Raw genomic sequence first — 101,664 nt, 5'->3', positions numbered from 1 at the left:
TAGAGAGTGCAGATTTCCTCCCAATTCTTGTTTTTGGTCTGAAGTGATCGCAAGCGCTGAGTAGGTCTGAAGCTACTCAGAAACTCCACAATATTTTTTTGTAGCCGCTCTGCGATCCTTTCAGTCGCACTTCTGCTAAGCGAAGATACACTCCCAGAGGGCGGTGGCTTAGCGTTTGCACGGCTGCTAAAAACAGCTAGCGAGCGATCAACTCGGAATGACCCCCATTGTGGCTTCCTTTAGCACATGCAAATATTATAGAAAAGTTAACATTGTTTGACATACTGTAGCATATGCAGAAGGACTAAAGTTTGGAAAAGCAAACCTAGAATATATAGATTAGTCAAGTTCATCTGTGCATTCTGATTAGATAAATGCCAACTACAACATGTCAAGACTTGGGCTATGTACAGTTCCAAGGTAACACATATAAAAATCAATGGTTTTTGGGAACAGTTCAAAAGTAGCAGAAGCATGAACTGGCATATTCATAACTTCATAAGATTTCAAATATGAGGCATATGAAGCAGTAGTCTGTTATTTATCAACTGTAACTGGCCCAATGAAAGGTAACATTGGATCCCTCCTGGTACTCCTGACATGTGGGTACCAGAGAAGTAAAATAAAGATGAGTGCTACTGTATGTTTTACAGTAAAGATTAGTTCCCACATATGTTTAGTAATAGCACTCCCTTAGTTTAAATAATATCTAATTCATTTGCCAATTATAGCACTTTTGGCCCCTAATATTTCCTATACTCAAGTAACTACTTACTTACAACCTTCTTTTATTGATCTGACATAATCCATTGTGACAAAGAACCCTACAGAAGCACCTTGGACAGCTCAATGTATGTAAATTGGATGATTTAGAATTAATGTGCTCACTAAGTTGTAATTTTTAGACAACATGAATGTTCAATGCAGCTTTCCCTTATTTATCAAGGGTAACAAACTAGCCAAAGTACCATGGAGAGTCATTTTGGTATGCTGTTGGTGGTGCGGGTACTTTGCATAAGACAGCCTTACTGTCCTGTGATATTGGCGACATCAGATATTTGAAATGAGTATCACCAAAATCTATTTGTACTACTCAGTTCAAACAGTGTATCTAGTAAATGATTAGAGGCATTTTAGTTATTTATTTATTTATTTTTGTAAAATAGAACCTTTGATTTATTTTCAATATTGGACCATAAAAACATGCTTTATTTAGAAAATAAATAAACAAATTAAGAATTGTTAGAAATACTAACAAAATAAATACCATTAAAATGCCCTTTTGAAACTGATTCCCTTACATTTGCTTCCTGAAAAACTAGAGAACATCTTTCCTCTGGTTGCTCCTTCTGTATGTCTGACCAGTGACCAAAGTGATCAGTGATGAATGAGATATGGTGACTTTAATATTATCTAAACCCTGTTACAGCAAGAATGGTCATGCATTTATTTGATTAGATTTTCTAAAGACTGAAGTTGTCTACATGATATGGGGCCTGATTCATATCCCGTTGCTCCTGCTGTACATGTCACAAAGTACAGAAATTTGGTACTTTGTGCATGTGCAGGACCCATACTGTGCATTTGCAGTACAGATCCTGCGTCGTCGGAAGCAAACTGTTGCAGACATCAAGTTATTGACAGTGGAAAGTGTGGGTCTTCAGGGGTCTAACTAGGTGCCTCCTCTGAGTTTAAGCCAGCTAAGAATGACACTAGGCTTGCCATTTGCATGACATAATCACCCATTACTCACATCAAGTTATTGACAGTCTGCAGTCATTTGCGGTGGGAAGGGGGCGCAACTGCCTCCGTTTCCCAAAATGGAGACATGTTGCCTTCGTTTTGTTTCAGTGCCAAAGCCAGGGTCTCCACCTTCCAAATTAGATTTCCTGGCTTCTAGGAAGGAGCTGCAGTGGCCCCCCTGCTTGACCTCATTGGTCAATCATCCAGCTGATGGAGTCGCAAGTGATCCAATGCTGTGTTCTTGGATGCAGCACTGAATCACACACGCATGCAGGAGGCATCTACTTATACCAGAAACCTCATGCTACATTGCCATATCTGTGCATCCATGCAAGCAGCAGCTATGCACACTTTAACCACATCTGAATCAGGTCCATTTAGCATAAAGTGTGCCAAAAAGAACAAGTGGGATGGGCACTGGGAATGAGTGTTCCACTAATAGCTGCTGCTACAAGGAGAGTCACTCCTTATACATAAACATATATAAACACTATTTAGCAGCGCTGGACAATATTAAAAAATATATATGCGGATGGATTATTGCATTAGCTGTAAATATTTATTTTATTGATACACCATAGATATAAAGGATGTATAAAATGAATAAAAAAGTTTAAACTGTCATAAAAACAATTTGTGTAATCTGACATATTTTTACAGCCACGAGTTTCCTCCCTCAGGTCACATATCAATGATACAACGCATTTTCTCAAATTGATTAAAAACTTCCAATGGAAGGACACCTACAGTTTTTTAACATTGGATGTACAAAGTTTGTACTCCAATATCCCGCATGATTTAGGGATACAGGCAATTTCTAATAGATTGGAAAAAGATGGTGACCTGTTGGAGGAACACAAACAGTTTATTTTGGATACCATAGAATTCATCTTAAAGCATAATTATTTTCTGTTTTTAGACACTTTTTATTCACAAGTGATGGGAACGACCATGGGGACCAGATTTGCGCCAAGTTACGCCAACCTATACATGGGAGTAGTGGAGGACCATCTAATTTGGGGCAGTGACTTTGGTGCGAATCTGGTCCTCTATGGCTGTTATATTGATGATTTGTTTATAATTTGGGATGGGGATTCACTTTTGGTGTCATCGTTTGTAGATCACCTTAATACCAACCCTTATAATTTGATTTTCACTCACTCCGTTCACACCAGCTGGATGAACTTTCTGGACTTGACCCTAAAGGTGATAAATAACATGATTGAAACAAATAACTATGTAAAAAAAAGTAGGAACAAATGCCTACCTACATTATCAAAGTCAGCATTATCCACCTTGGAAAGCAAATATTCCGAAGGGTCAATTAACTTGTCTAAAACGCAGTTGTTCTAATCAAGAAAAATTTTAGGAGCAGGCAACTACCATGCTTAACTCCTTTAGACAAAGGGGATACCCTGAACCCCTTTTGGAGAAAGCCCTCTCAGAAACTTCACTGTTAGATAGAAGGGAACTTCTCTCCCGAAGGAAATTACCTGCAAAAAAATTAGAAAGACCCATAGCCTTCATCTCCAATATACTAAATACTGTCCGGCTATTAAACGTATTATCAAGAAAAACTATAATATCTTGAGACAAGATCCCCTTTTGATAGAACACATACCCCCTAAACCTAATTTTATTTTAAAAAAAAATACTTCACTTAAAAATATATTGGCACCTAGCTTTTTGAAGGTTGAACCCTTACCGAAAGAGGTAGATACACGCCTAGACTGGCTCCCCCCAAAACCAAATGGGTTCTTCAGGTGTGGGGGACACAATTGTATTTCATGTAAACATGCAGTTGATCTTAGAACACAGAAGGAAGCTAAGGAGAACAAGAAATACTAAATAAAAAGTTTTATAAACTGTAACACTCCCTATGTTATATATATATTCTCATTTGCACTTGCAACCTCATGAACGTCGGGAGAACAACATGAAAACTAAGGACTAGGTTTTTAGAGCATCGCAGGAATGTTTAGAATCATGTAATGACACACAGTGTGTCCAAACACTTTTCTGAACATCACAGAAGCGACCCTACAGGTCTTAGTATTGTGGGGGTAGAAACCATAAGAGCAATTAGTGCACCACGTCCCCTCGCATGGCTCGCTTTGCTCGCCATGCTTCGGGCATGGTGCCTTCGCTCCGCTTTGCTCGGCACAGATTACTGTTCCAATCGTAGTCCACGTGGATCGTTAAGTATGAAAAGGTTCAAAAAAAAAAAAACATAAAAAACTCATGTCGACCTTTTTTCACGTCGACCTTGTTCCTGTCGACCTTTTGTCCATGTCGACCTAAGGTGTGTCGACCAATTGGCGTCGACCTAAGGTGTGTCGACCTTTTTGTTGTCGACCTGGAGTCCGGATACCATAGAAATATGTTTTGTATAAGCGATTTATTTGATATGAATGGGTTCAGAAGGATTGCTGTATATTATTTAAAATATGTTTAATGTCATTTTGCCAGCTCTTGTGTTATCTAAAAGAAAGCCCAGAGATTGATAGAGCAGCACTATGTGCCTAAATGCGCATGCGCACATGCACATACAAAGTCCCAATTGGGGATATGTGCTTGTATCACTGGGAGACATGGCGCATGCACGGGTGCCGTGGACGCGTGACCGGCGTCATCACAACGTGGTGGCATCGGGAACGCGACCTCCGGGGGTCACGCGCATGCGCCATGTGTAGAGGATTGATGACTATAGTGTCCCAAGTAAGCCCTACACAGCAGGCGATAGATGCGGCAGGGCGGCGCCACGTGATTGGCGCCGTCGCATCAGGGATGATGCCGGTCGCAACACTGGTGTATGCTGCACATAGTGGGGACTATTGTTTCCACCTAGATATTATTGTTGCACCATGTGATTAAGCACATGATCGGATTAACATCATCACATGATTAAGTGAACCAATGGAGATGTGTGGATCAGCGGTTACCAAGCAACTGCTTTAAACAAACTAGTAAGGGCTGATCCACCCATCTGAAAATGGGAAGAAATTCAGTAATAACTCTCTGTGTATATTTGGAATTTTTGAATAAAACAGTGAGTATATGTATAGTATATTAATGGGTCTGCCTCCCTCACTTTTACTAAGTGTTTTTTATATAATTAATGTTAATTGGATTGATTGCATAGCAACAGGTGCTAACAATAGCACCACCCAACAGGGTATATAAACCCAAGCTAGATACATCAGAACTACCTTTGACAAAGCTGCATTTTGGGGACAAGCAGCGAAACATGTAAGGAGGACCTCACCAGCACCTTAAAAAGACTCCAAGGACTTTTACAAGAATTGTCCGAACCAGCACTGCACTTTATTCTCAATAGCTCAACTACTCCACAAATGGAAGGAGGCTTGTGATGCAGTTTCCAGCAAATTTGCATCCATCACCACGCCAATATACAAGTGGACATCTACGCTAATGGTGGACTGGTAAATATAATTACTCATCATAACAAAAGCCTGCCTGAGAATAATAGAGCTTAACAACTTAAGTGCAAAGCTTTCACAGGACCGGACTCTATAAATATTGTCCCTAGGAGCAGAGGTGTCAGATTATACAAATTGTTTTAAAAAGCTGGTATACACGGGAGAGATGTGTGCTGAGCGATGCGGGGGAGGACGGGGGGCCGCTCATTTCACCCAGAGGGTGAAATGAGCGACTTGCTAGATTGGCCTACATGCAGGCTCAATCTAGCACCAGCGATAGCGATGCGCGGGGCCGGGCATCGCTATCGTTGTGGGGGGTACACACGAGTGATCTGTGCTTAAAATCCAAGTAATCTAGTCAGATTGCTTAGATTTTAAGCATGGATCTGTCCGTGCATACCCCCCTTAAGTGGTCATGGTGAGGATATGGAATCAGTGAAGAGTTATTAGGGGTAGGCTTTTGGGGGTAAAACAGTAACATAATGCCATGATCTAATAGATATAATATATTGCCAATATTTGTGTATCACAATTAGAATAATAATTCCACAATTTATTTTGTGCTAGAATATTTAACTAATTGCCTGGCGTTGGTCACATCCACATCAGGCTGTGCGTTATCTGATTAGGGCACAAATAATGTGACCAGTCAGAAAGGCAGACTGGACAGTTGACGCAAGATACAGTATATGCATCGCTGCAAACTCCCCCAGTGTATGCAGTGCTGCTGATCAGTTAGAGGAGCAGTCGCCCGGGAAATTCAAAGTAACCCCCCCCTAACCCCCCAGTGCATACCTGGCACCTGTTCAAATTAGCAACCGCTGGGAAAATCAAAGTCGCAATGGTCTGATGGTGAGTGTCGTGATGTGTTAATGGGGCAATTGTATTAAGCCTGGAGAAGTGATAAAGCAGTGATAAGTGGAAGGTGATAATGCACCAGGCAATCAGCTCCGAACTGTCAATTTACATATTGAAGCTGATTGACTGGTGCGTTATAACCTTGCACTTATCATTGCTTTATCACTTCTCCAGGCTTAAAACATCTGCCCCATTATTTGAAATAGCAATATTTTACAAATGTTTTTTTTTTTTTTTATAAAATCATTTTGGATAAGTTTTAAATATATGTTCTTGTCTTAATTCAATCCTAAAGAAACCTGACAATTTCTAAGTGTTTTTGGAAGAAAAAAAATTATTTACCTGTTATATGGTTTTATAATGACTAAATATACAGTAAGGCTACAGCAACTATACGCATGAAAAGTATGAACACTGATTATCCTTCCATGCATAATTCATTGAGTGCAGTACTACAGTTTACACAACTATTATTTATTACTTTCCCATTGTTCTCATTGAAACTATGTACTACTGTAATGTAAAACATGTGATGTAGTGACTGCATAGATACACACATTTTGTCTCTACCAGTTTATTTGTTTTGTATCAAGTGGATTTCTTTGGTAGACTACCTCTCCATGAAATGGAAAATGAACCATGCTGTGATTAATTTACATAAGCATATAAACTTCCTCTTGTAAATTACATTGCAGTGCCGGGCTACCATCTCACAAAAATCCCTTAAGCTGCTTTCAACATCAAAATTGTAATCTTACCATATGCCAAACTACTCTAAATGCTCCTGTTGCATTTGGTCTGGCACAATACCAGTCATTCAAATTTAAAGCGAGCAGATAAAATCCAGACATGAGATACTGTATATCCAGCTTTAATGCTGATACTTACACTGCTTGTTTGGTCACAAGTGTTTTAAAGGAATGTGGAGAACAATAGGATGGACATGACTTGGTAAATGGATGGCACTGTGGGCTAGTTTTACTAAGAAAGCCTCCGCTTCCTTACAGATCATACCCGCCAAGAAGTGACAATTTATAAAAGCATTCGCTTTGTAAACTAGCCATGTGTTACCCACAAGGGGCTGCAGCCACGACTTTTAATATACTCATGGGATATCTGCTCACTTTCATTTGTGTTTTAGTTTTGTTTTGTCATTAATTATCTAGGATCAGCAATATTTAATAGGGGTCAGAGGCTGATTCAGACCTGATCACTGCTTTGCGTTTTTGCGCAGCGCGTATGCACCGCAGTGCGCATGCGTGTTGGAACACAACAATGGGCATCGCCGGTCAGCGACGGGATGGTGCGAAAAATCCGAATGCACAGGCATTTGCAAGGTAATTGTCAGGAGGAAGCCGTTTGTGGGTGGTAACTGACCGTTTACTGGGAGTGTTCAGGAAAACGCAGGCGTTCCCAAGCGTTTTCAGGGCGTGTGTCTGACTCAGCTCCGGCCCTGATCAGCCTGTTCTCAGCCTCTCATAGAACTGTAGTAGTAAGTCCTGGGCTAGGCAGAGACTGCACAAAGTGGATTTTTGCAGCTCTGTGTACACATGGAATCACACACTTGCACGGTGAATTTACACTCCCCCTGGAGGCGGCGACTATCTGAATGCAGGACAGCAAACTTTACAGCCCATCAATCAGATCTGAATCAGCCCCTAGTCAGGTATAGGTTTTAGCTATCATTAAACAGCTTAAACATGTTAGTCATGATGCAGAGCTGAACATGCACCTGATTGCTCCAGGAAACAGACATGCGTAACTACGGGTGATGCAGATAGGATGAAAGTGTAAATTTGCCTGTTTCCAGACATATCCTTTGCCCCAAATGTAGGCTGGTTCAGCTGCTCACTGACAATGATGATGACTATGAAGCCAAGTGTACGGAGAGAGGGCAGGTGCCTGCTGGCAAATATACACAGTTATGTCTCTGCTTGCAATGTGGGAGCATCTATGCCCTATTTGTGTAAAGGGGGGTACTCACGGAGCGATCGCTGCTTAAAACTTAAGCAATCTGACTCCGTGTGTACCCCTCACAGCGATAGTGATGCGCAGCCCTGCACATCGCTATCGCTGGTGTTAGATTGGCCTGGGTGAAATGAGCAGCACCCCCCCCCCCCCTCCGCACACTCAGCACACATCTCTCCCTAGATCTGCCTGTGAATACGGGCCTTAGGCTATGAAAGGGAAGTCACCTTTTTCAAGATCCCTGCTCCCCACCCCACTATGCACACAGCTTCACATTTGTTGTACCTCAGTGGCAGTCTTTATGACCCCGAGACGTCATTTAGGACAGTAAAAATACTGTGCAATAGGAATGACTATTTTGTTTAAGCTGTGACACTGCTGTGTAGCGACTTCCTGTAACCATGCTTGGGTCACGCAATGCATGTGTGTCGCCACATTGAACTGTGCATTCATCTTCATATGATTTGCAGACACTAAGTAGGACTGTTGTTAAAGTGGTGTCAACCATAGGCGCTGATTCCATGGGTGCTCCCGGGCCCGAGCACCCACAGACAATCAGGAGCACCCACGGAACCAGCCGCTGCCCCTGTTACTGCTATCCTCCGCAGGCCCCGCAGAGGATTGAGACACGCTGTGGGCTGCGAAAACGCTATCTGTACAGTGCAGTATAAAAAAACACACCAAAAATGGCCACCGCCAATTAGGAGAAAGACACTAGAGGTCACATTTGACCTATTGCACCGGTCTCCCTGGCGGCGGGCATTTTTAAGGGTTTTTTTTATACTGCACTGTACGGAAGCATTTACACAGCCCCCAGCACGTCTCAATCCTCTGCGGGGGCTAGCAACAGGGTTGTGTATATTTTCTGGTAAAACTATCACCAAGCCCCCCCCCCCTCCCTCCCCCAGGACGCAGTGTGTGTCTGTGTGTGTCATCTTGCCCCCCTCCCCCAGGATGCTGTGTGTGTATGTCATCTTGCCCCCCTCCCCCAAGACGCAGTGTGTGTCTATGTGTGTCATCTTGCCCCCCTCCCCCAGGATGCATTGTGTGTATGTCATCTTGCCCCCCTCCCCCAGGACGCAGTGTGTGTATGTGTGTATTATCATGCCCCCAGGACCCACTGTGTGAGTGTGTGTCATGATGCCCCCCAGTATATGTATCACCAAGCCCCTCTCCCCCAGTAAGCAGTGTGTGTGTGGTACCATGGCAAACCCCCCAATGTTTAGCAACCACCCTCCCATGCTTTGTTGGCAACGCACATGAAACCCCTGGCAACGTGCTGGAGACCCCTGCGAGCATGGAACCCAGAGCATGAAACCCTTGGCAACGAGCATGAGACCCCTGAAAACAGACAGGTCATTTAAAAGTAATTAGAAGCCTTACTGTGTTGCATCATTTATAAGGGCCATTATTCTGTGTGGGGCATAAAATGGTGTCAGGGCCATAACTGTGTGTGGCGTAATATGTAATTGACGTTACAGTGTGTGGCATAATGCATAATGGGCATTACGGTGTGTGGCATATTGTGTAATGGGCATTACGGTGTGTTGCATAATGTGTAATGGGCATTAGTCACTGCCGCGGCTGCCCACTCATTCCCGCTCCCGCCGAGCACCCACCAGCAAAAACATAAATTGGCACCTATCGTGTCAACTACTACAAAACCATATCAAGGCAATATAGTGTGTGCACTGACAGATATTGCAGTCCACTGTACCTGCCTTGTAGTAATTTATATTTCTTTCATGTGACTGCACATGTTTATTACCATTTGTGTATAGGTCTGCCTGGGAAGGGAACTACATATGAGATGGCTAAGTGCCAGTGATTCTTAAACGAGGAACCAAGCAGCCTATATTTGGTTAACAACTGGATGTAGGATATCATGCTATTGGTCCCTTCAAAATCATAATAGGTAGGCAAACTAGAAAAGCCCACTGGTAGGGTTATTGTAGGGCTTCTTTACTGCTGTATAATGGGTAATGGCATTCAGGGTTGGACTGCATGGGCCCCTACCACTGTGTTCCCCCAGGTGGGCCCTTCATGCCCCAGTCCGACACTGCAGTCATTCATTCCTTTCTCCTTATGCAATGACCCTCCTGTGATGTGGCCTGTAGCTCTGGGGTTAACTACTATAATCACCAATTGCAGCAGAAGGGGTGGGGGCCTTTCTATTTAAAAGTGGCGGGTGTATAATTTTACTGAACTCCTTCCACTAAAATCAACCAGCCCTGGTTGTGGTAACCATAATTCAGGGAATACCATACTGGAGGGTTCTTTAATGTAATTTCTAAATTAAAAATGCAGAAATGATCATTTTTATGTAAGAACACCGTAAGGCAGGACTTCTGGTTCCGGCGCCCATGTGAGGAGACGCTGGCTGGCTCAGCTCCGGTTCAGACCCAGCTAACATGTCCTAAAGAGCCGCACCAACTCATGCTACAGCTGCAATTTTAGGTTGTAGCCAAAGGGGAACACTTGGGGCATGCTATGGAAAGGTTTTATCTGGCCCCATGAAAGTTAAACAGCAGCACCAGTGCTCAGAAAAGAAGGAGGCAAATTCTAAGATGGCTACCACGTCTGAAACGCAGGTGGGAGATCAGCATGCTTCTGCTTCAGAACCCTGTTCTTTACCTCTTTCTCAGCCTACTGCAGCAGTACCAGAGGGCCCTGTCACCTATGTTGATGTGAGACAAAAAGAAAAAGAAATACTGTGCATTGGGGCACACTTGTAATAACTAATTAAATTTGCTAAAATGTAACTTTAAATTTCTGCTTTTAAAAAGAAATGAAAGTCCACAGTAAGGATTAGATAAGAACAAAGTTACCCATTGGGGTTGCATATGAGAAGGTGAGTGTGTATGAGGAATCCTTAGGTGTGGATACATCACCTAATCTTAGTCTAGGAAGTCTTTATTTTAATTCTTTCATGGTATTCAACAATATGCAACCTTAGTGAACCAATGGTGAAAATATAAGGTAATAAAATAGCACTTTAATTATGATAACATTATCTGTTTGATCTTGCTACTATCTCAGTCCTGGTGTGTGATGAGAAACCTGGACATGTTGATAATTGAGAAAATATAGGCAAAGTGCTCTCATCCAGATATTGCATTGCTAAGCAAAGTAGCACCTGAGCATGGGTTCATTAATAAACTATAGATAGCGAGCTACGCTGGCTACTTCTTGACATAGTTTTATAAATATATATATTTCTGTGTACGTTTAATTTTAGATGTCTGGGTATATTATTTATATGGTAAGTATAAAAATTTTGGTAGCCAGAGTGAGATACAATGTGGTGCAAAATATAATGTAGATTGAGAATTATCTAACGGTTTATACATTTCTGGGCAGTGTTTAACGCTGACTGCTCTGATTGTTTGGTATAACAATGCAGAAATGAGAAAACATCAATATCAATTTAGAGTTTAGAGATATCAATTTAGAGTTCATGCATAGTGATTTAAGGATTATATTCACATAGGTACATAGGTGTATAGGAAGTTCCATGGAAAAAGTACAGACCTCCTAGGAATACCAAGTGCAGTAATAACATTAACTTAATACAGAAAGCAGAAGTGGTGGAGAAACCTTATACGTGAGCATCAGCCTCTTTCTGTTCTCTGACCGGGAACATATGAGTTACAATACATTACATTTTTCCAGGTTATAATCTCCCCTTATACCCACCCATAGAGGTGGGAGAAAAAGGTAGAAGAAAAACTCAGAAAAACAATTGAATACTGTGGTATTCAATCTCTCAGAATACGTGCTGACACCGGCTGAATTGTCTCTCCTCAATAAGGGACTCATTTGTACCCACATTGCTACAAAACAGCTTTTATTGGCAAGTAGATATGCACTGCCTGGGTAGACAAGTTAGACTTAAAGATTATTTTTTCAAACACCCCTTGGTTCATCACAATAGAATATCACTACCTCCGACAATACCACATGCACGCTAAAAAGACCTAGCAGCTTTGATCCACCTGTTACCAAGCCATCTATACAGACCTTCATGAGGGTCCTCAAAATAGACACTGTACCTTTTATTGATCAACAAAAATCTCTTATAATATCTCCTTGCTTGGATAAAGGAAAGCCATTAAAACATTATGAAATGACACAAACCTGGTCATCAGAGCAGCAGACAAGGGTGGCGGAATCGTTTTGCTCAATTACAATTACTACTTGCATGAAGCCAATAGTCAACTATCGGACCCAGACTGCAATTTGAAATTAGTCTATGACCCAACTGGTATGTACAAGATCGATGCTGCCATCAAGTTAGGATTGAACAATGGCTACATCACCACGGCTGATTTTTCAGCACAAACCCATCCTAAAATACTGTTTTTGTACACTCTGCCCAAAATCCATAAGTCCCTAACACCCCCCCAGGGAGGCCGATCATTTTGGCCAGGAGATCGCTCTGCCAACCACTCTCACAACTAGTAGATTTTTATCTGCAACCACTTGTAAGAAGATTGGACAAGATACCACTGATTTTTTGAACCGATTGGGAAGCATCACAGATATTACACAGGATTCCCTTCTGGTGACTTTGGATGTCTCAAGCCTATACACCAACATATCACATGATCTTGGCACACAGGCATGCAGAAAATTGCTGTCTGATAACGAAAACTATTTGGACCACCTGTGGATTATCTTATGCTACTCATCAACTTAATTCTCAACAAGAATTACTTTCTGTTTGAAAATCGATTTTATCTTGAAAAATAGGGAACGGCGATGGGGTCCAACATGTCCCCTTCTTATGCCAATATCTTCATGGCGGAGTATGAGTGCACACACATTACGGGAAACACCCAATTCGGGAAATATATCCATTTTTATGTGAGATACATAGACAACCTGATCCTCATCTGGCAGGGAGGTGAGACCAAACTGTAGGAATTTGTCAATTACCTGAATACAAGACCAGGATTAATAAGATTCAGCCTCATGTGTAGCTCACATCAATTTTTTGGATGTGTTGGTTACTAAACATGATGACAAGATCTCTATGTCAATATATATCAAGGACCCCGATAGGAACATTTTACTTTTAGCCTCAAGCTTTCACTCAGCACCACTCAAAAGAGGCCCATTTTCACAACTCCTTAGAGTAGCCCACATCACCTCAGACCTGGATAAAATTCCTACTGCCTTAGAGGTTATATGTCAATGTTTCCTTGAATGTGGTTACCCCAAGGAAGAAATTGGGAAAGCCATTGCAAAAACTGAATGACTCAAGAGGGAGGATCTTCTACTTAAGAAGACCAATACAGAGAAAATTGGTCCTGATAAACTCAACTTCAGCATGTTCACGACAGCCTCCCACTACATCTGCAAAAAATCCTTGAACATTGGCATCTTATTGCAAGTGACCCAACTTTAATGACAACTGTGGCTGACAAACCAAGATTTGTCTATAAGCAAGGACTGAACCTTAAGGACCTCCTGGTAGTCACGGATTACTCAAAAAGAAACCTGAAGAAAAACACTTCCTGGTTGGCAACAAGATCGGGAGTGTTTAAATGTACCAGATGCTCCAACTGCCAATTCTTATTGGTAGGAAACCATTTCATCAACCCGAAGAATCAGAGAAAATACACCATTAAGCATCATCTTGACTGTAATCGCAAATTTGTGGTGTATGTATTGATTTGTCCATGTAATTTACTGTACGTTGGAAAGACAAGTAGGATGCCTAAAAAAAGACAACGTCAACACCGTTCATCCATTAAAAAGAATCTCAACATCACAGAACTGAGAGACCTAACGAATTTACCAGTTGCGAGACATTTCAAAACAATCAAACATACAATTAACCAACTGAAATGTTGTATCATTGACCATATACCGCCACTCCAAAGAGGAGGAGACAGGAATAAAATGCTGATCCAAAGAGAACTTCAATGGATATACAGACTCACATGTCTGGCCCTTGATGGACTCAATGAGTACTTCAGACTGGGTTGTTACTTGTAATACACACTTTTATGTGTCATGCCATTGTTTGCTTGATCTTAATTCTGCTGACTTTTGTACCACCATAGCCTTTTCATCATGTATATCAACTGCTGCATGCTCTAAGATTATGTTGACACTGCCGTGTGTCACCTCTGCTCTGTAAGCGACAGGTTTGCATCTTTATTTACACTGTGTGCTTACTATTGTTGTGATTGTTTTACTCTCATGCATCTGACTGTCCAATGGATATAACAGCAATAGATCCATACCACACTTGAAATGCCCAGGAATGCTCCTGGGAGCTAAGCAGTGTTGGGCCTGGCCAGTACCAGGATGGGAGCCCTCCTTGGAATAACAGCTGCTGTAATGCGCTTTGTGGTCCATTGTGGGATTACATACTTGCTATACACTTAGACACTTTTGTTGATTTGGGCACCTCTGTGTGCTTACTGCTGCTGGAATATTTCGGATTATGGTCATTTGATTCCCCTTTGAATGTGACTTCAATACAGCCATACCACACTGGAAATGCCCAAAATTCTGTCTGATCTTGGAAGCTAAGCAGTGTTGGGCCTGGCCAGTACCTGGATCTGAGACCCCCGGGAATACCAGGTGCTGTAATGCTCGTTTTTTTCATGGGTGACATGACCTGATACTGCTAAACTTATTCAGCAACAAGAGTGTTATACATTGCTACTGTATGTTATGATTTGGTGTTGTTCTCTCATTGCTTTATTTACATTGACTTTCTGGACATATCAGAGACAGTGTCTCTGTGCACTGCGCTCCTTCTGTGATTTAAGCTATTATACACTGGCCACTTGCTCTTGGAGCTACGTGTTTTATGTGTTTCTGTTTTTCATGTTTCACTTTTATATTCATCACTACCAATTATTTCTCTCACTCACATCGCTTTCTATCTACTGCACTCTGTGTTTGGTTCAACACTCAGCAGGCTGCATGATCACCATGTACCCTAACTAGCTGACAGCACCGATTCACTCTCAGCACTAGCTCGGTTTACATTACTTACTCCGCCCACACAGCTGCAGTGAAACAGCCAATGGGCTTGCAAGCAGCCCAACTGCACACTGACAGCATGGAAAGTGTTTGTGCACATTTAGCTCTTTTTTTTGCCTTTAAAGAGACGCTGAGAATGGATCTCATTAGCCCCTGAGGAAAACCACTAGAAGGTGGTTGGAATGGCTGTCGCTGCTACATAGATACTGTTTGAAATGTGAACTGATGTTTTTGGAATAAACATCCTACTAAACGTGAGTGCTGCTCTTTGTGCTTTTTTCATAAAGTGAGTGTGTGTGTATGTATATATATATATATATATATATATAGAGAGAGAGAGAGAGAGAGAGAGGTACTCCTAATTATCTCAACTGGCGCTTTGCTTATATTTTCTCAATTATCAAGATGTCCAGGTTTCTCCTCCAACACCAGGAGTGATATAGTAGCACAAATAAACACACAGATGTTGTTATCATAATAAAAGTGCTATTTTATTACCTTAGATTTTCACCATTGGTTTACTAATTTCTCTAACGTCCTAGTGGATACTGGGAATTGAAGATTACCATGAGGTATAGATCGGATCCATTGGAGCCTGGCACTTTAAGAAATTAATAGTGTGTGCTGGCTCCTCCCCTCTATGCCCTTCCTATCAGACTCAGTTTAGAAAATGTGCCCAATGAGCCGGGTGCATTCTGTTGCTCTCCAGAGAGTTTTCTTCAGAAATTTATTTTAGTTTGATATTTTCAGGCAGCACTGGCTGACAACCAGTCTGCCTGCATCGTGGGACTTAGGGGGGGGGACCGAACCAACTTCCTCAGAGTTAATGGTTCGTATCCCTGCTGACAGGACACTAAGCTCCTGAGGTGATGTTTCTCATACCACTCGGATGTGAGCCCACGCCGGCAGCATGACGCCAGCCCTAACTGATGCCGAAGCAGATGTGGTGAAGTGAGTGATACTCCGGGGTCCCCGGTGAAAATGGCGGCATGAAGGGACAGCGATCACCCGGCTGCGGTTCCCGCTGTGTACTCACACTGGCGTTATACTTGTAAAAGGGGGTTGTGCACTCTCTTTATACACACACATGGAGAAGCCGGTAAAAATAACATAGAATAACCGCATGCCATTACGGGGGCAGGGCTTCCAGGAGAGTGGGACCAGAGGCTAAAAGGTACCATTACCTGCTGCTGCTTCTCTGAATAGGCTACATGCAGAGACTCTTCCTCCTCAGGACCCACTGAATTACCAGTTGTATGGTACCAGGGGGTTATAGTGAAGGGAGGAGCACATAGTCAATGGTTGTACCGCTGTATAGTAAATTACACATAAGAGACACCCAGCGGGACGCTGCCCGGTCTGTGGTGTTGTGTGCTGGTCCCAATCCTCTCTGTGTCACTCCATTCAGGGTTGTCTGGAATAAGTGTGCTGTCTCCCTAATACAGCACTGTGTTTCATACTAATCTCTGTGTTTTCTGCTCAAGCATGTCTGCAAATAAGTCTGTGTGTACTTTATGCAAGGCTAGGTTTACACCTTCCTCACAGGGGTCCCTAATGTGTACCCAATGCTCACTACCTTCACAGTGTAGTAATATGCAGGAACCTGAGTGGATGGAATCATTTAAAACTATGATTACAAGTATAAATTCAGAGTTAGCTACGGCTAAACAAGAAAGACAAACACTGAAACAGTCTATGAACACTCTCATGTTAGCTGCTGCCGACCACAGGCAGGCTCATCAGCCCCCCCTCCTGTTGGTCTATCATAAATGCACTTTCCCGCAGTTATTGCAATCTGACTCCGATTCTGAACTACCAGAGTTTGATGAGGGAGGTGCAGAGGTGGACAAGGATAATTCCCTGTCCCCAGGAGTTGAGGCCTTCATTTATGCTATTAGAGAGGTACGCAATATCCCAGATAAGGAAGCAGAACCGGAATTGTTTTTTAATGTGAGACCAAAGTCCTCTGCAACCTTTCTGGTTTCCAAGGAATTAGATTCCCTGGCTAAAGCAGCATGGATAAATCCTGACAAAAAGTTTATTACCCCTAAACGGGAGCTAAATTAATTTCCTTTCCATACAGAGGATTGAAAAATCTGGGAAAACCCACCAACAGTATATACCTCTGTGTCCAGGCTGTCACGTAAAATTGTTTTACCTGTATCTGTGGCCATTTCTCTCAAAGACTTAGCTGATTGCAACATTGAAACCACTCTTAAATCAATTTATACTGCAGCAGGTGTAGCCCAACGCCCTACCATAGTATGCGGCTGGATTTCTAGAGCCATGGTAAAATGGTCTGATGATATGCTGAAAGTGTTGCTTACACTACCTCAGGACGAGATAGTTACATTACTTCAACATATCCAAGATGCTGCAAACTTTATGAGTGAGGCTGTTAAGGAACTTAGTATCATTAATGACCGTACCACTGCTATGGCAGTATCGGCTAGTAGAGCCCTATGGCTACGACAATGGTCAGCAGATGCTGATTCTAAAAAAGGGGTTGAGAACCTTCCTTTTACAGGTGATGCCTTATTTGGGGAAGTACTGAACAAGTGGATATCTCAGGCAACTGCAGGTAAATCTACATATCTGCCGTCTGCTCTGCCACATGCTAGACGTCCCTATCCTGGGCCCTCTCTGCAGTCCTTTCAGGTGGCCAGTTTCAGAGGCAAAGCCAGGGGTGCCTCCAATGCTACTAGAGGAACTCACGGTAAGCCCTTCAAACCAGCTGCTGCTGGAACATCAGACCAGACCTCATGGTCCTCTTCCACGAAGCCCTCCGCATGACAGTTTGCCCCAGCAGTAATGCAACTTACTGGTAGGTGCTTGCCTTCAACACTTCGCCCACATATGGGCACAGTCCTGCCGGGATCCTTGGGTGAGAGACCTCATATCCCAAGAATACTGGCTGGAATTAAAGGAACTCCCTCCTCTCAGATTCTTCAGGTCAGGCTTACCAGCTTCACCGGTAGCAAGAGTTTCCTTATAGGAGGCAGTGCAAAAACTGCTTTCTACAGGAGTTACTGTTCCAGTACCTCCTCTGCTGCACACAAAGAGGTTTTACTCAAGTCTCTTTGTAGTCCGGAAGCCGGACGGCTCTGTACGACCGATCTTGAACCTCAAATCCCTGAACCCTTATCTTCAAGTGTTCAAATTCAAGATGGAATCACTAAGAGCAGTGATAGCAAGTCTGGAGGAGGAGGAGTTTCTGGTGTCCCTGGATATCAAGGATGCATACCTGCATATCCCCATTTGGCCCCCTCACCAAGTGTTCCTCCGGTTTGCTGTACTGGACCATTTCCTGTTTCAGGCCTTACCCTTTGGTCTCTCCACAGCCTCAAGGGTATTCACAAAGGTCATGGCGGAGATGATGCAACAATTGTGCATGATGGGTGTCAACATAATCCCGTACCTGGACGATCTCCTGATATAGGCGGTGTCCCGGGAACAGCTGCTGCACAGTATCGACTTGACTACTCGTCTGCTTACGGATCATGGATGGATCCTCAATTTCCAGAAATCTCACCTGGAACTATCTCAGAGAATTCAGTTCATGGGAATGATCCTGGATACAGTGTCTCAGAAGGTTTACCTTACAATGGACAAAGCTTTGACTATTCAGTCTATGGTCCGTTCGGTACTGAAACCATGCGAGATCTCAATTCATCTTTGCATTCGCTTGCTGGGCAAGATTGTGGCCTCCTACAAGGCAATCCAGTATGGCAGGTTCCATGCGCGACCATTTCAACTGGATATGCTGGACAAATGGTCGGGATCTCACCTGCACATGCATCAGCATATAACCCTGTCACCGAAAGCAAGGATATCCCTACTATGGTGTCTACAAGTCTCCCATCTTGTGGAGGGTCGGAGTTTCGATACCCAGTCTTGGACTCTGTTAACAACAGATGCCAGCCTCTGGGGTTAGGGGGCTGTGACCCAAGGGGCACAGTTCCAGGGGACATGGTCGTTTCAGGAATCTGCTCTTCCAATCAACATCCTGGAACTCAGCGCAATTTACAATGCTCTCCTACAGTCCTCATACCACCTTCGGAAGTAGGCCATCCAGATGCAGTCGGACAACGCCACAGCAGTAGTGTACATCAACCGACAGGGAGGAACAAGAAGCAGGGCTGCAATGCGAGAGGTGTCAAGAATACTCCTCTGGGTGGAAGCCAACACAAGGGCCATCTCAGCCATTTACATTCCAGGAGTGGACAACTGGGAAGCGGACTTCCTAAGCAGGCACGACCTCCATCCAGGGGAATGGCGCCTTCACCCTGAGGTGTTTCAACAACTTATTCACCGGTGGGGTTGTCCACGGGTAGACCTGATGGCTTCTCGTCTCAACAAGAAACTCCATTGTTACTGCTCCAGAACCCTGGCCTCTGCCGGTTCTCAAGGACCTTCTTCCACAAGGACCATTTGTCTATCCAGACTTACAGCAGCTACTTTTGACGTCCTGGAAGTTGAGAGGGAGATTTTAACCAGAATGGGTCTTCCATCTAAGGTTGTTTCAACTATGATCCAGGCCCGTAAGGTGGTTACATCCAAAATGACCACCATATTTGGAAGAAATATGTTTCTTGGTTGCGAGGGTAGAAGATATTCCCCTGTGGAATTTTATCTGGGCAATTTTCTGCTGTTCCTGCAAGCAGGCGTGGATAAAAGCCTATGATTAGGCTCTATCAAATTTCAGATTTCGGCTCTATCTTCTTCCAGAAACAACTAGCGGTACTTCCTGAAGTACAGACTTTTTTCAAGGGGGTTATGCACAGTCAACCTCCCTTTGTTCCTCCCACGGCTCCGTGGGATCTCAATGTGTTCTTGACTTTTCTCCAGTTGGACTGGCTTGAACCCTTGCGATGGGTAGACTTGAAATATCTAACATGGAAGACTGTCATGTTGGTGACCTTACCCTCTGCCAGACGTGTGTCAGTATTGGGTGCCTTATCTTATAAGAGCCCGTACTTGATATTTCATGAGGACAGTGCGGAGCTCAGAACTCGGCCACAGGTTTTGCCAAAGGTAGTGTCAACCTTTCACGTAAATCAACCAATTGTGGTTCCAGTGTTGTCTGTCGCTTCCGTGGCTCCAAAGTCCCTGGATGTGGTGAGGGATTTGAAGATTTACATCAAAAGGACTGCTCATCACAGGAAATCCGACTCACTTTTTGTACTTTATGATGCTACTAAAATTGGTTGTCCTGCCTCCAAGCAATGCATTGCTCAGTGGCTCAAATTGACTATTCCACATGCCTATACTTCGTCAGCCCTGCCGCTGCCAAGTTCTATTCAGGCCCACTCCACGAGGTTGGTGGGATCTTCCTGGGGGGCTGCCCGGGGTGTCTCAGCCTTACAGTTGTACCAGGCAGCTACTTGGTCGAACGCATTTATAAAGTTTTATAGGTTCAACACCTTGGCCAGGGATAACCTTCAGTTTGGTCAGGCGGTTTTGCAGGGGTCTCAGCACTTTCCCACCCATTCTGGGAGCTTTGGGATGTCCCCATGGTAACCTTCAATTCCCAGTATCCACTAGGACTTTAGAGAAAAGGGGTATTTAATACCTACCGGTAATTCCTTTTCCGTAGTGGATACTGGGCGCCCGCCTCAGTGCTTCATTTCCTGCTTACCTGGTTGTAAGAGTTCTTGGTTGGGTTTGCTGTTGCTTTCCCTGTTCCATGTTTGGTTAAAGTTGCTACTCTTCTTATAGTTAGCTTTGCTTTCCTTTGTTGTGGTTAGTTCTGCTATCTTTGTTGTTATTGTGTGTTGGTTCGTTATCTCACCACTTTATGTGTTATATACTTCTCTCAAAGTATGTCCGTCTCCTCGGGCACAGCTTCCTAGACTGAGTCTGCTAGGAGGAGCATAGAGGGGAGGAGCCAGCACACACTATTAATTTCTTAAAGTGCCAGGCTCTAATGGATCCGATCTATACCCCATGTTAATCTTCAATTGGTGGTGCCCCCAGAGTCAGTAATATCAATAAGCAAGACAAAAAGAAAAAAGACTCTGCGTTGGAGCACACTTGCAACAACTAATGAAATTTGCTAAAATGTCACTTTTAATTTCTGTGGTAAAAAAGAAAAAGAAATTCCACATTAAGGATTAGCGAAGAACAAAAAGGGTAATTTAATACCTACCGGTAATTCCTTTTCTCGTAGTCCATAGTGGATACTACTTAGTATAAATATTTAGTCACTTTCTTTGTTTGATTGTCCCGATGAAGGGGGTAACATCCTGAAACGTAGAATAAAATGTCGCTGCTGTTTGAATTATTCTAACAAGTCTCGTATTATATAAAATATTGTATACATGCATGCACTCACTGCTAGCAATGTATGAGGTGCTTCCTTAATTATTATGGTAACTCAGACCATAGATATCTTTATATATTATGCAAAAAAGGCACACTCCAAATCAGCAATAATTGTACAAAACTATCAAAATTATTTTTTAAAAAGCTTTTGTGCTTTGATTATCACCTTCCAATGAATGGATAAACACTTATGCAGCTTTGTATCTCCAATGTGATAATGTCCAGAGAATTACACAATTATCAGGCATCCTTATCATAACTTCATGTCACCATATGCCATCTGGCTATAAATGTCATTTGATAAGAGCACATTTCATTAGTCCATAAATCACACAGATGCCGGTCGACTTTGGTCTCAATCCAGACTGTTCAAAGGCTACCACCATCATTTTAGCTGCTTTCAAGGGTCCAGAAAATAATATGTCAACAACGTTATGTTCTGGAAACTTGAAAGCGGCTAGAATGAAGGTGATAGCCATTGTATGGTCTGAATTGAGACCAAAGTAGACCAGCATGTAAAGTGGCATATAATTATTGCATCTGTATGATTTATGGGCTAATGAAATGTGGCACTTATGTATGATATTTATAGCCAGATGGCATATGGAGACATGAAGTTATGAAAAGGATGACTGATAATTGATTAATTCTCTCAACATTATTACACTGGAAATGCAAAGCTGCATAAGTTTTTATCTATTCACTGGGTGGCGATAATAAAAGTACAAAAGCTTTTCTAAAAAGAATTGTGAATCGAACTTTACAATTATTGCTGATTTGGAGAGTGCCCTTCTTTGCAATTTTATATATATACTGTACACACAAACACATACAAAGTCACTTTTAATTTCTACTATATATATATATTTATATATATATATATATATATATATATATAGTAGAAAACTGTAGCCATAATCGCCACTCCATCCGGGGCTCAATAATAATGGACTGACTAGCACACCAGCTTCATGCTAAACAGTCACAATACACATTTAATGCAATAAAAGCATATGAAAATTTGCAGCCATCATGTAGCAAAAACATTGGTACTTATCATAGCCAAAGCAGAAATTCAGGGTGTATTGCCCACAGTGTATCCAACAGCTGTTTCAGTGTGCCTACACCTTTGTCAAGGACTGCCAACTACCGGGTTGCAGATAAATTGTCGGCTTTGGGGATCTCAGCCTTCAGGATACCGATGCCGAAATCCCGACAGCCGACAATGCTGACAGCCGGAATCCCGATGCAGCAGGGCTATTCCCACTCGTGCGTGTCCAAGACACCCATAGAGTAGGAACAGATCCTGTGGTGAGTGCAGCAAGCCACCGAGTCCGCAAGAGGACTCTTAGCATCCTAGCAGGTGGGATACCGCTATCAGGATATTGACAGCCGACATCCCGTCCGCCGGTAAAACGTAGTGCAAGTGCTAGGCTTATAACATACACTTAGGAGGAAGCAGACATTAGCCACAATAACAGGGCTGCCTGATCATTACAGAACCAGGAGGGACTCACCCATTAATCAAAATAGGAAATTAACAATAAAACATTATCCCCATATATTCATTATCCCAATGTAACTATTACCCACTGCAGAAAAAAATGATCAAATAAATATGCAAAAAGAAAAGAAAAAAAATATTAATGTGAATGAACCCACTAGGTCATCTTGAAAATGAAACAGGGATCAGATCATATATCTCAGCAATGTATAAGGCTGTCATTATAAATATAACGATGTTCAACATGATTACCGAGTCCATATAAAATGATACATATTATATAGTACATATTTATGTTACATATTGCAGCCTGTTCACCACGCTTTCTCCTCCTCAAGAACTGGTGTGGTGTCTTCTGGATATGCTCTACTGTTATTGGAAGGTAATACTGGCAAGTTGCTGGTGCCGGCCGTAAGCTCCATCCCCTTTCCCATTAAAAGGAATACTCACCTGACAGTCTTTGCCAAGAGGTTAGGTATCTCTGTGGAAACTGTGGGAGTGATTCACGTTTGCAGTTACAGCAGAAAAAGCACGTAACTTTATGTCTGGAACAAACCATTTTACCATGCAAGGGGATCAATGGCTGATTTTACCTAGGGGCTGCAGAGCTGCAGCACCCTCAGTAAAAATCTGCCACCACCAGTAAACCAATAGTGAGTGCAGTGGCTTCCTATTAGAAGCACTTTCTTCTAATCTCATGCTGGACCGTGATCGGCAGGTATGGCCTCCAATGGGAAGCCTTTCTGCCAGCTGTATTGTCCTTCTATGGGCTGCACTGGATGCAGTCCATAGAAGTCAGTGCGCATGCACACCACTGTCACGGCACACGAGCCGCTCCCCCAACTGTAGCTCATGCAAGTCTATTTTTTTTCATCTCTAGTTTCCCCTTCCTCGTGGTGCAATGGGTGGCGTGGCGACAAGTGCGTGCAGATCCTTAGTAAGAGCAGCTGGCAGCCATCCTGAAGACTACAGGTAAGAGCTGCCACTGAAGGGCAGCAAACATATTTATATTTCTCTAACGTCCTAGTGGATGCTGGGGACTCCGTAAGGATCATGGGGAATAGATGGGCTCCGCAGGAGACTGGGCACTCTAAAGAAAGATTTAGTACTACCTGGTGTGCACTGGCTCCTCCCTCTATGCCCCTCCTCCAGACCTCAGTTAGAATCTGTGCCCGGCCAGAGCTGGGTGCTTTTAGTGAGCTCTCCTGAGCTTGCTAATAAGAAAGTATTTTAGTTAGGTTTTTTATTTTCAGGGAGCTTCTGCTGGCAACAGACTCTCTGCTACGAGGGACTGAAGGGAGAGAAGCAAACCTACTAACTGCGGCTAGGTTGCGCTTCTTAGGCTACTGGACACCATTAGCTCCAGAGGGTTAGAACACAGGATCTTAACCTTGGTCGTCCGTTCCCGGAGCCGCGCCGCCGTCCCCCTCGCAGAGCCAGAAGACAGAAGCCGGCGGAAGCAAGAAGACATCGAAATCGGCGGCAGAAGACTCCTGTCTTCACATGAGGTAGTGCACAGCACTGCAGCTGTGCGCCATTGCGCCCACACTACCCACACACTCCGGTCACTGTAGGGTGCAGGGCGCAGGGGGGGGCGCCCTGGGCAGCAATTAGGATACCTCTTGGCAAAAAGACACATATATACAGCTGGGCACTGTATATATGTACGAGCCCCCGCCATTTTATTTACACAGACCCGGGACAGAAGCCCGCCGCTGAGGGGGCGGGGCCTTCTTCCTCAGCACTAACCGGCACCATTTTCTCTCCACAGCTCCGCTGAGAGGAAGCTCCCCAGGCTCTCCCCTGCAGTATCAAGGTAGAAAAATGGGTAAAAAGAGAGGGGGGGCACATAAATTTAGGCGCAAATTATCATAAACAGCAGCTACTGGGTAAACACTAAGTTACTGTGTAATCCCTGGGTTATATAGCGCTGGGGTGTGTGCTGGCATACTCTCTCTCTGTCTCCCCAAAAGGCCTTGTGGGGTCCTGTCCTCAATTAGAGCATTCCCTGTGTGTGTGCGGTGTGTCGGTACGTTTGTGTCGACATGTTTGATGAGGACGGTTACGTGGAGGCAGAACAAGTGCAAGTGAATGTGGTGTCGCCGCCGACGGCGCCGACACCTGATTGGATGGATATGTGGAAGGTGTTAAATGATAACGTAAGCTACTTGCATAAAAGGTTGGATAATCAGTCAGGGTCTCAACCCATGTCTGATTCTACAGCTCAGGGGCCGTCAGGGTCTCAAAAGCGCCCACTATCCCAGTTGGTTGACACAGATGTCGACACGGATTCTGACTCCAGTGTCGATGACGATGATGCAAAGTTGCAGCCTAAAATGACTAAAGCCATCCGATACATGATTATAGCAATGAAGGCTGTATTGCACATATCGGAGGAAAACCCTGTCCCTGACAAGAGGGTTTATATGTTTGGGGAGAAAAAGCAAGAAGTGACTTTTCCCCCTTCACATGAATTAAACGAGTTATGTGAAAAAGCGTGGGATTCCCCTGATAGGAAAGTACTGGTTTCCAAAAGATTACTTATGGCGTATCCTTTCCCGCCAACGGATAGGTTACGCTGGGAATCCTCCCCTAGGGTAGACAAAGCGTTGACACGCTTATCTAAGAAGGTGGCCCTGCCGTCACAGGATACGGCCGCCCTAAAGGATCCTGCGGATAGGAAGCAGGAAGGTATCCTGAAGTCTGTTTATATACATTCTGATACTCTTCTGAGGCCAGCAATTGCTTCGGCCTGGAAGTGTAGTGCTGTAGCAGCATGGACAGATACTCTGTCTGAGGAGATAGATACCCTGGACAGGGAGACTATTTTACTGACCCTAGGGCATATCAAAGACGCTGTCCTATATATGCGGGATGCCCAGAGGGACATTTGCCTGCTGGGCTCTAGAATAAACGCAATGTCGATTTCTGCCAGAAGGGTCCTATGGACTCGGCAATGGACAGGTGATGCCGACTCTAAAAAACACATGGAGGGGTTACCTTATAAGGGTGAGGAATTGTTTGGGGACGGTCTCTCGGACCTAGTTTCCACAGGTACGGCTGGGAAGTCAAATTTCTTGCCATATATTCCCTCACAGCCAAAGAAAGCACCGTATTACCAAATGCAGTCCTTTCGTTCACAAAAAAGCAAGAAAGTCAGAGGTGCATCCTTTCTTGCCAGAGGCAGGGGTAGAGGAAAAAAGCTGCACCATGCAGCTAGTTCCCAGGAACAAAAGTCCTCCCCGGCTTCCACTAAATCCACCGCATGACGCTGGGGCTCCACAGCCGGTGCCAGGAGCGGTGGGGGCGCGTCTCCGAAATTTCAGCCACCGGTGGGTTCGGTCACGGGTGGATCCTTGGGCTATACAAATTGTGTCTCAGGGATACAAGCTGGAATTCAAGGTGACGCCCCCTCACCGTTACCTAAAATCGGCCTTGCCAGCTTCCCCCATAGAAAGGGAGGTAGTGTTGGCAGCAATTCACAAGCTATATCTCCAGCAGGTGGTAGTGAAGGTTCCCCTCCTTCAACAAGGAAGGGGTTACTATTCCACTATGTTTGTGGTACCGAAACCGGACGGTTCGGTCAGACCCATTTTGAATTTAAAATCCCTGAACATTTATCTGAAGAAATTCAAGTTCAAGATGGAATCGCTCAGAGCGGTCATTGCAAGCCTGGAGGAAGGGGATTTTATGGTGTCTCTGGACATCAAGGATGCGTACTTGCATGTCCCCATTTATCCACCTCATCAGGAGTACCTCAGGTTTGTGGTACAGGACTGTCATTACCAATTCCAGACGTTGCCATTTGGCCTGTCCACGGCACCGGGAATATTTACCAAGGTGATGGCGGAAATGATGGTGCTCCTTCGGAAGTAAGGGGTTACAATTATCCCATACTTGGACGATCTCCTCATAAAGGCGAGGTCCAGGGAGCGGTTGCTGATCAGCGTAGCACACTCTCAGGAAGTGTTGCGACAGCACGGCTGGATTCTGAATATTCCAAAGTCGCAGCTGATTCCTACGACGCGTCTGCCCTTCCTGGGCATGATTCTGGACACACGCCAGAAAAAGGTGTTTCTCCCAGAGGAAAAGGCTCAGGAGCTCGTGACTCTGGTCAGGGACCTCCTAAAACCAAAACAGGTATCGGTGCATCACTGCACGCGAGTCCTGGGAAAGATGGTGGCGTCATACGAAGCCATTCCCTTCGGCAGGTTCCATGCGAGGATCTTTCAGTGGGATCTGTTGGACAAGTGGTCCGGATCGCATCTTCAGATGCATCGGCTGATCACCCTGTGCCCCAGGGCCAGGGTGTCTCTTCTGTGGTGGCTGCAAAGTGCTCACCTCCTCGAGGGCCGCAGGTTCGGCATACAGGACTGGGTCCTGGTGACCACGGATGCAAGCCTCCGAGGATGGGGGGCAGTCACTCAGGGAAGAAACTTCCAGGGGCTGTGGTCAAGTCAGGAGACTTGTCTGCACATCAATATCCTGGAACTAAGGGCCGTATACAACGCCCTGAGTCAAGCGGAGCCTCTGCTTCGAAACCAACCAGTGCTGATTCAGTCAGACAACATCACTGCAGTGGCCCATGTAAACCGCCAGGGCGGCACAAGAAGCAGGGTGGCAATGGCAGAAGCCACCAGGATTCTTCGTTGAGCGGAGAATCACGTACTAGCACTGTCAGCAGTGTTCATTCCGGGAGTGGACAACTGGGAAGCAGACTTCCTCAGCAGGCACGACCTCCACCCGGGAGAGTGGGGACTTCATCAAGAAGTCTTCACGCAGATTGCAAATCGATGGGAACTGCCACAGGTGGACATGATGGCGTCCCGTCTCAACAAAAAGCTAAAAAGGTATTGCGCCAGGTCAAGAGACCCTCAGGCGATAGCTGTGGACGCACTTGTAACACCGTGGGTGTTCCAGTCAGTCTATGTGTTTCCTCCTCTTCCTCTCATACCAAAGGTGCTGAGAATTGTGAGGAAAAGAGGAGTGAGAACAATACTCATTGTTCCGGATTGGCCAAGAAGGACTTGGTACCCGGAATTGCAAGAAATGCTCACAGAGGACCCATGGCCTCTGCCTCTCAGACAGGACCTGTTGCAACAAGGGCCCTGTCTGTTCCAAGACTTACCGTGGCTGCGTTTGACGGCATGGCGGTTGAACGCCGGATCCTAGCGGAAAAAGGCATTCCTCATGAAGTTATTCCTACGCTGATAAAGGCTAGGAAGGACGTGACAGCAAAGCATTATCACCGTATATGGCGAAAATATGTTGCTTGGTGTGAGGCCAGGAAGGCTCCTACAGAGGAATTCCAGCTGGGCCGGTTCCTGCACTTCCTACAGTCAGGAGTGACTATGGGCTTAAAATTAGGATCCATAAAGGTCCAGATTTCGGCCCTATCCATTTTCTTTCAAAAGGAACTGGCTTCGCTTCCTGAAGTTCAGACGTTTGTAAAGGGAGTGCTGCATATTCAGCCCCCTTTTGTGCCACCAGTGGCACCTTGGGATCTTAACGTGGTGTTGAGTTTCCTGAAATCTCACTGGTTTGAGCCACTTAAGACCGTGGAGCTAAAGTATCTCACGTGGAAAGTGGTCATGCTATTGGCCTTAGCTTCGGCTAGGCGTGTGTCAGAATTGGCGGCTTTGTCATGTAAAAGCCCCTATCTGGTTTTCCATATGGACAGGGCAGAATTACGGACTCGTCCGCAATTTCTGCCGAAGGTGGTGTCATCTTTTCATTTGAACCAACCTATTGTGGTGCCTGCGGCTACTCGTGACTTGGAGGACTCCAAGTTGCTTGATGTAGTCAGGGCTTTGAAGATTTATGTAGCCAGGACGGCTGGAGTCAGGAAAACTGACTCGCTGTTTATCCTGTATGCATCCAATAAGCTGGGTGCTCCTGCTTCAAAGCAGACTATTGCTCGCTGGATCTGTAACACGATTCAGCAGGCTCATTCTGCGGCTGGTTTGCCGCATCCAAAATCAGTGAAAGCCCATTCCACAACGAAAGTGGGCTCTTCTTGGGCGGCTGCCCGAGGGGTCTCGGCATTACAACTTTGCCGAGCAGCTACTTGGTCGGGTTCAAACACCTTTGCAAAGTTCTATAAGTTTGATACCCTGGCTGAGGAGGACCTTGTGTTTGCCCATTCGGTGCTGCAGAGTCATCCGCACTCTCCCGCCCGTTTGGGAGCTTTGGTATAATCCCCATGGTCCTTACGGAGTCCCCAGCATCCACTAGTACGTTAGAGAAAATAAGATTTTACTCACCGGTAAATCTATTTCTCGTAGTCCGTAGTGGATGCTGGGCGCCTGTCCCAAGTGCGGACTTTCTGCAATATGTGTATATAGTTATTGCTTAATAAAAGGGTTATGTTATGTTGGCATCTGTTGTTTGATGCTCTGTTGTTGTTCATACTGTTAACTGGGTAAGTTTGTCACGAGTTATACGGTGTGATTGGTGTGGCTGGTATGAGTCTTACCCTGGATTCCAAAATCCTTTCCTTGTAGTGTCAGCTCTTCCGGGCACAGTTTCCTTAACTGAGGTCTGGAGGAGGGGCATAGAGGGAGGAGCCAGTGCACACCAGGTAGTACTAAATCTTTCTTTAGAGTGCCCAGTCTTCTGCGGAGCCCGTCTATTCCCCATGGTCCTTACGGAGTCCCCAGCATCCACTACGGACTACGAGAAATAGATTTACCGGTGAGTAAAATCTTATTTTTTTCTGTGCTGGGTAAATATTGGCTGCTATTGCATGTAGACCACACACATGTTAGACACCTTAAATTTTTACACTGCAATTTAGATTTCAGTCTGAACACACCCCACCCAAATCTAACTCTCTATACACGTTGTATCTGCTCCACCTGCAGTGTAACGTGGTTTTGTCCAGTTGCTTGCTTTTCTTCTTACAACTGAGCCTCTGGGCCTAATTGAGATGAAACCAGCTACGTCCAAGAAGCTGCCAAATGGCTGGTGCAAGATTTGACGGTGCGACCGATGGTACACCTAAAGGGTTTTCCAGATGGAAATGCACCATCTCAAGACAATGCAAGTGGGCAACTCAGTGTTTGGGAAATCGGGCACGGCATCAGCATACGATGCAGGCATAAAGACGAAGCCGCAGCCGCGTCTGTGTCCATCTCAGAATCAGGCCTGAACCTTGGATTGTGCTCTGAACCTTGGATTGTTATATGACCTTTGGATTATCTGTTGCTGGATATTTGTGTATGAACTCTACACTGGAATATTACCCCTACCACTGTTTGCTCCATAAACTCACTCCTGCCAAGTATTTGTGCATGTGCACTGGACTAGACTTGACCTCTACTTGCTACTTTAACTCACTCCTGCCAGTTATGTGTGTTAACCCTGAACTAGACTTTGATCCCTGCCTCTGCCTTCTCCCTTTAACGCTCACATGCAGGAAATCTGTACCTTATCCCAGACTGTTCTCTGTTCCTGGTGCAAAGACTTTGCAGTGCCCAGGCCGATGCTCTAAGTCTGTGCAATCGCACATCGCATGCGTCCAAAATTGGAGGCAGGGTCTGTGATTTATAGTGGGCTCTCCAGGGAGGGAAAAGGCTGGTGGCTAAGCGGACACTGGCATATCACTGAATGCGACTGCATCCAAAGACCACCAACCACTCACACAGGAGGCCATACTCAGATTTAGAACAGGGCTAATTCAAGCTTTGATGGTGCATCCAATGGTGCACAGAGGGATATGCCCTCTCACACAACGCTACAAGTGCATCTTAGTTTTGTGAAAATCATCAGTTTCTGCATCTGCCTCAAAATTAGCCACATAATTTGGTCTTCAGAGGCTATGATATTACTCTATTTCATACTAGTGATGTGCACCGGAAATTTTTCGGGTTTTGTGTTTTGGTTTTGGGTTCGGTTCCGCGGCCGTGTTTTGGGTTCGGACGCGCTTTGGCAAAACCTCACCGAAATTTTTTTGTCGGATTCGGGTGTGTTTTGGATTCGGTGTTTTTTTCAATAAACCCTAAAAAACAGCTTAAATCATAGAATTTGGGGGTCATTTTGATCCCATAATATTATTAACCTCAATAACCATAATTTCCACTCATTTTCAGTCTATTCTGAACACCTCACATCTCACAATATTATTTTTAGTCCTAAAATTTGCACCGAGGTCGCTGGATGGCTAAGCTAAGCGACCCAAGTGGCCGACACAAACACCTGGCCCATCTAGGAGTGGCACTGCAGTGTCAGACAGGATGGCCCTTCAAAAAAATTGTCCCCAAACAGCACATGATGCAAAGAAAAAAGAGGCGCAATGAGGTAGCTGTGTGACTAAGCTAAGCGACCCAAGTGGCCGACACAAACACCTGGCCCATCTAGGAGTGGCACTGCAGTGTCAGACAGGATGGCCCTTCAAAAAAATTGTCCCCAAACAGCACATGATGCAAAGAAAAAAAGAGGCGCAATGAGGTAGCTGTGTGACTAAGCTAAGCGACCCAAGTGGCCGACACAAACACCTGGCCCATCTAGGAGTGGCACTGCAGTGTCAGACAGGATGGCACTTCAAAAAAATACTCCCCAAACAGCACATGATGCAAAGAAAAAAAGAGGCGCACCAAGGTCGCTGTGTGACTAAGCTAAGCGACACAAGTGGCCGACACAAACACCTGGCCCATCTAGGAGTGGCACTGCAGTGTCACGCAGGATGGCCCTTCAAAAAAATACTCCCCAAACAGCACATGATGCAAAGAAAAAAGAGGCGCAATGAGGTAGCTGTGTGACTAAGATAAGCGACCCAAGTGGCCGACACAAACATCTGGCCCATCTAGGAGTGGCACTGCAGTGTCACGCAGGATGGCCCTTCAAAAAAATACTCCCCAAACAGCACATGATGCAAAGAAAAATGAAAGAAAAAAGAGGTGCAAGATGGAATTGTCCTTGGGCCCTCCAACCCACCCTTATGTTGTATAAACAGGACATGCACACTTTAACGAACCCATCATTTCAGTGACAGGGTCTGCCACACGACTGTGACTGAAATGACTGGTTGGGTTGGGCCCCCACCAAAAAAGAAGCAATCAATCTCTCCTTGCACAAACTGGCTCTACAGAGGCAAGATGTCCACCTCCTCCTCATCGTCCGATTCATCACCCCTTTCACTGTGTACATCCCCCTCCTCACAGATTATTAATTCGTCCCCACTGGAATCCACCATCTCAGGTCCCCGTGTACTTTCTGGAGGCAATTGCTGCTGGTGAATGTCTCCACGGAGGAATTGATTATAATTCATTTTAATGAACATCATCTTCTCCACATTTTCTGGAAGTAACCTCGTACGCCGATTGCTGACAAGGTGAGCGGCTGCACTAAACACTCTTTCGGAGTACACACTGGAGGGAGGGCTACTTAGGTAGAATAAAGCCAGTTTCTGCAATGGCCTCCAAATTGCCTCTTTTTCCTGCCAGTATACGTACGGACTGTCTGACGTGCCTACTTGGATGCGGTCACTCATATAATCCTCCACCATTCTTTCAATGGTGAGAGAATCATATGCAGTGACAGTAGACGACATGTCAGTAATCGTTGGCAGGTCCTTCAGTCCGGACCAGATGTCAGCACTCGCTCCAGACTGCCCTGCATCACCGCCAGCGGGTGGGCTCGCAATTCTTAGCCTTTTCCTCGCACCCCCAGTTGCGGGAGAATGTGAAGGAGGAGCTGTTGACGGGTCACGTTCCGCTTGACTTGACAATTTTCTCACCAGCAGGTCTTTGAACCCCTGCCGGAAAGAGAGATACAACATAGGTTTTAAATCTAGGATCGAGCACGGTGGCCAAAATGTAGTGCTCTGATTTCAACAGATTGACCACCCGTGAATCCTGGTTAAGCGAATGAAGGGCTCCATCCACAAGTCCCACATGCCTAGCGGAATCGCTCTGTTTTAGCTCCTCCTTCAATGTCTCCAGCTTCTTCTGCAAAAGCCTGATGAGGAGAATGACCTGCCTCAGGCTGGCAGTGTCTGAACTGACTTCACGTGTGGCAAGTTCAAAGGGTTGCAGAACCTTGCACAACGTTGAAATCATTCTCCACTGCGCTTGAGACAGGGGCATTCCACCTCCTTTGCCTATATCGTGGCCAGATGTATAGGCTTGAATGGCTTTTTGCTGCTCCTCCATCCTCTGAAGCATATAGAGGGTTGAATTCCACCTCGTTACCACCTCCTGCTTCAGATGATGGCAGGGCAGGTTCAGGTATTTTTGGTGGTGCTCCAGTCTTCTGTATGCGGTGCCTGAATGCCGAAAGTGGCCCGCAATTCTTCGGGCCACCGACAGCATCTCTTGCACTCCCCTGTCGTTTTTTAGATAATTCTGCACCACCAAATTCAAGGTATGTGCAAAACATGGGACGTGCAGTAATTTGCCCAGATGTAATGCACGCACAATATTGCTGGCGTTGTCCGATGTCACAAATCCCCAGGAGAGTCCAATTGGGGTAAGCCATTCTGCGGTGATCTTCCTCAGTTGCCATAAGAGGTTTTCAGCTGTGTGCGTATTCTGGAAAGCGGTGATACAAAGCGTAGCCTGCCTAGGAACGATTTGGCGTTTGCGAGATGCTGCTACTGGTGCCGCCGCTGCTGTTCTTGCAGCGGGAGGCAATACATCTACCCAGTGGGCTGTCACAGTCATATAGTCCTGAGTCTGCCCTGCTCCACTTGTCCACATGTCCGTGGTTAAGTGGACATTGGGTACAACTGCATTTTTTAGGACACTGGTGAGTCTTTTTCTGAGGTCTGTGTACATTTTCGGTATCGCCTGCCTAGAGAAATGGAACCTAGATGGTATTTGGTACCGGGGACACAGTACCTCAATCAAGTCTATAGTTGGCTCTGAATTAACGATGGATACCGGAACCACGTTTCTCACCGCCCAGGCTGCCAAGGCCTCAGTTATCCGCTTTGCAGCAGGATGACTGCTGTGATATTTCATCTTCCTCGCAAAGGACTGTTGGACAGTCAATTGCTTACTGGAAGTAGTACAAGTGGTCTTCCGACTTCCCCTCTGGGATGACGATCGACTCCCAGCAGCAACAACAGCAGCGCCAGCAGCAGTAGGCGTTACACTCAAGGATGCATCGGAGGAATCCCAGGCAGGAGAGGACTCGTCAGACTTGCCAGTGACATGGCCTGCAGGACTATTGGCTTTCCTGGGTAAGGAGGAAATTGACACTGAGGGAGTTGGTGGTGTGGTTTGCAGGAGTTTGGTTACAAGAGGAAGGGATTTACTGGTCAGTGGACTGCTTCCGCTGTCGCCCAAAGTTTTTTAACTTGTCACTGACTTATGATGAATGCGCTGCAGGTGACGTATAAGGGAGGATGTTCCGAGGTGGTTAACGTCCTTACCCCTACTTATTACAGCTTGACAAAGGCAACACACGGCTTGACACCTGTTGTCCGTATTTGTGTTGAAATAATTCCACACCGAAGAGCTGATTTTTTTTGTATTTTGACCAGGCATGTCAATGGCCATATTCCTCCCACGGACAACAGGCGTCTCCCCGGGTGCCTGACTTAAACAAACCACCTCACCATCAGAATCCTCCTTGTCAATTTCCTCCCCAGCGCCAGCAACACCCATATCCTCATCCTGGTGTACTTCAACACTGACATCTTCAATTTGACTATCAGGAACTGGACTGCGGGTGCTCCTTCCAGCACTTGCAGGGGGCGTGCAAATGGTGGAAGGTGCAAGCTCTTCCCGTCCAGTGTTGGGAAGGTCAGGCATCGCAACCGACACAATTAGACTCTCCTTGGGGATTTGTGATTTCGAAGAACGCACAGTTCTTTGCTGTGCTTTTGTCAGCTTAAGTCTTTTCTTTTTTCTAGCGAGAGGATGAGTGCTTCCATCCTCATGTGAAGCTGAACCACTAGCCATGAACATAGGCCAGGGCCTCAGCCGTTCCTTGCCACTCCGTGTCGTAAATGGCATATTGGCAAGTTTACGCTTCTCCTCAGACGCTTTTAATTTAGATTTTTGGGTCATTTTACTGATCTTTTGTGTTTTGGATTTTACATGCTCTGTACTATGACATTGGGCATCGGCCTTGGCAGACGACGTTGATGGCATTTCATCGTCTCAGCCATGACTAGTGGCAGCAGCTTCAGCACGAGGTGGAAGTGGATCTTGATCTTTCCCTATTTTTTTAACCTCCACATTTTTGTTCTCCATATTTTAATGCGCACAACTAAAAGGCACCACAGGTATACAATGTAGATGGATGGATAGTATACTTATTATTATTAATGGATGACGAGTGACTGACGACACAGAGGTAGGTATAGCAGTGGCCTACCGTACTGCTATATACAGTATAATAAATGGACCTGGTGGACACTGTCAGCAAACTGCTAAACTAGTATAAAGAAAAAAAGACACCACAGGTATACAATGTAGATGGATGGATAGTATACTTATGGACGACGAGTGACGACACAGAGGTAGGTACAGCAGTGGCCTACCGTACTGCTATATACAGTATAATGGACCTGGTGGACACTGTCAGCAGACTGCTAAACTAGTACTACTAGTATAAAAAAAAAAGCCACCACAGGTATACAATGTAGATGGATGGTAGTATACTTATGGACGACGAGTGACGACACAGAGGTAGGTACAGCAGTGGCCTACCGTACTGCTATATACAGTATAATGGATCTGGTGGACACTGTCAGCAGACTGCTAAACTAGTACTACTAGTATAAAGAAAAAAAGCCACCACAGGTATACAATGTAGATGGATGGATAGTATACTTATGGACGATGACTGCCGACACGTAGGTAGGTACAGCAGTGGCCTACCGTACTGCTATATACAGTATAATGGACCTGGTGGACACTGTCAGCAGACTGCTAAACTAGTACTACTAGTATAAAAAAAAAGCCACCACAGGTATACAATGTAGATGGATGGTAGTATACTTATGGACGACGAGTGACGACACAGAGGTAGGTACAGCATGCATAAACAAGATCTGCTTATATTAAACCAGCACAGGAACTATTCCAAGTTAATTTGCATATTTCCTTCTTGGTCGGCAAACTAACAATTAATCCGCTTTCTGCTTGGCAAAGTACAAAACCAACTTATAGACCAAGTATTAACTTGGCAGGAAAGGACTGTTTCCAAGCACGGAATATCTATATTGAAGGACTGATTATAATTAAGTTAGAAATATATATGCCGCAATCAATGTGATCAGGAGATATTGTGATTTATTAAAAGTGGTTTTATATCATGCAGGTTATATATGATAAATAAAGGAATATGTGAAGGCAAAGGATAAATTGAGTTAGTGAATAATCATAGACTGTGTAGAAATTGCTTTTTTATCTTTGGTGTAATTGGTCCACAGGGAGATATTTTTATGAGTATATACATGTATTCTTTTAGTGAGTAAAAATAGTGTATTAATAAATAAAAAAGATTTACTTTTAAATAACTCTGTCAGCGCTTTCTGAATCTTTTTGGAGTTGTTTGGTGTTTGAAGGGGAAAGTAGCCCCTTCGATATAGAATAGCAGCAGACAGTTTAAAGATTGAGCAAATAATTGGCGCCAGGTGATACTTGGTATCTTTTTGTGTATAATGGACCTGGTGGACACTGTCAGCAGACTGCTAAACTAGTACTACTAGTATAAAAAAAAAGCCACCACAGGTATACAATGTAGATGGATGGTAGTATACTTATGGACGACGAGTGACGACACAGAGGTAGGTACAGCAGTGGCCTACCGTACTGCTATATACAGTATAATGGACCTGGTGGACACTGTCAGCAGACTGCTAAACTAGTACTACTAGTATAAAAAAAAAGCCACCACAGGTATACAATGTAGATGGATGGATAGTATACTTATGGACGACGAGTGACGACACAGAGGTAGGTACAGCAGTGGCCTACCGTACTGCTATATACAGTATAATGGACCTGGTGGACACTGTCAGCAGACTGCTAAACTAGTACTACTAGTATAAAGAAAAAAAGCCACCACAGGTATACAATGTAGATGGATGGATAGTATACTTATTATTATTAATGGATGACGAGTGACTGACGACACAGAGGTAGGTACAGCAGTGGCCTACCGTACTGCTATATACAGTATAATGGACCTGGTGGACACTGTCAGCAGACTGCTAAACTAGTACTACTAGTATAAAGAAAAAAAGCCACCACAGGTATACAATGTAGATGGATGGATAGTATACTTATGGACGACGAGTGACGACACAGAGGTAGGTACAGCAGTGGCCTACCGTACTGCTATATACAGTATAATGGACCTGGTGGACACTGTCAGCAGACTGCTAAACTAGTACTACTAGTATAAAGAAAAAAAGCCACCACAGGTATACAATGTAGATGGATGGATAGTATACTTATGGACGACGAGTGACGACACAGAGGTAGGTACAGCAGTGGCCTACCGTACTGCTATATACAGTATAATAAATGGACCTGGTGGACACTGTCAGCAAACTGCTAAACTAGTATAAAGAAAAAAAGCCACCACAGGTATACAATGTAGATGGATGGATAGTATACTTATTATTATTAATGGATGACGAGTGACTGACGACACAGAGGTAGGTACAGCAGTGGCCTACCGTACTGCTATATACAGTATAATGGACCTGGTGGACACTGTCAGCAGACTGCTAAACTAGTATAAAAAAAAAGCCACCACATGAGTGTTTTTCAGGCAGACAAACGTATACTGGTGGTCACTGTCAGCAAAACTGTGCACTGTACTCCTGCTATAGCTGCTCCCCAGTCCCCACAATTAAGCAGTGTGAGCACTCAGCACAGATATATCATGCAGCACACTGAGCACAGATATGATATGGAGCGTTTTTTTCAGGCAGAGAACGGATAAAAAAAAACTGGTGGTCACTATCAGCAAAACTCTGTACTCTACTCCGAGTCCTAACAGCTGCTCCCCAATCCTCCCCACAATTAGTAATAAAACAAGCAATCAACTGTCTCTTCTACAATTATAAACGGAGAGGACGCCAGCCACGTCCTCTCCCTATCAATCTCAATGCACGTGTAAAAATGGCGGCGACGCGCGGCTGCTTATATAGAATCCGAATCTCGCGAGAATCCGACAGCGGGATGATGACGTTCGGGCGCGCTCGGGTTAGCCGAGCAAGGCGGGAGGATCCGAGTCTGCTCGGACCCGTGTAAAAAAAGGTAAAGCTCGGGTGGGTTCGGTTTCTCGGAAACCGAACCCGCTCATCACTATTTCATACTCGCCTACGCTGCCGGAACGGCCGGGAGGCTCACGAAAATCGGGTGGCACTCTTGGCTCCCCAGAAAGGAGGGCAAGTCTCCTGGAACCTGTCCAGACCAGCCAACAACCCTCCACAGCCGCCCATGCACCATCGCAGCTGCCCGTACAAACCTGCAGCCGAGCTTACTTAGTGCAAGTGGGTGAAGCTATAATGCAATATGCGCTAAATTGTGCAATCGTAGCTCTGCCCCTGCTCTACAATGCTGGTTATCTGGGCATTGTAGAGCGGGGCGGGACGGCGATGATGCGACCGTGCCTCCACGTTCCCATATACCTTGATGCCGGTTGTGCCGACCTGCCAACCTGCCAAAAGTCATGAAAAACAAAAGGGATTTTTCCAACGCACTCTGCTGGCTGTTAGTAAGAAGAACTATATACTATGTAATAATAGAAAATGTAGAGCTCTTCGTTACATATGTTTTGCAAAAGATATGATAAGCCTCCAGGCCACTTCACGGCTGCTCTATTACTGGAGGTCCCTAACTAAGCATAAGTCCAGGGCTTGGACCCCACAAAGTCGTCTCAGGCCCAACCACCCTAGGGCAGCACACCATTGAAATACTAAAGTGTTAATATGTGTTAAGAAAGAAGCAGAAGCTATGGGTTAGAAAGTGCTACAGAAATAAGGGTGCTAATAAAATACTCAAAAGAGTAATATTAGTGAAAAAATAGGAGTGTTACATAAGTGCTAAATAAATGATATTGCGTGCTGCCCCAAGGTAGCCCAGTCACACCAGACCTGAGGGGTACCACTCCCCAAACTCACACACAGCATAATAATAATAATCACTATGGGTCATAGAATTGCTTAATGTACGGCCACATGATAATGGCACATACAAAACATATCCAGATTGAGAGTTAGTGTGCTCTATATATTCCTTATTACTAAATCATTAATCACGATAGCTGTTACCAACATGTTACCAAGATGAGATCTTTTTTTTTTATTCTCCATAACAACACTTAGCCTGTTCAGAAACACCACATGCAATTATAATTTTTAGTTATTAATATTATTATAATTAATCTATAAAGAACAGACATATTATACAGTATTGTATATTCAGGGGATCATAATACAAATTATGCACACTGAAATGAAACTAGAAGGTAAAGATGTACCTGCCCAGAAGAGCTTACAATCAAAGAGATATGAGGAACACTATACATAAGGACGTGGAATAACAAATAGCAGCTAGTGGAGGGGAAAGTGTGTGTGTGGCCACTGTAAGGCCAGGTGCACACCAGGATGACCACGGTGTGATATGTAGTTTCCAGGCAAATCGAAAAGACATATCATCTGGATGGTGCAGTGTGCTCTTGCGGGTCTGTAACAATATCTTCTGGTTGTCCCTGCTGCACGGTCAATCAGAAGATATCATTAACGATGCTAAGTTGCATTACATTGCGGCACTTCATTGTGCAGTGTGTACGCATGGTGCGATATGTCGGCCTGTCGACCGGCATATCAGCCAGGAACACCTCGTTTTGATGTGTACCCAGCCTAAGGCAGCAGTATTATGCTTGAATTGCTTTATCTACTCCATCAATATATTTGCAGGCAACATTTCCTCCTTAGTACAGAATGTAAAGGGGTTGCTGTGCAACAGATGAGATTTTGATGGTCATCTAGAGACTATTAAGTTTATTGTCAGTAAAGATCATAGGAACATAGAAATTGACAGCAGATAAGAACCACTTTGCCCATCTAATCATTTACCAGGGGGGTACAACCAGTGGCGTACGCTGAGGGATATCAATGTCGGCAATGTATTTGCGGACCTGGGTTGTGGCTTCTGAAGTGATACAAAGTTAGCATCTCCATGATTTTTTCACTGTGGTTGTACTTTAAATGTCCCTTTTATTAAAAATGGTTAGAATCCAAAAACAACCTATGCTCAAATTGAAAAGCAATCTGCACTGTATACTGTACCTCGGACTAGCCTAAAATATAAGCAAACAAAAGAGGACCTCTAACTCCTCCTAGTGGACACATAAAGATGTGGAACCTTTTAAATACTACAAATGATTCTCCTGTTCATTCCACAGTTGGCTGTGCAATTTCGCTTTCTGTGAAAGCACACAGGTGAATGACACCAGCAAAGGACCAACTCCAGTTATACAGCAGAATCAAAAAATAAACATTGACAAAATACTGATGTTGTGTTGTGGAACAATATATGTCAGTGAGACTACGGGCTATATTTACAAAGCAATGACTTCTCAGCGGGATGGAACTGAAATTTTAAAGCGACACCCACATTCAGTGTAAATCATGACAAGCTTTACAGTGAACGTGAGTGCCGCTTTAAATTTTCAGCTCCAACCCGCTGAGAAGCGGTAGCTCAGAAAAGCTGGCACTTTGTAAACACTGCCAGTAGTGGACAAAGGACCTAATGGAAAGATGGTCAAAGATTGCTGTATATGCAGCAAGATCTGCATCCATCTCCTCACATGCTGACGGCCGCCTAGCATGTATTGCGCTGCCTCACAAACTGTGGACGCATCCATTTTTTTAATACTTACCTTCCGGAGTCCCGTGTCAGCAGCAGCTGTGCTGCAGGAATCACCAGGAAAATGGTGCTGTGGACATTTTTCAGTAGTTTTGTGCATGCTCAGTAAGAAAATCTCTGGTAAAAATGGCCGAGGCACCACCTGTGTATGCGCACTAAACTCCAGGACCCTTAGTGACCCTAGTGCCCAGAGTCTACAGTGCTGTCAGCAAGAGAGGTTGGGGCCTAGACGTATCCTGCACATGGGCTTCTGCAACTGTGAGAGCAGATATAAAGTACAGATGTTCAGTACTTTGCGCATCCGCCAGACCTGTACTGCGCATGTGCAGCATGGGTTCGTGTTATCGGATGCAGAACAGCTGCAAAGGTCATGTGACTGACAGCCTGCAGCCATTTGGGGGGCATCGATGGCAGACGTTACACAAAATGGAGGCATGCCAAGGCCAGGATCTCCATCTTTCGACAGAGATTTCCAGGCATCTTGGAAGGACCTGTGGGTCACTCAGTCAGCTGATGGTGCCCCAATTAATCCGATGCTGTGTCCTCGAACGCAACACTGGATCACACATGCAGGGGGCGTCTAGTTATACCAGATGCATCCTGCTGCATTAACATATGCCCGCATCGCAGCTGATTCCAAGTAAGCAGCATCAATGCTAAATCCAACCACGTCTGAATCAATCCCAACTCAAGGAGATGCAACTGACACAGAATACACCGGATATACCAAAAGAGTAATGATATAAAAAGAGGCTTCAAAAGAGCTTCTAGGGAGAATACTGTGGTGAGACAGGGTTAGTTTCACCAGGGAATGCAGTATTTCCCTGCTCACAACTTTCCTGTAGACGGTTAAAGAAAAGCTGTCTAGCCTCAGAGAAAGTGCTTTGCAGAATGGTAAAAGAACCTGGTTAAGTGCAAAGCCCGGATAGGGGCACTGAGGTGTGGTTGAGGGAGAGAAGGGTGGACTCTCAACCACATGCAGGGGTGGCTTGGGATGGAAAACCAGCCCGGGAAATATCTGGAAGTAGCCCTAGCAGGGGTGGGGTCTGTTGAGGGGGTGTGGTCTGCTGAGGGGGCGGGACCCCCCTCATACGACTTGATTTTGAGTTGGACTCGGTTGTGAAATTCTTGCATCTTTTGCTGTTTGCGACCTTATGTTAATGCTGCTACACTGCCCTTCCCTGGTGTACATCCAGACATCCGAATGTGCAAGGACTGAGATGCACACTTTCACACCACTGAAACTTTTACTGGCCCTCTGCTAGGTACAGATCATCCTCCAATGCGAGCAATACACCTTCTTTATAATCAACCACTTTCAGCTACACGCCCATACTACACTACATCTGTGTCTGATAAGCCAACCTCCTGTAATGCCCAACACATTCCTCTTACACTTTTATGTACATCTGTAAACTGTACTGTGGCTCTGTATAAACACCATCAAGAGCATTTGCAGTGCAACCTAGACACACGCGTGGACGAAAAACATTGCACAAGAAAGAACGTAAAATACATTGGCACCCGACTGGAAAAAATAAAACACAGTGGCCCAGACCTGTCTGCGGTACTTGCTTCAAGAGAGAGTGATGGGCTGGGGGGGGGGGCGGGGGGGTACTGATAGTCTTGAAGGCTGAGGAAGGGGCGGCAAGGGTAGCATTGTATGTCCATGGGGCTAATAGGTAGGAGATGAGAAGTGTATGTCTTATGTGCCAGAGGGTAGTTTAGGTCCATGGGGGTGGGGTGGGGTGTGGGAAGGGGCGTAGTATGTGTCCCTGAGGCCTTGGGGGTAGAGCAGATAGTATATGTACCTGGGCAGGGGTACTGTATGTCAAGAAGGCTATGGGAAGGGGGGTAAAACCCAGTGGCTCAATACACTGCTGTATATACAGTTTGATACGGGCAGTACGGATGGTGGTGTAATGGTTAGCATTAGAGATGAGCAGGTACGGGTCTCAGAGAACCGAACCATACCAAACTTCACGCTCTGAACCCGGTTCCGAGCCCAGCTCGGGTTTTCCCGCCTGACTCGAAAACCTGAAAGAGGCAAAATGTCATCATCCCGCTGTCGGATTCTCGCAGGATTTGGATTCCATATAAGGAGCCGCGTGTCCCCGCCGTTTTCACTCCGGCATTGGAGAATGTACAGAGAGGACGTGTCTCCATTCTCTCAGTGTCCTCAGTGTCCGTGGCTTGTGCTGAATCTGTCCAGTCACAGTGCTTGTGTCCTCTGCTGCCATATGTCCAGTGCTGCTGTATAGGGTGCTCTGTTGTGCTGCATCAGTTCAGGGTGGTGTATTGTGCTGTATCAGTCCAGTCACAGTGGTGGTGTCCTCTGCTGCCATATGTCCAGTACTGCTGTTTAATAAGTCCCTTACAGTGTTGCTGTGTTGTCCTGCATCAGACCAGTGGTAGTGTCCAGGGCATCAGTCAGTCCAGTGACCATTCACAGTGGTGGTGTCATCTGCTGCCATATGCCCAGTGCTGCTGTATAATAAGTCCCTTACAGTGTTGCTATGTTGTGCTGCAACAGACCAGTGGTAGTGTCCTGGCCATCAGTCATTCCAGTGACCAGGCAGTCACAGTGGTATACGCTGCTGCTATATGTCCACTGCTACAGTATTATAATAATAATAATAATAACAACAACAACAACAAGTCCCTCACCGTGTTGCTGTGTTGTGCTGCCCAGACCAGTGGTAGTATCCTGGCCATCAGTCATTCCAGTGATCAGGCAGTCACCGTGGTATACGCTGGTGCTATATGTCCACTGCTGATGTTAATAATATAAACAACAACAACAAGTCCCTCACAGTGTTGCTGTGTTGTGCTGCATCAGACCAGTGGTAGTGTCCTGGCCATCAGTCATTCCAGTGACCAGGCAGTCACAGTGGTATACGCTGCTGCTATATGTCCACTGCTGACGTATTATAATAATATAATAATAATAATAATAATAATAACAACAACATGTCCCTCACATTGTTGCTGTGTTGTGCTGCCCAGACCAGTGGTAGTGTCCTGGCCATCAGTCATTCCAGTGATCAGGCAGTCACCGTGGTATATGCTGGTGCTATATGTCCACTGCTGATGTTAATAATAATAACAACAACAAGTCCCTCACAGTGTTGCTGTGTTGTGCTGCATCAGACCGGTGGTAGTGTCCTGGCCATCAGTCATTCCAGTGACCAGGCAGTCACAGTGGTATACGCTGCTGCTATATGTCCACTGCTGACGTATTATAATAATAATAATAAGTAACAACATGTCCCTCACATTGTTGCTCTGTTGTGCTGCATCAGACCAGTGGTAGTGTCCTGGCCATCAGTCATTCCACTGACCAGGCAGTCACAGTGGTATATGCTGCAACTACATGTTGTCACAACTGAGGGCCTGAGCTGACGGGAGGCAGCCTCAGTTGTAGGGGCTGAGATGTACCGGAACCTGGGAGGTTGTATCAGACCCCTGGACATGTAAGTAATATGAAGAAGAACCGCCCGAAGGCGTGACCACGACAACTTGAATAAAAGTCAATGATGTTTATTTATGACAAACTCCATGCATCACAGTAGCAGTAAAAGAAACATAAAAGTCAGCAAAGAATAAATACAGTTCCTGGGAACTACAGGGTGGCAGGAGCCACAGGGCACTGGTAGTGTGAGATAGTTCTTATAATCTTCTAGATGGAAAGTCCTTACCAGGCCCGACTGTAGCAATGGAGATAACCCAGGATTGTACCAGCTGGTGTTCCAGGAAAAGCTGGGCTGCTGAAGATAAAACGGCTGCTGTGGATACTGGCTGGAACCAGACTGTTGTTGGCACGGAGTGGATACTGGCTGGAACCAGTTAAATAATAAATGAACTTGGGAGCGATGAAATATGAGCTGAAGTTAGGAGTTTGAGAGCGGTGAAATTATAATACCGGTGGAGAGTGGTAAACTGTAGAAAGGACACCGGCCCTTTAAGAGAAGCTGTACTCTGCTGGAAGCTGGGCTGGAAGCAGGTAACGTTGTAGCTGGAAACAGATGAATCCAAAATGGATCGGAGAGTCAGGCTACACCGCAGGTGGAATGCTGGTGCGGGTCTCTATGGTGGAAGTCTTGAGACAGGAGCTGGAACCTGGAAGACAATCACAGGAGAGAGACAAGCAGGAACTAGGTTTGACAACCAAAGCACTGACGCCTTCCTTGCTCAGGCACAGTGTATTTATACCTGCAGCAAGGAAGGGATTGGCTAGGCAATTATGCAGATTATCAATACTGAGAACAGATTGGTGGAAATGATCAGCTGACAGAATCCAAGATGGCTGCGCCCATGCAGACACTTGGAGGGAAGTTTGGTTTGTAATCCATGTGGTAATGAAAACAGTAATGGCGGCGCCGGCCACCGGAGACAGGAGGCGCCAAGCTGACAGGTGCACATCCAACCACGCGGACACAGCGGAGGCCGCGGCTGACGTAATCGCCACTCAGACACTCTGCATGCAGAAGCTCAGGGACGGCAGCGGAGGCCGCGGGAGACGCCATGCCAGGTGTAATATGGCGTTTACTGTGACAGCGTCTCAGAGTGACAGGAGAGGATACAGGAATGTAAACATCAGGATAACAGATGGGATCCGGTCCTGGAGCGCTGAGCCAGCCTTAGGAGGCATCTGATGGGTAAGAAATGGCGTCCAGATACCCGGATCGTGACAGCACCCCCCCCCTTTAGGAGTGGCCCCAGGACACTTCTTTGGCTTTTGAGGAAACTTGGAATGGAATCTCCGGACCAAGGCAGGAGCATGGACATCAGAAGCATTGGTCCATGAACGTTCCTCAGGGCCATAACCCTTCCAGTCAATAAGATATTGTAGTTGACCATAACGGTGACGTGAGTCCAGGATCTTGGCTACTTCATACTCAACGCCTCGTTGAGTTTGGACTTTCGGAGTTGGAGGAAGTGAGGAATGAAACCGATTCAAGATCAGCGGTTTCAACAGGGAAACATGGAATGTCCTGGGTATTTTTAAGAAGGGAGGCAACTGAAGTCTGTAAGCAACAGGATTGATGACTTGTTCAATCTTGAAAGGACCGATATAGCGAGGTGCAAACTTCATACTGGGAACTCTTAACCTCAAATTCTTCGTGGATAACCATACCCGATCACCCACCTTGAGAGCAGGAACTGCTCGACGCTTCTTATCCGCAAACTTCTTGTACCTGAACGATGCCTTGAGCAGAGCTGATCGTACGCTCTTCCAGATTTTGGCAAACTGATGCAAGGTGATATCCACTGCGGGAACAGAAGTTGCTGGAAGCGGTTGGAACTCAGGGACTTTAGGGTGGAATCCAAAGTTAGTGAAGAATGGTGTTGAAGCAGAGGAAGAATGATACTGGTTGTTATGACAGAACTCGGCCCAGGGAAGTAATTGAACCCAGTCATCTTGAGAGGAGGACACATAGATGCGGAGGAAGGCCTCCAAGTCCTGATTCACCCTCTCGGTTTGACCATTGGTCTGAGGATGGTAAGCCGTGGAAAACTTTAGCTTGACTTGGAGGACTTGACATAAACTTCGCCAGAATTTGGCTGTGAATTGAACTCCTCGATCTGAAATAATTTCTTCAGGAAGACCGTGGAGTCGGAAGATCTCTTGTATGAATACTTGAGCCAACTTGGAAGCTGACGGAAGACCGGTGAGAGGAATGAAGTGTGCCATCTTGGTGAACCTGTCAACTACCACCCAGATGGTATTGAACTTGTTGCTGTTAGGCGCCGAGGGTCCGCCCGTCAGTGCGGCCCGGCGCCTAGCAACTAGGGACGCCGCAGGCAGACAGCCGCCGGCTCCCTAGCAACGCTAGACGCCGGGCGCACGGAGCCGCTCAGACCCTAGCAACGGGGACGCCACGGTCAGACCGCGTTCCCCGTTGCTGGGTCTTAATTAATCAGTGCTTGTGTATTCTGGCCGTGCAGCATGCAGCTGCACGGCATCATTTTGTGATTACCCTGTCTGGATCATGATTGGAGGGCTCCCAAATTTAAGCACTCTCAGGACTTCTCACAGACGCCGGTGATAGCTTCCTGTTTGCTGTGTCAGTTACAGAGAGTTTCCAGTCCTGCTCAACCCAGTTGTTCCTGTCCTCAGTGATCCATTACTCGGAATTTGTCATCTATTCCTGGAGTCCGACCGAGCACCTTTAACATCCTGTGGTGTTCGTGAGTCGCGGCGTAGCCGTGTGTTGCGGCTTGACCGCTACTATTTATTATTTAGTTTATTGTGTTCTGGAGCTTTTGCGGAGGATTCCGCTCCCACAAATCCACTCTGGTATCCAGCGGTGCTGGATAGGAGTAACGGATCAGTGGATCTTTGGTTGTCCTTTTCCCTGGCGGTTTGTCCGCACATACTTTTGGTTTAAGTTAGATAGCTTGTAACCCCTGGCCTGGTTGTTTAGTCAGAGGGCCCCTTGTTATCACCCTGTCTCGGATTTCCCTTTGTCTCCCATTAAGACCTGAGGGGGCATCGGGGTTGGGCAGACATAATCCGCCCTTCGAACGCGGCTGCCATGGGCTCAAGCAACCATAGTCTCGCAGGGGATTTCTGATAACACGGGCGAGACAACGGAGTTAGGGCGCCAGGGGTTACTAGGCTTTCCTGCTCCCGTACCAGCATATCCTTCCAGTACTCAGACCTCTGCCATAAAGATCTCCTCTGGTCAGAAGTACTGGAATCATAACATTATCACCGGCCCAACTAAAATTTAAAATTAAACAGGAGTTAATTTTTTCCCTTATTCTGTTGGGAGATTTGTCAGCCTCATGAATCCCTCCGGTGTTGGGCCAAATCCTGGCCAGCTTTTAGTTAGCCAGATTCAAGAGCTTACTCAGATGGTTCAAGATCTGTCCCTTCGGATGAGGTCACAGGAAGATCTGTTACGGACTTCCCCGAGGGTCATTCCTGAACCAAAAATGCATCTGCCTGACCGTTTTTCTGGGGATAGAAAGCAGTTTTTTAATTTTAAAGAGTCTTGTAAACTGTATTTTCGTTTAAGACCAGTCTCCTCAGGTACGGAATCTCAGCGGGTAGGAATTATTATTTCTTTGCTACAGGGGGATCCTCAGACATGGGCTTTTGGCTTAAAGACAGACGATCCAGCTTTATTGTCTGTAGACGCCTTTCTGGGGTCTTTAGGGCTATTGTATGACGACCCTGATAGAGAGGCATCCGCCGAGAGTCAGTTGCGTGCTCTCAGACAGGGTAGGAATCCCGCAGAGATTTATTGTACGGAGTTTCGCCGTTGGTCGAACGACTGTGGATGGAATGACCCAGCCCTGCGCAGTCAGTTTCGCCTCGGCTTATCCGAGTCTATAAAAGACAGTCTCCTTCAGTATCCCGCTCCTGAGACTCTCGATAAACTCATGGAGCTCTCTATTAAGATTGATCGTCGTCTCAGAGAGCGGAGGGCTGAAAAAGGAGCATCTGTCGGGTCTTCTCCTTGTGTTTTTTCCATTCCTGTGGACATAGAGGAGCCCATGCAGATAGGCCTCTCCAAACTGTCTCCTGAAGAAAGAACCAGAAGGCAAAATTCTGGTCTTTGTTTATACTGTGGGGGTAAGGGACATTTTGCCCGTAGTTGTCCGAACAAGTCGGGAAACGCCTCGACCAAGTGAGTTGTGAGGGGGTTCACTTTGGTCTGCAGCTTATCTCCTCAAATAATTCACTGTTGGTTCCAGCTAAAGTTTCCTTTGGCAGCCTCTGTTCCTCGGTCTCGGCTTTTGTGGACAGTGGAGCTGCAGGGAACTTTATGGATTTAACATGGGCTAAGGCCTTAGGTATTCCTCAGTTAGCCTTGGGTAGGTGTATCACCATGCATGGTTTAGATGGGAGTCCCTTGTCCAATGGGGTTATTTCTCTCTGTACACCTCCTGTTCTACTTTCGGTAGGAGCTCTGCATTCTGAAAAGATTGAGTTTTTCCTTACCCATTGCCCAGCAGTTCCTGTGGTTCTGGGTCACCCTTGGCTGGCCTTTCATAATCCCATCATTGATTGGCAGTCGGGGGAGATCTTACAATGGGGTACCATCTGTAATAAGGAATGTATTACGCTTCCCATCAGAATAGCTGCTGTCATTCCCGCACCCATTCCTGTGGAATACCAGGATTTTGTTGATGTATTTTCCAAGGGCAATGCGGATATTCTGCCTCCCCATAGGCCTTATGATTGTGCTATCGAGTTAATTCCTGGTGCCACTTTGCCTAAGGGAAGGTTATATGCATTGTCCGGACCTGAAACTGTGGCCATGAATGAGTATGTTAAAGAAAGCCTAGGGAAAGGATTTATCAGGCCATCTAAATCCCCTTTAAGTGCAGGCTTCTTCTTCGTGGAGAAGAAGGATGGATCACTCAGACCTTGCATTGACTTTAGAGCCTTGAATAAAATCTCAGTAAAGAATACTTACCCTTTGCCGCTGATTTCTGTCCTCTTTGATCAGCTACGTTCGGCTGTGATTTTTTCTAAGATTGACCTGAGAGGAGCATATAACCTCATCAGAATCAAGTCAGGGGATGAGTGGAAAACGGCATTCAGTACTCAATCAGGCCACTATGAGTATCTGGTTATGCCATTCGGCCTGTCCAACGCTCCGGCAGTTTTCCAGGATCTCATAAACGATGTGCTCCGTGAATTTCTTGGAAGATTCGTTGTAGTCTACTTAGACGATATTTTGATATATTCTGACTCTATTGAACAACATGTTACCCAGGTGCGTCAGGTTCTAAAAAAATTACGTGAAAATCACCTATATGCCAAGCTGGAGAAGTGTGAATTTCATGTCACGGAGGTATCCTTTTTAGGGTACATTATTTCCCCTCGGGGATTCTGTATGGAACCAAAGAAGCTCCAAGCCATCCTTAGTTGGGCGCAACCCACCAATTTAAAAGCAATTCAGCGCTTTTTAGGGTTTGCGAATTACTATAGAAGATTTATTCACTCTTTCTCTGACCTAGTTGCTCCCATTGTGGCACTGACTAAAAAGGGAGCAGATCCTACCAACTGGTCACGTGAAGCGGAGTTATCTTTTCAGGCCTTGAAACAAGCCTTTGTCTCAGCCCCGGTCCTCAGACATCCCAACCCAGAATTGCCTTTCATTGTTGAGGTTGATGCCTCGGAGGTTGGAGTAGGGGCTATCCTATCTCAGAAGGATCCGGATTCCCTGGAATTACATCCTTGTGCCTTTATGTCCAGGAAATTCTCATCTGCTGAATCCAACTACGATGTTGGTAACCGGGAATTACTGGCTATTAAATGGGCTTTTGAGGAGTGGAGGCATTGGCTTGAAGGAGCCACTCATACCATTTCAGTTTTGACTGATCACAAAAATCTTCAATACATTGAATCAGCTAAACGGCTGAATGCCCGGCAAGCTCGTTGGGCTTTATTTTTTACTCGTTTCAAGTTCATTATCACCTTCAGGCCAGGTTCCAAGAATACCAAGGCAGATGCCCTGTCACGCAGTTTTCTTCCAGTTCAAGACAACAGTCCTGTTACTCCCATACTTCCGTCTTCAGTCATTCGGGCAGGTCTCACACAAGATTTATTTACCCAGTTAAAGCAGCTTCAACATCAAGCTCCTGGAAATACTCCTGCTGGTCGTCTTTTTGTCCCCGAGTTTTTGAGAGCAACGGTTTTGACGGAGTTTCATGATAGCAAGGTTGCCGGGCATCCGGGGATCGCTAAAACTTTTGAATTAGTTTCCCGCTCGGTATGGTGGCCTGGTCTTTCCAAAGACATTAAGGAGTTTGTTTTTTCTTGTCAGGTCTGTGCACAGCATAAGGTTCCCCGTTCCTTGCCTATCGGTCAACTTATGCCCTTGAATGTTCCTCTTAGGCCATGGTCTCATATTTCCATGGATTTTGTGGTGGACCTCCCTCTGTCAGCCGGATGCCGAGTCATATGGGTGGTAGTGGACCGTTTTAGCAAAATGGCCCATTTCATTGCTCTTCCCCGATTGCCATCTGCCCAGGGATTGGCAGTCTTGTTCCTCCGCCATGTTTTCAGACTCCATGGGTTACCCACTGATATTGTTTCTGATCGGGGTCCACAATTCATTGCACAATTTTGGAAGTCTTTTTGTGCCTCATTAAAGATGAAATTATCTTTAACGTCTGGCTACCATCCCCAATCCAACGGGCAGACTGAGCGAGTTAATCAATCATTAAAACAATATTTGCGTTTGTACTCGGCCAAACTCCAAAATGACTGGTCTGAGTTTCTTCCGTTGGCAGAGTTTGCTTACAACAATGCCTGTCATTCCTCCACCAATGTATCTCCATTTTTTACAGTTTTTGGTTTTCACCCCAGAGCTAATTCCTTTTTTCAACATTCCTCTGTCTCCTCACTGACCTTGACCTCTCATCTCAAACTCATTTGGAGAAAAGTGCACCTGGCTCTCAGAAAAGCGGCATTTCGGGAGAAAAAATTTTCTGACAGGCTCCGGCGGCCGTGCACTTTTAAAGTTGGAGATAGGGTATGGTTGTCGACTCGCAACATTAAACTTCGACAAACCTCAGCCAGATTGGGTCCTAAATTTATTGGACCATTTCATATTATCAAAAAAGTCAATCCAGTGGCTTTCCGGTTACGTTTACCAAAAACTTTACGGATCTGAAATACCTTCCATTGCTCCTTGTTAAAACCATATGTTTCGTCCAGTAGATTTCCTCGCAAGATCTCTCAGGGGACATCACCAATAGATGTACAGGGTCAGCAGGAGTTCTTAGTGGAGAAGGTTCTCGATTCCAAGTTGTCCCGGGGTCGGCTTTATTTTTTGGTACATTGGAGAGGTTATGGTCCAGAAGAAAGGTCTTGGGTCCTGGATGAGGATCTCCATGACCCGAGGCTCAAAAGGGCATTTTTTAGAGAATTTCCTCAGAAACCTGGCCTTAGGGGTTCCTTGACCCCTCCTCAAGGGGGGGGTACTGTTAGGCGCCGAGGGTCCGCCCGTCAGTGCGGCCCGGCGCCTAGCAACTAGGGACGCCGCAGGCAGACAGCCGCCGGCTCCCTAGCAACGCTAGACGCCGGGCGCACGGAGCCGCTCAGACCCTAGCAACGGGGACGCCACGGTCAGACCGCGTTCCCCGTTGCTGGGTCTTAATTAATCAGTGCTTGTGTATTCTGGTCGTGCAGCATGCAGCTGCACGGCATCATTTTGTGATTACCCTGTCTGGATCATGATTGGAGGGCTCCCAAATTTAAGCACTCTCAGGACTTCTCACAGACGCCGGTGATAGCTTCCTGTTTGCTGTGTCAGTTACAGAGAGTTTCCAGTCCTGCTCAACCCGGTTGTTCCTGTCCTCAGTGATCCAGTACTCGGAATTTGTCATCTATTCCTGGAGTCCGACCGAGCACCTTTAACATCCTGTGGTGTTCGTGAGTCGCGGCGTAGCCGTGTGTTGCGGCTTGACCGCTACTATTTATTATTTAGTTTATTGTGTTCTGGAGCTTTTGCGGAGGATTCCGCTCCCACAAATCCACTCTGGTATCCAGCGGTGCTGGATAGGAGTAACGGATCAGTGGATCTTTGGTTGTCCTTTTCCCTGGCGGTTTGTCCGCACATACTTTTGGTTTAAGTTAGATAGCTTGTAACCCCTGGCCTGGTTGTTTAGTCAGAGGGCCCCTTGTTATCACCCTGTCTCGGATTTCCCTTTGTCTCCCATTAAGACCTGAGGGGGCATCGGGGTTGGGCAGACATAATCCGCCCTTCGAACGCGGCTGCCATGGGCTCAAGCAACCATAGTCTCGCAGGGGATTTCTGATAACACGGGCGAGACAACGGAGTTAGGGCGCCAGGGGTTACTAGGCTTTCCTGCTCCCGTACCAGCATATCCTTCCAGTACTCAGACCTCTGCCATAAAGATCTCCTCTGGTCAGAAGTACTGGAATCATAACAGTTGCACATGGGTAAATCTGTAATAAAATCCATCGACAAATGGGTCCAAGGTCGACGGGGAACAGATAGTGGAACCAGTTGCCCCGCAGGCGACTGGCGGGATACCTTATGTTGAGCACACTTTGGGCAAGATGCAATAAACTCCAAGACGTCCTTTTTCAGAGTTGGCCACCAATAGGACCTAGAGATAAACTCCAGGGTTTTTTGGATACCTGTATGTCCGGCAAAACGGGAAGCATGGGCCCAATGCATGAGCTTCTTCCTTAGCATCGGTTTCACAAAACTTTTCCCTGATGGGGGCGTAGAGTCCATCCCTACCGTGGAGAATGCCAACGGATTTATAATAGGATGCTTGTCTGAAGTCTCTGACTCATTTTCTTGCTTCCATGAGCGGGAAAGGGCATCGGCCTTGCGATTCTGAGAGCCCGGACAGAACTGGAGTTTAAAGTCGAACCTGGAAAAGAAAAGTGCCCATCTGGCCTGACGAGGGTTGAGACATTGTGCGCCTTTCAAATATAAAAGGTTCTTGTGGTCTGTAAGTATGGTGATTGAATGAGAAGCTCCCTCCAACAGATACCTCCACTCTTCTAGAGCGAGCTTGATGGCTAGCAACTCCTGGTCGCCAATGGCATAGTTGCGCTCAGGTGGGGAGAACTTCCGGGAGAAGAAACTGCAAGGGTGTAAATGGCCATCTTTAGCCCTCTGAGATAACACCGCTCCTACTCCAACGGAGGAGGCATCCACCTCTAAGATGAAAGGAGAGTCGATGTCAGGCTGTTTCAGAACAGGCGCAGAGATGAACCTTTGTTTTAAAAGATGAAATGCTTGCATGGCTTCTTCAGACCACTTGGACGGGTTAGCACCCTTCTTAGTGAAAGCAGTAATAGGCGCCACAATGGTGGAAAAGTCTCGTATAAACTTTCGGTAATAGTTGGCGAACCCTAAGAACATCTGGACCCCTTTGAGGGTTAAGGGTACCGGCCAATTTTGGATTGCTTGTAGTTTCTCAGGATCCATCTCTAGTCCGGAACCGGACACAATGTACCCTAGAAACGGAATGGACTTGACTTCAAAGACGCATTTCTCTAATTTGCAATAGAGATGATTGACACGGAGACGGGACAGAACCTCTTTAATCCAAAAACGATGTTCCTCTAAATCGTTGGCAAAAATGAGGATATCGTCTAGATAGACCACGACATGACGGTATAGAATGTCTCTGAAGATCTCATTGACAAAATGCTGGAAGACAGCTGGAGCATTGCTCAATCCGAAGGGCATGACGAGGTACTCATAATGTCCGTCACGGGTGTTAAAGGCGGTCTTCCACTCGTCACCCTCACGGATCCGGATGAGATTGTATGCACCTCTCAAGTCCAGCTTTGTAAAGATGGTAGCTCCGCTAACTCTGTCAAAGAGCTCAGTAATCAGGGGTAAAGGATAACGGTTCTTGATGGTAATGTCGTTCAAACCTCTGTAGTCGATGCACGGCCGCAGACCACCATCTTTCTTTTTTACAAAAAAGAAGCCTGCGCCGGCTGGAGAAGAAGAAGGTCGAATTAACCCCTTTGCTAGGTTCTCTTTAATGTATTCCTCCATAGAATGCGTCTCAGGCAGAGTCAACGGATAAGTTCGGCCTCGAGGTGGAACCTTCCCTGGAACGAGATCAATCGGGCAGTCCCATTCTCTATGAGGAGGAAGGATATCAGCAGAAGCTTTACTGAACACATCCGTGAAATCTTGATATGGAGGAGGTGGAACATCAGACGACCTGGGGGAGGAAGAACAGACAGGCAATACTTTAAACAAACATGTCTCAGCACAGGAGGAACCCCATGCCAGGATTTGCGTAGTTGTCCAATCAATTGCAGGATTGTGAAGACGGAGCCATGGAAGGCCCAGGACCACAGGATGTGTGGCTCTTGGAATCACTAAAAAAGAAATAAGTTCGGAATGAAGAACTCCCACTCTCAGACGAACTGGTAGAGTCCTTAAAGAAATAACTGCATCAAAAATTTTGCTGCCATCCACGGCAGTTAAAGAAATGGACGAAGGAGGTCTCTCGGTGGGTAGGGACCACCGTTTAACATAGGCTTCGGTAATAAAGTTCCTAGCTGCTCCGGAATCAAGGAGGGCAATGACGTTCCGATAACGTTGAGCAACTTGAAGCGAGACTGGGAGATTACAATCTTGAGGAGATGGAGAGGAGATCATTACTCCTAGCCGGCCCTCTCCTTGGCGAGCTAGGATTTGGAGTTTCCCGGACGTTTGGGACAGGCATTAATGGTGTGAGACGGAGCTGCACAATAAAGACAGAGAGACTCGGAGAGACGTCTTCGGCGCTCAGCAGGAGTTAAACGGGAACTCATGGGCTCATGGGCTCATCTTTAGTTGGTGACAGTTGGCGAGGAGGAGGAGCAGAAGATTTTGGAGCAGATGATCTTCCACACTCAGTTGCTCTCTCTCTGAAACGTAAATCAACTTTCGTGCAGAGTGAGATTAGCTCATCTAACTTAGAAGGTAAGTCTCTGGTAGCTAACTCATCTTTAATACGCTCAGATAAGCCATGCCAGAATGCAGCATACAGGGCCTCGTCGTTCCATGCCAGTTCGGATGCCAGGATCTGGAACTGTATCAGATATTGTCCTACAGTACATGACCCCTGGCGTAAACGGAGAATCTCGGATGAAGCTGAGGTTACCCGGCCTGGCTCGTCAAAGATGCGCCTGAATGTTGAGACGAATGCAGTGTAAGAAGATAGCAGGGTGTCGGACCTCTCCCATAACGGTGATGCCCAATCAAGGGCTGAGCCACTGAGAAGAGAAATAATGTAGGCAATTTTTGTACGGTCACTGGGAAAATTGCCAGGTTGTAGCTCAAACTGAATCTCACACTGGTTGAGAAATCCCCTGCAGAATCTTGGAGATCCGTCAAATTTTGCTGGCGTTGGAAGATGAAGACGTGGAGCAGAAATGGGTAAGGTGGGTGGGGTTATAGCTGGAGTCACTGTGGTTGACGCACCAGACGCGCCTGATCCACGGAGAGTTGTCTGAATCCCATCCAGCCGAGTAGAGAGATCCTGGAGACAGCGGATAATGTGGCCCTGTGCAGCCTCCTGATGTACTAGTCGGGCTGCCAGTTCTTGTATCGGCCTGGCCGCTTGATCCTGGTCTCCGGCTGGATTCATTAGGTCAGTGCTTACTGTCACAACTGAGGGCCTGAGCTGACGGGAGGCAGCCTCAGTTGTAGGGGCTGAGATGTACCGGAACCTGGGAGGTTGTATCAGACCCCTGGACATGTAAGTAATATGAAGAAGAACCGCCCGAAGGCGTGACCACGACAACTTGAATAAAAGTCAATGATGTTTATTTATGACAAACTCCATGCATCACAGTAGCAGTAAAAGAAACATAAAAGTCAGCAAAGAATAAATACAGTTCCTGGGAACTACAGGGTGGCAGGAGCCACAGGGCACTGGTAGTGTGAGATAGTTCTTATAATCTTCTAGATGGAAAGTCCTTACCAGGCCCGACTGTAGCAATGGAGATAACCCAGGATTGTACCAGCTGGTGTTCCAGGAAAAGCTGGGCTGCTGAAGATAAAACGGCTGCTGTGGATACTGGCTGGAACCAGACTGTTGTTGGCACGGAGTGAATACTGGCTGGAACCAGTTAAATAATAAATGAACTTGGGAGCGATGAAATATGAGCTGAAGTTAGGAGTTTGAGAGCGGTGAAATTATAATACCGGTGGAGAGTGGTAAACTGTAGAAAGGACACCGGCCCTTTAAGAGAAGCTGTACTCTGCTGGAAGCTTGGCTGGAAGCAGGTAACGTTGTAGCTGGAAACAGATGAATCCAAAATGGATCGGAGAGTCAGGCTACACCGCAGGTGGAATGCTGGTGCGGGTCTCTATGGTGGAAGTCTTGAGACAGGAGCTGGAACCTGGAAGACAATCACAGGAGAGAGACAAACAGGAACTAGGTTTGACAACCAAAGCACTGACGCCTTCCTTGCTCAGGCACAGTGTATTTATACCTGCAGCAAGGAAGGGATTGGCTAGGCAATTATGCAGATTATCAATACTGAGAACAGATTGGTGGAAATGATCAGCTGACAGAATCCAAGATGGCTGCGCCCATGCAGACACTTGGAGGGAAGTTTGGTTTGTAATCCATGTGGTAATGAAAACAGTAATGGCGGCGCCGGCCACCGGAGACAGGAGGCGCCAAGCTGACAGGTGCACATCCAACCACGCGGACACAGCGGAGGCCGCGGCTGACGTAATCGCCACTCAGACACTCTGCATGCAGAAGCTCAGGGACGGCGGCGGAGGCCGCGGGAGACGCCATGCCAGGTGTAATATGGCGTTTACTGTGACAGCGTCTCAGAGTGACAGGAGAGGATACAGGAATGTAAACATCAGGATAACAGATGGGATCCGGTCCTGGAGCGCTGAGCCAGCCTTAGGAGGCATCTGATGGGTAAGAAATGGCGTCCAGATACCCGGATCGTGACACATGTCCATTGCTGACGTATAATAATAATAATAATAATAACAACAACAACAACAAGTACCTCACAGTGTTGCTGTGTTGTGCTGCATCAGACCAGTAGTAGTGTCCTGGCCATCAGCCATCAGTCATTCCTGTGCCGCATATTGTGTTATATAACTCCAGAAAATAATGGAGAACAAACATTTGGAGGATAAAATAGGGAAAGATCAGGAACCATTTCCTCCTAGTGCTGAAGCTGCTGCCACTAGCCATGACATAGACAATGAAATGCCATCGTCGTCTGCCAAGGCCGATGCCCAATGTGATGGTAGAGGGCATGTAAAATCCAAAAAGCCAAGGTTCAGTAAAAAGACCCAAAAAAAGAAATTTAAATGGTCTGAGGAGAAACGTAAACTTGCCAATATGCCATTTACGACACGGAGTGGCAAGAAACGGCTGAGGCCCTGGCCTATGTTCATGACTAGTGGTTCAGCTTCATATGACGATGGAAGCCCTCATAACTGAGGCCTTGACACTTATGTTGGTGTTAGACGTGCGTCCGGTATCCGCCATTAGTGCAGTGGGATTTAGACAATTGATGGAGGTATTGTGTCCCCGGTACCAAATCCCATCTAGATTCCACTTCACTAGGCAGGCGATACCGAGATTTTGCCATTTAAGTCCAGTGATTTGGATGTATAATTATTAATTACAGTGATTTTGCCAATTAATTCCAGTGATTTGGACGTATAATTACAGTGATTTTGCAGTATAATTCCAGTGATTTGGACGTATAATTATTAATTACAGTGATTTTGCCAATTAATTCCAGTGATTTGGACGTATAATTACAGTGATCTTGCAGTATAATTCCAGTGATTTGGACGTATAATTATTAATTACAGTGATTTTGCCAATTAATTCCAGTGATTTGGACGTATAATTCCAGTGATTTGGACGTATAATTCCAGTGGGAATTTTTTGTGTCGCTTGGCTTAGTCATACAGCTACCTCATTGCACCTCTTTGACATCTTTGCATGAGGTGCTGTTTGGGGCCTAGTTTTTAAAAAGTGCCATCCTGTCTGACACTGCCGTATAAGTCCAGGGGTACTGCTGTATTAGTCCTGGGGTACTGCTGTGTTAGTCCTGGGGTACTGCCGTATAAGTCCACCAATTGCAGAATTTTAAAAAAATGACTGGAGCGTGCTGGAGATACTGTCAGTGGACCGAACAATTGCGTCCCACTCTCGACATTCAGCCACTGCGTGACACTACTAGATGGGCCAGGTGGTTGTGTAGCTTAGCTTAGTGATACAGCAACCTCGGTGCACCTTTTATTCTTCTTTGCATGATGTGCTGTTAGGGGCCTTTTTTTGATATCTGCCCTCCTGTCTGCCACTGCAGTGCCACTACTAGATGGACCAATTGTTTGTGTTGCTTGGCTTAGTCATACAGCTACAGTACCTCATTGCACCTTTTCAACATCTTTGCATGATGTGCTGTTTGGGGCCTTTTTTTTACATCTGCCCTCCTGTCTGCCACTGCAGTGCCACGCCTAGATGGGCCAATTGTTTCTGTCGCTTGGCTTAGTCATACAACTACCTCATTGCAATTCTTTTTCTTCTTTGCATGATGTGCTATTTGAAGCCTTTTTTTTATTATCTGCCCTCCTGCCTGCCACTGCAGTGCCACACTTAGATGGGCCAATTGTTTGTGTCACCTGGCTTAGTCATACAACTACCTCATTGCAATTCTTTTATTCTTTGCATGATGTGCTGTTTGGGGCCTTTTTTTTATATCTGCCCTCCTGTCTGACACTGCAGTGCCACTCCTAGATGGGCCAGGTGTTTGTGCCGCACACTTGTGTCGCTTAGCTTAGTCATCCAGCAACCTCTGTGCAACCTTTTGGCCTGAAAACAATATTGTGAGGTGTGAGGTGTTCAGAATAGACTGGAAATGAGTGGAAATTATTGTTATTGAGGTCAATAATACCGTAGGAGCAAAATTACCCCCAAATTCTGTGATTTTAACGGTTTTTATGTTTTTTTCAAAAATCATCCAGATCCAAAACCAAAACCAAAACTAGAAAGGGTGGTTTTGGCAAAACCAAGCCAAAACCAAAACACGAAAGTGGAATTAGAACCAAAACACAAAACACAAAAAGTGGCAGCCGCACATCTCTAGTTAGCATTACTGCCTCACAGCACTGAGGTCATGTGTTCGATTCCCACCATGGTCCTAACTGTGCAGAGTTGCATATATTCCCCGTAATTGCGTGGGTTTTCCTCAGGGTACTCCGATTTCCTCCCACAATCCAAATATACTGGTAGGTTAATTGGCTACCAACAAAATTAACTCTAGTGTGAATGTGTGTGTACATGTGATAGGGAATATAGATTGTAAGCTCCACTGGGGCAGAGACTGATGTGAATGGCCAAATATTCTCTGTAAAGCGCTGCAGAATATGCGTGCACTATATCAAATAACTGGTAACTGGTAATACATAAATAGGTATAGATAGCTATATATTTAGAGACAGAGAGAATGTGATCTTAATATACTTTTAAAATAAATTAACATAGAAGTTATTATGAAACGAACCAGGTCAGCAAACCAAAATTTTAAATTGAAACTGTTTCTACAAATGTATAACATAAACAACAATTACAAATAATTGTCACATGAATATATCTGAACTATCATACAGCTGAATTCGATTTCATAACAGACCAATGTAATGAGCGACTGTATTGGTCATCAATAAAAAATATTTTTTCTCGTTGTCAGGAGTCAGGACAGGCTTTGGGTCTCGTACTATGGGGGTAATTCAGACCTGATCACTCACTAGAGTTTTTTGCAGAACATCGATCAGGTCAGAACTGCGCATGCGTATGCACCGCAATGCGCAGGTGTGTCGCATGGGTACAAAGCGGATCGTTGCTATGCTATGGGTTTTACGAAGAATCAATTCGCACAGCCGATCGCAAGGTGATTGACAGGAAGAAGGCGTTTGTGGGTGGCAACTGACCGTTTTCTGAGAGTGGTTGGAAAAACGCAGGTGTGTCCAAGCGTATGCAGGGAGGGTTCCTTACGTCAATTCTGGTCCCGGACAGGCTGAAATGATCGCAGCGGCTGAGTAAGTTCTGGGCTACTCAGAAACTGCACAGACTTTTTTTGTACCGTTCGGCTGCACATGTGATCACACATTTGCCCAGCTAAAATACACTCCCTGGTGGGCGGCGACTATGCGAACGCTGGACTGCCAAAAAAACCTAGCGAGCGATCAGGTCTGAATTACCCCCCAATATGTGACTAGGTACAGCAAAAAACAGCTAATAATCCACCAATAATAATGAATGCTTCCAATGTAATTACTATTAATTGTCCATGAAGGTACGTGTGCAATAGTGATTAATTGGTCCCTGCTCCCTCCCTGTGTCCTCTTACCTCCCAGGATGAGACCTTTCAACTCTGCACTTGCAGACCTTGCAGACAGTGTTCACAGCACAATGCACCTTCCACCCACCCCTTGCTATCCAATCAGATTGTTTCCCATCGCCCAGGGGACCCTTATCTCCCAGCACACAGTCTACAGGCGATGGTGGGAGAAGTAAGTAACCCCTGCAGTGCCAGGCTACTGGCTAGCTACAGCAGCCTTATGTATGCCTAGTACAGGTAGTTCTGTGTGGGGTGGTATTCAGTATACAGTTGTTGGGATCCTGGCGCACGGTATACCTGCGCCGGAATCCCGACAACCGGCATACCGACACCTTTTCTCCCTCTTGGGGGTCCACGACTACCCTGGAGGGAGAATAAATAGCGTGGCGCGCACAGTGTGGCGAGCGCAGCGACCCCGTAAGGGGCTCCTTTGCGCTTGCCCCGCTGTCGGCAAGCCGGCGACTCATACCACACCCTCTGTGTGTGCATGCAGGGGTCTGCTGTTACACGTGTGTTGGGAGTCCTCATCCCTATGGATTGTGTCAGTGCACCTGATATATAGTACTGTATCAGTTCCAATGCTCCCACCCCTGGCCATAGGAAGGGCAGTAAACAGTTAACAGCAAGGAGCTGCAGGACGGGGAGATGAATAGGGAGAGGGCTGCACACACCCCAGGGCTGCTCTGTGCGGGGACCGACGCTTTGCACCAGATCTCAGTGAGGAAGCTGGAAGCCACTGCCAGTGTCAGCCAGCCCGCAGATAGACACAATTCGCCCCTGACCACATTGCTCTGGTCCAGGTTTTCGGACCTTCCCAGCCACAGCTGGGAATTGGTCTAATTGTACTGGCAGGGATTTAAACCCTGATAAGTCTACTGCTCAAGACACTGGTGCCGATAAGCGACCAGCGAGTAGGGAACGTTTTCCCTAGTGCTAGGGACTTGGACCATCAATGTCCGGAGGCACTGAGAGACCGTGCATACGGTCAGCGGATTGGACAATGTATTTCTTTTGTTTGGTGTGAAGTTTGTTTTCTGCCTGTATGCCATTAAATACTTGCACAAACTCTGTATGCTGCCTGCTGTATCCTGACTTTGATGGCGACCTTGTTACAACACGCAACGAGAAAGGCGCTGCAAGTGACAAGTGCAGAGGATTCGTCAGGACTGTTTGTATCACCATGCACAAGCACCCCAATATCTTGTAGCTTTAGGCTACATAAATGTAATGTCCCCAACATTCAACAATTACATATAGAAACAAGGAAAGTAGGTTAACCTTGAGGCACTTTCAATATACACACAAGTGATAGGTCTAATTTTATACAAACCACTGGAGGCTTGCAAACACCGTACACACTTGTGATAAGTGCACTCAGTTTATAGGCTCCAGAAGACATCAGGGCACAAGTCCCAAATTGATGGTAGAAACATATATAAGTGTAAGCCCCATGCTGTTCATTTGATTTTTGAATAAAGATGTGGGATTCAAATAAAGATTGAGACTTTCATCTTATTGGACATTTTCTTAGTTGCCAACTTTTTTGTAAGAAATATGTACTTGTGCAATCTGTGCGACATATCAAAAGTAATAGACAGAAAAGGGAGATGATCACTAAGGTGATATCAGAAAAGTAAATAAATGTTGTGGCACAATGAAATATGCCACACAACTATGGTGGGCAAGGTTACTCTCTGATGTTATGCTTACTTCAATATAGAAGCAAATTGCCTTTTCATATACCTAGTTAGAAAAGGAGAGCGCTACTGCGGCGTCTCCAACATGGCTCCTCTGGGGATGATGCTTCATTCCCTTACCAAGATGGCCACTGGTGTTACAACTGCGCATGTATGGCACCATCTTGTTACTGTGTAGAATGACATAGTGGGCGACAAATGTCTCCCTCTTAGCTCCAAGAGACCTGCTACATTTACCCGCAATATTGCAGTACCAGCACCCAGCACCGCTAATGCTGGGCATACACTGTCAGATAAAATGGCTGTCAATCGACAGATGTTTTATCTGACAGCCTGATACCCTGCCAGTGCCGTAACTATGTGTGTGCCACGTGTGCCTGGCACACAGCGCAGTTGCACTGAGGGCGCAACGGCCCCCATTCTCTAAAGTCAGCGGCTTGTAATGAGTCAAGCCGCCCGTGCCGGAGGAGAGGGAGCAGCGGAGGAGGAGGGAGGGGGACTCCGCAGCCGCGCTATGTAATTGGTGGCGGCGCCGCTGCAGCAGTCCCTCTCCTTCCGCATTGGCTGGCCGGCGCTGCTGTGAATGCTGGGATGCGCTTCCCTCATCCCAGCATTCACAGCGGCGGCGGCCTGCTGATGCAGGAGAGGGACAGCTGCAGTGGCGCCACCACCAATTACACGGCGCTGCTGCGGCTCCATCCTTCCCCTCCCTTCTCCTCCTTCTTCCCTGCCCCCAGAGCTGCCAGCACCGAGGAGCCTGACTGCCTGAGCCAGCGGAGAGCTGGTAAGTATCCAGGGGCGGATTGGCCCACCAAGACACCATGACAGATTCCGATGGGCCAGTCCCATATCCCCTCAGCCAGGCCGATTCACACTTAGGCTGGGCTGGCTCTCACTGCTTCCAGTACTTGCGGTTCATTGGAACGCAATCCGGAAGATAGGCTAGCAGGCACTTCCAGGTTTCGCTAGCCATGAATAGTGGTGAAGCTGTTCTACCAACGGGGGGACCCAAAGAAAGTTAACCAGCCCAGCAGCATCCTCTCTCTGGCCCTGGCCAAAGGTCTCTTCAATGCGCCTGGCCCAGGAGCAGCAGCATAGCGATGGTCGGAGCCAGGTTCACTACACCCTCTGCCACCCCAGCTCCCGCACTCTCAATGAACTGGCCAGAGCGGCGACTGAGCACTGAAGGGGACCCGGCAGAGAGGTAATTTTTAATTACATTGTTTGCATTATCATGATGGTGTAAGGGTTAGGACGTCCCCGGTGTAAATATCAAATTGCTTTCTCACAAATATTTAAAATGCCCACTCTAATATATATTGTAAACGCCTGCACCTCTCATTACCATGTGCCCTCAATGTGCGCTATACATAGCAAAACACTGCATCCCATAAGAGAAAACAATACACCCACACATTATCTGAGTTCCAAAGCTCATTGATGCATATATATTTGTTATTAAAAGGATATGGATTCAATATATTACAATGTACAGTATACATATAGTTACTTGGTTACAACTCATACAGTAAGCAGTTAATACATACAGTTACATACAGTTACAGTTACAGGCCAGCATACAATACCATTCTCCTTAAGTTATATAAATTCGTCTCTCCATATCACTCTCTCTCTCTCTGTAAAATCATGCAGGAATTGGTCTGGCAGCAACTCCATCATCCTCTGAGGCAAAACAGCAACTGACCTCCTGTGTGATCAGCAATGTGTTATCTAGTTTTGGGGGAGGGGACTTTCTCATTCATGATGAGTCACTAATCTATTTGTATATGCTCCACAGGTTCAGCCTTGAAGACATCCTAAGGGGCTGGCCTGAGCATCCTGTCCACTACCTGTTTGGAATATCTATTGTTCTAATAAAAGTGATTTTACCTTTCATACCTTTAATCATAACTATTTGTTGCAATGTCCTACAACTTAATAACAAGTATCAAATGAATCTACACATTAATCTGGTTGCTTAAATACCAAATATGACAGGTGTATCTTGCTTCATTCAAATAATACACATACATGACATTACTTCATTATATAATTTTAAATCATCATGATGTCTGGCGCTTGATATTATTATGATTGTGTACTGTATCAAATAAGTGTCGAATCCATCTCTGTGGCATGTCCGTGTAAATGTGTGTGTTACCATATATTGCTGTGCTCGCTGTGCGTATTTGCAAGTATGGCGACTTATATGTGTGTAGAGTTTGTATGTTCTTTATATGTAATTTTTTTGACTTCGACAGTCCACCCTTTGGCAGTAAACAATAACTGCCATCAATTATTAACATAAGAAAAAAAAAATATTTCATACAGTAATCGGTGACCTAGACACAAGTATGTATTCATTTCGCAAATCAGACACTTGACTATATTTGGGGAAGACAGGGAGGAGGACGAGACATCCTCTATATGCACTCGGCGGTCACGGGACCACTGGTTGGGTGTGGGACAACATTCAACCTATAGAGTATGCTGGGACAATGCTTTGACCTATAATATCTGATTTGCGACGAACATCTCACACATACATGTACCTACGTCTTTGTACACTGATGTTTGGACTCGATTGAGGTTCTAATGGGTAGATGAAGTAGACGCAAATAAATCGTGAAAGTGACATATAAAATTTTCATGATCTACATATTCCTATAATTTTCTGAACATTGTTTCCATTTCTGGAACGTATGCTAGGTCTGTTTAATAATTGAACAAGGGTTATAAGTAGTGTCCTTCCTAAATAATATAAACCTTCGGAGTTCGGGGAGAGCCACTCATTAAACCTTTCTTCCACATATATTAATGAGCTCTTTATCTGCAATGTGTGAATAGCCATTGTCTGATTGCTCCTGTTTACCTCTGAACTCCATAACTACTAGACCTTTGATTTTTCTCTGACTTTAACAAACTGATCGGCTAATCCTGGGATCCTATAAGGAAATCACTCCTTCCTCCAGAACCAGTTCCAGTCCCACACTCGACTCCTCATAAAAAAACCTCGCAAAAATAGAATATCCTGAAAAAAAATGTCAGCGGGAAAGAGAGAAAAGAGAAATAGAACAAAACAACTCTTGTTCATAACAAATCAATTACAATGACTGGTCTTTCTGCAATCCTTTAGTATGCTCAGGTAGTGTTCAACAGTGCCGCCTCTCAGTCTTCACGGAACAGAGTCTCTGGTGATACTTTTGCGATCTCACTCCATTTACGAGTTCCTTCCGGACTACCGACTTTCCTGCAATGGGAATCGTGGACCCAAGTCTCTCTCTCGGCTACTTTCACTGGGATAGTGCTGTCAACAAAACTTGGTATGGTCCTTCCCACCTGTCTATTAGGCAACCTGAGCGTAAGAACAATCACACAGTCTCTTGGTTCACAATCAAGACAGTTAGTATTTGGCATACCAGCAATCAACAGTTTCAAGTTCTTTTGTCAAGTTCTCAAATGCTGGCTTATCTCAATAAGGTACTGTACTGTCACCTCATTGGTGTATTTTTGATCATTCTGCGGATCAATCATGACATGAGGTTGTCTTCCAAAAACAACCAAAAAAAAAGACACAGATACCAAAACAAAAACAAATTTCAAGGAGGGTGAGTCGTTAAGTGAAGATCTGGGAGTGGTTCCGATGCTACATTCTACTAGTGGCAGTATCTATGATCACAATGGTACAATTTCAAGCTTTGCTCCTACTTCTAGGGGTACCATTATCTACACACAAATTTCTGCGCAATTTTTCTTTGCAGTAAACACAGCAGCATCCGAGGCGGCAGGAAATGCCTCTACCCAGTTTGAGAAAACATCAGTGCACACCAATACATAACAATAATTCCTAAAGGGTGTTAACTGTACGAAGTCGATTTGTATTTCCTGAAAAGATCCGTCTGCAGGAGGGATATGGGATGGCTCTGTTGGTATTGCTTTACCAATATTCTTCCTCAAGCAAGCAAGACAGGTCATTGCTCTCTTACCTGCATGAGAATAGAATCCTGGCGCACACCAGTAGGCTCTCATCAGCCTGCACATACCCTTTTTGCCTAGATGAGTCAGACCGTGTGCCACCTCAGCTATACTTGGAAGGTATGCTCTGGGGGCTACTGGCTTACCATGTCCACCTGTCCACAGTCCTGAGGACTCCTGGCCATACCCCTTTGTCCTCCAGACTGCCTTTTCCTGTAGGGAACACAAATTTTTCATTTTAATTTACTATCGTGTGTTTGCAATGTAGAGTACCATGAACATAACTCAAAAAAACAAAACTAAACATCTCTAGAGGAGAGAAAGAAGAAGAAAATGAAAAATAAAATGTTAGGTTTGCCATTCACCAACAGGCATATCAGTGTCTATACAAAATTTCCCTTCACCAGTATTCCCATTCTCCACCCTTTGTGCATGACAAGGCACACTGCAGTAATACTGGTGTTATCGTGCTGTTGAGATATACTGGCTTTGGGCAGAACTCTGAAGGACCTAGGTATGTGGAGTTTGAACTGTAATTGGGTCCATGTATTGTACCACCCTGTGTGAACGCAAAAGATGAAGAGGAAACTGTAGAGAAACAGAATAGAGGTTGGTGACAGATGAGTTTGTAGAGGTGAAGAAGATTTTATAAAAATTTGACAACTGGATTGGGCACTACGGGGAAGTGATTCTCTACTTGGTCTACTCCCCTTAAAAAAATGTCTGTGTTTATCGTATCGCTATTGGGACTATCCCAGCCATCAATCCAGTGTCCTGTCCATCCTAAGTACATAGGGAACCCGGTATCTGTGAGATAATTTCCTCTGTGATGGACATGCATCTAGAACAGTAGAATGTGACATTAGTCTTCGCGGGTGTCTAACATACTTTGTACTACCTGAGCGGGAGCACAGTATATATATATCATATCTAACAAAATTAAGTTAATCAGGGGCCATTTCTGCTAGGAAAAAGAAGCAAAAGTTTAGAGGCCCCATCTTAACCCCAGCAAGTTTTGTCAAAGGGTAATGTTGCATTTATTTTGTTCTTCCCATTAGCCGAATCTGTGTTTTCTATATGGATTATGATTCCTTACTATATGTCCCTTGGTCCCGTCTATGTGTTTAATAATGTGGCTTGTGTTTTCTGTCTAGGGGATCTATATTGACTATGTGTCCTACTACTCCTACAATCTCTGGCAAAATGCCCTTCCTTCCTACAAGTGTAACATATTATTGACCATTAGGGATCTGGGGTTTGGACTGATGGGTCTTTCCTGTATGTGCCAGCATACTTACCGTCCTCAACCTCTCCACCTGTTGTTCTCTGCGCCTAGCACTATTCTTGTGATGTTCAATAGCACACTATCTAAGATTAGCTACTGTGACCCCTTTCCAATTTTGCAAAGAAGTCTGCACCCTGACCCTCAATGCTTAATTGAGCCCGTCCATTTGCACAGAGACAGCCACCTCCCATTTGCCGAATTAGTGTTTACTAGTGGTCTTATCCAGATGGAGAGTTTTGTATTACTGCAAAAGACAACAACATAAAAAAGTTTAACAAGCTTCTAGGTCATGCGAAGTATTCATTCAATCCTTCTCATCCCGTATTAAGGGTCTGTAAATGGTCCAACAAACATTTCCGAGCTCATCTTTACTAGGGGCATTACTAGGAATTAATACTTCTTATATGGAAACTAAAAGAAATACCCGGGGGTTACCCTGTCTCTGTCCCCTTTCCTACTGGCAAATACTAATGTGCGGACAGGTTTTTCTCCATTTCTGACGTTACTTTCTTGATTTTTGTTGTTGTTTTATTTCTCATATGTCCTAGAGGATGCTGGGGACTCCAAAAGGACCATGGGGTATAGACGGATCCGCAGGAGCTTGGGCACACTATAAAGACTTAAACTGGGTGTGAACTGGCTCCTCCCTCTATGCCCCTCCTCCAGACCTCAGTTAGACTTTGTGCCCAGGAGTGATGGGTCACACACTAGGGGAGCTCTACTAAGTTTCTCTAAAAGACTTTATGTTAGGTTTTTTATTTTCAGGGAGACCTGCTGGTTACAGGCTCCCTGCATCGTGGGACTGAGGGGAGAGAAGCAGGACCTACTTCTTCTTAGTTCAAGGGCTCTGCTTCTCGGCTACTGGACACCATTAGCTCCAGAGGGTTCGATCACTTGGTGCGCCTAGCTGCTTGTTCCCGGGGCCACGCCGTCACCCCCCTCACAGAAGCCAGAAGAAAGAAGCCGGGTGAGTATGTGAAGAACAGAAGACTTCAGTGACGGCAGAAGACTTCAGTAACGGAGGTACAGCGGTCGCGCTGCGCTCCATGCTCCCACACACCAACGCACTCACAGGGTGCAGGGCGCTGGGGGGGGAGCGCCCTGGGCAGCAGGTTGCTGATTTCTTTTTGTGGCTGGCAGAAAAGCATTTGGGTGCCTGAGCACCGTGTCCCATACCCCCGCCAGCATATACTGCACGCTGCGCGCCATTACTCCCCCGCCGCCTTCCACGGTGGCAGGGCGCTGGGGAGGGAGCGCCCTGGGCAGACATTTAACAGTTCTCTGTGTGACACTCTGGCGGTGCCGGGGCTCCGTGTCCCGGACACCCGCCAGTATGTGTAGCGCACTAGGCGCCATATCTTCCCCGCCGCCGTCTCTCACGGGTGCAGGGCGCTGGGGGGGAGCGCCCTGGGCAGCATATTACAACTTGCAGAGTTAAGCTGGCGGTGCCGGGGCTCCATGTCTCGGACCCCGCCAGCGTGTTGTAGCGCACTGTGCGCATCTCTCCACCGCCACTGGCTCCATGGGTGCAGGGCGCTGGGTGGGAGCGTCCTGGGCAGCATGTCTTGAATCTTCCCAGGCTGGGGAACATACCCGGACTCCGGGTGTCTTGACCCCGCCAGGGCCCCGCAGCATGCGCGCTGCGCTCCATCGCTCCCACACACCAACGGTTTCCGTGGGTGCGGGGCACGCGGGGGGCGCCCTGGGCTGCGTTTTGGATATATAGGGGTATATACAGGGGATTAATCCCTGTATATAGGTCCCCAGCTCAATTTAAGATATATGTTTGGGCGGGCTTAAGCGCGCCGGGAGGGAGCGGAGCTTAGCCCTTACACAGGAGTCGGCGCCATTTTTCCTCAGGTCCCCGCCAAGATTTACTGTATGGTAAGAAGGAGGGGGGACACAGTGTTTTTTAATGCTATATGGGTGTAATATAGCATTATGTTAAATAATGGACGCATAATCCTTATGGTGTTACATAAATTCACTGTTTCCCTGTTTATTTACCCACTATTGGTTAGTCGACATGTGTCGACAGGTGTGAGGACTTTGTCAAAAGCTCCTGTGGGGATAACTGTCGGTTTCGCCGACGCTTGGCGGTACTTGATTCAAACAACTAAGTATTAGCAGGTTGCTTTTGTGTGCTTAAAAACAAGTAAACACGCTAGGGGAGACACGGTGGTCTGTAGATGCCCTGTTGGCATCAACGGTATTTCCTGGGTAAAAGAATTAACAGGCTGTTATTGCCTTGTACCTGTATTTGTATATATATTTATATATATATGTGGGGGGAGTGTTATTACAATTGTATATGTATGCTTCCCTCAGACCCCTTGGGGTTCCAAGATTATTATTATTTTTGCCGCTTACTATTCCGTGCTGTCGACATTTACTCAGTTTCTGTCGGCCGTAACGTTCCTGGTAGATCCACATCGGGGGCACGTCAGTACATGGTCATACACATTCACAACACATTACTGTCACTAGAGACCTGACGGGTCTGGACAATCCACTTGCGTATAGGTTATATCTATATGTATATATATGTAGATATAACTTTATATATGCATGGTTAGGATATGGGTGTTTTATTGTGTATTACATTATGTATATCCATGAATGCTGAAATAATGGTATTCTTCTCATGTGCTGATCGCTCTGTTGATTAAGCTCTAGATTGGCCGGGGCGAGTTGGTTTCGATCCTCTCAGGGAGTACGAATATTATTCTCTTCACATTGCGGAGAGAAAATTATGACAGTCAACTCCTGGTCGACGCAGAGCCCGGTTGCAAAGGATCATACACAGGCAGCTAAGTGAAATTTTATTTCTATACTTTGACCTTATTTGCACTGTATGCACTTGAGGGAGTGTTGTAGTCGGGTAGGCATCCGATAGAATTATCCTACCCAGAGTGGGTAGGCTTGCCTATGTTTATTTTTCCTTATAACATTACAGCAGGCTGCCACGTGACAGCAGATGGTGTGACCGGTAAAATGCGGAGGAGGTCTCCGGGAGTTGCTGGTGGGAGGTATACAGCTGTTTGGTGTGGCCTCTATTCAGTCAATCTCGGCGGTTTCCGCTGGTAAGTCTGAATTCGTGAGTTAGCCTCTTTCACAACGGTTGGTGACGCATTCTTTTGTGGGATGCTGTCGTTTTAACCGGTTCGTTACCGTTCTATTTTCCTTTTCTGCGTAGACAGTGGAAGGTGAAAAGGTAAGTGTTCTGCAGCCTTGTTAGGTTCGCAGAAGTGGACGTAGTTTTCTGTTTCCACTACATACACCACTTGTCGCTGAGTCTATCTGGCTGGTCCCCACTCCGGTAACCACTTATCTACTAATTTTCAGTTAGTCCAGGAATAGACTAGGACCTGTGAGTTATTTATAGAAGCCAAAGGGGAACATTCTGAGTTACGGTTGTTTCCCCTTACTGTTTTTTCTAATAGATCTTGCCTTTCCCCTATGGAAGGGGAGGTAGTATGCGACGCCATACAGAGATGCGTCATGTTCAGGACATTGTCTGGTTGTCCCTGTATAAAGGTGCATATCGTTGTTTATCTCTGACTGTTCTTCGGCGCAGGGATTGGCTGTTGTTCCCAACGATGCAGATGTCAGAAGTGGGTTTCAGAGTAGATACTGACCGGTTAAGGTTCGGTGTTTTTCCTGTGGAAAGAGGTCTGAGGATCCAGAGTTGGATCGGCTTTGAGGTGACACCTCATCAATAGGTTCCGTTAATAAGACAGATGAGTGCGGCCTAAGAGGCCTTTTTCGGTGAGCAGGTCTAATACCAGAGTGGTTTTCATGGGACCAGTTGGAAATGGGGTCCGGGTCTCACTTGCGCATGCACCGGAATATAATCAAAACGGCCAGGACATCGCTCCTGTGGTGTCTGCTCGGTTCTTTCCTTCTAGAGGAATGAAGGTTAGGGATCCAGGTTTAGATCCTGGTGTCCGTGCATACAGATCTCCGAAGCTGGGGAGCAGTCCTTTGCAAGGGACGTATTTCCAGTGGATGAGGTCAAGTTGGGAAACTTGTCTGCTGTAAGCTTTCTTGAATTAAGAGCTATTTTAGATGAACGTATTCTTCGTGTTCTGCCCGTGTTAATTCTGCCAGACGACTTGTCAGCAATGGCGTAAGTAAGCCACTAGGGCGGAACAAGGAGCAAAGCGGCAATGGCAGAAGATGCACAGTTTGCAGTTGAGTGGGAAGTCTGGTAAACGCTATATTAGCAATCTTCGTTCCGGAGGTAAACGACGGAGAAATAGATTTCCTCTGCGGACACGATATCCAGCCGGGAAAAATTCTGTCATCATCGAGAAGCTTTCCCAGACGTGACAAGTCTTTGAGGAGTGTTGCAATTGGACATGTTGGCGTCTCGCCTCAACGAGAGGCCTCGAGGAGATTGTTACAGGTCAAGGGACACTCAAGATATAGCAGTGGACATCCTCGTGACACCGTGGGTGTTTTTAGTCGGTCTAGGTGGCCTCTCCGCTTTCACTTTTCTGACAGTGGTAAGCGTAAGATGATCGAAGGTTCCGATGATCTTCTTACATCCGGTCTAGCCAGCGAGGGTTGGCTATCCAGTTTTTCATGGTTTACTCATAGAAAATTACTGCCCTCTTCCTTTACGTGAGGTAATGTTACAACAAGATCAGGGCGTGTATCAGGACTTGCTGCGTCTGACGGCGGGGCGTTGAATGTCATATCCAAAGCCGAACGGGAGTTCCCAGTGAAGTCGTTTCTTCAATTCTTCAGGTTAAGAAAGAACTAACGGCACTGCGTTACCACCGTTGTTGGAGTAATTATGTGTCTCGGTGTGTATCCAGGAAGGCTCCTATGGAGGACTTTCCGCTAGGTCGTGCTTATCCATACTTTACAAGCCGATGTGGAGGCAAGCCTAATAAGTTTTTTTTACGAAATTTCTCTCTTGGAAAGTGGTCAGGCTATTGACTTTGACGTCCGCAAGGCGGGTGTCGGAAGTGGTGGTTTTGTCTCACAAGAGCCTTGTTTGATCTTTTAGGTGGATAGAGAGGAATTGAGTACTTGGTTGGTAGTTCTACCAAGAGTGGTTTCTGCGTTTCGCAGAAATCGGCCTATTTTGATGCCGGGGTTACTTAGGCATTAGCTGGTTCAAATTCCCTGGATCTAGCCAGGGATTTGAGTATGTAGGTCATCAATTTGGCTCAGTTTGGAGAAACAGAGGCCCTGTTTGTCTGGTATGTTCCCAGCTTGGTTTGGGAGACTGTGTTATGCAGTCTGTTACATGCTGAATCTGTGATGCGGTTTGGCAGGTTCGTTCTACGGCTGATTTGCCGTCACCGAAGTCGGTGGAGGTTCCTTCTTTTGGGAAGATGGGCTTTTCTTGGGCGGATGCCCGAGGAGTCTTGGCGATTCAACTTTGCTGAGCGGATTCTTGGTCGGGATCAAACGCTTTTGCTATGCTCTACAAGTTTGATACCCTGATTTTTGGGGACCTTATGTTTGCTCATTCGGTGCTGCAGAGTCATCCGCACTCTCCCGCCCGTTTTGGAGCTTTGGTATAAACCCCATGGTCCTTTTGGAGTCCCCAGCATCCTCTAGGACGTATAAGAAAATAGGATTTTAGTACCTACCGGTAAATCCTTTTCTCTTAGTCCGTAGAGGATGCTAGGCGCCCGTCCCAGTGCGTACGGTGTCTGCAGTTATTGCTTTTGGTTACACCCTGGTGGTGTGTCTTCTCTGTCTGGCGGTTGCTACCGTTGTTCATGACATGGCATGCGGGGTCTTAATTTTGCATCTGTGTTACATATGTTCTCAGCATGTGGCTGTGTTTTGTTCATGCCGTTGGCTGGTATTCTACTGAATGCCACGTTCTACGGTGTGTTTGAGGTGTGAGCTGGTATGACACTCACCGTGTTTATAACAATAAATTCTTTCCTCGAAATTGTCCATCTCTCCTGGGCACAGTTTTCTAACTGAGGTCTGGAGGAGGGGCCTAGAGGGAGGAGCCAGTTCACACCCAGTTTAAGTCTTTATAGTGTGCCCTAGCTCCTGCGGATCCGTCTATACCCCATGGTCCTTTTGGAGTCCCCAGCATCCTCTACGGACTAAGAGAAAAGGATTTACCGGTATGTACTAAAATCCTATTTTTGGGATTTTACTATATATGTACACGAATGATACCATACTTACCTGTTCCACTGGTCTCAGTCACTTCCCCCGCAGGCTACTGCTCTTCTTTTACCGGTTGGATACTCCTCTGGGTGCATGAGAAATGGCTGAAAACAATCAGGTCACCTTCTCCTCCTAAATAAAACTTCAACATTCATTAGTACATATATAGGTTACAGTCATATTTTTCATATTTTTATTATTTTCTAGTTTGTATGCTGGCCGTAACTGCTTCCACTAGAGATGAGCGGGTTCGGTTTCTCTGAATCCGAACCCGCCAGAACTTCATGTTTTTTTTCACGAGTCCGAGCGACTCGGATCTTCCCGCCTTGCTCGGTTAACCCGAGCGCGCCCGAACGTCATCATGACGCTGTCGGATTCTCGCGAGGCTCGGATTCTATCGCGAGACTCGGATTCTATATAAGGAGCCGCGCGTCGCCGCCATTTTCACACGTGCATTGAGATTGATAGGGAGAGGACGTGGCTGGCGTCCTCTCCGTTTAGACACTTGATTTACTAATTTTGGGGAGCATTAGGAGTACTCAGTAGTGTACAGTGCAGAGTTTTGCTGATAGTGACCAGTGACCACCACTTTTATTTATAATCCGTTCTCTGCCTGAAAAAAGCGATACACAGCACACAGTGACTCAGTCACATACATACCATATCTGTGTGCACTGCTCAGGCTCAGGCCAGTGTGCTGCATCATCTATATATATTATATATCTGTCTGACTGCTCAGCTCACACAGCTTATAATTGTGGGGGAGACTGGGGAGCACTACTGCAGTGCCAGTTATAGGTTATAGCAGGAGCCAGGAGTACATAATATTATATTAAAATTAAACAGTGCACACTTTTGCTGCAGGAGTGCCACTGCCAGTGTGACTAGTGACCAGTGACCTGACCACCAGTATATAATATTAGTAGTATACTATCTCTTTATCAACCAGTCTATATTAGCAGCAGACACAGTACAGTGCGGTAGTTCACGGCTGTGGCTACCTCTGTGTCGGCACTCGGCAGCCCGTCCATAATTGTATATACCAGTGACCTAACCGTGGTTTATTTTTCTTTCTTTATACATACATACTAGTTACGAGTATACTATCTCTTTATCAACCAGTCTATATATTAGCAGCAGACACAGTACAGTGCGGTAGTTCACGGCTGTGGCTACCTCTGTGTCGGCACTCGGCAGCCCGTCCATAATTGTATATACCAGTGACCTAACCGTGGTTTTTTTTTCTTTCTTTATACATACATACTAGTTACGAGTATACTATCTCTTTATCAACCAGTCTATATATTAGCAGCAGACACAGTACAGTGCGGTAGTTCACGGCTGTGGCTACCTCTGTGTCGGCACTCGGCAGCCCGTCCATAATTGTATATACCAGTGACCTAACCGTGGTTTTTTTTTCTTTCTTTATACATACATACTAGTTACGAGTATACTATCTCTTTATCAACCAGTCTATATATTAGCAGCAGACACAGTACAGTGCGGTAGTTCACGGCTGTGGCTACCTCTGTGTCGGCACTCGGCAGCCCGTCCATAATTGTATATACCAGTGACCTAACCGTGGTTTTTTTTTCTTTCTTTATACATACATACTAGTTACGAGTATACTATCTCTTTATCAACCAGTCTATATATTAGCAGCAGACACAGTACAGTGCGGTAGTTCACGGCTGTGGCTACCTCTGTGTCGGCACTCGGCAGCCCGTCCATAATTGTATATACCAGTGACCTAACCGTGGTTTTTTTTTCTTTCTTTATACATACATACTAGTTACGAGTATACTATCTCTTTATCAACCAGTCTATATATTAGCAGCAGACACAGTACAGTGCGGTAGTTCACGGCTGTGGCTACCTCTGTGTCGGCACTCGGCAGCCCGTCCATAATTGTATATACCAGTGACCTAACCGTGGTTTTTTTTTCTTTCTTTATACATACATACTAGTTACGAGTATACTATCTCTTTATCAACCAGTCTATATATTAGCAGCAGACACAGTACAGTGCGGTAGTTCACGGCTGTGGCTACCTCTGTGTCGGCACTCGGCAGCCCGTCCATAATTGTATATACCAGTGACCTAACCGTGTTTTTTTTTTCTTTCTTTATACATACATACTAGTTACGAGTATACTATCTCTTTATCAACCAGTCTATATATTAGCAGCAGACACAGTACAGTGCGGTAGTTCACGGCTGTGGCTACCTCTGTGTCGGCACTCGGCAGCCCGTCCATAATTGTATATACCAGTGACCTAACCGTGGTTTTTTTTTCTTTCTTTATACATACATACTAGTTACGAGTATACTATCTCTTTATCAACCAGTCTATATATTAGCAGCAGACACAGTACAGTGCGGTAGTTCACGGCTGTGGCTACCTCTGTGTCGGCACTCGGCAGCCCGTCCATAATTGTATATACCAGTGACCTAACCGTGGTTTTTTTTTCTTTCTTTATACATACATACTAGTTACGAGTATACTATCTCTTTATCAACCAGTCTATATATTAGCAGCAGACACAGTACAGTGCGGTAGTTCACGGCTGTGGCTACCTCTGTGTCGGCACTCGGCAGCCCGTCCATAATTGTATATACCACCTAACCGTGGTTTTTTTTTCTTTCTTTATACATACATACTAGTTACGAGTATACTATCTCTTTATCAACCAGTCTATATATTAGCAGCAGACACAGTACAGTGCGGTAGTTCACGGCTGTGGCTACCTCTGTGTCGGCACTCGGCAGCCCGTCCATAATTGTATACTAGTATCCAATCCATCCATCTCCATTGTTTACCTGAGGTGCCTTTTAGTTGTGCCTATTAAAATATGGAGAACAAAAATGCCACTCCTAGATGGGCCCGGTGTTTGTGTCGGCCACTAGGGTCGCTAATCTTACTCACACAGCTACCTCATTGCGCCTCTTTTTTTCTTTGCGTCATGTGCTGTTTGGGGAGGGTTTTTTGGAAGGGACATCCTGCGTGACACTGCAGTGCCACTCCTAGATGGGCCCGGTGTTTGTGTCGGCCACTAGGGTCGCTTATCTTACTCACACAGCGACCTCGGTGCAAATTTTAGGACTAAAAATAATATTGTGAGGTGTGAGGTATTCAGAATAGACTGAAAATGAGTGTAAATTATGGTTTTTGAGGTTAATAATACTTTGGGATCAAAATGACCCCCAAATTCTATGATTTAAGCTGTTTTTTAGTGTTTTTGGAAAAAAACACCCGAATCCAAAACACACCCGAATCCGACAAAAATAATTCGGTGAGGTTTTGCCAAAACGCGTTCGAACCCAAAACACCGCCGCGGAACCGAACCCAAAACCAAAACACAAAACCCGAAAAATTTCAGGCGCTCATCTCTAGCTTCCACATCTACATAAGGCGGTGTACTTGCATTCTCTCTTTATTGTTGCTACAAGTTCAAACAGTTCTTATATTTCCAGTCTTGTCTTATATGATTTTGGTTAGACATACCACCTGCAATACCTGAGGATCAAACTCACCAACCCCTCTTGCTGCCACAGGTTTAAACAATTTGTATGTCTGACCCTTTGTTTTCTGGATTTTATCAGACATATTTTACTGCTTACATTCTGCAGTACCTCTGGTTCAAAGCTGCCCACCTTAGGGAATGATACCCTATCGTCAGTCATACGTACCCATTCAGACAAAAAGTCTTCAGCGTGTAGACCATATTTCCCACACATAATACTTTTTCCTTTTTTCTTTTTTAAACCTCGCTGACCCCTTGGGCCGCGGCTCTTCAGCCTGAACCCTGGCTAAATGTCCCTTAGTTGAGCAACTGGCTCCCATAATTGTGGGCCTTTTCCCACAAACACCAAAATACTCAATATAAGGTGACGGTGAAAGTTCTCCGAGCGCTTCCACCCACTCTCGCCCACGTTGGCCAGTACTACCATACCATGTCGATAGCGAAGGCAATGTACCCAACTTAGGGCCCCTATTGACCTATATCTACTGGAAGTTTTTAGGAATAACTTTTTGACTTCGACACCAGTGTATGGTTTGTGGACTGGACAGGAGCAGGATGTACTTTGTTCTCAGGATGCCAGCTGATCAGGCTGCACTCACAGCCAGCCCTGGTACAATCTCTAATGCAAAGTCCTTCAGCCTTATAGCTGTCCAATGTCTCTCTATGATGATGGGCCTATTTATGTAATGCGGTGGCTACATATGTAATGCAGTGCCTATGTATGTAATGCGGTGGCTACGTATATAAATGCGGTGGCTACGTATGTAATGCGGTAGCTATGATTAAAGGTATCACTGCAGTGTAGACACTGAAAGTGGACATATCAGTCCTTGTATATTCAGATGTACAGATGTACATCAGGGAAGGGTATTGTAGCAGCATATGCATAAAGTCGCAGGTAAACATTAGCATAACGTAAAGCAAAGGAGGCCCCAACTGTGTCTATCTTAGAATCGGGACCTCTGAGGAGTGACCCCGTCCTCTTGACAGGCCCCTCCCCCTCAATAGACTCTGCTCCCATTAGGGATGCTTCCATAAATTTCCCGAGCTGGTGTTCGATCCCAATCCGCCCCTGTAAGTATCTCTCTATTCCATCTGTCTGTCTCTATCTATCTATCTATCTATCTATCTATCTATCTATCTATCTATCTGTCTGTCTATTTATCGGTCTGTCTACCTAATGTGTAAAAGGGGGACTGGGGGTCATTCCGAGTTGTTCGCTCGCTAGCAGTTTTTAGCAGCCGTACAACCGCTATGCCGCCGCCCACTGGGGAGTGTATTTTAGCTTAGCAGAAGTGCAAACGCATGTGCAGTCGAGCTCTGCAAAACCAGTTTGTGCAGTTTCAGAGTAGCTCTGAACCTACTCAGCGCTTGTGATCAATTCAGCCTATTCGTGTCCTGATTTGACGTCATACACCCGCCCAGCAAAAGCTCAGCCACGCATGCGTTTTTTCAGACACGCAAATACTCCCTGAAAATGGTCAGTTGACCCCAAGAAAAGCCCCCTTCCTGTCAATCCTCTTGCGGCCGTAAGTGTGAAGGAAAACTTCGCTAGAACCTGTGCACAACCACAAAGAGCTTTGTGCCCGTACGTCACACTTGCGCATTGCGGGGCATACGTATTACGTATGCGCATAAATGCCATTTTTTTACCTGATCACTGTGCTGCGAAAATCGGCAGCGAGCGATCAACTCCGAATGACCCCCTCTGTCTGCTGTAATGTGTAAAAAAGGGGATGCTGACTGCCGTAATGTGTAAAAAAGGACGCTGTCTGCCGTAATGTGTAAAAATAAGATTTTACTCACCGGTAAATCTATTTCTCGTAGTCCGTAGTGGATGCTGGGAACTCCGTAAGGACCATGGGGAATAGCGGCTCCGCAGGAGACTGGGCACAACTAAAGAAAGCTTTAGGACTACCTGGTGTGCACTGGCTCCTCCCACCATGACCCTCCTCCAGACCTCAGTTAGGATACTGTGCCCGGAAGAGCTGACACAATAAGGAAGGATTTTGAATCCCGAGTAAGACTCATACCAGCCACACCAATCACACCGTATAACTCGTGATATTATACCCAGTTAACAGTATGAAATATAACTGAGCCTCACTAACAGATGGCTCATAACAATAACCCTTTAGTTAGGCAATAACTGTATACAAGTATTGCAGACAATCCGCACTTGGGATGGGCGCCCAGCATCCACTACGGACTACGAGAAATAGATTTACCGGTGAGTAAAATCTTATTTTCTCTGACATCCTAGTGGATGCTGGGAACTCCGTAAGGACCATGGGGATTATACCAAAGCTCCCAAACGGGCGGGAGAGTGCGGATGACTCTGCAGCACCGAATGAGCAAACTCAAGGTCCTCCTCAGCCAGGGTATCAAACTTGTAGATTTTTGCAAAAATGTTTGAACCCGACCAAGTAACAGCTCGGCAAAGTTGTAAAGCCGAGACCCCTCGGGCAGCCGCCCAAGAAGAGCCCACTTTCCTCGTGGAATGGGCTTTTACAGATTTAGGGTGCGGCAGTCCAGCCACAGAATGTGCAAGTTGAATCGTGCTACAGATCCAGCGAGCAATAGTCTGCTTAGAAGCAGGAGCACCCAGCTTGTTGGGTGCATACAGGATAAATAGCGAGTCAGTTTTCCTGACTCTAGCCGTCCTGGAAACATATATTTTCAGGGCCCTGACTACGTCCAGTAACTTGGAGTCCTCCAAGACCCACGTAGCCGCAGGCACCACAATAGGTTGGTTCACATGAAAAGCTGATACCACCTTAGGAAGGAATTGGGAACGAGTCCTCAATTTCGCCCTATTCATATGAAAATCAGATAAGGGCTTTTGCATGACAAAACCGCCAATTCTGATACACGCCTGGCCGACGCCAAGGCCAACCGCATGACCACTTTCCACGTGAGGTATTTTAGCTCTACGGATTTAAGTGGCTCAACCCAATGTGACTTCAGGAAATCCAACACCACGTTGAGATCCCACGGTGCCACTAGAGGCACAAACGGGGCTGAATATGCAGCACTCCCTTAACAAAAGTCTGAACTTCAGGCAGTGAAGCCAGTTCTTTTTGGAAGAAAATGTACAGAGCCGAAATCTGGACCTTAACGTAACCCAATTTTAGGCCCGTAGTCACTCCTGACTGTAGGAAGTGCAGAAATCGACCCAGTTGAAATTCCTCCGTTGGGGCCTTCCTGGCCTCACACCAAGCAACATATTTTTGCCATATGCGGTGATAATATTTTGCGATCACATCTTTCCTAGCCTTAATCAGCGCAGGAATGACTTCCTCCGGAATGCCTTTTTCCTTTAGGATCCGGTGTTCAACCGCCATGCCGTCAAACACAGCCGTGGTAAGTCTTGGAACAGGCAGGGCCCCTGCTGCAGCAGGTCCTGTCTGAGCGGCAGAGGCCATGGGTCCTCTGAGATCATTTCTTGAAGTTCTGGGTACCAAGCTCTTCTTGGCCAATCCGGAACCATGAGTATAGTTCTTACTCCTCTCCTTCTTAGTATTCTCCATATCTTGGGTATGAGAGGCAAAGGAAGGAACACATACACCGACTGGTACACCCACGGTGTTACCAGAGCGTCCACAGCTATCGCCTGAGGGTCCCTTGACCTGGCGCAATATCTTTTTAGCTTTATGTTGAGGCGGGACGCCATCATGTCCACCTGTGGCCTTTCCCAATGGTGTACAATCATTTTGAAGACTTCTGGATGAAGTCCCCACTCTCCCGGGTGGAGGTCGTGCCTGCTGAGAAAGTCTGCTTCCCAGTTGTCCACTCCGGGGATGAACACCGCTGACAGTGCTAACACATGATTTTCCGCCCATCGGAAAATCCTTGTGGCTTCTGCCATCACCATCCTGCTTCTTGTGCCGCCCTGCTGGTTTACATGGGCGACCGCCGTGATGTTGTCTGACTGGATCAGCACCGGCTGGTGTTGAAGCAGGGGCCTAGCCTGACTTAGGGCATTGTGAATGGCCCTTAGTCCCAGAATATTTATGTGTAGGGAAGTCTCCTGACTTGACCATAGTCCTTGGAAGTTTCTTCCCTGTGTGACTGCCCCCCAGCCTCGAAGGCTGGCATCTGTGGTCACCAGGACCCAGTCCTGTATGCTGAATCTGCGGCCCTCTAGAAGATGAGCACTCTGCAGCCACCACAACAGCGATACCCCGGCCCTTGGAGACAGGGTTATCAGCCGATGCATCTGAAGATGCGACCCGGACCACTTGTCCAACAGATCCCACTGGAAGATCCTTGCATGGAACCTACCGAATGGAATTTCTTCATAAGAAGCTACCATCTTTCCCAGGACTCGCGTGCATTGATGCACCGACACCTGTATTTGTATTAGGAGGTCTCTAACTAGAGATGACAACTCCTTGGCCTTCTCCTCCGGGAGAAACCCTTTTTCCTGTTCTGTGTCCAGAACCATACCCAGGAACAGTAGACGCGTCGTAGGAACCAGCTGCGACTTTGGACTATTCAGAATCCAGCCGTGCTGTTGTAGCACTTCCCGAGATAGTGCTACTCCGACGAACAACTGCTCCCTGGACCTCGCCTTTATAAGGAGATCGTCCAAGTACGGGATAATTATAACTCCCTTTTTTTTTTTTTTTTTAAAGGAGTATCATCTTTTCGGCCATTACCTTGGTAAATACCCTCGGTGCCGGGGACAGACCAACGGCAACATCTGGAATTGGTAATGACAGTCCTGTACCACAATTTTGAGGTACTCCTGGTGAGGAGGGTAAATGGGGACATGCAGGTAAGCATCCTTGATGTCCAGTGATTGTAATCCCCTTCGTCCAGGCTTGCAATAACCGCCCTGAGCGATTCCATTTTGAACTTGAACCTTCGTATATAAGTGTTCAAGGATTTCAATTTTAGAATGGGTCTCACCGAACCGTCTGGTTTCGGTACCACAAACATTGTGGAATAGTAACCCCGGCCTTGTTGAAGGAGGGGTACCGTGATTATCACCTGCTGGAAGTACAGCTTGTGAATTGCCGCCAGTACTACCTCTCCTCGAGGGCAGTAGGCAAGGCTGATTTGAGGTAACGGCGAGGGGGAGTTGCCCCGAAACTCCAGCTTGTATCCCTGTGATACTACTTGCAGAACCCAGGGAACCACCTGTGAGCGAGCCCACTGGTCGCTGAAGTTCCCGAGACGCGCCCCCACCGCACCTGGCTCCCTCTGTGGAGCCCCAGCGTCATGCGGTGGACTCAGAGGAAGCGGGGGAAGATTTTTGATCCTGGGAACTGGCTGTCTGGTGCAGCTTTTTCCCTCTTCCCTTGTCTCTGTGCAGAAAGGAAGCGCCTTTAACCTGCTTGCTTTTCTGAAGCCGAAAGGACTGTACCTTATAATACGGTGCTTTCTTAGGCTGTGAGGAAACTTGAGGTAAATTTTTTCCTTCCCAGCTGTTGCTGTGGATACGAGGTCCCAGAGACCATCCCCAAACAATTCCTCACCCTTATAAGGCAGAATCTCATGTGCCTTTTAAAGTCAGCATCACCTGTCCACTGCCGGGTCCCTAATACCCTCCTGGCAGAATGGACATTGCATTACTTCTGGATGCCAGCCGGCAAATATCCCTCTGTGCATCCCTCATATATAAGACGACATCTTTAATATGCTCTATGGTTAGCAAATAGTATCCCTGTCCTGACAGGGTAATAGACCACGCTGCAGCAGCACTATCCATGCTGAGGCAATTGCAGGTCTCAGTATAGTACCTGAGTGTGTTTATACAGCCTTCAGGATAGCCTCCTGCTTTTTATCAGCAGGCTCCTTCAAAGTGGCCGTATCCTAAGACGGCAGTGCCACCTTTTTTGACAAACGAGTGAGCGCCTTATCCACCCTAGGGGATATCTCCCAACGTGACCTATCCTCTGGCGGGAAAGGGTACGCCATCAGTAACTTTATAGAAATTACCAGTTTCTTATCGGGGGAACCCACGCTTCTTCACACACTTCATTCACTCATCTGATGGGGGAACAAAACACTGTCTGCTTTTTCTCCCCAAACATAAAACCCCTTTTTTTGTGGTACCTGGGTTAATGTCAGAAATGTGTAACACATTTTTCATTGCCGAGATCATGCAACGGATGTTCCTAGTGGATTGTGTATATGTCTCAACCTCGTCGACACTGGAGTCAGACTCCGTGTCGACATCTGTGTCTGCCATCTGAGGTAGCGGGCGTTTTTGAGCCCCTGATGGCCTTTGAGACGCCTGGGCAGGCGCGGGCTGAGAAGCCGGCTGTCCCGCAGCTGTTACGTCATCCAGCCTTTTATGTAAGGAGTTGACACTGTCGGTTAATACCTTCCACCTATCCATCCACTCTGGTGTCGGCCCCACAGGGGGCGACATCACATTTATCGGCATCTGCTCCGCCTCCACATAAGCCTCCTCATCAACCATGTCGACACAGCCGTACCGACACACCGCACACACACAGGGAATGCTCTGACTGAGGACAGGACCCCACAAAGTCCTTTGGGGAGACAGAGAGAGAGTATGCCAGCACACACCAGAGCGCTATATAATGCAGGGATTTACACTACCCACAGTGATTTTTCCCTTATAGCTGCAATAATACACATATTTGCGCCTAAATTTAGTGCCCCCCCTCTCTTTTTAACCCTTTGAGCCTGAAAACTACAGGGGAGAGCCTGGGGAGCTGTCTTCCAGCTGCACTGTAAAGAGAAAATGGCGCCAGTGTGCTGAGGGAGATAGCCCCGCCCCTTTTTTCGGCGGACTTTCTCCCACTTTTTTATGGATCCTGGCAGGGGTATTTTACACATATATAGCCTCTAGGACTATATATTGTGTTATTTTGCAGGACAAAGTGTTAATATTGCTGCTCAGGGCGCCCCCCCCAGCGCCCTGCACCCATCAGTGACCGGAGTGTGAGGGGTGCATGAGGAGCAATGGCGCACAGCTGCAGTGCTGTGCACTACCTTGTTGAAGACCGAAGTCTTCTGCCGCCGATTTTCCGGACCATCTTCTTGCTTCTGGCTCTGTAAGGGGGACGGCGGCGCGGCTCCGGGACCGGACGATCGAGGTCGGGCCCTGTGTTCGATCCCTCTGGAGCTAATGGTGTCCAGTAGCCTAAGAAGCCCAAGCTAGCTGCAAGCAGGTAGGTTCGCTTCTTCTCCCCTTAGTCCCTCGTAGCAGTGAGTCTGTTGCCAGCAGATCTCACTGAAAATAAAAAACCTAAAATAAACTTTCTTTTTCTAGGAGCTCAGGAGAGCCCCTAGTGTGCATCCAGCTCAGCTGGGCACAAGATTCTAACTGAGGTCTGGAGGAGGGTCATGGTGGGAGGAGCCAGTGCACACCAGGTAGTCCTAAAGCTTTCTTTAGTTGTGCCCAGTCTCCTGCGGAGCCGCTATTCCCCATGGTCCTTACGGAGTTCCCAGCATCCACTAGGACGTCAGAGAAAAGGGGGACTATCTGCTGTAATGTGTAAAAAGGGGACGCTGTCTGCCGTAATGTGTAAAAAGGGGACGAAGTCTGCCGTAATGTGTAAAAAGGTGACGCTGTCTGCCGTAATGTGTAAAAAGGGGGACTATCTGCCGTAATGTGCAAAAAGGGGGACTGCCTGCCGTAATGTGTAAAAAGGGGGACTATCTGCCGTAATGTGTAAAAAGGGGGACTATCTGCCGTAATGTGTAAAAAGGGGACGCTGTCTGCTGTAATGTGTAAAAAGGGGGACACTGTCTGCCGTAATGTGTAAAAAGGGGGACTATCTGCCGTAATGTGTAAAAAGGGGACGCTGTTTGCTGTAATGTGTAAAAAGGGGGGCGCTGTATGCCGTAATGTGTATAAAGGGGACACTGCCATAATGTGTAAAAATGGGAATCTGTCCGCCGTAATGTGTAAGAGGGGCTGTACCTGGTGTAGTGGCGCTACTGTGTGGCGTAATTTGAATAATGGAGACTACTATAATATGTAATATGAATTGGTATTATTTTGTGGCCACACCCCTTCCCTATGAAGCCATGGCCATACACTTTTTGCACGTGCCTACGGCGCGCACTGCCCCTTTTCTACATACAGGGTGGGCGCTGATGCCCTATCTTGCACACAGCGCTAAAAATAAGATTTTACTTACCGATAAATCTATTTCTCGTAGTCCGTAGTGGATGCTGGGACTCCGTCAGGACCATGGGATTAGCGGCTCCGCAGGAGACAGGGCACAAAAATAAAAGCTTTAGGACTAGGTGGTGTGCACTGGCTCCTCCCCCTATGACCCTCCTCCAAGCCTCAGTTAGGATACTGTGCCCGGACGAGCGTACACAATAAGGAAGGATTTTGAATCCCGGGTAAGACTCATACCAGCCACACCAATCACACCGTACAACCTGTGATCTGAACCCAGTTAACAGTATGACAAACGTAGGAGCCTCTGAACAGACGGCTCACAACAACCCGATTTTTTTGTAACAATAACTATGTACAAGTATTGCAGACAATCCGCACTTGGGATGGGCGCCCAGCATCCACTACGGACTACGAGAAATAGATTTATCGGTAAGTAAAATCTTATTTTCTCTGACGTCCTAGTGGATGCTGGGACTCCGTCAGGACCATGGGGATTATACCAAAGCTCCCAAACGGGCGGGAGAGTGCGGATGACTCTGCAGCACCGAATGAGAGAACTCCAGGTCCTCTTTAGCCAGGGTATCAAATTTGTAGAATTTTACAAACGTGTTCTCCCCCGACCACGTAGCTGCTCGGCAGAGTTGTAATGCCGAGACCCCTCGGGCAGCCGCCCAAGATGAGCCCACCTTCCTTGTGGAATGGGCCTTGATAGATTTAGGCTGTGGCAGGCCTGCCACAGAATGTGCAAGTTGAATTGTGCTACAAATCCAACGAGCAATCGTCTGCTTAGAAGCAGGAGCACCCAGCTTGTTGGGTGCATACAGTATAAACAGTGAGTCAGATTTTCTGACTCCAGCCGTCCTTGAAATATATATTTTCAATGCCCTGACAACGTCCAGCAACTTGGAATCCTCCAAATCGCTAGTAGCCGCAGGCACCACAATAGGCTGGTTCAGGTGAAATGCTGAAACCACCTTAGGCAGAAACTGAGGACGCGTCCGCAGTTCTGCCCTGTCCGAATGGAAAATCAGATATGGGCTTTTATACGATAAAGCCGCCAATTCTGACACTCTCCTGGCTGAAGCCAGGGCCAGTAGCATGGTTACTTTCCATGTAAGATATTTCAAATCCACCGATTTGAGTGGCTCAAACCAATGGGATTTGAGAAAATCCAAAACTACATTAAGATCCCACGGAGCCACTGGGGGTACAACCGGGGGCTGTATATGTAGTTCTCCTTTTACAAAAGTCTGGACTTCAGGAACTGAAGCCAATTCTTTCTGGAAGAAAATCGACAGGGCCGAAATTTGAACCTTAATGGACCCTAATTTGAGGCCCATAGACAATCCTGTTTGCAGGAAATGTAGGAATCGACCCAGTTGAAATTCCTCCGTCGGGGCCTTCCTGGCCTCACACCACGCAACATATTTTCTCCAAATGCGGTGATAATGTTGTGCAGTCACCTCCTTCCTGGCTTTTACCAGGGTAGGGATGACCTCTTCCGGAATGCCTTTTTCCCTTAGAATTCGGCGTTCAACCGCCATGCCGTCAAACGCAGCCGCGGTAAGTCTTGGAATAGACACGGTCCCTGCTGAAGCAGGTCCCGTCTTAGAGGTAGAGGCCACGGATCTTCCGTGAGCATCTCCTGAAGTTCCGGGTACCAAGTTCTTCTTGGCCAATCCGGAGCCACGAGTATCGTTCTTACTCCCCTTTGCCGTATAATTCTCAGTACTTTTGGTATGAGAGGCAGAGGAGGAAACACATACACTGACTGGAACACCCACGGTGTTACCAGAGCGTCCACAGCTATTGCCTGAGGGTCTCTTGACCTGGCGCAATACCTGTCCAGTTTTTTGTTGAGGCGGGACGCCATCATATCCACCTTTGGTTTTTCCCAACGGTTCACAATCATGTGGAAGACTTCTGGATGAAGTCCCCACTCTCCCGGGTGTAGATCGTGTCTCTGTTTACGTGGGCGACTGCCGTGATGTTGTCCGACTGGATCAACACCGGCTGACCCTGAAGCAGGGGTTTTGCCAGGCTTAGAGCATTGTAAATCACTCTTAGCTCTAGTATATTTATGTGAAGAGACATCTCCAGGCTTGACCACACTCCCTGGAAGTTTCTTCCCTGTGTGACCGCTCCCCAGCCTCTCAGACTGGCATCCGTGGTCACCAGGACCCAGTCCTGTATGCCGAATCTGCGGCCCTCTAACAGATGAGCACTCTGCAACCACCACAGAAGAGACACCCTTGTCCGTGGAGACAAAGTTATCCGCTGATGCATCTGCAGATGCGATCCGGACCATTTGTCCAGCAGATCCCACTGAAAAGTTCGTGCGTGGAATCTGCCGAATGGAATCGCTTCGTAAGAAGCCACCATTTTTCCCAGGACTCTTGTGCATTGATGCACAGACACTTTTCCTGGTTTTAGGAGGTTCCTGACAAGTTCGGATAACTCCCTGGCTTTCTCCTCCGGAAGAAACACCTTTTTCTGAACCGTGTCCAGAATCATTCCCAGGAACAGCAGACGTGTCGTCGGGGTCAATTGAGATTTTGGAAAATTCAGAATCCACCCGTGCTGTTGCAGCACTACTTGGGTTAGTGCTACTACGTCCTCCAGCTGTTCTCTGGACCTTGCCCTTATCAGGAGATCGTCCAAGTAAGGGATAATTAATACGCCTTTTCTTCGCAGAAGAAACATCATTTCGGCCATTACCTTGGTAAAGACCCGAGGTGCCGTGGACAATCCAAACGGCAGCGTCTGAAACTGATAATGACAGTTTTGCACCACGAACCTGAGGTACCCTTGATGTGAAGGGCAAATTGGGACATGCAGGTAAGCATAAAGTCCCCTTCTTCCAGATTCGCTATCACTGCTCTGAGTGACTCCATCTTGAACTTGAATTTTTGTATGTACAGGTTCAAAGATTTCAGATTTAGAATAGGTCTTACCGAGCCGTCCGGCTTCGGTACCACAAATAGTGTGGAATAATACCCCTTTCCCTGTTGTAGGAGGGGTACCTTGACTATCACCTGCTGAGAATACAGCTTGTGAATGGCTTCCAATACCGTCGCCCTGTCTGAGGGAGACGTTGGCAGAGCAGACTTTAGGAACCGGCGAGGGGGAGACTTCTCGAATTCCAACCTGTAACCCTGAGATACTACCTGCAGGATCCAGGGGTCCACCTGTGAGTGAGCCCACTGTGCGCTGAAATTCTTGAGTCGACCCCCCACCGCCCCTGAGTCCGCTTGTAAAGCCCCAACGTCATGCTGAGGGCTTTGCAGAAGCCGGGGAGGGCTTCTGCTCCTGGGAGGGAGCTGCTTGGTGCACTCTCTTACCCTTTCCTTTGCCTCGGGGCAGATATGACTGTCCTTTTGCCCGCTTGTTCTTATAGGAACGAAAGGACTGCGGCTGAAAAGACGGTGTCTTTTTCTGTTGGGAGGGGACCTGAGGTAAAAAGGTGGATTTCCCGGCTGTTGCCGTGGCCACCAAATCCGATAGACCGACCCCAAATAATTCCTCCCCTTTATACGGCAATACTTCCATATGCCGTTTGGAATCCACATCACCTGACCACTGTCGCGTCCATAAACTTCTTCTGGCAGATATGGACATCGCACTTACTCTCGATGCCAGAGTGCAAATATCCCTCTGAGCATCTCGCATATAAAGAAAAGCATCCTTTAATTGCTCTATAGTCAATAAAATACTGTCCCTATCCAGGGTATCAATATTTTCAGTCAGGGAATCCGACCAAACCACCCCAGCACTGCACATCCATGCTGAGGCGATGGCTGGTCGCAGTATAACACCAGTATGAGTGTATATACTTTTCAGGGTAGTTTCCAGCCTCCTATCAGCTGGATCCTTGAGGGCGGCCGTTTCAGGAGACGGTAACGCCACTTGTTTTGATAAGCGTGTGAGTGCCTTATCCACCCTAGGGGGTGTTTCCCAGCGCGCCCTAACCTCTGGCGGGAAAGGATATAATGCCAATAACTTCTTTGAAATTAGCAGTTTTCTATCGGGGTTAACCCACGCTTCATCACACACTTCATTTAATTCCCCTGATTCAGGAAAAACTACAGGTAGTTTTTTCAGACCCCACATAATACCCCTTTTTGTGGTACTTGCAGTATCAGAGATATGCAAAGCCTCCTTCATTGCCGTGATCATATAACGTGTGGCCCTACTGGAAAATACGTTTGTTTCTTCACCGTCGACACTAGATTCGGTGTCCGTGTCTGGGTCTGTGTCGACCGACTGAGGTAAAGGGCGTTTTACAGCCCCTGACGGTGTCTGAGACGCCTGGACAGGTACTAACTGGTTTGCCGGCCGTCTCGTGTCGTCAACTGATTTTTGTAACGTGCTGACATTATCACGTAATTCCATAAACAAAGCCATCCATTCCGGTGTCGACTCCCTAGGGGGTGACATCACCATTACCGGCAATTGCTCCGCCTCCACACCAACATCGTCCTCATACATGTCGACACACACGTACCGACACACAGGGAATGCTCTTATCGAAGACAGGACCCCACTAGCCCTTTGGGGAGACAGAGGGAGAGTTTGCCAGCACACACCCGAGCGCTATAAATATATAGGAACAACCCTACAGAAGTGTTGTTTCCTTTATAGCAGCTTAATATATCAATATCGCCAAAAAAGTGCCCCCCCTCTCTGTTTTTTTTACCCTGTTTCTGTAGTGCAGTGCAGGGGAGAGTCCTGGGAGCCTTCCTCGCAGCGGAGCTGTGCAGGAAAATGGCGCTGTGTGCTGAGGAGATAGGCCCCGCCCCCTATTTCAGCGGGCTCTTCTCCCGGTGTTTGTGAGACCTGGCAGGGGTTAAATACATCCATATAGCCCCAGGGGCTATATGTGATGTATTTTTAGCCAGAACAAGGTATTATCATTGCTGCCCAGGGCGCCCCCCCCCAGCGCCCTGCACCCTCAGTGACCGCTGGTGTGAAGTGTGCTGACAACAATGGCGCACAGCTGCAGTGCTGTGCGCTACCTCATGAAGACTGAAAAGTCTTCTGCCGCCGGTTTCTGGACCTCTTCACTTTTCGGCATCTGCAAGGGGGTCGGCGGCGCGGCTCCGGGACCGGACTCCATGGCTGGGCCTGTGTTCGATCCCTCTGGAGCTAATGGTGTCCAGTAGCCTAAGAAGCCAATCCATCCTGCACGCAGGTGAGTTCACTTCTTCTCCCCTAAGTCCCTCGTTGCAGTGAGCCTGTTGCCAGCAGGACTCACTGAAAATAAAAAACCTAATAACTTTTTCTAAGCAGCTCTTTAGGAGAGCCACCTAGATTGCACCCTGCTCGGACGGGCACAAAAACCTAACTGAGGCTTGGAGGAGGGTCATAGGGGGAGGAGCCAGTGCACACCACCTAGTCCTAAAGCTTTTATTTTTGTGCCCTGTCTCCTGCGGAGCCGCTAATCCCATGGTCCTGACGGAGTCCCAGCATCCACTAGGACGTCAGAGAAATATCTAGTTACAGCACTGCACCCTGCAGATATCGTGGCCATACACTGTGAGATGCCTCACAGTGTATGGCGCATGATACTGTATCTACTTTTTTCCCCTGGAAAGGAGACATTTCCCCATTCCTCCCCAATGAAGGAACAGCTCGGCCAGATGCGGCTTACTTACAGCTCAGAAATGATTGGATCTGTTGGACATGCCAGACGATTCAGTTGTGACTACACATTATGCACTTATCAGCCGATCCACCTATAATCAGCAGATTGGGCTAGTAATTGTATAATGTATGCACAATATAAGATGCAAAATTTAAAGAAAAACATGGTATGCTGCTCGTCCTGCGGTGTCCCGGTCACGCCGGGCATTTTGTGCTGCATGGAGTAAAGATACTCAGTGTATGAGGAAACATCTGCAGTAGCTAAACTATTAGCAAATTGTAACTTTGTAATAGAATTGTGCACAGTGAAGGATATACAGTATTAAAGCTGTACAAATAAAATAGCAATATAAAGTATGCACAGAACTATAGCAAATGCTTGAGCACCACCTTGTGGACAATATAAGAACAACAATTTTCAGAAATGGATTTAAAAACTTTGTTTCCTTCTATATATACTTACTGTATGTAAGCATTAGTGATAAATTGTAACATTAGGTACAACTGCCCACTTAAGTGGTAATATATTTAACAGAAGACAGAAGTCATGTAATTATATTAATTTGTGTTGCACTGTATGCTGAGGGAGGAATCACCTGTCAGTTTCGCACCTCTCTTCAGTCATCCAGTGGAAAAGAGAGTTATGGAAATTAGGAAAAATGAGTTCCCCAGATGTCTGCATTTTATGATTTTGCTCATTATATGCCTCCTTTACAGTAAGCTACAATCTTGCTGCTTGAACATTTACCACTTAACATTTAGCTGCAAACTTGTTGCTTACATGGGTATCTTTTGAGTTACATGTATTTTAAGATAAGTGCAGCTCTTTATCCAGTGCATGGATGCTGCAGAAAAAGTTTATCATTATGATGTCAGTCAACACCATACTTACCTTAATTGTCAAATCATCAAATGATGATATGTAGCAATATAGATATCAATATACTGTATACACACAGGAAGAAACTGGAATTAATAAACTAATACATATTCGATGCAAAAATACAAAAAAAAACCCACGTAAATATTCAGGTCTTATTTTTCACAGAATGACTAGCCAGAAAAAAAGGCCACAATGGAGTCGGTTGTGTCCACGGAGAAGTACAGTAGGGAGCGTCAGATGAGGAAGTTGAGGTGTTGGGAGTGCAGCAGGAGGCATCAGCTGCAGAGTAGAGGATAAAGCTGAGGTGAAGAGGGTGCAGTAGTTTGCATTAGCTGCAGAAGAGAAGGATGAAGTGAGGTGGAGGGCATGCTGCAGGACGCGACAGCTGCAGAGAAGGAGTAGGATGAAGTTGGAATAGAGGGCATGCACAATAGAGTAGCAGCAGCAGCAGAGGAAAGGAAGGATGAAGTTAAAATAAGAATTTACTTACCGATAATTCTATTTCTCATAGTCCGTAGTGGATGCTGGGGACTCCGAAAGGACCATGGGGAATAGCGGCTCCGCAGGAGACTGGGCACAAAGTAAAAGCTTTAGGACTAGCTGGTGTGCACTGGCTCCTCCCCCTATGACCCTCCTCCAAGCCTCAGTTAGGATACTGTGCCCGGACGAGCGTACACAATAAGGAAGGATTTTGAATCCCGGGTAAGACTCATTACCAGCCACACCAATCACACCGTACAACTTGTGATCTGAACCCAGTTAACAGCATGATAACAGAAGGAGCCTCTGAAAAGATGGCTCACAACAACAATAACCCGATTTTTGTAACAATAACTATGTACAAGTAATGCAGACAATCCGCACTTGGGATGGGCGCCCAGCATCCACTACGGACTATGAGAAATAGAATTATCGGTAAGTAAATTCTTATTTTCTCTAACGTCCTAGTGGATGCTGGGGACTCCGAAAGGACCATGGGGATTATACCAAAGCTCCCAAACGGGCGGGAGAGTGCGGATGACTCTGCAGCACCGAATGAGAGAACTCCAGGTCCTCCTCAGCCAGGGTATCAAATTTGTAGAATTTAGCAAACGTGTTTGCCCCTGACCAAGTAGCTGCTCGGCAAAGTTGTAAAGCCGAGACCCCTCGGGCAGCCGACCAAGATGAGCCCACTTTCCGTGTGGAATGGGCTTTTACAGATTTTGGCTGTGGCAGGCCTGCCACAGAATGTGCAAGCTGAATTGTACTACAAATCCAACGAGCAATCGTCTGCTTAGAAGCAGGAGCACCCAGCTTGTTGGGTGCATACAGGATAAACAGCGAGTCAGATTTTCTGACTCCAGCCGTCCTGGAAACATATATTTTCAGGGCCCTGACTACGTCCAGCAACTTGGAATCCTCCAAGTCCCTAGTAGCCGCAGGCACCACATAGGTTGGTTTAAGTGAAATGCTGAAAACACCTTAGGGAGAAATTGAGGACGAGTCCTCAATTCCGCCCTGTCTGAATGGAAAATCAGATAAGGGCTTTTACAGGATAAAGCCGCCAATTGTGACACGCGCCTGGCCCAGGCCAGGACCAACAGCATGACCACTTTCCATGTGAGATATTTTAACTCCACAGATTTAAGTGGTTCAAACCAATGTGACTTTTGGAATCCAAAAAAAAAACTACATTGAGATCCCAAGTGCCACTGGAGGCACAAAAGGAGGCTGTATATGCAGTACCCCTTTTACAAACGTCTGAACTTCAGGGACTGAAGCTAGTTCTTTTTGGAAGAAAATTGACAGGGCCGAAATTTGAACCTTAATGGACCCCAATTTCAGGCCCATAGACACTCCTGTTTGCAAGAAATGTAGGAATCGACCCAGTCGAATTTCCACCGTCGGGCCTTACTGGCCTCGCACCACGCAACATATTTTCGCCAATTGCGGTGATAATGTTTTTGCGGTTACATCCTTCCTGGCTTTGATCAGGATAGGGATGACTTCATCCGGAATGCCCTTTTTCCTTCAGGATCCGGCGTTCAACCGCCATGCCGTCAAACGCAGCCGCGGTAAGTCTTGGAACAGACAGGGTCCTTGCTGGAGCAGGTCCCTTCTTAGAGGTAGAGGCCACGGATCCTCCGTGAGCATCTCTTGAAGTTCCGGTTACCAAGTCCTTCTTGGCCAATCCGGAGCCACGAATATAGTGCTTACTCCTCACCATCTTATCAATCTCAGTACCTTGGGTATGAGAGGCAGAGGAGGAAACACATACCCTGACTGGTACACCCACGGTGTTACCAGAGCGTCTACAGCTATTGCCTGAGGGTCCCTGGACCTGGCGCAATACCTGTCGAGTTTTTCCCAACGGTTTATAATCCTGTGGAAGACTTCTGGGTGAAGTCCCCACTCTCCCCGGGTGGAGGTCGTGCTGAGGAAGTCTGCTTCCCAGTTGTCCACTCCTGGAATGAATACTGCTGACAGTGCTATCCCATGATTTTCCGCCCAGCGAAGAATCCTTGCAGCTTCTGTCATTGCCCTTCTGCTTCTTGTGCCACCCTGTCTGTTTACGTGGGTGACTGCCGTGATGTTGTCCGACTGGATCAACACCGGCTGTCCTTGAAGCAAAGGTCTTGCTAAGCTTAGAGCATTGTAAATGTCCCTTAGCTTCAGGATATTTATGTGAAGTGATGTCTCCAGGCTTGACCATAAGTCCTGGATATTCCTTCCCTGTGTGACTGCTCCCCAGCCTCGCAGGCTGGCATCCGTGGTTACCAGGACCCAGTCCTGAATGCCGAATCTGCGGCCCTCTAGAAGATGAGCACTCTGCAACCACCACAGGAGGGACACCCTTGTCCTTGGTGACAGGGTTATCCGCTGATGCATCTGAAGATGCGACCCGGACCATTTGTCCAGCAGGTCCCACTGGAAAGTTCTTGCGTGGAATCTGCCGAATGGGATTGCTTCGTAGGAAGCCCCCATTTTACCCAGAACCCTTGTGCATTGATGCACTGAGACTTGGCTCGGTTTGAGGAGGTTCCTGACTAGCTCGGATAACTCCCTGGCTTTCTCCTCCGGGAGAAACACCTTTTTCTGGACTGTGTCCAGGATCATCCCTAGGAACATAAGACACGTCGACGGAACCAGCTGCGATTTTGGAATATTGAGAATCCAATCGTGCTGCCGCAACACTATCTGAGATAGTGCTACACCGACCTCCAACTGTTCCCTCCAGGCTGAGGCAATAGCTGGTCGCAGTATAACACCGGTATGTGTGTAAATACCTTTTTTTGGATACCCTCCTGCTTTCTATCAGCAGGATCCTTAAGGGCGGCCATCTCATGAGAGGGTAGAGCCCTTGTTCTTACAAGCGTGTGAGCGCCTTATCCCCCCTAGGGGGTGTTTCCCAATGCATCCTAACCTCTGGCGGGAAAGGGTATGCAGCCAATACTTTTTAAGAAATTATTAATTGTTATCGGGGGGAAACCCACGCATCATCACACATTTTATTTCTCAGATTCAGGAAAACTACAGGTAGTTTTTCCCTCACCGAACATAATACCCCTTTTTTGGTGGTACTCGTATTATCAGAAATGTATAAAACATTTTCCATTGTCTCAATCATGTAACGTGTGGCCCTACTGGAAATCACGGTTGTCTCTTCACCGTCGACACAGGAGTCAGTATCCGTGTCGGCGTCTGTATCTGCCATCTGCCTGACGGCCTATGAGACGTCTGGACAGGCACAAGCTGAGTAGCCGGCTGTCTCATGTCAACCACTGTTTTTTTATATAGAGCTGACACTGTCACGTAATTTTCAACAGTACATCCACTCAGGTGTCGACCCCCTAGGGGGTGACATCACTGTTACAGACACTCTGCTCCGCCTCCACATCATTTTCCTCCTCATACATGTCGACACACACGTACCGACACCCAGCACACACACAGGGAATGCTCTGATAGAGGACAGGACCCACTTAGCCCTTTGGGGAGACAGAGGGAGAGTTTGCCAGCACACACCAGAGCGCTATATATGTATAGGGACAACCTTACAATAAGTGTCTATCCCTTATAGCTGCTTATATCTGTTATTTTGCCAAACAAGTGCCCCCCTCTCTTTTTTACCCTGTTTCTGTAGTTGCAGGATGCAGGGGAGATTCTGGGAGCCTTCCTACCAGCGGAGCTGTGTGGGAAAAATGGCGCTGTGTGCTGAGGAGATAGGCCCCGCCCCCTTCACGGCGGGCTCTTCTCCCGCTTTTTACTGGAAAACTGGCAGGGGTTAAATACATCCATATAGCCCAGGAGCTATATGTGATGTATTTTTCGCCAACTAAGGTAAATTCATTGCTTCCCAGGACGCCCCCCCTCAGCGTCCTGCACCCTCAGTGACCGGAGTGTGAAGTGTGCTGAGAGCAATGGCGCACAGCTGCAGTGCTGTGCGCTACCTTATGAAGACAGGAAAGTCTTCTGCCGCCGATTTATGGACCTCTTCTTGCTTCAGCATCTGTAAGGGGGCCGGCGGCGCGTCTCCGGGACCCATCCATGGCTGGGCCTGTGATCGTCCCTCTGGAGCTAATGTCCAGTAGCCTAAGAAACCCAATCCACTCTGCACGCAGGTGAGTTCGTTTCTCTCCCCTAAGTCCCTCGATGCAGTGAGCCTGTTGCCAGCAGGTCTCACTGAAAATAAAAAACCTATTTAAACTTTTACTCTAAGCAGCTTAGGAGAGCCACCTAGATTGCACCCTTCTCGTTCGGGCACAAATTCTAACTGAGGCTTGGAGGAGGGTCATAGGGGGAGGAGCCAGTGCACACCAGCTAGTCCTAAAGCTTTTACTTTGTGCCCAGTCTCCTGCGGAGCCGCTATTCCCCATGGTCCTTTCGGAGTCCCCAGCATCCACTAGGACGTTAGAGAAATAAGGATATGAAGCAGGCTACATTAGCTGCAAAGGAGAAGAAAGTATTTCACAGTGCAACAAGAGGTGGAGTAGTCATCACCCGTGGACCTCCATTAAAGCAGCTATTCCATATTTCCTATAGTAGTGTATAGATGTTGTATACAAGGGGATACATTTGATATGCTGGCTGTCAGGATCCCGGCGCTGAGCATACCGGTACCGGGAGCCCAACCGCCAAGATACCGACGATTCGCCCTCTTGGGGTGTCCACAACACCCCTGGAGGGAGAATAAATAGCACGTGCCACCGTGCCCGCAAGGGGTTCTATTGCATTTGCCCCACTGCCGGCATTCCGGCGGTCAGGATCTGGGTGCTGGGATCCCAACAGCCGGGATATCAATACCAACCCGTATACAAGTAACTGTTTGCAATTTACGGCAGCTAATTAGCCCTCAGATTGTAATTACATTTTCCCTGATAGCCGGCATTATCAGGGATTTTGTTTCACCTGCTCGGATGTGTCATCTTGATAATGTTCTTGGATGAGAACAAACCACATTGATGAAGCCTTTCTGTGAACTACTGTGATTGTAATATCAGCTAAAACTTCTCTCACCACGGGAACTGTGCTGAGGCAGATTCCTAAAGCCGGATATACCACTCTGTTATAAATGTTACTTCAATGCTGATTGGTTGCCATGGGCAACTTCTCCCCTGGCTCACTTCTCCACACTTTTCGCTGCTTCATGAATAGACCCCTTAGTACGGACACTAAGCTGCCCATCGGACAACAGGTGGTGGATCCCAAGGAATGGCTACCATTGTGGTAAACAGGCGCTGTGAATAATCTTAATAAAAATAAGCTGCCGTACTAATATCAGCAAACAGGCAGATTATTTACAGCCTACATACAAATTAGAATTTTTTGTTTACAACTCTGCTTAAAAGTGCTTATCCAATTTTGACAATTTTTCACTTCAAACCATTCATGTAGTTTTTTTTTGTGTTTAATATAGTTTAAAAATATTTAAATATTATATTATGAACATCTGCAGAAAGAATTTCCTTATCAAAAACTGGGGGGACACAGCGGGGCAGCGCAGTCGCATGTGATCTGACCATGCTAGTTAAGTGGTTAAACAAAAGATATTATTACTTTGAGACCATAGCAAGTAATTCACAGCAAGAGACCTAGCTCTTTTTCAGAAAATATGAGTATTGTTTGTAATAAACTGTGTTTTTTAAAGAGAAGCCATTTGAGTTTTTTTGAACAGGTGCATATCAATAATAAACTCAAATCTTCCAGCGCAGCCATAAAAAATCCTTATTTCATCGGGAGATTGACCAGTGTTTTTGGTGTAGTGTGTCAGCATGAACGTTTTGTCCAAATGTAGATGAAACGATCCGAAAAACGTCCAGAAACGCTCGGCTTTGATCATCCAATTGGGCAGACTCACCATAAGATATGAGTCAAAAGGACCCAATATATCACCATAATGAGACCAGTGGCTCAATTAACACATATAAGGCACCCATAATTTTATTATGATTAACTAAAAAACACTTTATTTAAGCTATCTTAACACTAAAATAACGACACAAACCAACTTAACATTAAAATAATGACACAGGCACCTATAGCTGGAGTTAAAGGTCAGACGTTATTTATTGATGGCTGACCTGATGTTAAACTAGATTTATGCTAAAGAATTTTTGTTGGAGGATGGCAAAGGAAAAGTCGCTACCAAACGCCAGCTCCAGTCACTTAAATTGTATCCACAAAAACTGAGGAGGGGACTAAACAACAACACCGCCTCCTACCTGCATTGTGCTGGACTCACCACTCTTCTCTTTGGCAAATAATGATGTTTCCGCAGGGGAATGTCTATTGTCCACCCGCAAGGTAAGGACACACTCGCCGTCTTTCTAAAAGAGGGTGCCCCACAATGACCACTTATGCCTACCTGACTGCTGGCTGGTAGCGACTTCCCGCCAATCTGGCTGTTAATAGCCAACTAAATTGAAGAAAAAAGCGAGGAAAAAACATCCGGGCGGGAGGGCATTCTAAAAAATGGCAAGAGGAAGTCTGAGGCACATGACCAAGGATTATATACTACCCTAAGCCTACAACTCCGGATTGACATAATATACCTATGAGAAAAATACCAGGACCCTTGAAAACCACCTAGCAACTGCTTAGTCATTAACAATCAATCACAAAAAATGGGGCTCTTAAATGGCCTCGTACTTAGTCAGTCCTTAGCTAATCTAAACATACATGTAATGTTGTATGTAATATACATGTATGTTTATATGTGTTAACCACCCCCCCATGATATGTCTGGTCTGCAGCAGTCGCCACTCAGACCATAGTTTGTACAAATTTTGCAGACTAACGATCTATGGGGGTCATTCCGAGTTGTTCGCTTGTTGCCGGTTTTCGCAACGGAGCGATTAAGGCAAAAATGCGCATGCGCATGGTACGCAGTGCACATGCGCTAAGTATTTTAGCACAAAACTTAGTAGATTTATTCACGTCCGAACAAAGAATTTTCATCGTTGAAGTGATCAGAGTGTGATTGACAGGAAGTGGGTGTTTCTGGGCGGAAACTGACCGTTTTCTGGGAGTGTGCGGAAAAACGCAGGCGTGCCAGAATAAAACGCGGGAGTGTCTGGAGAAACGGGGGAGTGGCTGGCCAAACGCAGGGCGTGTTTGTGACGTCAAACCAGGAACGAAATGGGCTGAGCTGATCGCAGTGTAGGAGTAAGTCTCGAGCTACTCAGAAACTGCTAAGAATTTTCTATTCGCAATTCTGCTAATATTTCATTTGCAATTCTGCTAAGCTAAGATAAACTCCCAGAGGGCGGCTGCCTAGCGTGTGCAATGCTGCTAAAATCTGCTAGCAAGCGAACAACTCGGAATGAGGGCCTATGGGCCTAATTCATACCTGATCGCAGCAGGAAAATTGTTCTCTAATGGGCAAAACCATGGGGGTAATTCAGAGTTGATTGCAGCAGAAAATTTGTTAGCAGTTGGGCAAAACCATGAGCACTGCAGGGGGGGGGGGGGGGGGGGGCAGATATAACATGTGCAGAGAGAGTTAGATTTGGGTGTGGTGTGTTCAAACTGAACTGAATAAATTGCAGTGTAAAAATAAAGCAGCCAGTATTTACCCTGCACAGAAACAATATAACCCGCCCAAATCTAACTCTCTCTTCAAATGTTACATCTGCCACACCTGCAGTGCACATGGTTTTGCCCAACTGCTAACAAATTTGCTGCTGCGATCAACTCTGAATTACCCCCTAGGTGCTCTGCAGGTGGGGCAGATATAACGTGCAGAGAGAGTTAGATTTGGGTGGGTTATTTTGTTTCTGTGCAGAGTAAATACTGGATGCTTTATTTTATATACACTGCAATTTAGATTTTAGTTTGAACACACCCCACCCAAATCTAACTCTCTCTGGACATGTTATATCTGCCCCACCTGCAGTGCACATGGTTTTGCCCATTAGAGAACAATTTTGCTGCTGCGATCAGGTCTGAATTAGGCCCCATGAACTTTTTCATTAAAACTGTATAGTGTGTACCTCAGATATAGGGACCTTGGACTGGCAGAGAAACCGTGCTGTTTGTCGCATAGCATGTAACTAGCTGAATGCTTTAACAGATCACATTTGGTGCCTTCCAGTTCACTGTTTTAGTCCACAAAACACAGCTTTTCACTCTGATAATGGAACAGGAAACCGGTTAGCTCTTTTTACAGAGAACATGATAAATGTTAGATTTTTTAAATTATGTTTAATTAACCATACATCTGCATGTAACCCGAAAGCTACAATAAAAATAAAATTGCTAAGACAAATATGGTTTCCATATCACATGATGATCACAAGACTTCATGCAACACCACAGGATGTACATGTGGTTTGGCTTGTTTATACATTATACAACTGTGTGTGAAATTAGATTACATAAAATGACATGATACATAAATGGGCAGGTATCCAATACAACTGTCATGCTTTAATTATCAGTGTCCTGTTATCATTTAGTAAATGTTCAAATACAGTAACAGATAAACTATTCCCAGTTGCTGCTATTATTTGCTAGTTTGAGATATATGATATGTTGCATCAACTGTATAAAATGCACAAAGTTCACTCTGATATAATACTGTGTTATAATCACAAAGTAATAATATTATCAGTTATAAATACAGATTACTTCTGAACTGCAGGTCATTTATCCTACATACTGGGAACAGGATGCTTTGGGACAACTGCAGTGGTTCTGTAACCCAAGAACTATGAATAAAGTGCAAGAATGAAACCACGGCATGGTGATAGTAGACTGGCATGACTGACGAGCCAAGTGACAGAGGTTCGATAGCGAGCAAGATTCCCCAAATAATCCCCAAAGCCTTTTACACCTTCTTCTTTTTTTGTTTAATGAACATTTTATTTACATTTTAAACAAATATCCACAATATTATGGAAAGGAAGGGTAGGGCAGAGGGGAAATTAGAAGTGTTGATGGTGATTGACACATAAATGTAACCATTTGTGAACATATTGCATTTAAAGTTTCCACAAAAAAAAAATGGTCAAGACATTTGACATTTCAATCTTATGCAGAACCATAGGAAGCAATAGTTATAAACCAAAATTTAGTGCCGGAAGAGGAACCTGCTGATCAAGACTAAATGGACAAAAATGTGACATTAGAGCCACATTACAGATACTGATTCAAATATGCCTCATTCTGTACACATCATATGTTCTCTATTATTGAGGAGAAGGAAGGTGGTCAGTTTATTGCAGTAGAGGGCAATTCTGGGGTGACAGGAATGGTCCATTGCAACAGACAGCAAGAGAAAGAGGAGCCTTGTTACATAATGAAGCTTTGGGCACAACCACTTATATGATGGCAGGGAGTCCTCTTGTTCACATAGTTGGCAGCATACTGTAGGTC

General features: G+C 46.1%; 1 long non-coding RNA gene and 1 pseudogene across 1 annotated transcript; both read left to right on the top strand.

Annotated features, from left to right (window-relative positions):
* Positions 1–4,708: 4,708 nt before the first annotated feature.
* On the top strand, positions 4,709–101,022 carry LOC135064064 (uncharacterized). The gene is made up of 3 exons (XR_010250386.1): positions 4,709–4,792; positions 23,723–23,814; positions 100,931–101,022. It is a non-coding gene; the product is annotated as an uncharacterized LOC135064064 (long non-coding RNA).
* LOC134948446 (5S ribosomal RNA) lies at positions 14,499–14,618 on the top strand (annotated as a pseudogene).
* Positions 101,023–101,664: the final 642 nt, after the last annotated feature.

Source organism: Pseudophryne corroboree, chromosome 1 (genome assembly GCF_028390025.1).
Source record: "Pseudophryne corroboree isolate aPseCor3 chromosome 1, aPseCor3.hap2, whole genome shotgun sequence".
NCBI lineage: Eukaryota > Metazoa > Chordata > Amphibia > Anura > Myobatrachidae > Pseudophryne > Pseudophryne corroboree.
This window is presented reverse-complemented; position numbering and strand designations above follow the sequence as displayed.